Source organism: Mercenaria mercenaria, chromosome 9, assembly GCF_021730395.1.
Source record: "Mercenaria mercenaria strain notata chromosome 9, MADL_Memer_1, whole genome shotgun sequence".
NCBI lineage: Eukaryota > Metazoa > Mollusca > Bivalvia > Venerida > Veneridae > Mercenaria > Mercenaria mercenaria.
This window is the reverse complement of record NC_069369.1, coordinates 6,455,442-6,599,620: the sequence shown is the minus strand read 5'-3', so window position 1 is coordinate 6,599,620 and position 144,179 is coordinate 6,455,442. Positions and strand designations below refer to the sequence as shown.

At 35.3% G+C, this 144,179-nt stretch overlaps 4 protein-coding genes and 1 long non-coding RNA gene across 6 annotated transcripts; 2 read left to right on the top strand and 3 right to left on the bottom strand.

Moving 5' to 3' along the window:
* Nucleotides 1–6,637: 6,637 nt before the first annotated feature.
* Nucleotides 6,638–19,216, top strand: LOC123546413 (uncharacterized). Of its 2 annotated transcripts, none has more exons than XM_045332661.2 (5): nucleotides 6,638–6,915; nucleotides 13,305–13,414; nucleotides 14,455–15,381; nucleotides 15,723–17,582; nucleotides 18,682–19,216. In XM_045332661.2, exons 2-5 carry the CDS (start codon nucleotides 13,399–13,401, stop codon nucleotides 18,873–18,875), a joined length of 2,997 nt encoding a protein of 998 aa, XP_045188596.2. In that variant the 5' UTR covers nucleotides 6,638–6,915; nucleotides 13,305–13,398; the 3' UTR covers nucleotides 18,876–19,216. The 2 variants fall into 2 exon arrangements, with proteins under 2 accessions (XP_045188596.2, XP_045188598.2); XM_045332663.2 differs by lacking the exon at nucleotides 6,638–6,915 and adding an exon at nucleotides 9,326–9,428.
* A 4,912-nt stretch (nucleotides 19,217–24,128) lies between these two features.
* On the bottom strand, nucleotides 24,129–28,976 carry LOC123546412 (uncharacterized). Its single transcript, XM_053550754.1, has 4 exons — nucleotides 28,827–28,976; nucleotides 26,898–27,725; nucleotides 25,004–25,963; nucleotides 24,129–24,370 (listed from the first exon to the last, which is right to left on the bottom strand). Exons 2-4 carry the CDS (start codon nucleotides 27,649–27,651, stop codon nucleotides 24,165–24,167), a joined length of 1,920 nt encoding a protein of 639 aa, XP_053406729.1. The 5' UTR covers nucleotides 27,652–27,725; nucleotides 28,827–28,976; the 3' UTR covers nucleotides 24,129–24,164.
* Nucleotides 28,977–39,257: 10,281 nt separating this feature from the next.
* On the bottom strand, nucleotides 39,258–48,589 carry LOC123547706 (exosome complex component CSL4-like). The gene is made up of 7 exons (XM_045334969.2): nucleotides 48,478–48,589; nucleotides 47,624–47,745; nucleotides 45,334–45,405; nucleotides 44,582–44,670; nucleotides 43,324–43,357; nucleotides 42,725–42,857; nucleotides 39,258–39,424 (listed from the first exon to the last, which is right to left on the bottom strand). The coding sequence occupies exons 1-7, from the start codon at nucleotides 48,503–48,505 to the stop codon at nucleotides 39,309–39,311; spliced, it is 594 nt and encodes a 197-aa protein (XP_045190904.1). The 5' UTR covers nucleotides 48,506–48,589; the 3' UTR covers nucleotides 39,258–39,308.
* A 108-nt stretch (nucleotides 48,590–48,697) lies between these two features.
* Nucleotides 48,698–117,802, top strand: LOC123546409 (protein FRA10AC1-like). Its single transcript, XM_053550753.1, has 12 exons — nucleotides 48,698–48,783; nucleotides 50,074–50,135; nucleotides 50,688–50,774; nucleotides 51,338–51,383; nucleotides 57,568–57,644; nucleotides 58,886–58,969; nucleotides 62,444–62,574; nucleotides 68,201–68,314; nucleotides 72,999–73,041; nucleotides 76,264–76,355; nucleotides 92,698–92,839; nucleotides 116,186–117,802. The coding sequence occupies exons 1-12, from the start codon at nucleotides 48,751–48,753 to the stop codon at nucleotides 116,226–116,228; spliced, it is 954 nt and encodes a 317-aa protein (XP_053406728.1). The 5' UTR covers nucleotides 48,698–48,750; the 3' UTR covers nucleotides 116,229–117,802.
* LOC128559387 (uncharacterized) lies at nucleotides 88,987–92,642 on the bottom strand. The gene is made up of 3 exons (XR_008372309.1): nucleotides 92,313–92,642; nucleotides 91,397–91,493; nucleotides 88,987–90,882 (listed from the first exon to the last, which is right to left on the bottom strand). It is a non-coding gene; the product is annotated as an uncharacterized LOC128559387 (long non-coding RNA).
* Nucleotides 117,803–144,179: the final 26,377 nt, after the last annotated feature.

Below are 144,179 nucleotides of genomic sequence, written 5' to 3'. Positions count from 1 at the left end.
TGAAGATTGCTCGGAAGAAACATTGTAGTCTGTTATAGATGTATATGTTATCGAGGCTTGAGTCCATTACCTCTTGTGACCATACACTGTTAAAGCAGTCTTCTGTAATGACACTTGACAGAGTTTGACTGAGTTTCATGCTTCTAAAAGTCTTACTTTCTTACTTGCAGATTTGATTAATCATTACGACACCAGCCTTTGTTTAAAGGGACATGCCTCCAGATCAACATGAAAAATTAACTAGTGATGGAAGATCGGGATTTAACGAAGAATTTATGCAATATATTATGCAATCTTTTTCCACCCCAACAGCATACATCACTGGGTCACAAACCCGACTTGTCCTCGAAATCAGTTTTTTTTGTCATTTTGACAGGTCTACTTTCACTTTAATTTTGCAATTTTTGCATTTTATTGAAATGTTTATGGTTTGTAACACTTTCAACACCCGTAGTACCTGGAGAAATTTGTTAGACACACAATAATCATAAAAGTGGTGATAAAATGCTTTTGAAAAAGATGTTTGATATCTTCTACAAAATAGAACGTGAACAGTCAAAAGACATGTGATCTGTATGATCTAGGACAAAATGTGTTGTTCATTAGAGAATAACATGTTTTGAAAGTTTTTCCTACTTATTATGAACAGCTTGGTATATTCTTTATGCTAAACCAAGGCCTATGTGGCGTATAAAACTAAAAACAAAAATTCACCCGAGTGGAGGTTTCAAAAGACTTTACAAGAATCTTAAGGTCGCCGACTTCGAATTCCTTGCCCATCACCGACGTGGGCTCGAAACCTCACTTTAATTGTAAAATTCTTCATGTAAGCAAACCATCCAGCTGTCTCTACCTGAGCCTGAAAACAAATTCCAAGAAGGGCACCTGGAGCCTTTCCCCACCAACATAACCTGGGAAAATCGCCATATGGCGTTAATTGTGTCGTTGCGGTTTTACTCTAAGCCCAACAAAATAAAACAGATAAACATTGGTCCCGTATTTTTGTTTGTTTGTTTTGGGGTTCTTTATTTTTTTTTTTTTTTTTTGTTTCCTCAAAAATTATAATATGTTGCCCCACCCACCTAATTCATACATTTCGAAATAGCATAGTCCTTAATAGCAATATATTGATTTCTTTTGACTTCGTTTTTACCACTAAAGTCTGTAAAGCAAATGGGAGAGATGTTAGCGACTAAAGACTCATTGGTCTGACTTTTGTTGTTAATGTAAATACGATCAGTCACTAAACTACATGAGGTGTTACCTTAAACTGGTTAAAGCCATGTACCTGAAGAATGCGAGCCCATGGTTCTCATTTAAATGTTTTGTGTCTGTAGCAAAATTTATGTTCATGTCACCCCGTAGGATTTATACAACTCATTATGGAGAACTCGTTGCGTGTTGCTATAGTTATAATACCTAGCTTTAACAATCTGTGTTAAAAAGGTCTGACCTGTTTTAACTGAAGCTAATCTGTACAGGGTACACAGTAAGTGTAGTTTTGAGTTTTGTAGTCTTAATTCTATCCAAATAGATACAATTTCTTTGGTTTGGAGATCAAACTTCTGTATGTATTCAATATGATCAGCAATATAAAAACTATGCCTCCACTTGTTAGTTTTGCACACGGTTTTCAGTTTTTCTGTCATTTTTTCCTAAGTTGTAACCATTTAAAAAAGGTCTCATTGTCTGCATTGTCATCACAAATGTTTCACAAAGCCCTAAAATGTCAAAAGGAGTTGAATTATCAAGTATGTTAGCGATCAATCATAATCCCATAACTCTATTTTGCTTTTTTTTTAATTATGCCCCTATTTCCACTTAGCAGTTTTTGGTTAAGTTTTTGTATGTAAGCTCGTATCGCAGTATCCACTAATGGGAATGGATTGAAACTTCACCACTTGTTCACTGTCATGATATGACATGCTGTGCACAGGTTACATAACTCTACTTTGCATTTTTACAAAATTATGTCACTTTTTTGACTTAGTAGTTTTTGGTTAAGTTTTTGTATGTAAGCCGGTATCTCAGTACCCACTAATGGAATTGTCAATTGTCATGAGCTGATATGCATTTTACAGGTTCCATAACCCTGCTTTGCAATTTTACAAAATTATGTCCTTTTTCAACTTTTATTTTCATTCAGCTGACAAGGCTGTCGAATAGTGGAGCGTTGCTGTCCTCCGACAGCTCTTGTTTGAATGCGCGATACTGCCTGTTTTCCTCACACAGCTTTTACTGTAACAAATGGATATTTTAAATGGTTTTCTTAATACAACGATTAGCAATGGCTCCTTAGTTTTATTTGAATATTGTTTAAAAAAAGAAGATAAATCTGCTGGGCATACAAACAGCTAGGATTATATAGGCTGTTGAGTTGTCTTTCTTTAATGCTTTGTTTTATGTTTGGTATATGTATATATCTGACTTGTATATTATGTGCGTGTATGTATGTGTGTGTGTGTATATTTGTGTATATGTATGTCGGTATATATGTATGTATATGTGTGCGAATATATATATAGATATGTATATGTATATGAGTATGTGTATATATGTATGTGTGCTTATATATGGGTATATAATAATATATATGTATGCCGGTTTATATGTTTATGGGTATATTTTTATGTGGATATATGGGTATACATGTATGTTAATGTATGGGCACATATATATATATATGTGAGTATATGTATAGGTATGTATGTGTTTATATATATGTGTGTATATGTATGTGTTATATTTATGTGTGAATCTTATATGTATATTTATATGCATGTATGCTAATGTAAGTATTTGTGTGTATCAGTGCATGTCTATATATATGTTGCGTACGTATTCACTGGCTCACATAAAATACAAATGTGTTGCGAATACACGGTAATTCTTATTTTAGTTATTAACTAGAAATGTTATGGTGGTTGTCATTCAATGTTTGATGGAACAGTCTCATATAATTCCATGTTAAGAATGGTCATATGCACTTTTTAAAGTTGTTTTTTATGTTTTATATGTATATGTATGCATGTGAATGAGACTCAAATAAATAAATAAATAATATAGTACAGGATGAATTTGAACGTGTTTATTCCAAGATTTATTTACGTGATGTTACATAATTATGTAGGTGTGAAAAACATTTATCTGTTTTGTAATCTAACACTTTTAAAATAATGTATAATATTCTCCCTGTAAGATTCTCCCTGTTCTTTACACCTTCTTAATTATAAGTAACATTTGTGAACAAAAAATGTTCACCTGCTTGAATTGTTTTTTTTTAAATAAAGTCGAAGTGACAACAGACAGAAGTTTGACACTTCCTGTCCGATTTTCAGAGGACTTATTATGTATTATATACCTTTGTGGCCATGACAGACCGTCTGGTTTTCAGAATTTAGAGTTTCCGGTATTCAGAGTGCTTTTCTAATTGAATGTTTAAGAGAAAAAATTGGGACTTTGAAAATCGTCCGCATGCCATGAATTCCCAGTCCAATACTACCACTTTATATTTCCCGCAGTAGCGTACTATGACAAATCTATATCTGCATGTAGTTCTCGTGTGGTTATCGGTGTGTAATATTATCGTATTCGCATTAAAGACCTAGTGACCTACTTTTTTCACCAAAAAAATCTTCATGAAAATCATTCTTAAAATACAGCTATACTACAAGATTTTAGGTGGACAATTTAGGCCTTTCCTGAATAAATGTGTTTTGACAACTTCATCTGCAAACTTATTCAGTAAATCTCTTTTCAGCATAGTTTCAAAAATATATAGAATATCTATCTTAAACTGTAGAAACAAAATGTGATCGAAATTTAGCTAAATACACTGATTTATGTACATATTGCTACAGTAATTCAATAAAATATTAAGACATTACACACATTGTCTTGGCCTAATATATGTCCCTGTCAATTTGTAACTAGATACTTGTTATTTCTCATTTTTTTCATGCAAAGCATGTATAATTACCATCACGGAAATACAAAATAATACAGTTATTTTGTGGTGCCTCTTTAACTGTTAATTATTGGCTATTGTATTTATTTTTAACCGTCTGTATTCAAGAAATGACTAGAAGTGTTAAAGACCCACCACGACCTATAGTGGCCTACTTTTTCCTCCCACATGAACTTGGTACAAATAATTATGGTAATACTGGTATAATACAGCTACTCTACAAGATGACAGATGGACAATTTAGGCCCTGTTTTCACAACTTCGTCTGCAAACATATTCAGTCATTCTCTTCTCAGTATAGTTTTATAAACCTAGAATAATAACTATCTTACACTGCAGAAACAAAGTGTGGTCTAAACTCACCTTAATATATGAAGTACCTTGCATACTACTACATTAATTTAATAAATTATATATTTAGACATTAAATACATTGTCTTAGCCTTATATATGTCACTGTCAAACTATAACTAGACACTTGTTATTTCTCATTTTCTCCATGCAAAAAATGTATAATTACCATCATGGAAATACAAAAGATTACAGTTATTTTGTGGTGCGTCTTTAAGGTAACTTAACTAACAGCCACTACTGACCTTGACATTTTATAGAGAAAAACAAACAAGTATATATAACTCTCAAAATATACTAAGTATTTAAAAATAGAACCTCAAACAAGAGTTGTCACTATTAGTGACAAACGCTTTCGAAGTGTGCCCAGGAATGCTACAGTTGTCTGCGAAAAATATGCCAGAATATTTTAGGTATGAATCATTTTGTGACTAGATAAAAAAAGTTCTCCGAAGGTAACATTGACCTTGGAGCTAGGGGTCTGGGTCTTGAGCATGACACACCAACTCATTATAGGGAAGAATTGTGACAAGTAATTTTAACATCCTTTGATGAATGACAGAGTTATTCACCGGACAAGAAACATACAATGTTAACCTTTGTCTTCTAAGCGTGACCTTGACCTTGAAGCTATGGGTCTTGGTTTTGCGTATGACAGATCATCTCAATATAGGGAACGTTTATGCCCAGTAATTTTAAAATCTCTTCATCGATGGAAGAGTTATGGAACGGACAAGATACAGATCATGTTAACATTTAACCTCTAAATGTGACTTTGACCTTAGAGTTAGGGGTCTGGTTTTGTGCATGACACGTTTTCTCGTTATAGGGAATATTTATGCCAAGTATTTTCGGAATTCCTTGATGAATGGCAGAGTTACGAACCGGACATTGAACAGACCCTAATAACCTTTGACTTGACCTCTAAGTGTGACCTTGATCTTGGAGCTAGGGGTCTGCGTCTTGCGCATGACACATTGTCTCATTATGGTAAACATTTATGCCAAGTTGTTTCAAAATCCTTTCATGGATGACAGAGTTATATACCAGACACGAAAAAGATCCTATTAACCTTTGACTTCTAAGTATGACCTTGACCTTTTAGTTAGCGATCTGGGTCTTGCGCATGACACATTGTCTGATTATGGTTAACATTTAGTTGAAGATATTTCAAAATCCCTTCATTGATGGCAGAGTTAAGGACCGGACACAAAAAAAAAAAACAGACCCTGTTAACATTTGAACTCTAAGTGTGACCTTGACCTTGGAGCTAGGGTCTGGGTCTTGCACATGACACGTCGTCTTATTATGATAAACATTTATGTTAAATAATTTCAAAATCCCTCGATGAACGGCAAAGTTACGAACCGGACACGATACAGACTCTACTAACGTTTGACTTCTTAGTGTGACCTTGACCCTGTAGCTAGGGGTTTGGGTTTTACGCATGAAACGTCGTCTCATTAAGGTAAATATTTATGCCAAGCTATTTAAAAATCCCTTCATGGATGGCAGAGTTACAGCCCGGACAAGAATTTGCAAAGTTACGGCCGGACGGACGGACGGACTGACGGTGCGATGTTAGTATGCCCACCTTCGGGGGCAAAAAAATCAAAGAACTTACTGTAGTGTAAATAAAAGTTATTTGCTGAAACATCGTTTAAAGATATAAGGGAGTATTTAATAAATAAATTATTATCAAATGTTTGTTTTAAAATTCACGAAATAGATATATACTTAATAACTTAATAATAACATATTATATTAAGCCGTATTAGCTCTAGTTGGTTTAATGTAGTGTACATGTATTTACAACTATGCTTTGCACGGAATGTCACGGGTCAGAGGGGTAGGTAGACTGGCTGTACTCACACTATAACCCGGCGCTGAGTTAACAAACTGTAGGGAATCTAAAGTGGTAGTATATTCATGGCATGGATTTTAAGGGGATTTTGGTCTGGTGGGGTCCTGTTTTCGGAGATTTTACTCAGATTTTTATTTACGCACTGGCCCGCACATATATATATATCCTTACTAGACCTGGTATGTTGGAACGTAATTCTATTCATAAGTGCCGTTATATATACCTGGGATCTTGGAACGATCAGAGATCATATACAAAAGAATGTTCTAACAAACCAGGTTATGCTGGGCGTATATATATATATATATATATATATAACATGACATGAAGAAGTTATTTAGAAATCTTGAAAGTGTACATTTTTTAAACAACCTGTTACCGTATCTTGTCCAAGATTAATGTAAATCAACAAAAACGTTGGATTCATCTAACACACTTTTGTAATCCAATACCAAAATGACATTCAACACACAAGTTAAACCCAGATCTTATTTTTGTGTAAAATTATGTTTAAACTAGATTTTATCATAAATATACGCGGTAAATGCGCAAAGGGATACCGGTTATATTTCGGAACACTGTGTTTTATTTATCATCAATTCTTTAAAACAAACCTTACGTTGCGTTGATGTTTTTCTAACCTTAGTCAGCATGGATTAAAAAAGTTTCTCGATTTAACTGAATATATTTTCTTGGAAAATAGACAGAATCTTAACGATGACTTTTAACGAGGGTAAGTTACTGTACTTTTATTAAACGCTTTAACTAGGCCATGAAGGAGAGGCTGAATGAGGTGGCTGCTGTCCTCAAAGTCGTTCAGTAGTTAATTGGCAAGGAGGAACGTTAAAACATTCACTGTGTTTTGCATGTCGTCTGCTTTGACATGTACAATAATAATACGGTTTAACCGGCATAACAGTGGAATGTGGATTTATGATAACTTGCAGATACTTATTTCTGTTGTCAGTATCAAACCAAGCGTAAATTTGTATAAATAGAGGACATTACATGAGTGTCTTTTCATATTGAAGTTATTAAACGAGTTGAATAAAATCATAAAATGCGAAGGCTGTGGTTCAAGTGAAATCAAAGAATTTTTATCAGTATTTTTTCAAAAATACTGTAGGTTTAATAACATGATCAATGTTGGGAGGAAAGTTACAAATGTAATATCTCCTTTTACTCCACAATGTCTAAGCTTTTCTCCTGTCCTTAAACTCAAAATTTGGCCCAATCTTTCTTTAAACATATTAGTGTAACAACGTCCAAATTTGACTGAAAACGTACTCCATTTACTGAATATATGACAGTCAACGACCAAGCTTTATATATCACTCAAAGTATTATCAATGTATTATTTATGTAATGGCTTTATTTCACACCTGCGACTTCAAACATTTGATAATAAGTTTTACTACATATCGTCCTAACTTTTTTAAAGAAATATAACACAAACCTTAAATCACGTCAAAAATGTGTCTTACACACCCTGTTTACTGTGGGGAAGTAGTCTGTTTACTGCGGAAAATTAAACATAATGCTTATTTTAAAATAATCAAATATTTGTAAAATGTGTAAGTGTGTATGTCAAACATCGTAAAGCACAGTACAGATTTGGTGATCGACCCCTCTACAGTTGGTCGCTATACGCTTTCCTGTTTGATGATGCGATATGACTAATAAAGTGTAAGGCTCCGTGATGCTTTCCTCCTATTCCTACACCCTACAAAACAGGTGGAGGGAGTGGAACTTTGTTTTTTAACTTGCTTAGGTGTGCCCTTAAAAGTTGGGTTATTGGTACTCTGACTTTGAACAGACAAGTTATTGAAAACATTGGTGTAATATTATCTTTTAACTTGTTGAAAATGGGTACGTGGGATGTTGGCATGCCTTAAACGCGTTTAAACAACCAGTTTCGCTTATATAGGTTACTGACCGTAGCCAAGGCGGTTCCCTTGTTTTCAGCTTGCTTGTTGTCCATTTCGTTTTTTATGTTACGTATACTGTCTTGTTTGTTGTAGGTGTTACTCACCCCCCTCCCTCCCCACTCCCCACCATCATCGCCCCCATGTATTTACGACCCCTCTCCTTTACTATGCGTGACTGAGGTTAGGTGCCCACCATAACTTTGCCACCGGCCGTTCCTGAGCGGTGCCCCACTGTATCGTGCGTGAGTGTGTCTTGCACGGCCATGTCTGCGCTGCTGTGGTTCGTAGTGTAGGGAGACGGCGTTTAGGGAGCATGATTTTCCCTATTGAATAGTCATCCTTGCTTTTTCGCAATTCTCCCAACATCCTCACCCCTTTATCTACCCCTTACTTATTCAATATTTTGCATATAATTAAAATGTACTTGTTGTTAGATTTTTAAGAAACCCGTCTGCTGCATCTTTCCACTACAAACTCTTCTTGTTGTGTGACTATTTTGATATACACGTCTGTCTGGCTGTGTTTAGGGTGCTGTGCGCTTCCAGTAAATCTGGCCTTAACTTTTATTTTTGTTTATACTAATTCTTATCTCTAATCCACTTATGTACAATGTTCAAAATATGTTTTAACTAAATAAACAGTAGTTTATCGTGATTTAATCACAATAAATTAGTTACTTTCTTAGGCATATAAGATTTCCAAATTAAATATGTATTGAAATTAAACGAAAAAATAAGTGTTTGTAGAAATTAAAAAAAAAAGTTTTGAAGTATTTCAGCGCACGGCATGCCGTAATTACCTTTTATATTTCGCCAGACTGTACTTTGTAATTCAATACGTGAATACCATTTACAACTATTAAGACACCGACTGTAAAATACATTGTATATAACACGACTACATAAAGGTTAAACACACCGAGTGATATATAAAAGGAAGTTATTGTTGGAAAGAGGAAATGCGCCTCTTATCTCCTCCATCAATAAATGAGCCGTGTCATGTGAAAACCAACATAGTGCGTTTGCGACCAGCATGGATCCAGACCAGCCTGCGCATCCGCGCAGTCTGGTCAGGATCCATGCTGTTTGATTTCAAAGCCTATTGGAGTTAGAGAAACTGTTAGCGAACAGCATGGATCCTGACCAGACTGCGCGGATGCGCAGGCTGGTCTGGATCCATGCTGGTCGCAAAGCCACTATGTTGGTTTTCTCATGACACGGCTCAAATATACATCATTTTCAATTTTTACACATGGGATATTGGCATCTTTGTGGTCAGGTATACGCTGTTTTCATAAGCACCGTGGAAGTTTGAAAAAGTAAGTGATTTATACAATGTGCTTGTAAAATCTTTACTGTAATGGTCACCGATTTTGAGGTCTGCAGCAAAACTACATGAATATTCGTTAATGTTTAGATAAATGTCACCAACAAAATCACTCGGTCAGTCTGTTGGGTGGTCAGTCGGCGGTCTGTCTCTTTATGAGCATGGCAGATTTTCATCCAAAACATTCACCCCCCTTCACCCTTCAAAGTTTTCCACTGTTTAAAATGTATTCCAGTGAAACCGCATAGATTTTTCTGGGAACCACGAAGGTTGGTTGTACCCATACCGACCAACAGCACTAGGCACGTTCCAAGAAGGCATGGTCCCGGAGGCGACATTCAGCAGTAAACATGTAGATCTAAATCCCAGTGTTTCCCATTCTTAAAATCAGAGCAGTACGGTCATGTAAAAATGTAAACGTTTTGAGAACAAATATTCGTTCCGGTGAAAAAAAATATTCAAAAGTTTAAAAGGTAGACCTAAATTTTGATAAAACTATTTGTCTCGTGACATAGGAATACAATATGGTATTGTGACAGCAGAAATAGTCGTCCATGCATACGCGACAGTACTGGTCAGCAAGCCCAATGGTGTTCGCTTTTTCAGAAGTGTATTATTTAGTCGTTGTTAGCGTGGATCCTGACCAGACTGCGCGGATGCGCAGGCTGGTCTGGATCCATGCTGGTCGCACACCCACTATGTTGGTTTTGTCATGGCACGGCTCATTTGTTGTCATGCTATACGTTTGCACAGACAAAAGTAAACTGTTTGTTCAGCAAGACCCTAGAAGTGGGTACGCTGTCTGTCTATATTTCGCAGAAGTGTATTATTTTAGTGTCAGTTGTTAGTGTTATAAAATGTAGCCAACGTAAAATAGTTAAGGAACTGAATTATTTAATCCAGTATGCTGTCGTTTATCTTTACACTTTCACAAAGGTTTACCACTACCAGTAGAATGATTTTAATCCAATCTAATGTTAAGTGCTTCCTAGTACCTACCAGGAAATAACAAGTATTTACTAACTATAATAACAAAACGACAAATAAATCACAAAGTACCTACTTACATCAAAGTAATTAATCTAGGTTTATAAATGAAACAATCAGATTTTCCACTTGTTTTGTACTTTCTGGAAAACCTTTTAGCATCGACTATCAATAGAATTTATAGTAATTGAGAACTCGATAAGACTCGGACTCGGCATTCCCTCGCTTCGTTGGTCCGCTGGTTCACAGATTTTTGGTTAAGATATGAAATTAACTGTATACTAGTAGCGCCATTGTGGAAGGATTAAACTTACACACTTATTACCACTGGGAAAACGATTACGTTTGCACAGGTAATCATATCGCTGTTTTGCAGTCTGTTTCATTATGCTCCTTTTTCGATCTTTGAAATTATGTTCAAGTTGCGATGAAAGTCGTGTACTAGAAACTTGTGGTAAGGATTTATGTCTTCATTCGCTATGGTTATCTCTATCAATGATCATAATGAATACATATAAGGACCATAACTCTTTTTGCTTCTTTATCAAAAGTTAGCCCATTTTGACTTAGAAATTAATGGAAAGTTTTAAGCTGAATCCATACTTAAGCTAAACCAATGTATTGCCAAATATCACATACTATGCTAACTGTCACATACGAATGACTAATGCAATCTCAAACAAACTCTTTATTTATTAGCTAATTATGCCCGCTTTTTGACTTAACTTTTTTGATTTAAACTATTTGTATGTTTAATCTGATTGAAGCTAAATATTCTACTGTATGGAATGGTCGAAACTTACACTCTAATAACTTCTGACAACATGACAATATGTACCCAATACTTCTACGTTTGGCATTTTTACAAAATTATGCCCCTTTGACTTAGCATTGTTTTTGGTTAAGTTTTGTATGTAAGCTGGTAATTCCAGTATCCACAAATTGGAAAGGATTGAAACTTCACACACTGTCTTGTTCACTGTCATGATATGACATGCAGTACAGAGGTTCAATACCTCTACTTTGCATTTTACAAAATTATGCCCCTTTTTCAACTTTTGTATTCATTCAATTGACAAGGCTGTTAAATAGTCGAGCGTTGCTGTCCTCCGACAGCTCTTGTTTCTGTTTGCTTTCACTTGTGTAAACTATACTCTTAAAAACAAACTCAGTATTTATCAAATAGTAATTTATAAGTAAGGTACAAACACGATAAAGACACTGAACGACTGAAAAACATTCTCTATTTTTCGAAATGTCCGCTTGTTAAAGTTTCCTTAAATGTCCAAAATATGAAAATTAGCTGTATAATGTAGCTGCCATTTTTGTTATGAAGATAAACTACATCAACACTTACCATTCTGAATACGATTGATTCTGCTTTTGCGACCAGTGTAGATCATGATCCGCCTGTATATCCCTGCAGTCTGATCATGGTCTGTACTGTTCGCTATTCAGTCTGTATCTTTTTGGTATACTGTCCAAATTGCAAGAGAATAAAAATTTAGCATGGTAAGGGTTAATTTATTGTTCTTTCCTATTTTCGCTAATGGTTATCTCGTATATTTGCCATAAGATCGATTATATGAATAATATATTAGGAAATATTCTTTTTGTTCTTTATGGAAAAGCCGGTGCGTCATGTTTATTGCAAATATTAAATGAAAAATATTTAATGCTGAATGCCAATTACTTAATGCTAAATACCAAATGCTATATGCCATATAATTAATGCTAAATGCTAAATGTCACATAACGAATGATAAAGGCTAATCGTCAAAAAAAATCTTTAATTTCATTAGCTAATGATCCGCATCGCTTAAACTAATGAATATAACTTTTACTTATTTGAAACTATGATTGATGGTCTACCAGTCTGATTGATGGTCTACCAGTCTGATCTGAAGCAATAAAATATTCTATTGCTCATGGTAATATGGGCCGAAACTGTTTACTCTAAAACTTCTAGAAAACAGAGACAAAGTTATGTAACGAAGACCAATGACTGTTTAAAGGATGCGTTCATTGATTGATATATTCTGCTCTTTATTTTAAAAAGTACTTAGCAATACGCATTTGTCATTTACTGTTTTAGCATTTTGCAATTAACAAATAGTATTTATTATTCGACAGTTATCGTTTGACAGTCAATATCTGACATTAAGTATTTGGCAAAACCAATTGTCCTAACTATTGTGCATTTAGCATTTGGCAATTACTGTTTTATCAAAGCTGTGAACGCTCTACAGAACAGTAAACAGGTTAAGGGTAAATGGGACAGTTTCCTATAAGCATGTAGGGCAAACGTTTTCCTACGGGCAGAATTTCTTTAAACTTTGTATACTGACTAATTATCAAGTTCAAAACGGAAATATGTATTAAAAATTTAAAATCATAGGTACCGGGGCTTGGTCATGAATTATCTGCTCTTGAAAGTCGATTTTTTTCCTTTGGTAATTTCCAGCTTTCAAGGGCAGATGATATATATATATGTAGCAGTCTGATACATGTATAGGGAATAATACAAAGCACTTCATTTAAGTGGTAATTATGTAGTTTTTTTTAAAGTATATTCTACCAATTTTCTAATAAATTACAGAACCCGCTCTGCCATTAGCCACTGTAGCCAATGGCTAAAATGCCACTTTAGCTACAAATTTTTCAATTTGGCTACAAATTTTATGGTCCATTTTGCAATTTAAAACATATTTTTTATGATTTCAACAGCTTTTTCTTTATTTGGCTACAGCCAATTATTGGCCAGGGCAGGCCCTGATAAATATATTAGGGTAAAAATCTCTTAATAATACGAAAGTTTACTGTGATTGAAATGTCAGGTTTTGGAAAACCATTTTTATTAAAATTCCATATTATATTTCAGTTCGAAATGTTTTATCGACAAATTTTTACATGGATATGAGCTTCCAGACAGAACAGAAAATATTATTAAGAACATGATATAACTCCTGATAACAATGGCATCCAATGAAGGTAAATTATCAAAATGTTGTTGATTTTGTTAACATTTGCTTTGGGGAGGTCTGGTAAAGCGAGCGGGAGGAGGGGTCCACGGATGTTATTTCCCACACCCCACCCCCACCGCTTTTAGTTTGGTGGTTCTATTCAATTTCCCGCCGTTGCTTTTTTAGTGTGAGGAAACATTTGGTCACTTTTCTTATATAATAGGGCAGATTTCCACCAAACCTCACCTGAATGATCAGTGTCAAGCCTAATTATGCACACTGTCGGCATTTTCCGGTTCAGTGACATTCCGCGGACTCATAACCCTTGATTCGTCAAATTTTGTGATGTGAGCCGAGCCATGAGAAAACCAACATAGTGGCTTTGCGACCAGCATGGGTCCAGACCATTATTATTAAATAATAATGATATATTTATAAATATTTAGCTCTACATTCGCACTATTCTTTTCCATTGACAATTATGACGTTCATTTTGTATGAACATCAAATGGAAAGGCACCAAAGTTACGACAGAGCTACTAAGTGATAACGGACCGCTGTTTTGACGACGTCCGCGTACAGTCAGGGAGAACGCTCCTTTTATTTCATCTGATGAACAGAATGGCCGTGAAACTGATATTTATGTTACATGCAATAAAATGAATGCAGTTTATAATAAAACCACGTTTACAGATGCAAAGAAAATATAATGTAAATATAAGAAATGATCTCTTTTTCTCCGGACTTCATGCGAAATGAACGATAGAACAGGATCGGCAAATTAAACATGATTTGCTGATCCTATTCTGTCGTTCATTTCGCATCAACACCGAAATAACATTATTTCGTTAGTCGACTCTTCAGGTTAGTCATTGGGGCTGCAGAAATAGACTTTAGACTTCGAAATCCGTTCCTCTAAATAATGATAATAATTGTATCTTTAATAGAACAGCATCCTAGTTATACAACGCAATGTTTTTATTTTTTGCTGTTACGCTTGTATTTTAAAAGGGATGTATGCCTTAATTTTATTACAGCAAATTGGGACTGCAAATTTTCTTTTTTCAGTATGTGTGGGAGGTGCAGATGTACTCAGCGAGCATCCTTTACAGTTTAAGATGATGGACATGTTTGATTTCGACTTTTTTAATTTTCTATGCGAAAAGAATGATCAGTACTTTGTTTGTGAATGGGATCGACCTAAGGAGTTATTAAAAATAAAAGTTGATACTAAAGAAGAAAAAGAAATTGCTATTCGACTTATTAACACAGTTCGCAACTCCTTTAAAAAAATGTATGAACTAAGCGCGGAGAAAATGAAAATTGGCATGGAATTTTTGCATGATTCAGTAACAATAGATACTTTTAGTGATATATTCATTGATGCAACGACAAACAGTACTGCAGGGAGATTTGTGATCATGGCATCAAACGATCACGATGAAATGTATAGAAAATGTAAGCATAAATTTGAAGTTAAAATAGATCGGAAACGAATACGTAGCACAAGAATGTCGCGGAGACGCAAGAGTTCTCAAAGACCAGTTTTAAAAAGACAAACCTCTGTGCTCCGTAGCAGTGAAAAGAAACATATATTCATCACCTTTGAAAAAATCTATGTGAAAATTATTACAGACAATTTAGAAAATCTAGATGGACATGTTGATGGAATAGTAAATCCGATAAATGATAAGTTAGAAACGAAAGGTCAGGTGTCAAAATTCTTAACAGACAGAGGTGGCGATAAGTATGTGGAAGAACGAGATCGTATTTACTCTGAGAAGTCGAAAAGCATTAGACCTGGATCTGTAAAGTGTTTTACAACAGGGGCGGGAGATCTTAAAGCAAAGGGAGTTCTTCATGTTGTGTGTCCAAAACTACAGTCGGACAAAGATGCAAACGTTGAAAACATCGTGTTTAAAACTGTTTACGAATGTTTGAAAAGAGCAGAAAGTAAAAGATTAGAGTCAGTAGCAATTCCATTCCTGTACACAGGTATTATGCTTCTGTTTTACAGATACACGAAAGACTAACGCCACTAACTTTGTTTCATCTCTTAGCAATGCGGCATGATAGGAAATGTTAAACTAATTTAGCTGGAAATGAGTATTTCCTTATCATAGCATTTATGTACAGTTTACCAAAATTTTTATTACAAAAATAAGAAAAATAGAAGTTAATCGAATCCGTGTTGACAAAAAAGTTTAATTTTGTATACAGTGCATGATCCAAATAAATAAATTAACTCTTGCTTGTGTTTTATTACCTTACATTTTCAATTGTAACTTTTCAGTATTAACAAAACATAACATGAAGTAATGTTGTTGTTTTTTCAGGCAATGGAAATGTTCCAGTAGAACGTTGTGCCGTACCATACGCGCTTGCTGTTCTAGAATTCAGTCGACAAAGAGTTGATACCTATGTTGTGGACACAATCTATTTCATAGATCTGGATGAGAATAAAACATTAGCACTTGCTAAATATTTCGACGAGCTATTACCAAAGACTTTCAATCAGATCTTAGAGCTACCAGTAATGCATAATGATATAGCATCGTCAGATCGACTCAAAGCAGACACGAACATTTGCCCCCCTAGGGAATCAGAAATACAGGTTATGCCCTCAGAAAAAGAGACATCTTCAGCAGCTGTAGACACACAGAACGCAGTAAAGGAACCGGCCTTTAATGGTGACAGTTATGCAAATGATGATGGGTATGAAAGAATTTGTACCAATCATGACGAAAGACAATCAGAAATGGCATTTTCAAATTCTCCTCAGTCAGAATGTCAAAACAGCGATCATTCAAAATATTCCGAAGATAAGGAAACGGTCGATACGTATGACACCATTAAATTTGCAGATGATGATTCGGTATCGAATGAGCAGAAGGAAACTGCAAAAGATGAAACCGTTGAATCAGATAAACTAACTAAACCAACACTCAGTGACGATGGGTATGATACGATCCAAGATATCACGGACAGTAGAAACACGGACAAAGATGTCCTTAAAACAGGTAAACAAAACACAGTGGAAAACCTAGGACACAGATTGCATATCATCGATGAAACGGATATGGACACAGCTGTTAATGCAGAGAAGGAACTTGATAAAAATAAAGCTGTTGTTGGATATTGTGAGACAGAACACGGACAAGATAGGAATCAGTCGGATATTATGGATAAACCGTCTTCTTTAGTAAACCGTGATATTGACCAAGCGTCACTTGATACCTGGACAAACATAGATGGAGGAGATATTATTGAGGATACCGGGACAAACATAGATGGAGAAGATATTATTGAGGATACCGGGACAAACATAGATGGAGGAGATATTATTGAGGTAACAAGGACAAACATAGACGGAGGAGAGGATATTGAGAATACCGGGACAAACACTGATGGAGGAGATAGTAATGAGGATACCGGGACAAACATAGATGGAGGAGATGATTTTGAGAATAAACTTAGTGAACAGTCTGAAAAAAACTGTTCACATGATGCATCCTTGGGTAAAATGGAAAACATCGCTGGAATCACAAAAGCGAAAATTAAGCCTGTAAACAAAGGGACGAATGAGAAGCCTTATTGTTATATCCAGGCTGAAGAGAATGTGGACAATGTTTCATCGGAGCAAGAGAAACATATTATTCCGACACACGACTACTACAATTTAGGAGATGAATCTTTGAAACATAAAGAAATGATAGGGGAACGTTCAGAGGTCATTAATCGTTCCAATAATTCTGAAGTTGTACACCAAAGAAGCAAGCATTTTCACCATATCTTAACAACGAATAAACTTTCTGTAGAAATTTTGAAAGGTGATATACGTGAAGCCCAAGCAGACGTCATAGTTTGCCCCGAAATAAAAGACACTAAATATGGTGGTCTTCTGACAGTCGCAATAAAATCTGCTTACAGAAACAAGACCGGAATAGAAACACCGAAAAAGGTAAAAACCTCCAAAGGAAAACGAATTGCAACTACGAATTGCCACCTTGCAACAACAGGTGCGAGTAAGCCAAATGTTGAGAACGTGAAATTTTTATATCATGTACAGACACTGGTCTATAAAACACCAGGAGATGAAACGAAATTGGCAAGATGTATAGATCTGGTGATTCGTAAACTGAAGAATCACCGAGACAGGCATGTAGAAAGCATTGCTTTTCCCTTATTAGGAATAGGTAAGTTGAAGACCAACATAAGTTATTATTTAGTTTAAGTATTCGATTGTGTAAATTGTATTCAAATGTAATGCGGTCAGAAATGACGTCGTTTAAAGATATTGAGAGGGAGTTGGTTCGAATTTTAGTTTATGTTTGAGGCAAAAATGATATTCCGTATTGCGACATCTAAAGCCATTGTTAAATGTTCGATGCAGTACAATTTTGTATAACATTTATCACATATTTTAATAAATCGTAAAATGATCTGCGTGTGGCAACCGTAAAATGTCTCCCTGTTACTTCAATCAGAGCTGTTATATTTCGATGTCTTTAGATCGTCCAGCACGACATTTATTTTGTGTTACTATACTGTTTAATTTTTCAGTTTAAACATTTCGGCTTGGGTGGCTCCGATACTCCCGCTTTAAAAGCTTTGGGTGTGGTTTAATCACCCCTTGGATATGGCGCCTGCTTGTGGCAGTTTCTGTGATATGCAGGCTCCATAACCACAGATCCCCTCTCTACATTCCAGTTTGTTTAGTTCTGCCCATTGTTTTCTCGTTTTGGGCAAAGCCATTATTTCATCTGGGGACCATACGCCGCTTTTCATGGAATTGCACCCTGTGCATCATTGGAGGTTTCATGTGCACCGCCGTCTGAATACATCTGCGGATGTCTCTAAATTGTATTTTGGTACTTATAACATGTGTAGATGTTTAGTTCTGCTCAACCTGGGGCTAGATGGCGTGGACGGTAGCTTGCATTTCCACTACCGTCCATGAACAGGCTCAATCAAACCGAGCCTGCAACATTTTCGTTTAAGTCGTGTTGGGCGACCTGTGGCTTTCCACCTTTTTATTTGGATAGATATTTCAGTCTGACCTAAAGTCAAATATTTTTAAAGTTTGATTTTGTGTATTCTTTCTATGAATTGACGAATTTGGTTAAAGCTGAAAATTTGTGTTTTTATTATTCCGTGGTCTATCGTTGTCTCTGACAATTGTAAATACCAAATTAAAACTTGTTACACAAAACTTATTTCTTGGTATTACTGAAAAGATGTAGGATGAGTGAGAGTTAAACTTGCTGATATTTCCTTCAAAATATTATATTACAGAGGATGTTAGTGAAAAGGAATGCGTTCAAAAATGCTGTGAAATTCTTGCAAAGGAAGTTTACAAAAGTTGTCGCAAATACGAAGCTGATATTGTTCCACTGAAGGTTATGCTAATTAATCGATGCGGACAGATTACTGAGATGCTGAACAAAGAAATGAATCTTCAAGTTGGCGCTCCTGCTGGATCTAATTAAGTGGCCGGAAAACTACAAAGTTGAAAATCTTATGGGATAAACCATTTTCTAAAAACCTCAAACATTTGAGCTGATCCATTTTTGGACTGTGTCGAATATGGCTGGATAAACATTTTTGTCATGTTTGAGATTAAATTGAAGTCTTTTAATGATTAAGATATATTGACTGGTGGATGAAATGACTTATTCAGGTAATAAGCACTTTAACATCAAGGTGATTTGACAAACCAATTTGGTAGAATTATTTTAATGTTGATTCAAAATTTGGTGTGAGGTCAAGCGATGATCAATCGGATGATACAAATTTAGCACAAATGATTACAATCTAGAAAAAAACGTTATGTGACTTTCGAGTATTTCATTAAAAATACGAAATTCCCCCCCCCCCCCCCCCCCCCCCCCCCCCCACCGCCGGATGAGGAAATTAACGTTTGCCCACTTTTGTGATTTAGCAATGTGATAAGACTTGTAAGTCCAAGACAATTTCATAAACAGTCATAATGCATTTTGTTTGTTCGACCTTTTCCATAAATACACACTGTATTGTAAACGGATTCAATACTTTGCAGTCACGTAATCTGTGTCCATGCTTAAACATAACTTTAATGTATAGCAGGCAAACAAGAGAACAGTGTCTAGAAACGTTTACTCTGTTGTGTCAAGTGGTCCAGGAACTCTTAATACATGCACTTCCCATTATGTCTCCAACCATTGGTGCTGAGACAAGACACACAGAGTTTGTTCTGTCTGTTGGTTTGTCAGTCTGTATGCCACAAAGTCTGTCCGAGCAACTCCTCTGACAACATAAGGTGGATTTACACCAAACTTCACAAAAGTGACCATTGCCTTGCCAAGCCTTGTTATGCATGCCGTTCGTTGATTTTAATGGAGTTATGGACTTTGATAACGCTGATTCGTCGACTTTTATGATCGATATCAAATGATGAACGTTGTAGGAGTGCTCAGTGCCAAGTCTAATTGTGAACATTGTCGGTATGTTACGGTTCATTGATTTTCAGTGGAGTTATGGCGCAGGTCGTAATTTACCTTGTTCGCTCAACTGCACCGATACCAACCTGAGGAATGACACCAAACTTAAATAAATTCAGCATTGCCAAGTTTGTTATGCATGCCATAGGCATATTCCAGATTAGTGATTTTCAATGGAGTTATTGCCATTGATTTGTCGTACTTTACAGTGTTCACATTACTTGCCGTATACCGTATACACCAAAACTTTACAAGTGGTCAGTGTGACGCGTGGTTCCTACCTATTGATTCTCAGCTGAGTTGCAACCCTTGCTTTGTCAAATTCTGCTATACCACTTGTTGGAATTCCACTTAACTTCACAGGAATGATTAAAGCCAAAGCAGCTGTGTATATCGTTGGAGTGTTGTGGTTCCGTGTTTTTTCGCTCAACTTTTCGAAGAATAGTCTGGCTATTACTACTCACCCTGGCGTCGGTGTCGGCGTCACACCTTGGTTACAGTTCTGCATGCAAGTACATATGCATATCATTTAAAGGCATATAGCTTTGAAACTTATTTTGCTTTTCTAGGTCAAATACCAACCTCACTAGGTCAAGTCCCATAACTCTGACCATATTATGTCCCATTTTGGACTTAGAAAGTCCTAGTTAAAGTTTTGCATGCAAGTCACTGTCTCCAAAACTGATGCAGATATTGAAATGAAACTTCACATTTGCCTTCGGGGTTATAAAACTAGTTGATAGCATCAATTCCCATAACTCTGACATGCATTTTGGCAAAATTATGTCCCCTTTTGGACTTAGAAAATCCTGTTTAAGTTTTGCATGCAAATTACTATCGCTAAAACTAAAGCAGATACTTGATTGAACCTCTATAGATATTTTAACATTTAGGGTAATATTCCCAGAGGACAACAATTCGAATAGTCGAGCATTTTTTGTTTAAAACAATCTCTTGTTTGTTTTCTTTTTATTTACTTTTATAGTGCTTATCAAAGAATGGTTAAGTGTATGTTTTTAAAACATTCTCTGTATTATCTCACGATTTTTCTCTATGGTTGTGTCTTAATTTTCCATATGACCCCATATATAAATTGGCAGTGCATAATTTTTATTATATGACCAGTATATACCAGTTTACTGAGCTAATAAGTAAAAAATAAAATCGTGAAAATTAATTTCTGATGCCATGTATGAAAACTCTGGTTGAATAGCTTGCCGGTCAAGATAAGTGTACACGGTATACTTATTATGTTTTTCTGATAACATTTTGTACACCTACAACAATACTATGATAAGCTTGTTCCTTATTTCAAACAGCTCAATAAAATGTCTATTTAATATTATTCTGTATCCCTTTCAAAATGCTAGATCTTATATTAATAAATGGCGAACAGGACAAAGGTTGAGACTTTACAGTTTACTACGCGATTACTTTTATTTTGTTGAGTTTAATGTCGCACCGACGCAGTAATAGGTCATATGGCGACTTTCCAGCTTTTGTAGAGGAGGAAGATCCCAGGTGTCAACAGGCATTATTTCGTCACGGGGGAAGAACAACCGACCTTCCGTAAGCCAGATGGATGGCTTCCTCACATGAAGAATTTAACGCCGCGGGTGAGGCTCGAACCCACATCGGTGAAGGGCAAGTGATTTGAAGTCAGTGATCTTAACCACTCGACCATGGAGAATCCACTACGTGATAGCTGTTGAAGTAATATTGATACGAATAATTATGTCGCTGAATTTATTTTACATTATTTTGAAAATTTGAAATCTTTCGCCCACTTATGCATTAGAATTCAGACTACCCGTATCTTAAGTAATATACCGAAAACACTGTGTAATGTAGAGCAATACATGCATCATTATGTAAAGAAGATCAACAACTCGTTGTTCAATATATCTTTCAACAGTCGAAACTTAAGCTACCAAAATTTAAAAAAAAACCAGACCGTAACCTCATTTTCCAACTCGTTGTTTATCATCACTTACAAAGGCAACATTTGAATTTTACTTAAGCAAGATAATAGTCGCATACAAACGCATAATTTACGATTGATTACGATTATAGTAAAATCAATATTCATTTAAATTTACTGGAGACAGAAATATAGCACTGAAGTTCAACGATATATTACTATTATGGTCTTTACATACCACAAGTACACTCGTTTGTGAAACGTAACATGATCTGTACATGTAGTTATTTAATTCACAAACAGACCCGGAAGAAAAAATATCGAAACTGAAATGTAGACCTTGTCTCAAATGAGAAATATTCGAACCGAACGCACCCAATTTTGATTTGTCGACTTGAAAAATATGGTATCATTTTTCATGGAAGTTTATCAAATAGTACAAGTTTAAAGGTAGTATATCTGATTGTGTGCATCTCAAATATGTCTGAACCGTTCGAAAAAAGCAACTGCACAATTGTTTAATTGAATTACCTGGGTATTTGAATAATTGGTTGCAAAAAAAACGAAGGTCAGTTTAGATTCAATAATACATTTTGACTATTAGATTCTATTGATCTTTCACGGGATGTTATACAATTTTCGCAGATCAGAAAACTGTCATAACTGCAAAAGTTTACTACAAATGAGATTTAAAGAATAGAACCTCTTTTTTGTCTATCTAGGTTGTATTAGTACTCCTCTAAGGGAGATAACAGTTATATTAAAATCTGTTCTTATATGTATTATTCTGTTATCTCTAACTGTAAGTTTGAATAGTGTAGAACTGACAAAAGGTTGCTAAACTAAGATCGACTGCCTTTAAATCTGTCCGTCCGCCAAGTGTTTGAAGGTACATATACATTTAATAAAACATGTCTTATCTCATCTGCAAAGAGACATTTTATCAGCCAAATTAAACGAGCTATTTGGAAGTATTTAGACCTAATTTTCGAGCGAAAAATAGCATGATGATTAATATCAGTTCTGGTTAACAAATGAGACAAATAACGTAACTATTTCCCGAACGCCAGAACAATTTATATCTGTACTTTATCCACAAGTTCAACGGTTAATTAATAATAGAGTTCTGCTTAATCTGGAACTAGAGGGTGAGGTGAGGTGGAGTGGAGGGGTGGGGGTGAGGAATGTTGTACATTCCATTATCTAGAGACTTACCCTAAGACATCTTTACAAAAGGGAAACTATCTGTTTATAGAGTGGAATTGTTGAGTAAACACCCTTTGTCAATCCTAATCATGTCTATGTTATATCAGTCCAATGGAAAAGTAACCTATCTATGTAAAATGCTATACAGGATAACACAGTAATGCATAACAGTCCTGAAATTGATTTCATTGAATTTCTCATATTTCTAGATATATTCCCCATACTTTGACACATATATACGGGTAGCAGAGATTGTTCTCTTTCCAGGAGTAGCTTTTTCAACATATTTAACCTTGTGAAATTCCTTGGGTTTTGACTTTTTCAAAACAAAAAAGAGATCGTCTGTTTGTTGACAAATTTCACCACAAAAATGTTACAAGTTCCCCAGGATATTAACTGATTTGATCTTTACACAGTTTACTTTTCGGACTGCTGACTGTTGTAGTAACTATGCATGCTTTTTCATGCCTAGAGGTAAAAAGTGCATGGTACTAGGTCAATAGTCACCTAAGCCTACAATTAAGTCTTCAGATTCAGTTTTGTTATATTTTCTGGTATTTTGGGATCAACCTCTCATAAACAGACTCAGTCAAACCAAGTCTGCTATAATTTGGCTTGGTTGCATTCTATGCTTCCAAAGGATCTTCTTACAGATTTTATTATCGGTGTTGTCACCATTTTTTCCAAACATTTTACCATGGATCTTTTTTTCCATTTCAAATAACTCTTTTTGCAGAAAATAATATTTTAATCATTTTTTCAGACTGTGTACTTTAATGCAGTTCAATACATTTATATCTAAAATAGGTAGTGCCTACTTGAAGTTTGCATTTTTAGTTCCACTGCCTACATTATCTTGTCATGAAACTGTCATTATTTCTTAATCCAGTCATACTTTGCCGGCATAAATGCATGGAGTAGACGTCTTTAAAAGTTTGTGAGTAAAACTATTATAAATCTGCCTGCTTATGCCCAGAGATCACTATGAGTTAGACAAATGCATAGCAAACTATTCAAACTACCTTTTTTTCAGAAATTATAAGCAAGTATATATTTTAAAACAAAATACAGATGTAAATCTAAACAGCTGCTGCAAACCCATTAAGTGTTAAGTAGCTGTAAGTACACTATAAGTTATTAGACACGGATCCATAAGCTGAATAATGAACATTTCATCTACTCAGTGTTGATGCTGAAAGTTCCCTTGGAAGAAATGTTTTTATTTCAGTGATTAATGTGTTTCTGATTGTCTCGCATCTATTGATGAGTTGCACTTCTTGTAAATGTGCTATTTCCTCTTTGCGTTGTAAGATTTCCACGATCTTCTCAATCTGCCATTTACAACATTTTCCAACAATGTCGTCATTCTCGACAGAATCTGAAATGATGCAGTTGGTAGACATGCAGGTACTGACCTCCAGATCGTATGACAACAAAAAGAGAGAGAAACTAGATATCAGAAAATTATTATTGCTATATTTCTTAAGAAGGCCTCGAATCTTAGTTAGTAACAGATTATCAGTTATGGAAACGCAAGAATGTCGTTGTTTTTGCTATTTTTTTTTCCATTCGAAATTGAGAAACGTTTGTAATGTGGTACCGGAGGTAAACTGCCTTAATAATAACTAAAGCTTTATATTTAACAAGTGGTCAGTGCGTATTCCTCTATGATGTATGGGTCAAGACCGCGAGAAAATGTTTATTGCCGCGGCGACCTCGCTTCGATTCCCAAATCGGGCATGTTTTTTCTTCTTCTTGATTTGACATTTTAAGATAGTTTAGAAACATAAACTCTTGTTCTGATGTTCATATTATGACCAAAGATCAGTTTTAAAGAAAGATCTTTTTAGCCAAAATCTGGAAGACAGTGCCTGACGCAAATAAGAAAGTATATGTATCACGAAACAAGTGGAAGTGCGCAGCAGGTTTCTTTTAATATTAGATTTTGATTGCTTATTTAATTAAGAAAACGTAACAGAGACATTTAATTATTTAAAATGTAAAGGCTTACCAATTCCTAATAACGGAATAGCAATGCTTCGAATATTTCTCTTCTTGTGTCGTTTCAATTTACTGAAAATCATTTCCATCGCCGCTTTCAACCTGTTCTCAAACTCTTTTTCATTTGTACCTGCCTTCCATGCTGGAGTCCTTACATGCAAAATATACTGTGTATCTCCAGTCTCCGTCGTATATTCTGTGGTTGCTATGGCATTCTTCTGTAATTTACTCAATTTCTTTGGGTCAAATGATTGTCTGAAAGTACATTTAATAGAGGCGGCAAGCAAACCACCACGTTCTGCTCCATCGGTTTCTGGACACACTATTGCTACCGTCGTCGAGTTTCTTATATCACACTTCTCAATAACCAGATCACTTTCTCCTACTCTTCTACGAAATTCTGGCATTTTCTCACGACTGTTTAATTTTTCGTACACATGTTCGTGCTGGATTCTTTCTGCGTTGGCGTCCCCTGCATGTGTATCTGGGTCTCTGTTTGTTACAGGAATTTCGTATCCGCCATTTTCGTCCACAGCATCTTCCGGAATCCCTTCGCCATTATTTTCTTCTTCCAGTACTGTGTTTGTGTGTTCAGTTTCAATGTTGTCTTCATGATCTTCATGTTTTCTTCGTTGCAGCGTTCTTTGTCCATCAACTGCATCGCTGATTTCTGTATAAAAGTCTTCTACATGCAAGCTCTGTTCGAGAATTTCAGATACCCCATCGCCTGACGGTTGATCACGTGACATGGAGTAGTTGCTGTAATCTTGTCTAGGTACTTCTAATAATTGTAGTTCCTTTTCTGGAAGAATCTGCCTAAACACTTCCTTCACATTGTCTACCTTTGTTTGGTCTTTATCAATAAAGTAAATGGCGTCGACAACAAATAGATTTTTCCTTAGGCGGCTAAATTCCAAAACTGCATATGCATATTGCTGGCTGCAAACCTTTATGTCGAGCTGTCCATGTCCTTAAATAGAATTTTATATTGTAGTGTTATTATTTTGTTATGCAATATGAATCGGCCACCTATACGCAGCTACGCAAGTGAATCTGTCAATTTTTGGAGATTTATTTTGTTAATTTTCTGTTCTTTGTTTCATTTTCATTGAAGTCGTTAACTAATAATTATCTTACATTTCTATCAGTTTGTACTTTACTTTGTAATGCATTCATACATGTTGTACCAACTGGGTCAAAGTTATAACTTGCGCCCTCGCACTTAACTTTTATATAATTATACTGCATTGTTATGTGCAAATGGATAACATTTTCAAATTTGATCTCAAGAACAAAGGATTCTAATGCAGCACACTCAAAAGATACTTTCAAATGGTACTCAATGACTTAGCGATAGTGAAAAAACTACCACTGGTCAAGCAGGACACCTGGATGTAGGTGAACTCATACAGAGGTTTTACGGTGATGGCACAAACAGTATGTATGTGATTATCTATATCTTGGGGTAGTTGTAAAAACAAACCCATATATGGCTAAAAGTTGTGAAAGTTACAAAAACTGCCCAAAAGTTTTGTAAAGTGAGACTTTCGTCCTAGTTTTGCGTTTTGTTTTTATGGTTATAGATATGGAACAGAAAATATATCTTAAAATTTCAAATAAAAAATCGTCGGAGACTTTCACCTGGTCCCACTGGGAACATTAGTATCCCCAAATCTCCACATGTTAGTGAATTCACATCAGCAATACCTGCCCTTCTTACACGCCTGAGATCAGGCTGCTCAAAGATCTTCAAACTAACGAAATCAATCTACGAGTCATATTTCAAATTGACACCACACTCGAATGGTGAAAATGAATATTTTGAATAATTATTAATTTACAGCAATAATAGTTAAACATATTTAACAAATTTCTGTCTAAAAAGAACGAAAGAAAAAGCATACCTGTACACAGAAAGGAGAAGGCAATAGTTTGGCATTGCAGATCCTCTGCCATTTTTAAGCAGTTGAATACAGTTGAAAATATGTCATTCTCCATTTCTTTCTTTGAATATATTAAACCATAATCTGCTTGAACAGGACACAATGCATGGATGATATGTTTTGTTCTCATATTGCCAGCCATCGTCGCTACACATTGTGTTGTTTTTAAATTAGATGCTTCCAGTCTAACTTGCTCACAAGCAGTTTCATATGGCTCACCGCCTGCCTGTTTGAGGAGCTTAGATACTTGGCTATGATGTTCTAGTTTGTTGTTTGTTGTATCTACAAAGCAATCGATTTTCCCATCAAAATCTAATAAATCCGCCTCAACTACAACAACGCTTATTTTCTCATAAGTGACATACTTGGAGTATTCATGTCGCCGTAATGTAAAGTAAGGATCTTCTTCATCATACCTATCTGCAGTTTGCAACCTACGTGTTTCATCATACCTATCTGCTGTTTGCTCACTACGTGTTTCATCATACCTATCTGCTGTTTGCACACTACGTCTACGTCGTTTTTGTTGTCCTATTTTAACTTCAAACCACTTCTTACATTTGAAAATGCGATCGTAAACATCGCCCGTTAAGTTAATTTCAGACCCTACCACACTGATGTTTACATCGGGAAACAGTTGACGAGCAGTTTCTAATTCGCTATTGGCTTTTTCCTTCTCCTCGTCAGTTATGTGAAGTGATACAGAATCTGCCATTTTGTGAATCCCTTTTCTACTTCTGTATTTGTAAACTTCCTATTCTTCATAGTTTACAACATTATATGGCTTACCTGAAGAAATGTAAATGTGATAATACAAGTCAATCACTCCTTTTAATGATAATTATGTACGCTGTATAATTTATTGCAATATCATGAATTGACTTTTTCAAATGTTTTGAAATGTTTGACAATAACTATGCCTTCACTGAAGAGAATTAGATATAATTCAATACATCGGCAGATTGTGAAAGCGGTAAACGAAAAGAACTTGAACTAGAGCCAACACTTTTCAGTCACGAATATATTATTTAGATTTTTAGTGACCTAGTTAAAGACCTCATTTGACTCAATTTTTAACGTGTCCTAGATTTCATGGCAACTAACATTCTGACAAAGTTTTATGATGATCAAAATAGAAAACGTGGCCTCTAGAGTGTTAATAACGTTAATCACATTAAAAACCCATGTAACAATAGTTTTGAACTTGATCTGCGTTCAAGCAGTAATCATGGAATTCCTGTTTGTTTTCTCATATCTGAGAACAGTAAATGCAATTACTTTGACTTTGTAATGACCATAAAATGACAACAGTAGGCAGCACAAGAACCATAATCATAAATGTATCATCTTTTCTCTTCGACGTATCAATATAACGTTTCAGCAAGTGGAGGAAATTCAACGAAATGTGATACGTTGATGAAAAGATAAAGGAGAAAATACATATTGCAAGACCAATAACTCTTGTCTTGGATCATATAAAATCATCTCTTTTTTATTTTTGTCTCATCTTTGTCTAGATATTAAGTAAATACATGTATACAATTGGACTTTTTACGAAACGTATTGATTATTACAAGTACAAACCTATATTGGATCGACTTGATTTATATTGTGCTATACCGGTATATAATTAATTCAGTTAAGCATTTGTTACATCTTTAAATATTAACACAACGTGCCCATCAGGAACACCGTTTGAGATATGTTTTAGATGAATAAAAGTGAATTTAAAAGGGCGGCATGAAAATGAATAGATCAAGCGGAGACGAAAATATAACAACGAAATAACACGCTTCGTTCACTGCGTTCTTATGATTTTAATATAATAATTATACCTATTTACTTTTCACATCTTAAAAGGTTAGAAACGCTAGATATAAAATAGCTTACCGTTTTTGTCACTCTAGTTAACCTTGAATGCAACATGTCTTTCTCCACATCGTCTACGTTTATTATTCAAGCTACTGAGATATAGATATATTAACAAGCTTGAGGACGTTCAACAAGATAACATATTGAAGGTTAAGAATTTTTGTTGATACTGAAGAGTGTATCCAGATGATCTGGCCTTAATACGTTTATCATTTGGTTATTAAGGTGACTCGTTTCTGCCAGGTCGTGATGTCTTGTTGGTACCCTCGCCAAAACGACAACACGACAGTTTATTGTGTTGGCGCTGCCCTATTTTGTCGTGTTCTCGTGTCGGGGAGGGCGCCACACGACATCACGACGGATTCTTTTGTTTCGCTTTCCGGTTAATTAACGTGCGCAGAAGGGCCTAATACGGCCGCCTTAATGTCCCTGAAAACTATGGTGTTCAGTTAGGGCTGCCTCCAATAGAGACTACCGCACCAGTATAAAGGTATCAGGTGGTATGTGTAGTATCCTGAAGTAATAAGAGATGTCACCAATAAACATGGTTTGAACCTCCATGTGCAGTCTGTCTAGGTGTACCATATAAGACTCTAAGCACTGGTATCTGGCATTTTGGGTCCCTCATGCACAGGCACGGGTCCAGTGTATATTTTTTGTTTAATACAAAAAATCCCTTTTTTTCACACAAATATACTTTTTATATGTTAGTCAAATGGAAAAAAAATCGATGACCAAATATCCAGTCACAGTATCCTATACATTCAATGTATATGATACTGTGACCGGATTTGCCGTGCTATTACACTGTGTTCTCGCATCGTTTTGTGTGATGTCGCATTGTGTTATCGTAGTGTCGACAGTAGGATGGCTCTATTGGAACACCGTAGAAAACGGTAGAAAATAACTTTATCCATGTACCGCATTAAATAAGATAAAAAGGATACGTCGTGTACTTGCTTCCATTTATTGCCAATATTGTAAATTGTATATGTGTAATTGTAATTAAACTGCGAATATCGACCGGAAGGCGGAACAACGATCAAATAAGTTGTCGTGTCCTCGTGTTAATTAATTCTGTACAAGGCTGTTCGCAAGGTTTTTCCTTAATATAAAGTGATACCCGTTCTTAGAGATGATGAGAGCTGTACTTTGCTGAAAAGGATAACGGTTGGCGTTATAGAACTGTCAGTGTTTTAAAGCTAGCTCTGTATACAAAAGTGCTTGCACTTCACTTGCAAGAAACTTCTTCTCGAGACGCAAAGTGCTTCCCGGCTATGAAATAAAAATAGAGCTATCTAATGTGGAGTGAAAAATATATAATTTCAAGTAAAAATGATCTCGTTTCATTAAAGTCATAGTTCCTCAGTGTTCAGCAGGTGGCTGTTTTGATTTAAGAGCTTGCACTTTAGCTAAATTTCAAGAGGTGTCTCTCTAAGTTTCTTCAAAATAACATATCTTCGGTTATGAATGTGTCAGAAACGTGTTTGATAAAATGTACTATATCAACATATAAGATAAAGATTATGTTAATATGTGAAATGCACTTGTTCGTATCTCTCATTAATCTCTCGTTATCTACCAATTGTACAGTGTACTGAAGAGCTACTGCATGGGGACATCAAATCTATAGGTAACGGTAAATTTTATTTACCGTCGCTTTGTGAAACAATGAAAATAAGCTCTGTAGAGTTGCGACCCTATTTTAAGAACAGTTAAAACTAACAATACCTTACCCCAAGTATTTACAGCTGGGTCGACAGAGGCAGTCGTGATAAAGTGTCTTGTCCAAGGACACACCACAATGGGAGAAGCCAGGAATTGAACCCGAGGCCTTAACCTCCGTAGGAAAGTGTCTTAGCCCTCTCGATTGCTTTTTATGAGGTAACTGTCATCAGCGCTATATTCCGTCCGACCAGGGTTTGGTAAATCGTGTATTCAAAGTCGTTATATTCTTGTGGAGGAATCTGATCATGTTCCTGTGTAGGAATCCGATTATTTTCTTCTGAGGCAATCCAGTACTCTTCGGAAGGAATCCGATGCACTTCTTGTGAGGGAATCCGGAGTTCTTATTAGGGAAGCCAGTACTACTTTTCTTATGAGGGAATCAAGTAATGTTCTAGTGTGGGAATTCAGTACTCTTCTTGTGTGGGAATCTGGTACTCTTCTTGTGACGGAATCCGATACTTTTCTTCTGAAGGAATCCGTAACTCTTCTGAGTGAATCCGATACACTTCATGTGAGGGAATCCAGAGCTCTTATTAAGGAATCCAGTACTGATCTTATGAGGGAATCCAGTAATGTTCTAGTGTGGGAATCCGGTACTCTTGTTAGGGAATCCAGTACTGTTCTTGCGAGGGAATCCAGTAGCCTACTCTCCTTGTGAGGAAGTCCAGTACACTTCTTGTGAAGGAATCAGGAACTCTTTTTGTGAGGGAATCTGGTACACTTCTTGTGAGGGAATTCGGTACTCTTCTTGTATGTGAATCCAGTACTCTACTTGTGAGTGAATCCGGTAACCCTCTTCTGAGGGAATTCGGGACTATTCTTTTGTGGGAATCCAGTACTCTTCTTGTGTGGGAATCCAGTACTCTTCTTGTTAGGGAATCAGTACTCTTCTTGTGAGGGAATTCGGTACTCTTCTTGTGTGGGATTCGAGTTCTTGTGAGGAAATCTGGTACTCTTCTTCTGAGGGAATTCGGTACTAATCATGTGTGGGAATCCAGTACTTTTCTCTTGTGGGAATCCGGTACTCTTCTTCTGAGGAAATTCGGTACTCTTCTTGTGAGGGAATCCAGTACTTTTCTCTTGTGGGAATCCAGTACTGTTCTTGTGAGGGAATTCGGTACACTTCTTGTGAGGGAATTCAGTACTCTTGTTATGAAATCTGGTACTCTTCTTATGAGGGAACCCAGTACTCTTCTTGTTAGGGAACCCAGTATTTTTTGTGAGGGGATCCAGTACTCTTCTTGTGTGGGAATCTGGTACTGTTCTTATGTGGGAATCCAGTGCTCTTCTTTGGAGGGAATTGGGTACTCTTATTCTGTGGGAATCCAGTACTCTTCTTGTGTGGGAATCCAGTACTCTTCTTGTGAGGGAATCCAGTACTCTTGAGGGATTCCAGTACTCTTCTTGTGTGGGAATCTGGTACTCTTCTTGTGAGAGAATCTAGTACTCTTCTTATGATGGAATCTGGTACTCTTCTGATGAGTTAATCTGGTACTTCTTGTGAGGGAATCCAGTACTCTTCTTTTGAGGGAATCTAGTACCCTTCTGAGGGAATCCAGTACTCTTCTTATGAGAGAATCTGGTACTCTTATGACGGAATCCAGTACGTTTCTTGTGAGGGAATCTGGTACTCTTCTTGTGTTGGAACCCAGTACATTTCTTCGGAGAGAGGCCGCCCGCTTAGCTCAGAAGGTAGAGCGTTGGTTTATGGATTTGGGGGTCGTGAGTTCGATACTCGGGCAGGGCGTATGTTCTCCGTGACAATTTTATAAACGACACTGTGTTTGAAATCATTCGTCCTCCACCTCTGATTTATGTGGTGAAGTTGGCAGTTTAATACTTGTGGAGAACAGGTTTGTACTGGTACAGACTCCAGGAACACCGGTTAGGTCAACTGCCCGCCGTTACATGACTGAAATACTGTTGAAAAACGGCATTAAACCCAACACAAACAAACAAATCTTCGGAGAAAATTAGGTACGCTTCTTGTGTGGGAACCCAGTACTGTTCTTGTTAGGGAATGAGGGAATCCACTACTCCGCTACTCTTCTTGTGTGGAATCTAGTACTCTTCTTGTGAGGGAATCTGGCACTCTTCTTGTGAGGGCATCTGGTGCTCTTTCTGTGTGGGAACCCAGTACTTTCCTTGTGAGGGAATCTGGTACTCTTCTTCTGTCTGAACCCAGTACTTTTCTTGTGAGGGAATCTGGTACTCTTATGAGGGAATCCAGTACTGTTCCAACGTTAGAATCCCTTCACATGAATATAGTTTGATTCCTTCACAGGAACAGTTCCAGGTTTCTTCACTACAAGAGTAATGGAGTCCCTTTCCAAGACGAGTACGGAGTCCTTCTTTAGAAGAGTACCAGATTCCCTTACAAGAAGAGAACTGGACTCCCTCACAATAAGTATTGGTCATTTACCAGTCATAAGTGACCTCCATATCAAATGTAATCTTAGACCAAAACATTCTATAGTTATCTGGCAAAAACGTTTTACTGTAAATATGACCTTGATCTTTGACCTTCTGACCTCAAAATCAACAGGAGTATCTATTGGATATGATCCAACCTTCTATTAATTTTCATGATCCTAGGATCAAGCTTTCTCAAGTTATCGTCCAGAAATGGTTTATCAATGTGACCTTGACCCTTGACCTCAAAATCAATAGGGGTCATCTGCTGGTGATGACCAACCTTACTATTTAGTTTCGTGATCATAGACACAAGTGTTCTCAAGTTATCGTCCAAAAATGGTTTAACATTTCTGGGTCACTGTGACCTTGATCTTTGACCTACTGATCAAAAATCTATAGAAGTCATCTGCTGGTCATGATCAACCTCCCTATCAAGTTTCGTGATCCTTGGTCTAAGCATTCTCAAGTTATCGTGTGGGAACGTGTTACTGTCCCTGGTCACTGTGACTTTGACCCTTGACCTACTGCTAAAAAAATCAATAGGGGTCATCTGCTTGTCACGATCAACCTCCTTATCAACTTCCATGATCTTAGGCCGAAGCGTTCTTGAGTTATCGTCTGGAAACCGTAGACCTGTTCTTGGTCAATGTGACCTTTGATGTGATGTGATCTTTGATCTACAGACCTCAAAATCAATAAGGATCATCTGCTGGTCATGATCAATCTCCCTATTAAGTTTCGTGATCCTAGGCCCAAGCGTTCTCAAGTTATAGTCTGGAATGGTTTAACTGTTCCTAGTCACTGTGACCTTGACCCTTGACCTACTGATCAAAACATCAAAAGCAGTCATCTGCTTGTCACGACCAACCTCCCTATCAACTTCCATGATCCTAGGCCGAAGCGTTCTTGAGTTATCATCTGGAAACCGTAGACCTGTTCTTGATCAATGTGACCTTGACCTTTGATCTACATACCTCAAAGTCAATAGGGGTCACTTGCCGGTGATGATCAATCTCCCTAATAAATTTCATGATCCTAGGCCCAAGCGTTCTCAAGTTATCGTTTTAGAATGGATAACTGTTCCTGGTCACTTTGACCTTTGATCTACTGATCACAAAATCAATACGGGTCATCTGCCAGTCACGACCAACCTCCCTATCAACTTCCATGATCCTAGGCTGAAGCGTTCTTGCATTATCATCTGAAAACCTTAGACCTGTTCTGGGTCAATGTGACCTTGACCTTTGATCTTCTGACCTCAATGATGGGTTGTCCCATTTTTAGTACTATGATCACTATGACCTTGACCTGCTAACCCCCAACAACATTTGGGGTCATCTACTTCACAAGCTCAATCAAGCTGTCATGTCAGAAGATCTGTGTCTGGTGTTTCTCAAGATATTGAACAGAATCCGTTTTCAAGGTTCCGGCCCTTGTGACCTTTGACTAACTGACCCTAGAAACGATGGGAGTCATCTGCTTCATAAGCCCAATTATATTATCAAGTTTAAACTTTCCGAAACGAGTCCTTAACAAGTTATTGTACAGAAACTGTTTTCACGGTTCAGGGCCCCCGTGACTTTGACATGTTGATCCCCAAAACAATAGGGGTCATCTACTTCAGAAGCCCAAATCATGCTACCAAATTTGAAGTTTCTGGAGCAATCATGCTACCAAGTTTGAAGGTTCTGGATCAAGTGGTTCTTGAGTTATTAGGTGGAAACCGTTTACAAGGTTCAGGCCTTTGACCTCTTACCTCCGAAAGTAAAGGGGTAAGATACTTCATTAGCCCAGTCCTGCTCCCAAGTTTGAATATTCTGGATCAAGAGGTTCTCAAGTTATTGCGCAGAAACCGTTCACTCTATCACTATCAATAGAGACAGATCAACCGACCAACGCGACTGACAGTTGCAAAGCAATATACTCTTCATCTTCAAAAGGGTCATAAGTATAGGAGATGCCGTTTGAAGATTTTTATTACTCCCGCTCAAACTGTCATGGTTTAGTTTTTTTTTGACAAATTTTAAAAATTATAATCTTGATCATCTCAGGAAAATTTGTGTGAAATAATATCAGTAAGCAGCATTTGTAAATCTTCCACTGTATACATTTATATATATAGGGAAAAGCAAACAAAAAACAAAACCCCTTTAAGTATCCTTATACATTCCAAGGAATATTTGAATTCATTCTTCTAAAGATGCTCACAATAGTGCTTAATTGTACAGTCTTGGTAGAATGTCACCACAGAAATATTTAATTCAAAATCATACCAGGGGTTTAGAGGATGTCTGCAGAGTTCCTATGGTCCCTTCTGTGAGCTGTTAAGAACCATTTGAAAAATTTTAGTGAAACAAAACATCCAAGAATCATCAAAGCAAAAATTCATCAACTTCCACAAAATGGTTAAAGATTAGACTCCTTTTATCTTCTAATGTCAGTGAGTGATCATAATGGCAAACCTTAAATACATGTGCTCTATTGAGCTAACATTTTTCACCTTGTTGAAACTGAGCAGGGTAGGTCTGTGTTTAAGCCACTGGACTTAAATCCCTTTACAACCGCATGGTCGGTCTGTGAACAGGCTGTCAAAGTTAAACAAGAGGGTTATGATGACCCTGGATCACTCACCTGAGTAATATGAGCTATATATTTCAAATGTCAAACTGATGCTAAAATATTAAGAAAGTAGGTCAGTAGGTCATATTCATGGTCACTGAAAATCAGTGTTAAGATCGGTGTGCAAAACTGTATATTTCATCCAAATTTCAAGGCTGTATCTTAAAAAACAAGAAAGTAGGTCAGTAGGTCAAGGTCACGGTCAAGTGACCCCTAATTACTTGGGGTCATCAGGTAATTATAGTTAAACAGTAAGAAATATGATCAGATAATTTTTTAAGTATTTTTTCCTCTATAACTCATACAAGTGACCCCTGGGGCAGGGCCTCTTTTCAGCCCAGGGGCATAATTTAAACAATCTTGTTAGAGAACCACTAGGCAATGCTACATACTAAATATCAAAGGCCTAGGCCTTGAACTTTCAGACCAGAAGATTTTTAAAGTTTTTTTTCTATATAAATCTATGTAACAATTTGGACCCCCAGGGCAGTCTCTTTTCACCCCAGGGGCATAATTTGAACAATTTTGGTAGAGAACCACTAGGCAATGCAACACACCAAATATCAAAAGCGTAGGCCTTGCAGTTTCAGGCAAGAAGATTTTTAAAGTTTTTTCCTAAATATGTCTATGTAAAACTTGAGACCCCCGGGGCGGGGCTTATTTTCACCCCAGGGTAATAATTTGAACACTCTTTGTAAAGGACCACAATGCAACACAACATACCAAATATCAAAAGCCTAGGCCTTGCAGTTTCAGGCAGGAAGATTTTTAAAGTTTTTTTCCTATATAAGTCGATGTAAAATTTGAGACCCCCAGGGATGGGGCCTCTTTTCACCCCAGGGTTACAATTTGAACAATTTTGGTAGAGGACACAAGGCAATGCTACATACCAAATATCAAAGGCCTAGGTCTTATAGTTTCAGACAAGAAGATTTTGCTTTTTTCCTATATATGTCTATGTAAAATTTGGTACCCCCGGGGCCGGGCCTCTTTTCAACCCAGGGGCATAATTTGAATAATCTTCATAGTGGACCATTAGATGATGTCACATGCCAAATATCGAGGCTCTACACCTTGCGGTTTTGGACAAGAAGATTTTTTAAGTTTTTCCTTTTGGTTGCCATGGCAACCAGAGTTCTGTGTGGAATTAAATTCTTTGAACAATTTTGAAAGGGAAACCACCCAAGGATCATTCCTGTGAAGTTTGGTGTAAATCTGCCAAGTGGTTTTCAAGAAGATCTTTTTAGAAATTGTTGATGGACGCACGACACACGACTGACATCAAGCAGTCACAAAAGCTCACCATCAGCCTTTGGCTCAGGTGAGCTAAAAGTAAATACGCTGAAATTATAACCCCTACAAATATGTTTTTCTTCATGTAAATTTACCAATCTGGAGTGAAGATGTTTAAAACAAGAAATATTGGTAAAACTGATTGATGCTCCCCGAAATTTACTGACTAGGCACATATAGTTTACTGAATGATCAAAGGGCAATATCTCAATGAAAACCCTTTACAACAGATAATGAAGAAAGTAGGCTCACTTCCTCTTGTGAGTGAAGCGTCCTATGAATTTTTGTTAAATTCCAGGCAGTAGTTGCTGAGAAATACTCCTATGATGGCACTATAGTTTACTTATGTTGAATAATCAAAGGACAATAAATCAGTGAAAATCATCTAACCAAAACAAGAAGATAATATGCACATCTCCTCTAGATCGTAAAGCTTCCTATGAAGTATGGCTAAATTCCAACCAGTGAGAAATACTCTTAACAGTTACCTATTACTGAATAATCAAAGGGCAATAACTGGGTGAAAAATCATCATACCAGAACACGAAGATAATATGCGCATCTCCTGTTAAGAGTGAAGCTTCTAATGAAGTTTCCCTAAATTCCATTCAGTGGTTGCTGTAAAGTGTATGCTGAGAAATACTCTGAACAAGAATTGTACTATAGTTATAATACTACTGTTGAATAATCAAAGGGCAATAACTCGGTGACAAAACATCTGACTAGAACAAGAAGAAAATAACTCCTCATGATAGTGAAGCTTCCTATGAAGCTTGACTGAATTCCAAGCAGTGGTTGCTGAGAAATACTGTGGACATGAAATGTGGGACTGACAGATGAAGCGGCGACTATAATTAGCAACCACAGATAAACCAATAATCCCTTTATAATGAACAGTAAATTCACGGGTGATTGTCTTTAATAAAATATATCAGCAAGTATTTCTTAATCAATAATTATAAAAATATATAATATATATTAAAAGCCAAATTAATTATCTTTTCTTTGATATAACTTTTATTAACATTTAAATATACTATTTAACAGTTGCCAAGGATACGCGGCAACGTCAGTTTCAAAAATGGGCTTTGGTGGTCAACTTTGACGTCTCGTGTACAAAAACTGGTTGGCTCTATTAGTATAAAATAAACTGCATCTTGTTTGAACTATCGTCAACTTTACACATGCAAAATTTTAAGATGCTACTCGAAAGTTCACAAAGTGTCATGTTCTACCTTAAAAGTGAAAAATGCAAGAAAATTCTGACTGCCGAGATAAGCGGGTTCGCAGACACGGTTATGAAAGGGGTGTTACATTCCTATGCAAATGCGAGATCCTAATTGCTCACAAATATTAATGAGGTGATATTATCCAATCAGAAAAAAGAAAGACCTTTATGCCTGTGGTTTTGATTAGCTCGTAGCTCAAAAAATTTGTGTTACAATTGCCCAAATTGTATTATGATATAATATTATGCTTCCCCTTCGAGAGCATATACAAGAGGACCATGACGGTCCTGAATTGCTCACCTGTCCCCACATATATCTGTAGGGGCTGAGCCCATTATACTCAAGGTCAAGGTCACCAAGCTGTTATGAATGTTTTGAACTTAGTATGACGTCGTATTTTTCTATTATTTGACATAGTGACCTAGTTTTTAAGCTCATGTGACCAAGTTTTGAACTTGACCTAGATATCATCAAGATAAAAATCCTGACCAATTTTCATGAAGATCCATTGAAAAATATGGCCTTTACAGAGGTCACAAGGTTTTTCTATTATTTGACCTAATGACCTAGTTTTTAAAGGCACGTGGCCTAGTTTTGAAATTAACCTAGATATCATCATGGTGAACATTAATTGTCTCCAATTTTCATGAAGATTTCATGAAAAATATGGCCTCTAGAGAGGTCACAAGGTTTTTCTATTTTTAGACCTTCTGACCTAGTTTTTGACTGCAAGTGACCCAGTTTCCAATAGGACCTAGATATCATCAAGGTGAACATTCTGACCAATTTTCATGAAGATCCATTGAAAAATATGGCCTCTAGAGAGGCCACAAGGTTTCTCTATTTTTAGCCTACTGACATAGTTTTGGACTGCGCGTGACCCAGTTTCGAACTTGACCTAGATATCATCAAGACGAACATTCTGACTAACTTACATAAAGATCCAATAAAAAATGTGACCTCTAGAGTGGTCACAAGCAAAATTGTACACACGCACAAACGACAGACGACGCGCGATCACAAAAGCTCACCTTGTCACTTTGTGACAGTGAGCTAAAAATCAGAATCAAACATGCCTAGTTTGAGAAACAAGACAAACAACAACAGATACACTTAACTGAGTATGAGAGGGTGCAACAAGAAGAACAGAATCACAAACAACAGATGGTACTGATGGAATTTTATATACAAATGAAAAACAAAATACATAAAACGATCACGTTCCAGAATATTCAATATACTGTGGTTGAACTTTGGCAACTTTTCTGTATTCCTCAGTGAGTGTTTTAGGGCATCTCATCTTGTTCCAGCTGACTGGTACAAGGCTTGCTCCTGAAAATTTTTTTTCTAGTAATTGCCAGATACTGCATACAAGATCTATGAGAATGTGGTATGTTGATTTTAAAAAGTTACACATTACCATTTTTATTTTGCTGCAACAGTAATCTAAGTTAATTAATCACATATAAAGGTTTCAAAAAAATGAAGGTCTACTTTCTACTTTCCATATGGGTTTTGTTTTAAAAAGCAATTTAAAAACAAATTAAACCCTTTTAAATACATTTTTGTATATTAAATATCACAAAACTTAATTGACAAAACTGTTGTAGTTACAAGAATGGTAACCTTGGTACAGCCATATTGGATATGTGACAATATTCAATCACACACATGTGGACTTCAAACAAGTACTGACTTGGCTTATACATATTTTTGTTTTTGTTTTTGTTGGGTTTAAAGTGACATTAACACAATTAAGGTCCTAAAAGAACTCCAGTATTTGATGGTGGAGGAAGACCAAAACTGCAGCACTGAGCACTGTTTCTGACACTGGCAGGCACACTGGTAATATCAAACACCTTCAGTAAGCCAGCTGGATGACTTCCTCCCATGAAGCTTCTATGCCAAAAGCAATGTTTAGAACTCACATCAGTGAGAGGTGAGTGATCTGAAATCACGTTCTTTAAATACTCTACCGAGACCCCGTCTGCAAATTTAACTGATAATACCCCACCATGAAACTAGGAAAAGAACCAAATATCTATTGATATGTCTTTAGCAAATCATCAACTTTTTCAAAACTTCTGGATATATCTTTATATAACATAATTTTATATAAGTTATGTCTGGCAAATCAAGGTGAAAGGATTTGGCACTTCATCTTTTGACACACTAATTGGAGATTTAACTACACTTAGGGCAAGGTGTTTTAAATCAGGAAGGTCTAATACGGGGAGTAGAAACTCCGTATAAATCAATACATTTATCTGTACTATGCTGTCGTCCATACCTGTAAATATCGACCAGTCGTTAGCGATCGATATTTTGTTTTCGCCACTATCGATTAGCGCGTAATTAGCATATTACCTCATGTTAATCATGGAGCTATAACACTTATTGTTCAAAGGGTTTACCAGTCACATGTTAAGTGGCGATAATTAGATGATCAGAGATTGATCTAAAGGGATTCTGAAGCAAAAACAGCATGCGACTGCATGTGGTGATATGCTTAATTATTATGAATTAACTCGAGCTCACTTCCCTGAAGAAATATTTTACCACGTAACTTCAAAGGTTTATCAAAGGGCCGATTTTTGTTGGATTTGAATAAAAAAATGGAAAATAACAGAAAGCTGACACTTTGCTTAATCTTGTAGAGCCATAATTATAATTATTGTTTATAATGTCAGATTTCTGCATACAGAAACAAATATTCTTCTTGAACGTAGGGAATGTTTCAAACGAAATTGTTGTTTAAACTCCAAAAATTAGTTTAATAAATTTAATCTTAAAACTGATGTGTGAAAAATACAATGTATTTAAATTAAAATAACAATATTTTTTTTAAAAAAGGCCGACAACGAAGTTACATTTAGTATTCCGAACTTTTAGATAAAACTGCAGAAAATCATCTAGGTTTAACACGCTTTTAAATGGTGAAGAACAGAGCAATATCATAAACAAATATTTTCAGGCAACAGTTTACAGTTTTGACTTGCTATTTTCATTAAAATATGTCCTAATTTTTTTATTCTAAATACTCTGAATCAACAAGGCAAATATCATGTAAAAAACGACATCTTTCTCTCTGGGTAAGACAAGTCTAGATTTTGCCATTTTCACAGGGCGAAAAGTAACATAAATGTAGATATTTTCCATTTAAAAACAGATGCAGGCAATAATTTCATGGCAGAACTTTTGTTTTCAACAAAAAATTCAACAAATGCTTTCCCAGATTTTCACTGAAAGGACGAGTTAAACTGTAAGGCGTAAGTGTTTGAGTAATAGCAGAATAACCTACGGCATACGCTTCGATTGGACGACAGCATCAGATAAGATAAATGCCTGTTTCCAGTCCCCGTATCAGTTGTTCCAGTTTAAATTAAGAGTTCAAAATCATAATTTTGGTGACAAATATTTTCGCATACAGATTTCAATAAAATTTCTTACAGTGGTATAAACATTTTCTACAATATGCTGAAATAAAATACTAGTACACAGGTCTATAGATACTTTCTCAAATTTTTAAAGCAAATTTTAAGGATTTATTTAAAAACAAAGTCGAAACTCGGTATCTCAAACTCGCTTATCTCGAAATTCTGCTTAGGTCGAAGAAATTTTCAAGTCCCGTCAAATTTCCTTCTTTATATATGAAATTCAACTTCGGTTACGTCAAAATTTGACTTACCGAGACTCTGGATGTGTCGAAAGGGATTTTCAGTCCCACCAATAAAATTCAAGTGCATTGTGAACTCGGTAAGTCAAAGTGAGAAAAATATGCAATAAAATTTTACACATTTCATTGTGAATGTGGTTGGTTTTTAACACATGTCCATGTAAATTGCCTAAGCAGAAAGCTGTGATGCCGACATATCAAAGCTGCGGCGATTATCAAAGTGAGATGATAAATTAAAATCTGTAAAAAGATCCTTTGGAAGCAAAGAATGCAACCAAGAAGAATAATAGCAGATTCGGTTTGATTGAGTCTGTTCATGAGAGGTAATGAAATGTGTAACACCTCTCACGCCCCCTTAAGCGGAACTCTATTACACATATGTTGAATGTCATACTTGTTTGCATGTGCCATAATGGTAATTGTTTGATGTAAAAAAATTCTTTTAGATTTATTTAATCAGCAGTCATTTGTATTTGAGACGTTATGAAAATTGCATTTTATTAAAACTAGTGAATTAATAAGTTTGACCAGTTGGGATCTTTAGGATAAATTAGAGGTAATCGCGGTGAGACTGTATAAAAATAACTTCTTGGGTGAAAGCATCATTCATTCAAAATGTCAGATCGAAATGCTATTAATCCTTTGGGAGGGAAACGTGGTACAAAAAGGAAGCGTGACTTAAAAACCGAGTTTCGACTGTATTTCAACATTTTGTTATATGTGTTTGGTCTTTACAAGGACCATAATGTCCCAAGCTTTATCAATTAACACACTTGTTGCCATTTATTTGTGACATGATTTATGTTTCTAATGTCGGAATATTGTTGGTTCAGGATAAATATGGTACCAAACATAACTTAGGAAGACTAAAACTAACAACACTGCTAATGTCCCAAGTCATATTCAGCATTTGAGACCCCTGATGAGTAACAAATAAATCATAATTATAAACTGACCTGCTTCACTGGTTGCTATGACAACTCCAAGTTCATTTTCTGCTGTGGTAAGAAGATAAGACTGAGAGTCACCAAGGGAGATCACTCTAGCAATCACAATATCACCTGGCCGAAAACATTTATACATCTCAACCTGTCAAGTAAACAAACTGACTGATTTCTTGCAAACTTTTTACATGTCAGGTAAACCATCATTCTGTAAGCTCTCTCAATATAAAGCAGTTATTAAGATTTTGGAGAGCATATAGTTCATATATATACAAGTATATCGATGACTGATAAAACATTTGTAAATTTGATATCAGTTTATTTCAAAACAATTATATTTTACTTAAAAATGTAACAATTAATACATTCTGTTCTTTGATTACTTGTCCTCCATAAATAGATAACAAAATTCTCCTTAATGATCCTAGTGGGGTACAATCACCTCATACAGATCATGTTCTGTCTTTGAGAACATTAGCCTTGTCAAGACTTCAGTCTATCAAGATAAACTGTAAGTCTTGTAGCCACAGATATAAAAGAAAAACAGGCTTAAGAAATGTAATGTACTCTGTCAAATATAGAACAAGTAAGCAATTAAATGTAAATTAAACCTTATCTTTTTCTGTGGCCCTGACATCTTCCTTCCTGAAATATGATCATTTAAAGAAAAACAACATTTTTGTAAAAATACAAATCTTTTTCTGATAAAGCGAGTCAAATACATTATGCTTTTCACATACTGCTTTAAAAGCATGACAAATGGTTTGCCTATTAATAAAGGTACATTGCAGATCAACATTCAGTTTTGCAATGATAAAGTTAAGATGAAGAAATATCAATTAAACAAGTTTGTACTAGGGTTCTCAAAATGATTTTCCTATAGCCAGATACAACCTGCAAAATTATAGCTTAGAACACTTTATAGTGATAGAACAAATTGTGCATTTTTGTATAAATCATTCAAGTTATTTTGATAATAAATTATCAAAATACTTTATCAAACAGAATTTAAAAAAAAACAATAACATATACATAGAAGTGTCTTTAATACATATTATTCTTTTTCAAAACTATTTTAAGCAAAGAAAAATCAATTTGGATGGCATAAGCAGAACAATTTTCAACAGCAAAGAAGAACCACTTAAGACAGAAAAGCAGAACTCTGTTAAATGTCATAAGCAGAACCACTTTAGACACAAAAGCAGAACCACTTCAGAGAGCAAAGCAGAACCACGTTTGAAAGGATTTCAGTTATGTAATGACAGGCAGTTAACCTAACCAGTGTTCCTGGATTCTGTACAAGTATAAACCTGTTCTCTGCAAGTAACTGCCAACTTCCCCACATGAATTATCAGAGGTGGAGGACAAATGATTTCAGACACAATGTCTTTTATCAAATCAAACATACAGCCTGCGTGAGGATGAAACTCATGATCCTATGATCCGTAGATCGATGCTCTCCCTATTGAGCTACGCGGGTGGGTTTATATGTACTTACCACATAAGACAGTAAAGATGAACCACTTCAGACAGCGAAGCAGAATCACTTTAAATGACATAAGCAGAACAACTTTGAGACACAAAAGCACAACCACTTTATACAGAAAGGAAAACACTCAAGACCGCACCACTTCTTGACAGCAAATCAGAATCAGAATCACTTAAAACAGTGTAAGCAGAACAATGTCAAATAGCAAAGCAGACACACTTTAGACACAGAAGACCAACCAACAAAGATAGATCAATATGGAGAAGAGAAACCTAGAGGTTCATGACATGTTCCTCTAACAACATGCTGGTTAAACTATTTTGTCAATTTTCTACAGCTTCATTGAAAGTTTACACCATTTTATCCATTTTAAAACTTACCGTATCATCCCTCTAAAAGAATCTTTTAAGGCTGTTCTTCCGACTTTAATAATGGCACACTTGCAGAACCTGGGGTTCACATTGGTCACCTATAATTACAATTATATTATACAGTCATGGTAGTGGCACAGTTGTATATAGCTTGTCGTCTGAAATGCTACCATGCTCAAACTTAATGATTGTGATGTATCAGATATTAATCCTTACAGGATATATCCAATAAGTTATTACAGTTCAACCATTTTAGATCATAGATAATATCAGATCTCAGAATCTTTAAAAATACTATTTCTGTCTTTGTTTTAATCAACACGATTTGTTTTGTTTTTAATTGAAAAGCAGTTCAGAAGACTTCTTGGTCATCTAGTGGTGAAACATGTATTTCTTCAAGCCTCATTTTGCCTAAAGCTTTCTGAGGTGTAAAAACATTTCAATTATTGCACAATTTCAATATCCATCAACTGTATAAGCTGTATAAATTTCATCTGATGAAAAACTTGAGCCAAAATTGTGACAAGAGGGATAAAGTTCTTGTGTTTATGTCAGACAACTGGAACTTGGCAGTGGTACAATTCTACTTACAGTATAAATCATTATTACAACACCTCATACATATAACTCTAAAAAACAAAAATTTCTTTCCCATTCAATAAAATACTCATTAAATGAATTACTTGAAACAGACAGATGTAACCAGATTTATCTAAAGGTATCTTACTACAAAATCTATTCAATAAAAGTGTAGTGGTTACCCTAGCCGAGACAAGTGCATCCACGGTTGGTACAACATTTTCTTCTGCATTCCTGATAACTTCAACCAAGGTCTACAATAAAACACTAGAATGATAGAACCTACAACAGTGGACTGTATACATCACAGGAATTACCCAACAATCTTTCATAAGCGACAGATTTATAAAACAAAATAAACAATTTTTATCAGATAGCAAAATCTTATGCAGTTGTGAGTCTTTTCCCCTTAAATTTAAAGTATATTTTCTGTTGAAAAATTTGAAAATGTAATTATGCCCATAATAAGAGTGCCAGACTGTCACAAAATACGCCCGTCATCAAATTTGGCCTAATTCAAGGGCCATAATCCAAGAGTGCCTGGGGCGATTTTCCTGGTTATCGAACTTGGCCGAGATATTATGCCCACTAAACATTGTCACCAAGTTTGGTGAAGATCAGATGAAAACTGTTAGACTTAGAGAGCAGACAAGGCTAAATTTGCAGATTTTAAATAATTCAAGGGCCATAATCCAAGAGTTCCTGCGGCGATTTGGCTGGTTATCAAACTTGGCCAAGATATTATGCCCACAAACATTAGTGCAAGTTTTGGGAAGATCGGATGAAAACTGTTCAACTCAGAGAGTGGACAAGGCTAAATTCACAGTTTTTCGAGTAATTCAAGGGCCATAATCCAAGAGTGCATGGGGCGATTTTGCTGGTTTTCGATCTTGGCCATGATATTATGCCCACAAACATTGTCACCAAGTTCGGTGAAGATCAGATAAAAACTGTTGGACTTAGAGGGCGGACAAGGCTAAATTTGGAGATTTTGAGTAATTCAAGGCCCATAATCAAAGAGTGCCAAGGGCGATTTGGCTGGTTATCGAACTTGGCCGAGATATTATGCCAACAAACATTGTCACCAAGATCGGTGAAGGTCGGCTGAAAACTGTACGACATAGCGGACATGCTTTTGGATGCCGACCGCCCACCCGCCACAGGTGTTCACATAATATGCCCTGCTCTTTCAGAGACGGACGTATAAAAATGGCAGCAATGAAAGATAATCTTTGGGCAATGAAACACATTTATAATTATGTCCAGACTGTGCTATATTCAAATGTAAGCTGCGTAAGAGTTATATGTACATCATACACAGTTTTCAAGTCCCTTACACTGTAACGTATTTATTTTAGTTAAAATTAAATGATCAATTTGTACCCCCATTCTCGTACATAACACTTTCTTACCATTGTTTTAAATCATATCAGTTTGTATTGTTGTTAGCAATATAATAGAAGTAACTTATAATTACAATATCAATGTAACCCGCCCGCTTAGCTCAGTAGGTAGAGCGTTGGTCTACGGATCGCAGGGTCGCGAGTTCGATCCTCGGGCGGGGCGTATGTTCTCCGTGACTATTTGATAAACAACATTGTGTCTGAAATCATTAGTCCTCCACCTCTGATACATGTGGGGAAGTTGGCAGTTACTTGCGGAGAACAGGTTTGTACTGGTACAGAATCCAGGAACACTGGTTAGGTTAACTGCCCGCCGTTACATGACTGAAATACTGTTGAAAAACGGCGTTAAACCCAAATCAAACAAACAAAACAATATCAATGTTTCAATAAGACTGACACATTGTTCAACTTGTTCAGTAGTCTATTATCTAACCTGTCATGCCTCCATAATTTCTACATTTGTCAGAAATTGTTAAATAAAAAAGTAAAACGAAGTGAGTTGAGTTTATTTGTAAAAGAACACTACTGTAGTCCTGGGTTTGCAAAATGTCAGCATTTGTTTGAAACACCAGCAGCAAAAACTGGTATTTACTGGCAAATTCTGATACAGTCATAGTACGTACATGTAGTGATGATAGGTAACTTGGCCTGACAACTACATTAGCCCTTACCCTGCTAAATTTCTATAATGAACGTGTCCATCTTTCAATTTGGACAGTACCATTAATTGTTAAAAGGGGTGCTGCCCATACCAAAAAGTTATTGACTGAATGGCGAACAGTACAGACCATGCAGACCATGGATGTGCAGGCTGATCTTGGTCTGCACTGGTCGCAAAGGCAGAATCACTTGCAGCCAGCAGTCTAAGGGTTAGTCATGCAGTATCACCTTAGTGTAGAACAGATAGCTCTTATGCCATACCTAGTACGACAAATAATAAAAGTGTTGCATTTTTAAAGTGGTTCAGTGTACAAAATGAAATGTACATCTGGAGAATTGTGCCTTTTACAATACTGTAATAAGTTTAGCTGTGATTAATTTTATCTTAAAAAAAGATGTAACTTACAACACCGTTATCATTTTTTGTAGTTGTCAATGGACCAGCAAGTGATGAGTAAATAAAGCTGTTCCTTGTGTATGTACCTCTGCCTGCTTTCAGTTTGTCTTCTTCTCTGCATAAACGTTGCCCTGAAAATGCAATCAGAAGACACACTTAACCTTTAGCCTGCTAAATTTCTAAAATGGACTGGTCCATCATTTAATTTGGGCATTACCATTTATAATTTGAAGGGGTGTTCAATGAAAATTTACTGACTGAATAGTTAACAGTGCAGACCATGATTTGCCTGCATGGATGTGAATATTGATTAGCGAACATCTAGACAGCCCTATTCGGGTTGGGTAGAGGTCGATTTCTATGATTGTAGAAGTGGGCCTACACTTGTATCTTTGCCCCCAAATTATATTCGACAAACACGCTACAACTGGAAATGTGAAGAAAAAATGTTTATTCTTGACACATGTGAAAAGTGAGATCCAGGAATAATGTTATATGGTCCTACATATGATTTAAGGTGCCCGATGGTCTGGTGGTTAAACACGTTTGACAGATCCACAGTTCGAATCCCATTCCAGGCACTGGAAATTTCTGGGATACTCTTGAGTAGAGGATAAATTTTGGCGACCTGAGTGATAAACCGCCTTTGAACATGTTTGTCATGAAAAGGGCGCTATATAAATCTGGTATATCAATAGTAATTTAGTCTGTGTCGCGAAAACACATACATGTTTTAACTTAATACAACGTGAACAATGTAGGAAAATAAAACATTAATAATTTGCCTTCCATTTTGTGAAATTATCTTGTATTTCATGTCCTCAAAACAGTAGGTTTCTAACAAAAATATCAAAAATTTATACCTGGAACACAAATCATGGGCGCAGACATCTTGGAATATTCCAATTTAATAGGTTACTCCAACCTAGTGTCTGTATCAAAACAACAACTAAAATTATATATAAGAAAAAAAATGTAGAGGTGTCGAAATAAACTGTGAACCACTTTTTCAAATCAGAATACTGATCGGAAACTTATGTTATGTTTAGACAATTACCTTCACAAAAACCGGTAGGCCGATTTATCATTTGCACCCCTCAGAAAAATGGTCATGTCCATAACAAAGTGAAAGTAGAATGGCAGACAGTTTTTCTAATCCGAAAAGACTAGTAAGTTTTATTGATAAAACCCAACTTTTAGCTCTGCTGAAAACAGAAGGGGGGGGGGGGGGGGGGGGGGCTATGCCTCCTCGTACAAATCGTTTACCCTCGAGTTTCAATGCTCTTTCTGTTACTTATTTCCTGAATCCTTGAACTTTTATCTTTCCAGCTATGCAGTAACATTTTTTACGCAAGGCTGATAAAGTTTACGCAAAAGGTTTAAAGCTATAAAACTCTTAACATCCCATTATGCTTATCAGGTCATGACCAGACTGAAAGAGAATTTGATTAACCACAGATTGCTACTAATTTTACTTTAAAGGTCACTTTGTGAGAACAGCAAAAAGACTTTTCTTGAATAACTTACCTGATATTTTATAACTAATACAGGTTATAAAATGCTTGAAAAAGTAACTGAAATAGGTTACATAAAACAGTTACACCCCTGACTGGTACATACATAGGTTTAAATCACCAGAAAATTCATAATTTTGCATATTATTTAATAATTTTTACATAAATCAATGAGGAATTGAATCTCCTTTTGATACATGTAAGTTTTATTTGGATTTATGACCAATTTGTGAAATTATAATCGGCTTTAAACCTATAGCATGTAAAGCGTCGGCAGCGATGAAAATTTCATCAGAAATTGCTTCCATTATTTTGGTCTTTGAGTGTTTGACGTGAGTGGGGAGATTGTCCATATGAAAAATCTTCTCTCAATATTTCCAAGGATTGCGTCAAATTTGTTGGACTATATGTACCTGTAGTTCTGGCTACCATAACTTAATTGACGCTGTTTTTATTTTCTGATGGTTATGTCCATCAGAGATCCATAACAGCGTATAAACATGTCTGAGCTGAAATTTTTTAGCTAATGTACCTGCAACCAGTGATAGATTAGTTTCTTACATACATTACAATAAAATACCTTTCAACTCTCTTGCTTTTGAGGAAAATGCTTTTGAGTCTTACTAATTTCTCGCGATTTTACAATTTTGTGAATTATTGGGCTCATTTTATATATAGTATTGATATAACCCAAATTTGACATGTTCAACATAGCATTAAGAGATTGTCTTGTTAAAAGACATTGTGTCTGAAATCATTCTTCCTCCACCTCTGATTCATTGTGAGGAAGTTGGCAGTTACTTGCGGAGAACAGGTTTGTACTGGTACAATCCAGGAACACTGGTTAGGTTAACTTCCTGCCATTACATAACTGAAACACTGTTTAAAAAACGTGTTAAACCCAAAACAAACAAACAAAGCATCACTATAATTTTATATTTACAGGCCCACCAAGCTGGAAGTTATGATTCCGAGTTTGAATTTGACAGTGAAGCAGAAAGAAAAAGGTTTGTTTTTCAATTGTTACATGTTTAACATGTCGTTAATAGTTAGTACTCTTCTGGTTTAGAACTAAACAAAGAAATTATTTATAAATTTACTTCTTTTTAGTTTCCTGGGTATTTGAGTAACTTAAGGAAATCCTCAGGGAACCAAGCACATGCAAGCTCAGGAAGGCACATTGGTAACACTGCTGACCTTTCACGACCCATCTGTATAGCTTTTTTGAAATAAAGGCTCCCAAATTCCAGGTGTGATTTCCTACTCACTATGATGAGGGGCAGGCTATTGGTAGTCAGCAATATTAAGCATTTAGCCACAGAGATTTATTTGTCCTACCACTTCAGGCAGAAACGTCTGTGGTTATTACTACACTGTATAACTATTTTGTGTGTTAGCAGATACTGCTATGGTTGTAGTCCTGGCATCCAGAACTCTAAATGCCGCTTTTTCATATGCATATAAACCGGGTGCACTGAAGTATCTTAAGCTATAAATTACATACAAAGCTTTCTTTCTAAACAGTACAAGTTGTCTCCCTTTATCTATGATCTTTGCAGGAGGAAGTATGAAGATCTTGCAAAGAAAGAAAAGAAGAAGAGGTCAAAAAAGGGCCACAAAAGGGAGCTGGAGGATGAATATGACAAGTAAAATTATTTCAGATACATTGTACTATATTCATGTTTTTTTTAGGTAGAATTATTTTTATTATACAAGTTGTTCAGCAATGTAACTTGTATTTGATACAGCCGATCTGTCAAGACTCAGCAGATACCTCTGGAAAGACTGTACAGAGGCTGCTTCTCTGGAGAGGTCTGAGTTTTCTGAGAATTTTGTTGAATTAGGAATTAAACCGTCTGTCTTTGTAGAGAAACATCCAGAGCTAGCAAGACAATTTATTTTTGCACATGATATTGAGTATAATTTATGTTAGTTCTTAGTGTATGCTATGTAATTCAAAATGTTAAACATTTTTTGTCAAATGAGAGAGTAAGATGATGATGGTAATGTTCATTAATCCTGACTTTAAGTTAAGTTTGTGACATTCAATTTCAATGACAGACAAGTGAAACGCTAGTCTCAAATTTTAGATAGACTGTAGGCATTAGTAAAGTCCGGAACAGAGAGTGTCCACCCTGTCTGGATATTGTTATTGTTGTTACACTAAGTTTATGCTTAATCTATAATAAGTTTTTCTGCCATTTTTCAGAGAGGAAGGGCGTATAATGAGGCACAGAATAGTGAGTATGAATGCAGTATCCTTTTATATATATATGGTTGAACATGTCTACAAGTTGTTAAGGATAGTACAGGTCAGAAAATACAGCTTCAAGGTTTCTTGTCAAGACTTTGTAGAGCCCTGATAGTACCTGGAAGCAGGTCTTGAATGTCAGTCACTACTTCAGGTTGAAAGTAAAATGTCTGCAAGTTCCTGCATTATTCATATACATTCTCATCTTTTGAATTAGTTTGCTTACTGGTATTTTAGCTCACCTGAGCACAAAGTGTTGAGATTTTGCCCTATTTTGTCATTTATCCGTCATGCAATATTCATCTTTAACAATTTCACTGTTTACACTCTAGAGGTCACAGTTTTGACCCAATCTTCATGCTGCAGTGCTTAGAAAGAATGTTTGCCTAAGTAATATCTCAGAGGATTAAGATACTGGGTTATATGGGATATACGCAACCTCTGTGCCTATTGAATTTGTGAAAATTTAAAATATTTATTTGCAGGCTATTTATTACAAGTTTTATGACATAAATGTGAAACTCATAGTTAAAGCACTGTTTATATACTTACAAAATATTGTATTGGCATGAATGCAGATATCCAAAAAAAAAAAAGACAAGACATTTTATATTGAGGAAAGTGACTTGCCGTGTGAAAAAAGAATAACATGATGGCATTTTCATTTTTGTCAGTAAATTGGTCCATTTTATAACAAATCTACTGTACATGTAACGGTACTTAAGTTTGGTGATAAGAGAATAATAATTGTATATTCGTTTTCTATAGAAGAAAATCAAAGTATTAAAAATACTTCAACGCTGGCAGTTGTTGAATAAAGCCATACAACTGAAATGAAATTTTCATGGGAGAGACAGGCCTGCAATATTTGAAAAAGGATTGATATCAAACTAACTCAAGCATAGCTAAATTATATTTTATAGTTGAATGAAATTCCCAGAAATTTTTCAGCAAAAGATATATCTATAAGTAAATATCAGCAGGAAAACATGGTATTGTTGAATGAGTAAAGTGAAATGATTTTAACAGCAGTGCAGTCTGAGGAAGAGGCATATCTCCATCTACTGTCATTTTTTAGCGGAAAGGGAGATAAATCAGTAATTTATGAAGCTGAATGGTTCTACACTATGGATCATCCAAGTTTTTAAAGGCACTAAACAAATGCTCTAATTGGCCAGTTTCAACTTGCAAATATCTGTTTATGTTGATCAGGTTTTAATACAAAACAATAAAGGTATGAAAATAACTTAGAGCTGTTGTGAAACTTAAAATAATTATTTACTATCAAAGTCTACACCAGGAGAAACAATCCTCATAACTCTGATTTGAATTGTGACAGAGTTATGCCCCTTTTTAACATGGAATTTTTTGGTAAAAGTTTTTATCAAGTTTTTACTGGCAAATTTTAAAGAAGTTGAGTGCGCTGTCATCAGGCAGCTTGTTGTTTTTGCTATGTAGTATCAAATTATTATTGGAAAAAATGAATTGTTAACATTTTTAACTGATACATGAAGGAAATGTTGCGATGCATGGAGAACATCCAATTTCCAGGAGCCCTAACGTGATAAACTTTCTGTGTCTGAAAGTGGCTCCTCTTGTTAATCTTCTGGTATACCTCTCACCATGTGAAATATAATATATTTGTTTTCTACATGTTAAGTTCATGATTGCTAAAAGTGAAATTGCCAGAATGCTTTTTAGTGGTTTACAGACCACTTGAACTTCAATATTGTGAATGAAAGGTTTTTGATTAACATCTGAAATAATGTTGTACCTTACTATTATTTTAAAAATATTGTTTTCTTTAAAGGAAAATTTAAGGTAATTACGATAGGGTTGAAATGGATTCTTTGAAACAGAGAGGTTTTACAGTTGTTTTGGACCATTGCATAAGAAAATTGATAGTTGTACCAAGCAGCACTAATTCAAATGTGCATACATTGAATTTTGTTCGAACACTTTTGTTCATAGCCTGGAACTCCAAGTGTGGTGGTAGAAGTCTGGCGAAAATAACTCAAAGAGGCTATCTTGACTGAAAAATAATTTACAGGAATTGATTTAGCATGTGATGAGTAAATGATATAAATATACCAGTAATCTGCAGAAGTTATATCATTTTGCAAGAAATACATTCAAAAATATCTTGTACAGATGTGACCCCTGACTAAATATCATAGAAATCCTGGTTAACAGTCCAGAGGCCACATGTATTTTTTCCCTGATTTAAGGTATAGGTCCATGTTTCGGAGAAAAAAGTTTGAACGTCATCAAATCATAGAAAGAAAGCAGTGTTTTACATGAAAATTTAACAGCGTATCAAACATTTATATTATTCTACAAAACCATTGCCAGTTTACTGATATATTTATCGAATTCCGGAAAGGGACTGCATGAAGGGCCACACTTCTGGACAGTTCAGCGGCTTTAAAACCTCACCATTTTTTAAAAGCTGTTACATGTCTTCGTTTTGATGCATTTGCAATATCGTGCAAGTGTTTATACTTTACATAACTAGGTAAAACATCGTTTTTGACAATTGTTTACATTTATTTCTTTACAAATGGCATTCTTATTTAAAGGGGGACAACTCATTAAGAATATTTTAAGTATCCAACTCTGTGGGACAGAACAGTAAAACATGTATTGGACAAATAAGTTGTGTGTCAAGATGCTGCTCATTTACTAAAAAATCTGTTGTTTTGTGATATACTGCTAAACCTTAAACAACTTGTTGTGATAATTTTTGTCATGATTAATAAAGTCTTGGTGAATTGCAGAAAAAAAACTGAGAGGCTTAGAATATTTTCAACCTGAATTTCATGAAACCTGGTCAGAATGGGTTTTTAGCTCACCTGAGCACTAAGTGCTCAAAGGTGAGCTTTAGTGATCACCCTGTGTCCGTCGTCCGTCCGTCCGTCCGTCGTCGTCAACAATTTGACTGTTCACACTCACATTTTTGGCCCAATCTTAATGAAACTTAGTCAGAATGTTACCCTTGATAAAATCTTGGACGAGTTCGATATTGGGTCATCTGGGGTCAAAAACTAGGTCACCAGGTCAAATCAAAGGAAAAACTTGTTAACACTCTAGAGGTCACAATTTTGGCCCAATCTTAATGAAACTTGGTCAGAATGTTACCCTCAATGAAATCTTGGACAATTTCGATATTGGGTCATCTGGGGTCAAAAACTAGGTCACCAGGTAAAATCAAAGGAAAAGCTTGTTAACACTCTAGAGGTCACATTTTTGGCCCAATCTTAATGAAACAGTCAGAATGTTACCCTTAATAAAATCTTGGACGAGTTCGATATTGGGTCACCTGGGGTCAAAATCTAGGTCACCATGTCAAATCAAAGGAAAAGCTTGTTAACACTCTAGAGGTCACAATTTTGGCCCAGTCTTAATAAAACTAGGTCAAAATGTTATCCTTAATAAAGTCTTGGACGAGTTTGATATTTGGTCATCTGGGGTCAAAAACTAGGTCACCAGGTCAAATCAAAGGAAAAGCTTGTTAACACTGTAGAGGCCGCATTTATGATTGTATCTTCATGAAACTTGGTCAGAATGTTAATATTGATAATCTTAAGGTCCATTTTGAATCTGGGTCATGTAGGATCAAAAACTAGGTCACCCTGTCAAATCAAAGGAAAAGCTTGTTAACATTGTAGAGGCCACATTTATGACCATATCTTAATGAAACTTGGTCAGAATGTTAATCTTTATGATCTTTAGGTCAGGTTTAAATCTGGGTCAGCTGGGATCAAAAACTAGGTCACTAGGTCAAATCAAAGGAAAGGCTTGTTAACACTCTAGAGGCCACATTTATGACTGTATCTTCATGAAACTTAGTCAGAATGTTAAACTTGATGATCTTTAGGTCAAGTTCGAATCTGGGTCATGTTGGATCAAAAATTAGGTCACGGGGTCAAATCAAAGGAAAAGCTTGTTAACACTCTAGAGGCCATATTTATGACTGTATCTTCATGAAACTTAGTCAGAATGTTAAACTTGATGATCTTTAGGTCAGATTTGAATCTGGGTCATGTTGGGTCAAAAATTAGGTCACAGGGTCAAATCAAAGGAAAAGCCAGTTAACACTTAAGAGGCCACATTTATGACCATATCTTAATGAAACTTGGTCAGAATGTTAATCTTGATGATCTTTAGGTCAATAGGTCAGGTGAGCGATACAGGGCCTTCATGCCCCTCTTGTTTTAGATTGAATTCAATAAAACCTGAAATTTTCTACTTTAAAAAGTCATATATTTTTGGCAAATACCGACTTTATTGATAAAAATTGTTGATTTCTTCTTTCATTTTTAGGACACTGAAATAATTATACAGTTTGAACTTTATGTTTGTATATTTAAGGGAATTCTTGCACTTGGTGCCATGTTTAAAGAGAAATCAAGAGAAAATCTTGTCAAAAAGTAAACAGTAGTGTGATTATTAGGCTATTTTCCAATAAATAAGGGGAAAAGTTGCAATTTCACAGCCATTCCTCTTTGCAAATCAATGGCTCTGTCATAATACTGTGATAATTACACTTGTTAATGTCTCACATCGGAAGAGAATGGTAAAAACTCCATACTTAGCTTAAGCACAGTGGTGGGTACCAGATATATAGTCATTCAGCCTGACTAAGGTGTGATAGGTTTATTATGGTTTAGATAATGGGATGTGTTGCTATTTACATTCAACATAATCAATGGTTCAGTAAATTTTAACATTACACACTGAACGATTCTGCTTTCAGTATAACATGGAAGCTAAAACAAATTGAAATACCAATGAAATTGAAAGCATCTACACAATACAAATTTCTTGTTTCAAAATTAAGATATGTCCATTATCCCTTACCCTGCTGGACATGATTGATTCTGCCTTTGTGACCAGTGTAGATCATGATCAGCCTGCACATCCGTGCCCTCCAACAGCTCCCTTTAGATCAGTAAATGAAAATGACTCAAGATATTATCAGACTTAAGAACTGTAACCAAATGTGTAACTTTTTAATACATTTAGGTTTTATAAAATTGGGAAAAAAATATGGTATGCTTGATTGGGAAGAATCTTCATATGATAGATTGCATTAGTAGAACAAACTCAACTCATTGTCAGGCCACAGCAACATCTAGATATGATGTATATTGTTCAGTGACTCAGAATATAACTGGTAATTTTAACTCGAAAATAAAGTTTGCTGGTCCCATAGAGTTCAAGCGAATGAAGTTCAACTGAACATCAAAGACACTGAATTGGGAATAACTGAACATCAGACACTGAATTGGGAATACTGAACATCAAAGACACTGAATTGGGAATACTGAACATCAAAGATACTGAATTGGAAATAACTGAACATCAAAGACACTGAATTGGGAATAACTGAACATCAGACACTGAATTGGGAATACTGAACATCAAAGACACTGAATTGGGAATACTGAACATCAAAGACACTGAATTGGGAATAACTGAACATCAAAGACACTGAATTGGGAATACTGAACATCAAAGACACTGAATTGAGAATAACTGAACATCAAAGACACTGAATTGGGAATAACTGAACATCAAAGACACTGAATTGGGAATAACTGAACATCAAAGACACTGAATTGGGAATAATCTTAATAACATAAGCTTACCGTTAGTTGGGAAGAAACTTCTTAAATAAAGCTGATCATGAGTTGGGAATTTTTTGTATATAATATGCTAAATTGGGAAGAAGCTTCATTTATTGAGCTGAATTTAGAAAAAAACTTCATAAGCTGAATTGGGAAGAAAATTACATATAAATTATGCTAAATTGGGAGAAAACTTAACAAAATAAGCTGAATTTGGAAGAAAGTTCATAAAATCTGCTGAACTGAGAAGAATCTTCATAAAATAAGGTCACTATGAATTAAATATATTATATAGTAGGTCAGTGGATTTGTTAGGGATATTTATCATTGCAATAAATTTTGAAATATAAAGACAGATTTCCCATTTTCTTTAATAGTTATTTTTTAATTTTTTTATGTTTATGATTTTTTTTCATCAATTGATTGTATCTTATGCATTTATCTAATACATGTAAGATGCTAATTCCATCAAGATATTCATGTTTGTTAGTCTCTTTCTTTGTCGGACTAGATTTCTGCTGTAAAACTATGAACTCATTTCTCCTTAACCTTGCTAAGTTTGATCGTCATAAGCTACTCGTAAATAACTATCTGACATACTACTGTGGTCAGAAAACAGATTTCCAACGAGACAGGTTAGTAATATTCTTTAAGTGTTTACGTTTTTGCAGTCTAGTACTGACTGGCTAGTATGGTCAGGTAATTATGTTTTTTCTTTTTTTCGTTTTTTGAACTTAACTGTTACTGTGAATTAAATTAAATTTTATCCTGTTATTTTTACACTTCATTTAATTTGCATTTTGATTAATTCATGATCATTTCTTTTTGCATGAAGGCCAACGTTAACTTTTGCATGAAGGCATTTTACTCGCGAACGACTGCACCCAGGACCTTCAAGCTTCACATGCTGATAGTACTTATTGAGTTCATGACCCCTACTGACATTTGGGTCTCCAGGTCAAAGGTCAAGGTCACAGTGGCTAATGTTAACTTTTTGCATGGAGGCACTTTACTCGTGAACCACTGCACCCAGGACCTTCAAACTTCACTTGCTGATAGCACTTATTGAGTACCCGATCCCTACTGACTTGGGGTCACCAGGTCAAAGGTCAAGGTCACAGGGGCCAATGTTAAATTTTTGCATGAAGGCACTTTACCTGCAACCTACTGCATCCAGGGCCTTTAAACTTCACATGCTGATAGTACTTATTGAGTACACAACCCCTACTGACTTTGGGGTCACCAGGTCAGAGGTCAAGGTCACAGGGGCCAATGTTAACTTTTTGCTTGAAAGCACTTTACTTGCGAACCACTGCACCCAGGACCTTCAAACTTCACATGCTGATAGTACTTATAGAGTACACGACTCCAACTGATTTGGGATCACCAGGTCAAAGGTCAAGGTCACATAACTTTTTGCATGAAGGCTTTTTACTCACGAACCACTGCACGCAGGACCTTCAAACTTCACATGCTGATAGTACTTATAGAGTACACGACTCCAACTGATTTGGGATCACCAGGTCAAAGGTCAAGGTCACATAACTTTTTGCTTGAAGGCTTTTTACTCACAAACCACTGCACGCAGGACCTTCAAACTTCACATGCTGATAGTACATATTGAGTACAGGACCCCTATTGACTCTGGGGTCACCAGGTCAAAGGTCAAGGTCACTAGGTCAAAGGTCAAGGTGCTGCGGGGGCATTTGTCACCATTAGTGACAGCTCTTGTTTAGATTAATTGTGAAATGATCAAAGCTGTTACTACAGATGTGGAGGCAGTTTCTTCATCGTATTAAATTGTTACGTTATTTACAAGCTTTCTTGAAAACTATTATTGTGTATTTAAAATGCATTTTAACTGTTTGTCATTTAGATCAAAAGACAAAACTGATATGGATGTGATCAGAGAAAACCACAAGTTTCTGTGGACTGAGGATGATGATCCTGATGAAACTTGGTATGTTTATTTTTAGCTAACTTGAGTCAAAGGTACATAATGGTCAATGTGTGACCGTCTTCTCACATTTATCATTTGTTGTGAGCTTATTACTTTAAACAAAAGTTATTCTTCTCATGAACCACTAAATGTATTTCACTAAACTTGGTAAGAAGCACCCTTGTGTAGACCTCTATTAGTGTGTTAAAATGATTATTACTGCATTTAGGGGCCACCAGAGCTAAAAATAGATTAAAAAAATTCTTAGTTTTCTTTTCATTAGCTTTTTGATGGATTTTCCTCAGAGTTGGTCTGTATCATCCTTGGATTGATCTTTCACAAGTATTCAAGTAGACCTGCTTGACTGCACTTAGACCAGAGTTGAAATTGAGGAGAAAGCCTTTACACAAATTCTTGATGGATTTTCTCCAAACTCGGATTTGTCTCATATAAATTTTGTTAAAATGGGTCTGCTTTACTACAGTTAGGGGATGTTATTACAGAAAAAACATCTAAGTACTTCTAGTCATATTCTTCTTGATTGATATTTGTACAAAAGCTTTTGGTCACTTCTCCCTACATGAATATAGTGGAAACTTCAAAAATCTTCTTGTGTGAAACTGCTATCCCTATTTTTAAGTAATTTTACACAGATTGTCCTTGTATGATTCTCTACCAAGATTGTTCAAATTATTCCGATTTCATCAATAAAACATGGCTGCCACTGGGGCCATGGTCACTTTTCCCTATATGTATATAGCAGAAATATATAAAATCTTCTTGTATGAAATTGCTAGCTGATTTTGTAATAATTATACACAAATTGTCCTTGTGTGACCTTCAACAATTTATTTAAACAACATTTCCTCCAAAATCAGTGAATGGATTTTGATGAAACTTTACACAAATGATCTCTGAGTAGCCTTCTTTCAAAAGTGCTCAAATGATTCCATTTAATTGAACATATTGGTCACTTTGGTTAAAAATAGGTTATCAGACTTTAAAAATCTTCTTCTCCGAAGCCATAATAGCTAGAGCTTTGATATTTGGCATCTGATATAAGGGCTTGACTCTACCATAATTGTCCATATTATTGCCCTGAGGTCAAAATCTGTGTGACATGTACTTACTATAGGCTTATATATAAGAAACTTTGAAAATCATTTTCTCTAAATCCATAATAGCTTAGAGCCTTGATATTTTGTATGTGATATATATCATGGTTTTACTTTCTACCTTAATTGTTCAAATTATTGTCCAAGCTTCAAAAATGTATGTGAGATGTATATGATTAATGGCAAACAAAGAAGAAACTTAATTCTATCCTTTTACCATTACATTATACAAACACACTTGAAGTAGGCACTGTAACTAAAAATACAAACTTCAAGTAGGCACTTTCTATTTCAGATATATGTGTAGTTAACTGTATCAAAGTACACAGTCTGAAAAAATATTTCAGAATAGAGTTATTTGAGCTGAAAAAAATGATCCTGTGTAAGATATCTGAAAAAAATGGAGACAAAATTCTGCTAAAACTGTATTGTAGGCCTAGGTGGCTATGTAATTAGTATCTCATGCAAAGCATTCACTTTTTACCTCTAGACACGAAAAAGTCATGCATTATTAGAAGCAATTATGGCAGAGATCAGCACTTTGAAAAGAAAAATATGTAAGAAATAAATCATTTAATGCCCTAGGGGAAAGTGTAACATTTTTTGTGGTGAAATTTGTCAACAAACAGATGATTTTTTTTAAATGTTAAAGCCCACAGAATTTCACAAGATAAAATATGTTGAGAAAGCTATTGCTGGAGAGAGAATGATCTCTGCTACCCATACATAGTGTCAAAGTATGGGAAGAATATCTAGAAATATGAGAAAATCAAAGAAAACAATTTCAGACCTGTTAGATGCATGACTGTGTTATGCATGTATAGCAGGTTACATAGATAGCTTACTTTTCTATTGTACTGGTATAACAAGGACAGGATTGATTGTCAAACGGTGTTCAGTCAACATTTTCACTCTATTATACAGATTGTTTCACTTGTGTAAAGAGGGCTTAATGTCTACTTGAAGCCTTGTACACAGGTGAGCGCTTTAGGCTCAGTGACGGTCTTGTTTATTATTATTAACTGTTTTAAACTGAGGAAAAAGAAATAAATGTAAACAAACAGGCCTTCATGGGGTTGATTTGACAAGCTTCTTATATGCGAACAGGACAGGGACGTCATCGTTTCAATAAAAAGCCAGTCATGTTTGTTAAAGCAGAACCCTCGTGGCATGCAGGCTGCTACTAAAGGCCTATAGCAGCACTTTCTTCATGCATAGCACAGACAACAGAGAACACATATTTTTGGACAGCCATTGTATAGACCATTTTACAATATAATTTATAGAGACCTTCAAGAGTATACGATAGCTAAATTATGGTCGCAGGCCACTTTACTAATTCATACTGATGCACAAAGCAGTACTTACTAGATTAGGTACTAAAAATTGCATAACTGAAAATTTGGTAGAGAGTTCAGTTGCATCACAAATGATGTGTTCGTAATTATTATAGGGATCATTGATTTTGGAAATATGCTAAAATGCAAAAATACTGTAGAAAAATGGCGTTAAACCCAAACAAAACAAACAAACACAAAAATGTGCGCCAAGGAAAACCCGGATATTATCTTTATGTCAGTCATTTAAATGTTACTTCGCAACATGTGGATGGAAAACTGTTTGAACTCATTGAACTTCAGAAAAACTAGTTACCTAATCTAGAGAGTTTTGTGGCTGCCTATTGACTTTTCCTATATCTGCTATAAGCTTCAGATTTCATTTCACTTTTATGCTGAAACATCTAAAATTCATTCTCAAGTTTTACTGATTTAAAAGGTAAATTAATTTCTGCTTGACTGATGACAAAAGGAAAGTTTGCTCTTAAATTGGTGCAAAGTAATTCCCAAGACTGTTCAGTTTAATTGGTTTGTTCTGAGGGAGTGTTCTCAGAAGTCTTATTCTGTCTTGTGACTAGTCTGACTATGTGTCTTGAACGACAGTTGTCCTATATAGGCTGTGTCTGTAACATAATTTTAAATCAGTACAAGAATGCTAAGGCTTAGGATCGCGAAAGTTAATAGGGAGGGTTAACCGTGATCAACAGATGACTCCTATTGATTTTGAGATCAATAGGCCAAAGGTCAAGGTCACAGTGAACCAGAACAGTAGAACTTTTGTGTACATTGACAAAATAATTTCTTTTCTTTGTGCAATTACTGAATGCATCAAAGGGGCATTTCGTGTTCTACGAGTTCTTGTTTTCAAATCTTTAATTTATTCTTTTTGACCACCCTTTAGATGAAACTTTTACTTCTGCAGGAGAATGGTCATATCCATTATTGCTCTTGTTTCACAGATATCATTTTAAGTTTCCAGGTCTCATTTTTTCCTTTTCAAATGTTGATTCTCGTACAGACTTTTTGTCTGTTTCCCTTTTCAGGTCTAAGAAGCTGGCAAAGAAATACTATGATAAGTTATTCAAGGAGTACTGTATTTCTGACCTGAGTCGATATAAGGAGAATAAAGTTGCCTTGAGATGGCGGATTGAGAAGGAAGTGCAGCAAGGAAAAGGTTACTCAATATATCTTACACTTCCTGTATTTATTATTACCCCACTTTGATGACGAGGTGGTGTATTGCTTTTGCTCATGTCATTCAGTCATTAGACCATTTGGTTACTAATCAATAACTAGAGAATATTTACAAGGAGTACTGCCTGTGGTCAGTATATGACCGCTATAGTTTTGGGGATCAATAGGTCAAAGTTCAAGGTCACAGCAACCTCCCGACTAGAAATATTTTCTGTTCAGTAAGGGAATACCACTTTGGCCTACAGTTGTCAGATTTCACAGGGTGATTGCCTGTGGTCAGAGACAACACCAATTATTTCTGGGATCGGTAGGTCAAATGTCAGTGCCACAGTGACCTTGATACTTGAAACAATTTCCGCTCAATAAGTAAAGACCGTTTCAGCAAACATACATCAAACTTCATAGGATGATTGCCTGTGTTCTGTACATGATTTATTGTTTTATGGATCAGTAGATCAAATGGCAAGGTCACAGTGACCCTTTGACTGAAAATGTTTTGACTGCTTTGGCCTGGCCTATAGTCGTCTACTTTAGAGAATGATTGCCTTTGGTCAGCAGATGACACCAATTTTATCAGGGTTCAGTATATCAGAGGTCAAGGTCACAGTGATCTTGAGACTGAAAACAGTTAGCAGTCAATAAGTTAGGGACATTTTAGCCTACAGCTGTCAAACTGCAAAAGGTGAATATCTGTGGTCAGTAGATGACATTATTATTTTTTTGATCAGAAGGTCAAAGTTTTAGGTCAAACTGATCTGAAAATTGAAAACACTTTGTGTCTGCTTTTGCCTACCGTTGTCACACTTCATAATTTGATTGCCTGTGGTCATAGGATAACTCCTATTTTTGGGGCTACGTAAGTGCAAGGTCAAGTTACAGTGACCTTGAGACTGAAAACTGTTTCCACTCAATAAGTTATGGACATTTTTGGCCTACAGGTGTCAAACTTCATTGGATGAATACCTATGGTCAGTACATGATACCTTTTGTTCAAGGATCAGTAGGTCAAAGGTCCAGGTCACTGTGGTCTCGAGACTGAAAAATAATTGCCACTCAATAATTAAAATCTGCTTTGACCTACATTTGTCAAACTTTATTGGATGGTTGCATCTAGTCAGTAGATGATCTCTAGTTAATTGGTGGTCATTAGTTCAAAGGTCAAGGTCACTGTTATTTTGAGATTGAAAACAGTTTCTACACAATTAGTTAAGAACTTCTTTGACTTCAGTTTTTAACTTCATGGAATGGTTCCTGGCAGTCAGTAAATGACTCTTATTGTTTTGAGGTCTGTAGGTTAAAGATCAAGGTCACTGTGACCTCAAGAAAACAGTTCCCATGTAAAGGCTGTGTTGTGCCAGACGAGGTCCCTTAATATTTTGTAGGACATTAGGTTGAAGGTCAAGATCACAGTGACCTTGCAAATGAAAACAGTTTCAAGCCAATAACTAAAGAATGTTTTGATATACAGTCTGTAAAAAGGATAATTGCCTGTGGTCAGTGGATGACCTTTTTAGCTCACCTGTCACAAAGTGACAAGGTGAGCTTTTGTGATCGCGCAGCGTCCGTCCGTCAGTCCGTGCGTGCGTGCGTGCTTAAACTTTTGCTTGTGACCACTCTAGAGGTCACATTTTTCATGGGGTCTTTATGAAAATTGGTCAGAATGTTCACCTTGATAATATCTAGGTCAAGTTCGAAACAATGTTACGTGCGGTCAAAAACTAGGTCAGTAGGTCTAAAAATAGAAAAACCTTGTGACCTCTCTAGAGGCCATATTTTTCACAAGATATTCATGAAAATAGTCAGATTGTTCACATTGATGATATCTAGGTCAAGTTCGAAACTGGGTCACGTGCCTTCAAAAACTAGGTCAGTAGGTCAAATAATAGAAAAACTTTGTGACCTCTCTAAAGGCCATATTTTTCATGGGATCTGTATGAAAGTTTGTCTGAATATTCATCTTGATGATATCTAGGTCAAGTTCGAAACCGGGTCACGTGCCTTCAAAAACCGGGTCAGTAGTTCTAAAAATAGAAAAACCTTGTGACCTCTCTAGAGGCCATATATTTCACAAGATCTTCATGAAAATTCATCAGAATGTTCACCTTGATGATATCTAGGTCAAGTTCGAAACTGGGTCACGTGCCTTCAAAAACTAGGTCAGTAGGTCAAATAATAGAAAAACCTTGTGACCTCTCTAAAGGCCATATTTTTCATGGGATCTGTATGAAAGTTAGTCTGAATGTTCATCTTGATGATATCTAGGTCAAGTTCGAAACTGGGTCACATGCGGTCAAAAACTAGGTCAGTAGGTCTAAAAATAGAAAAACCTTGTGACCTCTCTAGAGGCCATACTTGTGAATGGATCTTCATAAAAATTAGTCAGAATGTTCATCTTGATGATATCTAGGTCAAGTTTGAAACTGGGTCACATGTCGTCAAAAAGTAGGTCAGTAGGTCAAATAATGAAAAAACCTTGTGACCTCTCTAGAGGTCATATTTTTTATGGGATCTGTATGAAAGTTGGTCTGAATGTTTATCTTGATGATAGATAGGTCAGGTTTGAAACTGGATCAACTGCGATCAAAAACTAGGTCAGTAGGTCTTAAAATAGAAAAACCTTGTGACCTCTCTAGAGGCCATACCCTTGAATGGATCTTCATGAAAATTGGTCAGAATGTTCACCTTGATGATATCTAGGTCAAGTTTGAAACTGGGTCACGTGCCGTCAAAAACTAGGTCAGTAGGTCAAATAATAAAAAAACCTTGTGACCTCTCTAGAGGCCATACTTTTCATGTGATCTGTATGAAAGTTGGTCTGAATGTTCATCTTGATGATATCTAGGTCAAGTTTGAAACTGGGTCAACTGCGGTCAAAAACTAGGTCATTAGGTCTAAAATTTGAAAAAAAATTGACCTCTCTAGAGGCCATAGTTTTCAATGGATCTCCATGAAAATTGGTCAGAATTTTTATCTTGATGATGTCTAGGTTAAGTTCAAAACTGGGTCACATGAGCTCAAAAACTAGGTCACTTTGTCAAATAATAGAAAAAACGACATCAAACTCAAAACTGGGTCATGCGGGAACAGGTGAGCGATTCAGGACCATCATGGTCCTCTTGTTATTTTGGGGTCAAAAGTTTCAAGATCATAGTGATCACAAGACTGAAAATGGGACAGACTGTCACAGGGCATGTCTTTAAATAAACAGCTCTTGTTTGAGAAACTATTTTTTATTTGTGAAGCAACTAATAATGTTTCTGTTTGTTTTTAGCTCACCTGAGCACGAAGGTGAGCTTTTGTGATCGCCCTGTGTCCGTTGTCTGTCCGTTCGTCGTCAACAATTTGAAACACTCTAGAGGTCACATTTTTGGCCCAATCTTAATGAAACTTGGTCAGAATCTCATCCTCAATAAAATCTTGGACGAGTTTGATATTGGGTCATCTGGGGTCAAAAACTAGGTCATCAGGTCAAATCAAAGGAAAAGTTTGTTAACACTCTAGAGGTCACAATTTTGGCCCAATCTTAATGAAGCATGGTCAGAATGTTACCCTCAATAGAATCTTGGACAAGTTCGATATTGGGTCATCTAGGATCAAAAACTGTGTCACCAGGTCAAATCAAAGGAAAAGCTAGTTAACACTGTAGAGGCCACATTTATGACCATATTTTAATGAAACTTGGTCTGTATGTTAATCTTGATTATCTATAGGTCAGGTTCAAATCTGTGTCAGGTGGGGTCAAAAATTTAGGTCACTAGGTCAAATCAAAGGAAAAGCTAGTTAACACTTTAGAGGCTACATTTATAACCATATCTTAATGAAACTCGGTCAGAATGTTAATCTTGATGATCTATAGATCAAGTTTAAATCTGTGTCAGGTGGGGTCAAAAACAAGGTCAATAGGTCAAATCAAAGGAAAAGCTTAAACACTCTAGAGGACACATTTATGACTGTATCTTCATGAAACTTAGTCAGAATGTTAATCTTAATGACCTCAAGGTCCAGTTTGAATATGGGTCATGTAGGATTAAAAACTAGGTCACCAGGTCAATTCAAAGGAAAACCTCGTTTACACTGTAGAGGCCACATTTATAACCATATCATAATGAAACTTGGTCTGTATGTTAATCTTGATTATCTATAGGTCAAGTTCAAATCTGTGTCAGGTGGGGTCAAAAACTAGGTCACTAGGTCAAATCAAAGGAAAAGCTTGTTAACACTCTAGATGCCACATTTATGATTTTATATTCATGAAACTTAGTCAGCATGTTAATCTTGATGATGTTTAGGTCAAGTGCGAATCTGGATCATGTAGGGTCAAAAACAAGGTCACCGGGTCAAATCAAAGGAAAAGCTATCAAACATTTTAGAGACCACATTTATGACCATATCTTAATGAAACTAGGTCAGAATGTTAATCTTGATGATCTTTAAGTCAATAGGTCAGGTGAGCGATACAGGGCCTTCATGGCCCTCTTGTTTCATTTGTTTTGGGTTTTAGCTGTAAGTCACACTAACAGTTTTTTTTCCCTGTAACAGAATTCGACACCTGGGCAGAAACCCATAATGGTATTGGTAAGTAATTCAAATGGAGTCACCTTTTAAAATATGTTTTCGTGGGTGCCTCTGAGAATAGTGTAAACCTAGCACAATTATGTGAATAAACTGGCTCCATTGAATTATAAAGGAGAACTACAGTTTTTAGCTCGACTATTCATAGAATAGTAGAGCTATTGGACTCGCCCATGTGTCGGCGTCCGCATCCGCGTCGACGACGACGTCCGTGTCGGCGTCCCGATTTGGTTAAGTTTTTGTATGTAAGCTGGTATCTCAGCAACCACTTGTGGGAATGGATTGAAACTTCACACACTTATTTACTGTGATAAACTGACTTACATTGCACAGGTTCCATAACTCTATTTTGCTTTTTTACAAAATTATGCCCCTTTTTCGACTTAGAATTTTTGGTTTAGGTTTTGTACGTAAGCTGGTATCTCAGTGCTCACTAATTGGAATGGATTGAAACTTCACACACTTGTTCACTGTCATGATCTGACATGCACAAAGCAGGTCCCATAACTTTATTTTGCTTTTTTACAAAATTATGCCCCTTTTTCAACATAGAAATTTTTGGTTAAGTTTTTGTATGTAAGCTGGTATCTCAGTATCCACTAATGGGAAAGGATTGAAACTTCACACGCTTGTTCACTGTCATGATATGACATGCAGTGCAAAGGTTCAATAACTCAACTTTGCATTTTACAAAATTATGCCCCTTTTTAAACTTAGGAGTTTTGGGTTAAATTCTTATATGTAAGCTGGTATCTCAGTACCCACTAATGGGAATGGATTGAAACTTCACACACTTGTCCACTGTCATGAGCTGATAAGCACTATGCAGGTTCCATAACCCTATTTTGCTTTTTTTAAATTATGCCCCTTTTTCGACTTTCGTATTCAATCAATCGACAAGGCTGTTGAATAGTCAAGCGTTGCTGTCCTCCGACAGCTCTTGTTATTTTCTGTGGTATTTAAATAACATCATTTTTACAGTTTCTACCTTTTTTCAAGAGAAAGTTAATCTTCTATTGCTTGTTCTTTTTTAGGTCAGTTTATTTGTGGCAACAAGAAATGCAGTGAATGCGAAGGACTGAGAAGCTGGGAGGTTAACTTTGCCTATATGGAAGATGGTCAGAAGAAAAATGCCCTTGTTAAACTTAGTAAGTTTCTCGTTTATTTCCTTTGGTTTCTGTCATAGTAATTCTTGCCTAAATTTGACTTTGGCTAGCTGTTAGCTTTAAAACTTGATTATAATATTTAGCATAAAACTTACAGAAACATTTCCAGCATGTTTCCCCTCCAGTAAACAAGTGGTAACAGACTTTACCAGACTTACACCATCGTCTTCTACAATAATTGATTTAATTCTTGTATCAGCCTAGAAACAATCTCACAGAGTGGTGTAACTGTTGTGTTAGTGACCATATGATGACATTTTGCACAATGAAGGTTACACGTAAATCAGTAGGAAAACACAATACTGTTACTGTTCGATCTCAAAAATACTATACAAAAGAAGGTTTTCAACAGTCTCTTTTAGGATCAGATTGGGCACAAGTTTTATGATGTGAAGATGTAAACACTGCTTGGAATAACTTCAAACTAATCTTTTCATCTGCACTTGATGCCATTGCTCCTGTCAAATCAGTGCGTATTAAACAAAGAACAAGAATGGGTTGACTCTGAAATCTACACTGTATTAAGGCTAGAGATAAGGCTTTCCACTATTTCAAGAGAGAAAAAACTGAGGAAAATTTACATCACTTCAGGGCTATGAGAAATAAAGCTAGCTATGTTATGAATAAAGCAAGAAGTTGTTAAGCAAAAAAGAACTTTTTTAAAATCTTCTGTTGAAAATAATCAAAATGACTCTAAGTCTCTTTGGAAGAGCCTTAAAAACCTAGGCTTACCAAATAACATTCTCAGTGCTCAAGTAACATAGGGTTGAACATTGATGGTAGCATTTGTTTTGATAAAATGAAAGTTGCAGAAAAATTCAATACTTTTTATACTTCTGTTGCTGACAAGCTAGTAAGTAAATACCAAATATTGTTAATAATTTTGGTAGGAGCTTTGTGTTCAATTTTTAGCTCACCAGAGCACAAAGTGCTCAAGGTGAGCTGTTGTGACCAGTCATTGTCCGGCGTCCGGCGTGTGTTGTCCGTCAACATATGCCTTGTGAACACTCTAGAGGCCACATTTGTGACCCAATCTTTATGAAACTTGGTCTTGATGATCTCTAGGTCAGGTTTGAAACTGGGTTATGTTGGGTGGTCAAAAACTAGGTCAGTAGGCCAGATCAAAGGAAAAGCTTGTGAGGCCACATTTGTGACCCAGTCTTTATGAAACTTGGTCAGAATGTTTGTCTTGATGGTTTCTAGATCAAATTCGACTTTCGGTCATGTGGGGTCAAAAACTAGGTCACCTAGTCAGATCAAAGGAAAAGCTTGTGAGCACTTTAAAGGCAACAGTTGTGACTCAATCTTTTTGAAACTTGGTCAGAATGTTTGTCTTAATGATTTCTAGGTCAGTTTTGAAACTGGGTCATACGGGGTCAAAAACCAGGTCACTAGGCCAGATCAAAGGATTAGCTTGTTAACACTCTCCAGGCCACAATTGTAACTCAATCTTTATGAAATTTGATCAGAATGTTTGTCTTGATGATCTCTAGGTCAAGTTCGATTCTTGGTCATGTGGGGTCAGAAACTAGGTCACCCGGTGAAATCAAAGGAAAAGCTTGTGAACACTCTATAGGCCACAGTTGTGACTCAATCTTTATGAAACTTGGTCAGAATGTTTGTCTTGATGATCTCTAGGTCAAGTTCGGATCTTGGTCATATGGGGTCAAAAACTTGGTCAGTAGGCCAGATCAAGGGAAAAACTTTTGAACACTTGGCATCCATCGTCCGTTAACATTTGCCTTGTGAACACTCTAGAGGCCACATTTGTGACCCAATCATTATGAAACTTGGTCAGAATGTTAGTCTTGATGATCTCTAGGTCAAATTTGAAACTGGGTCATGTTGGGTCAAATACTAGGTCAGTAGGCGAGATCAAAGGAAAAGCTTGTGAACACTCTAGAGGCTACATTTGTGACCCAATCTTTATGAAACTTGGTCAAAATGTTAGTATTGATGATCTCTAGGTCAAGTTTGAAACTGGGTCATGTGGGGTCAAAAACTAGGTCAGTAGGCCAGATCAAAGGAAAAACTTGTGAACACTCTAGAGGTAACAGTTGTGACCCAATGTTTATGAAACTTGGTCAGAATGTTTGCCTTGATGATCTCTAGGTCAGTTTTGAAACTGGGTCATGTGGGGTCAAAATCAAAGGAAAAGCTTGTGAACACTCTAGAGGCCACAGTTGTGACTCATGTTTTATGAAACTTGGTAAGAATGTTTGTCTTGATGATCTTTAGGTCAAGTTTTGAAACTGGGTCAGTTTTGAAACTGGATCAAAAACTAGGTCACATGGTCAAGTCAAAGGAAAAGTTTGCGAATACTCTAAAGGCAAAAATTGTGACTCAATCTTTATGAAACTTAGTCAGAATGTTTGTCTTGATGATCTCTAGGTTAATTCGAAACTGGGTCTTGTGGGGTCAAAAACTAGGTCAGTAGGCCAGATCAACCCTGGTGAGCGATATAGGGCCATCATTGCCCTCTTGTTATTCTTCGAAAGGTATTCAACCGAATAGTTTTTCATTTTCTATAGTATCTGAAAGCAAAGTTTTTAAGTATCTAAACAATCTGTGTCCAAATAAAGCTACAGGGTTGGATGGGATCCCCTCTCGTTTTTTGAAGGACTCAGCCTCAATTATTGCTGATCCTCTCTCACATATTGTTAACCTGTCTATTACAGGGTGTGGTTCCCAATGACTTTAAGTCTGCCCGAGTAGTCCCCTTATACAAGAAGAATGACAAGACGGATGTTGGAAATTACCGTCTAGTCTCCATATTAAGTGTTGTCTCTAAAGTCATAGAGAGGGTCATTTATGATAATTAGAGGAATACCTAATCCAAAATAGGCCCTTGTACGAGTTTCAGTCAGGTTTCTGGCATGGGTTTTCCACCGATACTTGTCTTGTTCATCTCACTGATTATATCTGTTTCCAAATGGACAAAGGTTATCTTATTGGCATGGTTCTTTTGGATCTCCAAAAGGCATTTGATACAGTTAATCATTCCATTCTCTTAATGAAAATGAAAGCTTTAGGTCTCTCTGAAACTTCCTTGCAATGGTTTTCTTCTTAATACCTGTTAGACAGACACCAACTAGTGGAGCTCTCAGGTATTCTGTCATCAACAGCCAATGTTTCCTGTGGTGTCCCCCGAGGTTCAATTTTAGGCCCTTTGCTTTTTTTAATCTATGTGAATGACATGTCTGCTGCTATAAAGAACAAACTTTTACTTTATGGGGATGATTCAGCAATCCTTGTCTCGGCCAAAAACAAGCGAGACATCGAAGAGATTTTGAGTCATGACTTGAATATTGTCAGTCAGTGGCTTGTTTGTAATAAGCTGTCCTTGCTCCCTCATATACGAGTGATAATTTTACCCCTGTCAGTGCTGTCCATAATTACTCTACTAGGTTCAGGGTAAAGGTTGGTTCCAACTCTGACAGTCCATGTGATATAGTGTCAGATAGCAAGAGATATGCTATTCCTATTGTCAAAGGCTTTGGCAAAAAGTCTTTTGCCTATATGGGGTGCACCCTGTGGAACAGTTTGCCTCAATATATCAGGGATTCTAGAACTACCTCTTCTTTTAAATCCAGGGTCAAGGAACATTTTTTAAATTCTATTTTACTTTCACAACATGTGCTATAATTTGTTCAGATAGATAGTCAAGTTATATAAATGTTTTTTCACATGATTGTGCTTTAAACATTTTTAGTATAGTCTAGTCATATCCTAGTCATTTTAATGTTTCACGGCAATTCAGAATAATTCTCACCCATTGATTCTGCCTATGTCACACAACACTACATCTCAAGGACCACAATGGAAATAAGAGTTTATTAAAACTCTTTTTTGTGTTATCCTTGACATATAATGTGGATTGACATGGCTATATTAATTCATATATTGTTTATTGTTTGTTGTATGTATTGATGTCATACTTGCCATGTAATTGGACATTTTATGTTGAAATAAATCTATCTATCTAACACAGCAAAGTTAGTACTTCTTTCTATAAGAATAGTATATTCTTAGAACCATACATCAAAGGTTCAGATCAAACTTAGAAGTCAATGTTTTTTGTCAGTACTCACTGGACTCATATTTATGAATGATTTCTGTGTCTACACACCACATAGCAGGCACAGATCAACATATAAGTTACACTGCATTATAAAGGTGTGGTAGTAGAATTTTGAAAAAATTAGATGGTGTAGATAATGTCATTTTTATGCCCTAAAATGAATTTATCCATGTGTTAAATTCAGGCTGTGATATTATATGGAAATGTTCTTTTTATGATAACTAAGGTATTATGAATGTTTTATATCAATCCCCAACAGCTAAAGCTGTTATTCTGGTAATTGAAATAGGACTTAATAAAATACAGTTGAAAATACCTTATCAAAATTTTTCTTTGAAGATAATTTCAAAACTAATCAAAATAAGAAAAAAAGTTCCTTTTACTGCCCATGAAGTCTTTTTGAATGATGTTTATATAAATAGACTAGAGAAATGAAGAAAAAAAAACTTGTTATCTGAAAGGAGGTTATTTATTAGCAGTTCTTAATGAAAATGAGAGGATATTTGAAAATAAATCAATGACCATTCTTTTACAAACATTAGTTAAGTGATTATTCTTCAAAGAGCTTACTTTTTTTATCTTCAGGATTGTGTCCAGATTGCTCATATAAACTCAATTATCACCACAGGTAAGACTTGACTAATTTACTTCACAGGTAATCCCTTAACTAAAATTATGATGATAGATTGAATTTGAACCATATGTCACCCCTTTACTACATTATCACCATAGGTAAGTACTAGACTGTACTTGAATCATAGGTCAGTCCTAAACTAAATGGTCACCATAGGTAAGTCCCAGAATGCATTTGGACCTTAGGTCAGTCCTAAACTAAATAGTCACCGTAGGTAAGTCCCAGAATGCATTCGGACCTTAGGTCAGTCCTAAACTAAATTTTTGATTCCATACCTCATGTTTTTATTTCGATGTAAATGAGATGTGGAACCAAAATTTGTAGTCCTGTTTGGCACCATATAACCTATACTGTGTTGGTGCACTGTAAAACCCAAATAAATAAATAAATACTAAACTAAATAGTTACTGTAGGTATGTCCCAGACTTCATTAGGACCTTAGGTCAGTCCAAAACTAAATAGTTGCCATAGGTATGTCCCCGACTGCATTTGAACCATAGGTCAGTCCTAAACTAAATAGTCACCATAGGTAAGTCCCAGAATGCATTTGGACAAACTAAAAAGTCACCATAGGTAAGTCCTAGAATGCATTCGGACCTTAGGTCAGTCCTAAACTAAATAGTTGCAGTAGGTATGTCCCAGACTGCATTAGGACCTTAGGTTAGTTCTAAATTAAATAGTCAACATAGGTAAGTCCCAGACTGCATTAGGACCTTAGGTCAGTCCTAAACTAAATAGTTGTCAGAGGTTAGTTCTAGACTGCAATAGGACCTTAGGTCAGTCCTAAACTAAATAGTTGCTGTAGGTAAGTCCCAGACTGCATTAGGACCTTAGGTCAGTCCTAAACTAAAGAGACACCATAGGTAAGTCCTAGACTGCAGTAGGACCATAGGTCAGTCCTAAACTAGTCAACATAGGTAATTCCCAGACTGCATTAGGACCTTAGGTCAGTCCTAAACTAAATAGACACCATAGGAAAGTCCTAGACTGCAGTAGGACCTTAGGTCAGTCCTAAACTAAATAATCACTGTAGGTAAGTCCCAGACTGCATTAGGACCTTAGGTCAGCCTGAACTAAATAGACACCATAGGTAAGTCCTAGACTGCAGTAGGACCTTAGGTTAGTCCTTAACTAAATAGTCACCGTAGGTAAGTCCCAGACTGCATTAGGACTTTGGGTCAGTCCTAAACTAAATAGACACCATAGGTAAGTCCCAGACTGCAGTAGGACCTTAGGTCAGGCCTAAGCTAAATAGACACCATAGGTAAGTCCTAGACAGCCATAGCATCGTAGATCAGGGCTATACTATATCTTCAGCATATTTAAGTCCTGGACCGTCTTAGAATCGTAGGTTAGACCTAAACAAGATATTTCTTGCCTACCTAGCGGGGAAAGTATACATTTATCCGAGCACACGCCGGGGATAGATATTCCTGTCTTTCCCTAGGGAAAAACCTTGTCTAAAATAGCGTGCACTAAGGTGACGTCACATAGTACTGGTACCATTGTGACGTCATAAACTTAATGGTCTTGTTAAATATGCCAGATTCAATTTTAATGGGTTTGTAATATTTTAATGGTATATCAAATTAAGGGCCATGAAAATTTACCATCAGAATTAGACATCTTAAGATAATCAACTTCATATTTATATTTGCCTTATTGATTTAATCTACGTATTACTACACATGTAATAGTATCTATACATATGTACTGTTTTGTAAAATGCTAGAAGAATATTTGTTTCTTCTTTTCTCTCTCATTATTTTGTAATGTAAACACATGTAACAGCCTCGTACATATTGTCATATTGTATCCTTATTCTGTCATATGTTCATATGAAATGAGAAATAAATGGATATTGTATTATATTGTGTTGTACTGAGAAGGGTTTACAGGTACCGGTTTAATAGATCAAGTGACCATATGGGCAGTTTTAACTATTCAACATTATAATATTGACAAACATTCTGACCAAGTTTTTATTGGTACAGACATTAGGCATCAGGTGTATTCAAAAAGCAACTGTTGATGACAATGTCAGCACACAGTGGGCAATCACAACTTAGCTCTACTTCAGTACTTTGTGCTCAGGTGCATGCACTTAAACAGCTAAGAGCAAATGTTGGAGGAATTGCATCACAAGCAGCTCCCCTCTCCAATCAAGCGTACCACACTCTTTGATTCATTGGAACGAAGAAGCGATTGATCTGCCCATGCCCCAAATGAATTTAAATCAGACTGTAAATCTTCACAATCATGTGTACTGTTCACTTCTCTATAAACCGTAGTATCTACTCAAGGATTGGAAAATTAATTTGAAAATCTAAACTGGTCTGAACACATTTATAATGTAAATTCCTTACCCTACCCATTTTCTTATACAAATGTTGATTAATTGGACAGGAAAAACAAAAAACAGAAAAAGTGGCATGCATCAATACATATTTACCCTTACCAAAATAATGTAGATTGATGTTATCAAATAAATTAATATGTTTTCATTCGACTTTCATTGAAATAAATCCGATTTTTTGTAGGAACACAATTTGGCAAACATTTGAAAAAAAGTGGCGGAACTGCGTCAAGGGGAAATAACTTTAATGCAACTAAATATAACATCATGATATATTATAGATGGTGTGTGCATAGTATGTATTTATTGTGATTAAAGTCCATTTTAGAACAATATGGGACTGAAATTATAAGCATTCAATGGGACTGCAAGCCAAAAACCAAAAAAAAAAAGAAAATATACGAATCACATTTTACAGAATGAAGGATTTAATGGGCATCACATTGCTGTTAAGGGCCATTAAGTTTACTCTTAAATGAAATCGTACAGAACCTGAACATTTAATGGGCATTAAATCAAATTTTAGGGCCATGAATAATCCTGTTAAATTCAAAATATACAGAATTTCACTTTTTTTTCAAAGCCATTAACGTTTTTAGCTACCAAACTAAATTTTTAATGGCATGATTCATGGTCAAAAATGGGTGTTTTAATGGTATTTTAACATGGAACCCATTAATATTGTGAAACCTGTTAAATAAAGTGATGCAAGAATTAATGGGGTTAATTAACGTTTTTTTTATTTTAATGGATATTTTACAGGGTTTTAAACCATGTTTAATGGTATGTGCATCCAGTAGTGCACTTAGGTTAAATATGGCAGTCTTTTAAATAGTTTTGCAAAACAATTTCAATTTCAGGAAAAAGGAAATCAAACTGCCCAAACGGTCAGACAAGCAGACACAAAAGGTGAAGAAACATAAATATTCAAAAGAAGGCTCTAAGAGTTCAGGTATATTTCTGCAAAAATCCATTTTATCTCTGCTGAACCATTAATTAGTTAGTTTTATTATATATAGGCGGATGGTCAGGGGACCCTCATCTGTAATCAACATTAATTTAGTCTTAAGTCAGCTTCTTAAGAATTGTTTGATGGATGTTCACCTAACTTTTGCTAGAAGCATCCTTGCATAAAGTAAATATATGCCGCAAGTTACTGTATCTGTATGGTTATATGTTCCGTACTAACAATGATATTCTAAGTAAACTAGTTAAGTTTAAGTAAGTATGGTCATTGTTTAGAAATCAAAATTGGCAACATTGTCTAGCAATGAACTAGCAGGAAACTGTAAGGTACCTTTTGGTATTCCAAGTCCCGATCTGGCTGCACATTTTTCTCACCCTGTGACATTTGGCGCCATACACGGGGACATGACTGAATATACGTTCACTCGAATCCAAAGACTCCAAATACCATTCCCATGCTCTACCCACTGAGCTACCCGCCCACCTACACATTTTCTCTAGGTTTTAATATTCAAGTCCTATACCGTGATATACTCCCCCGCTATATGAAATTCATCCTCGAATTTCTATTGGGATATGGACAAAGTAAACATGATCTCAGAGTATATTCAGTCATGGCCCTGTGTTGGGCGCCAAATGTCACGGGGTGAGAAAAATGTGCAGTCAGACCGGGACTCAAACCCGGGGCCTTGGAATACCGTACTGATGCTCTACCTGGCCACCTACTCATTTTCTCTCCGTTTTAATATTCAAGTCCTATACCGTGAAAGTGGTATGTTATATACATGTTAGCTAAATGTCAGCCCCTTTGGAAGGATATTTGGAAATGTTTGACAGAAATCTTAAGTGATAGCTCTGTTATGTTTGACTTTAACAGAATACAGGTTATATGACTTTTAACTTAAAAGTGTTGTTTGAACTTAAAGCATAGCACATTAGTTATCATTCCATATATCTTTTAACTTAAAGTGTAGCACATGAACTGTCTTTCTATTTACTTTTAACTTAAAGTGTAGCCCATTTACTGTATTCCTACATACATTTGAACCTAAAGCTTAGCAGATTGGTTGTTATTCCAGAAAGCATAGCTGTTAATTGTCAATCCATATGCTATTTAATAACTCCACTCACACAAGCATTTTAAAATCAAAATGAACTCAAATGTACATTCAAAACTTGTATTGTGTTAATTGGTCTGTTGACTATCCAACATTCTGTTCATCCATTCATTCATTCTAACATGCTGATGGTGATGTTTGTTGCTGTGATACATCTTGACAACCTGGTTTGACCTGAAGCAAACTGTTATTGACTTCAGTCCCTTATTTGCATGACCAGGGGAGATGGTTTTTGAACAAGAATTCCTTAATGCTAGTCAGGTGAACCAGTCCAGAAAAGATGGTCCATAACTTACATGGCAATATTCAGAAAAATTAAGTTAAAGATGTAATAATATTGAAGTAATTGTACCTGCTTTCTTTGTGCTATAGCCATGCAAATTTCTGATTTCTGTTAAATTTCTGTTGTACTTTGCCCTTGCATGGTTCTCATAAATACTTGATTTGTTTTACTGTTTCAGTAACTAATGTTGACTAACAATCTTTGTTGTTTTTTGGTGTTTTTTTTTTAAAAAGTATGCATTCAGTATAGTTTCCCAAACAAAAATAGTTACAAAAATGTATCAATGACTGTTTCAAACATAAGTTAATGAGATCATATTACATAATTCTCCTTGCATTTACCCTCTTGCAATGAATAGCTCAGTACAGAGTGGACCTTATATCTGCAATACATTAATTAATATGAAAATGATGATTTGAGGCTCTGTAAAGAGTAGACTACTGGTTTGAGTCGTAAATTCGGCCAGGGCGTAAATATTCGGCCACCCAGTTTAAAGCTTTTTTTTTCGAGCCAGATGCTTGAGAACGCATCTGTGCATCTGTCCCTGTCATCACAAGCACTTGAGTTAGCAAAGAAGTTGGCAAAAAACAAAAAGTTAAGATGATTAGAAAAAAAATTGTCCTTTCCTAAAGTTATGTACTCCAAATAGCAAATATTTTGTCTTGCGGGTCGCGTGACGTCATCGCACGCGCTCGTTAATGCTGAGGCCCGTCAAGGGTTAATTCAAATCTAAACTTTATAACACGAAAAGAACATACGCTAACTAGCATAAAACACGTTTAAACCAAGTAAATGAATATATTGTCCCTCAACGTCATTGAATTTCCATGTCTACATTGTTTTTCACGTTGACGTCATTTCCTTTTGAATTATCTGTTTTGGGGCCGTAATATGTTTATGGTTTGCCACGGAACACGCATATATAAAAGGGTGTTATAACAGCACGTGAGCGCGCAAATCTTTCTTTTAACACACGTTTACTCTCCAGTTAAAACACCCCTGAAAAGTGAAAAGAACAGCAGTTTTATGCTAGAATGTGTAATAAAAAGTGACGTTAAACTTAAACTACATCATGCTGGTGTGAAAAGGATGACAGGCGCTTTTTAAATCTCTGTTGGCAAATATTTCCCATGAGGTATGCTACTGAAAAGTGATTGCAGTTTATTGAAAAAAGAATGATTTTGGCTGTAGCACCGATTTATTTCCAAGACAATGTTGAAAACATAACCAACTTTATGTTTAAGAAGTGGCCGAATATTTACAACCTCCAGAGGGTAAAATGTGGAGTCTAAACCTGTCCGTTATTTTAAGCGCAGTTTTATTGTTTACCATTATATATAAACAGCCGTTAATGATATGTATCAATGTTGCTTGTATTAAAGCAAATATGGTAGATATTTTGTACAGATCCGTTGTATAAAGACAGAAATATTTATGAAAAACCGCAAAAAGTGGCCGTATATATCTAGAACACATCTTGAAACTGACTGATGAGAGATTCAGTACAGATTGGACTTAATATTATCCTACACCATGAAATTGAATGACTTAATTAAGTGGCTCAGTACAGAATGGACTTTATGTCAGTGATAAATTATAAAAAATACAAAAATGATGAATAAGAGATATAAAAGATACAAATAATAGAAGTAGACTTGACAAAATAATCAGCAAGATCTGGTGGAGTTCCATTCATCCTGTAGAAAATGGTAAAGGTGTGTGATAATTAAGTAAACTGTTTGTTGTTACAAGAGTCAAAACAAGTATTCATCTCCCACTCACAGAGGGTACTCTTCCATTAGACTTTTTATCACCTGCTTCCTGGAGAGAACTCCTGCATTAATGATGACAAAGAGGGTTCAAAAGGTGTCTGTGTCCACAAGAAGGGTTCTTATTACCTTCTCCCTGAGTGTAGTCCTGCATAACTGATGTTAAAGCAGGTTCAAAAGGTGCATTGAACAGTTGGCTGTGTTCCATCTATGGTTTTTTTACATTCAAAACAGGTTGGAACAAACATTAACCAAAACCATATGATGTGTCTGTGAGTTTAGGTGCAAGATCAAGACCCCTACCTTCAACTTTAAGGTCAGATATTCCTTGTCTTCTATGCCGAGCATCACGTCCGGCACACATTTAGTTGAATGGTTTTTACTTTTTTTCTTTTTGTGTCTTGCTTATAACTTGGCACCAGCAGTTTCACTTCACTGTACCCCAAAGTCTAGCAAAAAGGGTAAATAGATTAATGTCTTTGCCATATTTTTTCACAGTGACGTTATTAACAGGACATGATTGTCTTGGTACTTGTTGTTTTTTTTTTTGTATTCAGACCATCAAGAAGGCATTAAATCTTCGGGAATAAAAGCTTAAGACTTTACTGCCAGTCTTTAGCTTTTGTTGCTGAGTTTATTTAGAGGTTTAGTTTTAATTATTAGTTAAAGTAGGGTTCTCCTCAAGTAAGTTCTTTTTGCAACAATGAAACAGTAGACATTCTGTGCATCATTCCTCTTTTGGAGTTGTAATAGCTGAGATGGAAAGATTCAAAAGTAAATGAGGAATCTATGGTATAAGAAGGTAGTTAGTATTCTTCTTATTCCCTGCAAAAGTCTGAGGGATATAGCTTAGATGCTATAGAGCAGTGGTGCATGCGCAGCTTTCCTCGGGATAATATCAGTAACTTCAGATTTAATGCCCTTTAATTGTTTTTCGATTCATAAATTCTCACATAACTAAGTAATACATAGATGGATCTTCATGAAATGTTATACAAATAGAGATCACTATAGGGTGGTGGTGTATGCATAACTTTTGTCAGGATCACTTCAGTAACTGCAGAGTTGTTGCAAGTTCGCAAAACAGCCTATTCAGCGAGGTATATAAATTCACTGAATTTGCTTGTAATTTTCTAACAATTCAGCATGATAACTGAAGTATTGATTATGAAGTTTAAGATCATAAATAAGTCCAGTTTGCAACCTTCTCTTAAGGCCATTCCCTTTTCTCCCTGGGTGAGTTTACCATATTGCAATAACAAACAACCCCCAGAGGTGGTGAATTCTCCAAGTCATATTGCATGCTGGGAACTATTTTTATATACCTGTTATATAAATGATGTTGCTAGGGAGCGATGTGTTATTTGTTATTCTTATCCCGGGGAGGAGTGTAAGTGATTCCCATTGATTCTCCAAAGTTGACTTATGATCTTAGTTTACCTTAATCATTTGTGAAGATATAACATTACTGACCTAAAACATTTGCTTTAGCTAGCTTAAATGATGACCAATGTGTGGAATGATTGATAAGTGATTGTTGTATTTTATTCTTTTTAACTTGAGGTCATGTGAGCAGTCAGTTACACCATGTGTTTATTGTGCTGAGAAAATTTATTCAAGACACTGACAGTGGTGTCTATAGTAACCCATTTGTCACTCTCAGCCATTCTGATGACATTGAGGGTTCCCAAGGCCAGGGAAAAGTCAGGTAAAAAAAAATTAAGGTCGGGGAAATGTCAGGGAATTTTTTAACTGGTCAGGGAAATGGAAACTGGCCAAAAAGCAGCAAAAAGTCAGGGAAATTTTGAACTGGAGGCTGAGAGCAAAAATTAATTTGCAAAAAGGCAGAAAGAATTAAAATAAAAGGAAAAGGCAGTTTCTTCAGTTTGGCAAAACCAAGCATTTTTTACAATATTTCAATTAGCACTATAATATATTCTGTATTTTAAATTAAAAAAAATATTGTTTATCTGTCATTAAGTCTGTTTAACAAAATTGTTTTAGAATTTTAGTAGAAATATAGAGACTGTAGAACATCATTCTGGTAAACAAGGTCATATCCACATTTGTTTGCCTGACATAGTATCATATTGTATAAATGAATTTTCTAATCATGCGTGATTTTTTCGTGCTTAGAGGTATAAAGTGCATGATTTGCATGAGATACTATGTACAAATAGCCACCTAAGCCTACAAGACAGTTTTAGCAGAGTTGTCTCCTTTTTTTCCAGATATTTTACCCAGGATCATTTTTTTTGGCACAAATAACTCTGAAATATTTTTTCAGACTGCATACTTTGATGCAGTTAGCTACACATATATCTAAAATAGATAGTGCCTACTTGAAGTTTCTATTTGTAGTTACAATGCCTATTTTAAGTCCTAATCAACACCTAAGTATTCTGGTTAAATTTCTCAGTTTCATATACACTAATATAGTAAATGATTTGTTTCGATCAGCTGTTCTTTCTAGAGATGAAATCTTGTTTCAAATGCAAAAGATGATCAATGTTTATGAAAGTTCAGTGTTGAATAACTTGAATACCTATTATTGGTGGATTTTGTTAAAAGTAGAAGACCATTTTAAAAGAAACATAAATTGTAAGGGGCCTCTGTGGCTGAGTGGTTAAGGTCACTGACTTCAGCCCCTCATCGATGTGGGTTTGAGCCTCTCTTGGGGCATAGAATTTTTCATGTGAAGAAGCCATCCATTTTCTACATAACGGCAAATTTTCAGATTTATCCAGTAGTAAAACACTAAAAAGGTATTCTTTCAGTGGATAGTATGTACCTTACTGTCTGTTACATCTCACTAGTATAATATGATGGATTGTTTAACTGGAATGAACTTTTTTCACCATTTTGTTATCCTTGTAACTTCTGTGAATGCACTTCATGTGTATTTTTGAATAAGTCAAGGCCCATAACTCTGGTTTGACTAAGTGAAATCCCAAAAAGATCACAAGAAGCACAACACATGATACATAACAATCCTCTAATGATTTATATCTCCAAGTCAAATATGTTGGCACAAACTTGTATGCACTTAATGCATACCGTGGGCTTGGTGCATGAATGTTGTAACTATGATTTTTTGTGAAAATCATTTTTTTGCATTAAATGTATTATTTTAGACATGTTCACTATATGACAAAATATCACAAACATATTCTCAATGTAACTAGCAAAATTCAGAAAATGCACGAAAGTTGTATCTCAAATCGTATTATTTTCGTTGTGCATGAATGTTGTATCTCAACTTACAACATATGCGCACACTCTTATTTTCCGACAGTTCTGTGCATGACTGTTGTAAGTAGGTAAATAGAGTTATAAATAGGACAAAATTCAATATGATAGCACCTGAAGACTACTTTTCAGATACATGAGTGTAGATATACATGTATTACTACTTATGACATCATCACTTGGTATGCTTTCCTATACAGAATGGTCTAAAAATAATGGGGGGGGGGGGGGGGGGGGCGGGGGGGAAGTTATATTTTGATATAAACAAGAAACAAGTACATGTATTTTCGAAGGATCTGACCTCAGATCAGCCTTGTCTGAACCTTTAAACAATTATATGATTTAAAATCTTATTTAACATTTTAAGAAGACAAGCTTTACTGACAATGCATTTGTTAGATAATATTAGACTAATTTTTATATCCGACACATATTCATAAGAAGTATTTTCAAAATAGTGAAACACTTATTTCTCAGCCCTTATGCTGGACACAACAGATTCTGCCATTGCATCCAGTTTAGATCATGATCAGCCTGCACATCCAGGCAGTCTGATCAAGATCTGCACTGTTCACCATTCAGTCAGTATATTTTTGTTAAGCACCCCTTTTAACAGTTAACGGTACTGTCCAGAATGAAAGACGGACAAGTTCATAATAGAAATTTAGCAGGGTAAGTGTTTATTGGGTACCTTAAAGAGCTGACAGAGTTTTCTAAAAAGATTTCCTCAAAATTAATAACTTAATTATATTTTTCAGTTTTTAATTTAATAAAAAAAATGCCTCTATATCTGACATTCTTTGGCGGTATATACTTACTAAAGCAAACATACAAATAATTGTGTTAAATGCTCAGTAAATTGAATGAAAAAAGTGCGTCTTTCTTGTTTTTATGAGTGAGTTTTTTTCTTGTAGAATTTCAAGCATTTCAAAAAAGAAATTTTGAGATTTTATACAAGTATGTGTACATGCACATACATTAAGATCCATATATAAGTGTCTGCTAAACTTTGTCCGAAAAAATGTAATAAGTTGGTTCCAAACTAAAATCTAGGTTTTATGACATATTCATAATTTTAACATGTCCAAAACACTGTGGAATGATACTTATTTCACTTGGGTAATGATTACATTTTACTTAAACTTTATCATAGACTCCCTGTATAAAATCTCAATCTTTTAACTAAAATAAAGGTATTAAATCGATATAATATTTCAATGAAACTTCAAAGTTTTGTTGTTTGTAGCATCATCTGGGACATGTGCAGTGAAAAGTCTTAATTTGATTTCTAAAATAGTGTGATATTTATTTCTAAAGTCGTTAAAATTCATTGTAAATATACTTCATTATACATAAGTGGAAACTGGCAGGTACTCGAAAATGCAGCTCTCTGATTGGTCAAATAGAACACCTAATGTACTGTGATGTCATGATAAAGTTATGAATTGCACGTCTAAATTGCATGAAAATGTTAAAGGTCTAAATTTTGACTTCTTAGATGCTGTTAGAAATAAGGAGTAATGTCCTTCACGTACAAACCTGTACATATATGAAACAGCAACCATATATTGATACTTACACAGAAATGCACGTGACTCCCAAAATTAATTATGCACAACAATGATGTGCTGCCGCGAATATATCATCAACAAGAGCTCCGCCAAGCGGGGCAATATGTAACGCCCGATGTGTTACATCAGAGGGTGGGAGCAAAATTTAAAGAATTTGACTGTTGAAGTCCAAAAGACAGAAACTCGGGGTTTTCCCTACGGCCAGTAATAAAAGAGTTTCAAAATAAGCTATTTATAGCCATAAAAGGGAAGTTATTCGAAAAATAATAATTGTAAGTGAACAAAAAAGGGATCTGCCAAATAAAAACAAGAGCACTGCATTGCAGAGCAATATACACAAAGCAAAGTCATATATGACCTTTGACCCTGAGGCGAGACATTCAAAACGTGCTCTGCATGTCGTCTCAGTGTGGTGAACATTTGTGCCAAGTTTTTTTAGAAATCCTTCAAGCAGTTCAAGAGTTGCAGAGCAGACACAAAATTGCTAACAGACAGACGGATACTGGGGTAAAACATAACATGTCCATTTGGGCGTATAACAACACAAATAGCTTTAGTTTATCAGGGTGAATTACCTTAGTATGAACAATATCATAGTCACCTGCACAATATAATTTTATGAAAAACGTTCCCTACGGAAACTTCGTTTATCTATACAAAAGCCTGAATGACGTTGGATGTAATGTCAAAATGGCGCATAAAGGGATATTTTTGTTTCGATGGTTGGGTTGAATAATATTAGGGGTGTACAATAGGCAATTTTACAGATTTCCCTAAATCTTTTAAAGTTTTACTATTTAAAAGGATAGTATATTTTGCCATTTTTAGCTCGATTTTTCGAAGAAAAAGTACTAGAGATATTGCACTCCCGGCACTTGCGTTAATTAAAGTTTTTGATCAAAGCTATTGACTTGAAACTTAACTTATTTATTTACTATCAAAGTCTACACCGCTAGAAACAATCCCCATAACTCTGTTTTTTTAATTTTGACAGAGTTATGCCCACTTTTTAACTTGAATTTTTTTATGAAAGTTTTATAAACTTTCTACAGACAAAGCTCAGAGTCAAGCACTGAGAAAAGTCAAGCGTGCTGTGCCTGTCTTAAGGACAGGTCTTGAAATTTTAACAATTTACATGAAAGACCATTTTTCAATATAATCTGTTCCGATAATTTGTTTGTTTTATTGTTCTTTTCATAAGTGCTTTTAGACGTAACTAGTTAATATTATACTTTACCATAATTCTTGGAATGAAGAGAGGGCAGACCCTTGTATAGGGTAGATGCAACTTACTATTATAATTACTGGCTGTTCTAAGGATTTTAAGTCAGTCATGACTGCAATTATTTCTCCTGTCACAGAAAAATGAAAACTTTCCAGACATTCCTGAATTTTGTTAGATATTGTCTGAAATTTTTCTGCTTTTAACAGTGTCTATGTTTTTTAGGAATATGACCCTGCCAAGAAACAATTATATAGTTTTCTTGGCCTTGGTTTCCTAAATTTGGTTATTTTTATTGCTGAAAAATAAAAGATAATAGTATGATTGTATCAAAACTGTGCACAAAAGTATTTATGTAACTTTATAAAGATGTTCCTTGAAATGTGAAGTACATTTTGAAGAGCTGAACCAAACTTTTTGTCAAAATACATATGTGAATGATCTTAATTAAGTAATTCTTATGTCTAATCTGTTCTAATTTTATTCACTGTGATATTCCTGAAATGATTTAGTTTTAATATTCAGCTTCACTGGAATAATGCACACTTGATGTTGTCTTAAGTTTTAGTTACAACATTTGTGCACAATATTTTCCATTCAGATTTCAGTGCGCCAATGTTGTATCTAAGTTATATTTAAATATATCAATTTTGGTGGAAATAATCTGTGTTCTCTGTTTTCTGCTCATAAGCATTTATCATAGAACAATAAATAAATAAAGGAAACTTTAGTTTTAATTTATATTTCAAAATAAAAATAGTTTTTTCTCTCTACTGTAAAGTTTTCAAATTATGACTTACAACATTCATGCACCAAGCCCACGATACATGTATTTCTGGCTAAGTCAAGTGCCACAACAGTTACTCTGCCTTTGCAAAGTGAAATCCAAAACAAAACTCAGTGCACAAATTCGCGTGCTGAATAATACTCCTACATGGTTACAGGACTCTAGGTCTACATGGTTACAGGACTCTAGGTCAAATATTTTTAAGATAAATGCAACACAAACTTCTAAGTACTTAATGTTTATTTTTCACTAAGTAAAAGACCATGACTCTGGTCTGACTGAGTGAAATCTCAAACAGAAAGCAAGGTGCACAACTTCACATGCTATATAACAATCCTGTAATGTCTTACGACTCTTAGTCAAATATTCATGTTAATGTTTCATGCCTCTCTATGTCAGACCATTGGTACCAAGGACCACAATGGAAATAAGAGATTTTTTTTCTCTTTCTTGTGTCATCCTTGATATTGATGTGACTGACATAGTTCATTACTTCATATGACAACTTTTATATGTGATTATAAATTTTATTATATGCATGTATTGTAACTATGTTATGTTTGCTCAATTATCGAAATAAATCTAACTAATCTAAAAAATCTAACTAATCTAAATACTTTTAAAATGCAGTCAACACATACTTTTGTGAATAATTTTGACTAAGACAAGATCCATAACTCGGGTGTGGCTGAGTGAAATTTAAAACCATACTTAAAGGTGCAAAACTCCACATTCTATATAACAAACCGGTACTATTTACTTAGTACTCTAAGTCAAATACTTTTTGAGAAGCTAGCAACACAAACTTTTATGCCTATTTTTCACTAAGTCAAGGGCCGTAACTCTGATCTGACTGAGTGAAATTCCAAAAAAAGCCCTAGGTGAACATCTTCACATGTTAATGGGTATTGATGGTTCTATCCATCTGGCTATATGGTTCAGATTATATTGGTAGAGTAACTTCGGGTATATTCGACACCTTAAGCATAAAAACGGTGAAGCAATTTTCGTTGCAGAATGACCGGTGCGAACATTTCATGAAAATGAAAGTAGACCTTTTCTGCGTCTGTAGTATAAAACGCTGCCCAGTGTTTGCATCTACATCGTCAATATGATGGACTTTATTCTGAGTGTTGTCGTCGTGTAAGTTCGACATCTTTCGGGCAAATTCGGCATCCTGATGAATTTTAAAACTATACAAGTTGAACATTAATCATTTTTGTAGAACTACATTAAAAACAGCTAATTTCACAACAGACATAACACATGGTTTTATGCTGACGAGTAGGCTCTAATTTTTCAGATTTCATAACTCGAGCTATAAAAAATAAAACAAACAATAATCTTTATTGTTCAGTAGATTATACAAACGCTGGCTAATTGTTTCGGGAAACAATATAAGATATAGCCTCATTAATGATGTTTATTTATTTATTCGTTGCTGCCTTCTTTTTTGACATGGTACCATTTGCTACCATCTGAACGGCGGAAGCAAGTTTTGACGGAGAGTAGCTGCAACATTTCACATGAATTTGTCTCGACATTTTAATCTGATAGAAGAGTTTTTGTTACTGAAATATGTGGAGTACTCGGCTATGATTGTTTTAAATAACGATCGATGATATGTTCTTATTGTATGCTATTCAATATGTTACACTTTGCATGAATTTTTATTGTCTATTGATAATTAATTGTCATATATTCATATTGGTCCCAGGTGTAATTATGTGCACGCTAATTAAATGTACAGGTGCTTTTTTAATGATGTAATTAGCGACGTCAGCTCAGGTTACATACTCTAAGAATCTGTGTGGACAAAATTAGGAAAGTTCGGATTGGTAAAAAAAGGCTTAAACCACTTCTTTACCGTAAATATCCTTTAAAGGAGATATAAGCGAATAATTTTTAATAGTATGACGAATTTGCACAACAATGTTATATCTTGTCTTGCAAATTCGTCACCCCCTAGCCAAGGTCATGCTTGGAAACATGGGATACTATTTGTTTCTAAACATCAACATCAAATATAGTTCTGTTTATATTTCGATTAAATCAAGTCAAAATGCAGTTGTAAGAATAGTTTTACATACCTTAGGTTCGCTGACCATTCTTACAGAAAACTGCGGTTTTCGTTCAAAATGAATTTGACTGTCAAAGTTACCCGATGAGCGTATCGGAAAAGGAAAGAGCACCTGTGTGATCAAAATGTTCTCATGATGTCATACATAAATATGACGTCATATAAATTACCTAAGAAGAATTATTCTAGGACATTATGGGTTTTTCCACACGGATATTAATTCAAGGTGTCCAATTTATCCGAAGTTACTCTAATACAAAATTAAAAGTATATAACAGGGAATGATTGTGAATAAATCTAGGCATAACCTGCATAGATGATTCATATATGTGACAGAGCATGAGATTTTGGGTCCAAATGCAATTTTGGTCAAAAATGCGGTTTTGGGCTAATCTGACAGACTGACCCGTTCTGAGTAAAAATCTTCAATTTGGCAACAAAAATCAGTCGTTGTCATGGAGATATTACCACTTTTTGGACACCATGTTTTTGTCTAACTGTATCAAAATTGAGACAGTATATCTTAAAAATGACTCCATATTTAAATAATATCAAGATAAAATACATGATAAAATAACAAAAGCAACATGCAATTAATGGAATGTATTTCTTTTTGTCTCTTTCTTTCATGTAGTATAAAAATATTTTTGTTCTAAAAATCGTTTCTATAGCAACACTGTTGTTTAACCTCTTTTTTAACAGTCTCTTGATGAATCTAGCAATAAATTACATAGAATGTGAAATAAATACACAATTAACTTTTTCTAGTGTGCTAACAGTTTGCAGACAACTGTTTTATGACATTCTTTTGAACAAGATACAGAATTTATTTGATATCAAATTAGACAACATCCCAAAAACTAGGACAATAATCTTATTATTATAGACACCTTATCTATTAAACAGTAAGAAAGAAAATTATTAGACTGTTATTATTAACTGTGAGTTTGCTAAAATTTCAAAAGACTTTGATATACTGATCAGTGAACCATTACCATGGCAACGATGTGGTATTTTCTTACAAAAATACTAACATTACCATGGCAACAATGTGGTATTTTCTTACAAAAATACTAACATTTTTGGCAATTTCTTTGTAATTAATTGAATATTGGAAGTGTTTTTCCATATATTTACATCAAAAGCTGTCTGTTTTCTTATTTAAAAGTAAGAGAGTAGACATCATTCTGTGAAAATTAATGTAATATGGTTTGAGAAATACATAATTTTCAGATACACCTCTCAGTTACAACTATTGCCATTTTAAGGCAGGCTTGTGTAATAACATAGTGCTTTGTTGATGCAATTATTACATATGAAAATATATTCACTAACATAATACAGCTTAAGATATATAACATATAAACAAGAAAGATGTTGTTTACATATGATGATATCCAAAAAAATTTAATATTAAAGTTAAATCAATGTTACCATGGCAACAATGTACTATTTTCTTAAAATAGTAGTTTTTTGTAAATTTTCCAGAAAGAATCAGAACATTCATTTAGCATCTGTTCAGTATACATTTGTTTTACACCACAAATGGTCAATTATGATCATTTATAAAAAAAAACAAAAAAACATAATTTTATGTAATATAACTTGTCTTTCAGAACTACATATTTTCCTGATATGCCTACCTGCTTTACAGCTCTGCCATTTTATGGCAGATATGTGTTATGATATGTTTTGTTGATGGTTACACATAAAAGATATTTTCTTGCAGTCTGATTAGCAGAATATAAACAAGACACATGCTGTTTACATAATCAAACAAATCTAAATTTAAGTCAAATTTGTGTTACCATGGCAACTCACAATGTTTTGCAAAAAAATAGCTATTTCTGCAAAGGTCATGTCATTTAAAAATATCTATTAACACAATTATAACCATGGATTAACATGATTAATTCTTGAAATAAAATATATTATATTCAGCCAGTAACAAATATTTTCTGCTATATTGGTAGTTTTCTGCCATTTCTAGAAAAATCCTTCCTACACTCACACTGGCAAGGCAGTTTTTATTGTAAAAATGTTTCCTCCAAAGGTTGTGCTTTAATGTCACACATGTTGTAGTTTTGAAACAACTAGGATTCATTCAACAGACATGTCTTAGTATATCATGCATGCAGTTTTGGAAAATTTATAAGTTAAATTCTGTATTGTTAGAACAATTAGGATAGTGCTTCTCAAACAACTTCACAGCTTTTTCTTGAAACACATCTGTAATTTGAACTAGAATTTTTAACTTTTTCAGGTCATGAGGGCAGGAAACATGACATTATTTGTGCAATATGGAGTTATTTGCTCATATCAGTATTTGTGACATGCACTCTATTCCACAGGCATGATTTCAGCTGGATGATCAGTAGAACATATAAATTCCTTCTGTTTCATTCCCATTTATATATTCATAGTTCTTTCATCACTGCAAAACAAAAATTCATCAACATTAGAACTTCATTTTAATAAGATTAGTATAAGGTTACAGAATATAAGACTGTAAAGCAACTTTTAAGCTTAAGAGAGTCTTTTTTGTTAAAAGCTGACTGAAAGCAGATTTGATAAGTATAAACTCATCCAAGAATCTTACAGTATTCATGCAGAAAAAGTAGCTTTTCAAGAATACATAAACTAGCTAAGATTCCTACAGACTAGACATACAATTCATGCAATCAAACTTAATGTAAACACAAATACTGTAAAAATAATTTTAAAAATATGAAAAAATACATACATGATATATTCAATTATTGTATGTCATTACTTATTCACTTCTTAATATATAACATATATTTGTTGAATGAGTCTATAATCAAAATCATTTCTCTTAAAATGTTATGAATGAAATAGATCATTTATGTTTATGCTACTTTAATGTCTTTATCTTTCTTAGAATAGTAGTATAGTAACTGTAAAAATGTATGAAGAAATTTACAAACCCCCATAAAATCCAGCTTGTTGTGTATAGACCTTCCTGGAAAATCATTTCACTGTTTAAGGTCATTGCATCAAGCCAAACAATCCACAGTGGTTGATCTGTAAAATGAAAAAATACTGAAAAAGGCTGAAATGTGAGATAAAAATGCCCTGGGCAGTTAGCTCAGTACATATTTAGCACAAAGACTTCTATAAAAAGAGTAATAGGTTTGAATTCCTGGCAAGGCTTTCAAAACAAAATGTATCTAAAGTTTATTTATTTTACTAACTGGGTTTTAGTCACTTGCCAAGAACAGTACAGAATGGTGAGGAATCCAGAAATAATGGCCAAGTGAACAGTATGCAAATTTTACATGAAAAGCTTTGGAAAAAACTCTTTCTCTTTCCAAGTAAAAACAATATTTATGCCTTGTAGAAGTTTTATGTATGGACTGATTTGACATTACATGTAAGAATTTAGTGGTTGAAGCTGACAATAGATGTGTTTCAACTATTCCTAATCAGTCACTTTCATGGCATGGCTATATTTATATGATAATGGCTTTAACTTTAATATGTAACTAAACATTATGACTGACTGTTGTAATTTTGTCTGGCACCAGAGTCACAAGGTCTTCATGTAACTGTCTTGCATACTGATTCTACTGAATACTTCTTGTAATTGTCTTGCATACAGATTCTACTGAATAAGAGTCAAAACCGATTTAAAAAAAGTTGAATTCATGGCAGATTTAGTAAATAAAATATAGTCTACAATATATTGACACTTGTAAATAAAATGTGAACTGCGCTAAATCTACCTCGAATCTGTCATTAGTGTCAAATCCGGGCTATTTTTGGAAAAGATATCGGACAAAACTGTCGATATGAACTCAAACAATATTTTTAACACTACATATCGCTTAAATACTTACTTACCTTGAGATTCGCTAACTGTCATTCTTTATACAATCGAAATAAATCATCAAATAATTGTTTTTGGTAGTTTCATTTTCTCCGCGACCTTCGATGTTTACAAATGGCGTGTCGATTCAAAGGGCGATAAATTATCAATCATTTAAAATTTTTAAAGAAACGGAATTGCAAAACACGGAAATGTTTATAAATGTCACTTCATTTTTTTCTTGTGGCAAGGTAGAGTATTATTGAAAACAAGAAATGCATCAATTGCCGCGAACACGTGGTAACGTCAACCATTTTTTTGGTAACGTAACTTTAATCGATGTTTTCTCAAATGACGTAACGCCGAATTTGGACCCAAAATGTCATGGCGCATCACATATATTAATGTTATATTTTGCAGATGAAGATCTTGAGAAAGATACTAAAGGTGAAGGTCAGACTGAAGCCAGAGTTGAAGGTCATAAAGAGACAGAAGCATCAGGATCATCAAGTCCAGAGAACATATGGAGTGGTCCTGCAAAAATTGTGGAAGAAAAATCTAGGTAATATTTAGAACAATCTAAAGGCTGTCATTGTTTAATCAATGCAGAATATTTTATCTCCAGTAAAGATAACGTTTGTGCGCCTCCATGATATTTGGGCTTAGATTTTCCTTTGTCTGTATGTCCCACTCCCCCCTCCCCCCATCTGTTTAACATTAGTGTCATACATATCTCAAGAAGTATTTGAATTGTAATCGTCAAACATTATAGGAATATTATTATTAAGCACGTGAAGTTGTGCACCTGGGGTTTTGTTGGAGATTTCACTAAATAAAACTGGAGTTGCGGCCCTTGACTTAGTCAAAAATATGCTTTGAAAGGCCAAAGCATTTGTGTCACCTGTATCTTTGAAAGTATTGATAAAGAGGTATTTTACTCAGCATGTGACGTTTTCACTCAGTTAGACAAGACAGGACATACAGCCTTTGACTTTATAAAAATGTACATAAAGGGCAAAAATGATTGTGTTGTATATATCTCAGAAAGTATTTGACCTAGAGTCATGAAACTTAGGAATGCTACTCAATATGTGAGGTTTTATATGGGATTTAACTCTCTAAAAACCCAAAAAGTATTTGTTTATTCTTTCAGTTTTCCTGTGTCTTGTGTTTCCTGATGATGTTTTGTAATATCCCCGATCATCACTAAAAAGTAACTTTTTATGCATCAACACATTTATGTGGGGGGCATACAGCGTTGCTGCTGTCCATATGTACGTCCGTTCGAATGTCCCGAAATCTTGTGTGTTCAACTCCTCCCATACTTTTTGCCTGATTTGCTTCAAACTTTCACAGAAGAACAAGCTTGATGTGCAGATAACCATTAAGGAAGGAATTTTTTTCTATGAATATTTTTACTGCAGTTATAGCCTGCTGATAGTTTTTGCTATATAGAGGATGGCAGAGGATGTGGGGGCATCCATGCCCTATGGACACAGTTCTAGTTTAATTTGAGTTCTTTGCTTTTTTGTGTCCCCAGTGTCAAAGACCGTGAGTCATATAGTGTTTGAACAATGCATCAGTCCATTCTTCAATCTATCCATCTTACCTTCTCCTCCTACAGTTTCCATCCAATTCAAGTCGAATGTTGTCTACATCATCAGCACGAAGTGAACATGGACATGTTATCAGGACTTTCATGCCTGCTTTCTTCTCTTTGTTTGTACCCCTATTTAGGACATTAACAATATTACAACTATACCTGTACCTTGTGTACCCAACTCCTGCAACAGTTGTCTTTCCATTCAATTGAAACGCAGTTCACTCATCAGTATGAAGTGAACATGCATATTTTGATGAGAGCGTCATGTTTTATCATTCTTTCTTGAGTTATATCCCTGGATTAAAAAATATTACAACATTTTACTGTATCTGTACCTTGTTTTCTCATTTCCTCCTACAGTTTTCATCCAATTGAATTGAAACTTTATTGTAATCATTTACATGAAGTGAACATGCACATATATTTGGGAGCTTCATTTCTGTTTTTTTTTTCTTAAGTAATATGGACCTACTGGACATTAAAATACTACATTTTCTCCTTGTGTAGACTCAACCCTATCTGCTCTAATGAAACTTGGTACACATCATCAGTATCAAATGTACATAAGCATGTTGTCAGCAGTTTAATTTTGGAAAAAAAATTCTAGACAATTATTATTGTATGACGCTACATTTCTGAACAATTGCTTCTATGCTGTTTTCAACACTTATACCTGATTTTAATACAAATTCTTATTCAACTATTCCTCACTTTTCAATTTCTGAGCAAGATGTAATTGACATTAATTTTTAGCGCGACTATACGAAATATGTAGAGCTATCCTACTCGACCCGGCATCGGTGGCGGCGTCCTTCCGCGTCTGCACTTTGGTTAAAGTTTTGATGCACTTTCTCTTTATCTTTGTTATTTCTTGATGGATTTGTTTCAAACTTAAAATAGTTGTTCCTCATCATCACCCACATCATATGGCACAAGGATCATAATTCTGGCACCAATATGTCATGAATTATCCCCCCTTTTTACTTAGAATTTCAGGTTAAAGTTTTGATGCACTTTCACTTTATCTCAGTCATTACTAAATCGATTTGATTCAAACTTAAAATAGTTGTTCCATATCATATGACTAAAGGTCTATAACTCTGGCACCAATTTTCATGAATTATGCCCCCTTTTTACTTAGAATTTTATGTTAATTTTGATGTATTTTCACTACATCTCTGTTATTTCACAAGGGATTTGATTCATACTTAAAGTAATTGTTCATCATCACCACATCATTTGACACAAGGGCCATAACTGTGACACCTGTATTTTATGAGTTAACCCCCTTTTGTACTTAAAATTTCAGGTTAAAGTTTTGATGCACTTTCACTTTATCTCTGTTACTACCAAATGGATTTGATTCAAACTTAGAATAGTTGTACTACATCATCATCCGCATCATATGATACGAGGGCCATAACTCTTCCACCAATATTTAATGAATTATGCCCCCTTTTTACTTAGAATTTCAGGTTAATTGTGGTGCACTTTCACTATATCTTTGTCATCACTTAATGAATTTGATTAAAACTTAAATTAGTTTTTTCAGATCATCATCCTCATCATATGGCACAAGGTCAGTCACCCTGGCACAAATGTTTTATGAGTTATATCCCCTTTTTACTTAGAATTAGTTTAATTTTGATGCTTTTTATATCTCTGCTGTTACTAAATGGATTTAATCAAACATAAAATGGTTGTTCCACATCATCACTCACATTATACAACACAAGTTCGATAATGCCAGCACCAGTATGTTCTGAGTTATGCCCTCTTTTTATGCCCCCGAAGGGAGGCATATAGTTTTTGAACCGTCTGTCTGTCTGTCAGTCTGTCGGTCTGTCCGCAATTTTCGTGTCCGGTCCATATCTTTGTCATTGATGGATGGATTTTCAAATAACTTGGCATGAATGTGTACCACAGTTAGACGACGTGCAGTGCACAAGACCCAGGTCTGTAGCTCAAAGGTCAAGGTCACACTTAGACGTTAAAGGATAGTGCATTGATGGGTGTGTTCGGTCCATATCTTTGTCATCGATGGATGGATTTTCAAATAACTTGGCATGAATGTGTACCACAGTAAGACGACGTGCAGTGCGCAAGACCCAGGTCCATAGCTCAAAGGTCAAGGTTACACTTAGACGTTAAAGGATAGTGCATTGATGGGCGTGTCCGGTCCATATCTTTGTCATCGATGGATGGATTTTCAAATAACTTGGCATGAATGTGTACCACAGTAAGACGACGTGCAGTGCGCAAGACCAAGGTCCGTAGCTCAAAGGTCAAGGTCACACTTAGACGTTAAAGATCATTTTTCATGATAGTGCATAGATGGGCATGTCCGGTCCATATCTTTGTCATTCATGCATGGATTTTAAAATTATTGGGCATGAATGTGTACCACAGTAAGACGCCGTGTCGCGCGCAAGACCCAGGTCCATAGGTCAAAGGTCCTAAACTCTAACATCGGCCATAACTATTCATTCAAAGTGCCATCGGGGGCATGTGTCATCCTACGAAGACAGCTCTTGTTACTAATAGAATTTCCGATTCAAGTTGCGGTGCACGAATCTGCTGTATCTCCAGTATTACTAAATAGATTTGATTAAAACTTAAAATAGTTGTTCTGAATTATTAGCCGCATGATATGACACATGGTGCATTACTTTTGCAGAAGTTTCCATGAATTATGTTCCTTTTATACTGATTTAAATTTTTGAGACTTAAGCTATTGTCCAATATCTTCATCCACATTTGAGTCATTAAACACTCCAGTGACAGCTCCAGCTTCCTCAGATGTACCCAATTTCACTATCCAGCATCAAAATAGTCCAGCGTGCTGTCTCCTGTGACAGCTCTTGTTAGATAATTTAGCTGTCAACAAAGCATGTGGTCCAGATGGTATTAGTCATGAAATGTTAAACACATGCTCAAAAACTATAGCTTAACCACTTTGTACTTTATTTAAAGATAGCTATTCTTTAAAATAGATACCCAGCTTCATGGGAAATTGCAAATGTTTGGCTCGTTGTAAAAAAAAGAGACAAGTCTTTACCATCTTACACCGATCAGTTGTGTAGATAAAGTGATGGAACATTTGATTTTTTTAATATTTGTACAATCATTAAGGTTCCAGTAATCTTATATATATCAGTCGGGATTTCACTGTGTGCCATCATACAGATGTTTATAACCAGATCAGTAAATCTCTTGGCGAGAAAATACTTTTATGGCTTTCAGTGTGATAGATCTAAAACTTTCGATCGAGTTTGGTATAAAAGCAGTATCATATTTCTGGAAACTGCCGTATGAATACATCTGCGGATGTCTCTAAATTACATTCTGGCACTTATAACATGTGTAAATGTTGAGTTATGCTCAACCCGGGGCTAGAGGGCATGAACGATAGCTTGCACTTCCATGACCGTCCATGAACAGGCTCAATCAAACCGAGCCTGCAACATTTTCGTTTATGTTGTGTTGGGCGACCTATGGTTTTCCACTTTTTTATTTTATCAACTTGATTACAGATTACATTGAAAATATATCTCAAAAGGGGGCCTCCGTGGCCAAGTGGTTAAGGTCGCTGACTTCGAATCACTTGCTCCTCACCAATGTGGGTTGTAGCCTCACTCGGGGGGTTGAATTGAGGAAGCCATTAAGCTAGCTTACGGAAGGTTGGTGGTTCTGCCCTGGTGCCAGCCTGTGATGAAATAATGCACAAATGGGCACCTGAGGTCTTCTTCCACCATCAAAGATGGATAATGTTGTCGTATGACTTGTGATTGTGTTGGTGCGACAAAGCAAAAAAAACTAAATAGGTCTCAATAAGTATTCTTACGACACTCGTTTTCAAAATGTAAGCAATTAACTGTAGGCATACATCAAGGATGGGTCTTGTGTCCTTTGTTATTTCTTATATAGGTAAAAGATATTGCCGATTCTGTTGTAAGAACCGCTAGATTCTTTGCTGATGATATCTCTCGCTGTATATTCATCCGACTGCGAATATAGAGAAACTATCTTAAATTCAGGTCTAGAAGACATGTCTGATTAGGCAAAGCAGCAAATATTTAACCTGTTTAAAACAAAAGTCATGTTTTTATCCTTCAGAGATACAGCCAAACCTACTTTAAACTTTGATAATATTCCTATAATTTTTTTTTTTTTTACTTCGTTGACAGTCACAATCACAAAGATCTTACAATAAACCGTGATGGCTCTTGGCACACCCCTCCCATGCAAAAACAGGGCCTTTGCAGAATATACTTTTTACCTTTGCCAAATATTTGCCATAACCTTTGCAGAACAGTTGCAGCACATGATTGCTGAATATATTCCGCAGACGAGTAGAAATGGAACGAAACGTGCAACTATTCTGCAAAGCTTTTGCAAATATACACAACGCACACAGAATGCAAATACTTCGCAAACAATTTACAATTCGCAACTGAAACTTTGGCAAATAAATCGCAAAGTGACAGCAAAGTAATCGCAAAGTGATAGCAAAGTAATCGCAAAGTGATAGCAAAGTATTTGCAACTTGCATGCAAATAATATGCAAAGTATTCGCAAATACGTAACAAACAGCATAAAATGAATTTCTGAGGTTCAAAGAAAAGAATTTTTTTAATATCTGAAAAACAGATGTAAATTCACAAAACCATTAAAATTTTGCAGTTTAAATAAATATTAAAAGTCAATCATTTCAGTGATCATTCAGTAACAATAACTAACATCATGTAATATTTTTAAGTTTTAACAATTGCTTGAGTAAAAAATGTTTCATATAACTATCATTGATTAACATTACCTTTCTACATGCTGCAATATCCTCTGGTTCTTGGAAGTCTTATTGCTTAACAACATGGTATTGCATTATCCTTATTCAACAAAGTTTATATCCAGAAAAAATAATTAGAATATTATATAAATAATCTGTTTAACACAAGTTTGCATCACCAAAATATTTCTACTAACTGATGTGTAAACATTTCCTCACTATATTTTCAAAAATCCTGCCATTTGAATATAGACCAATCAGAAAACAGAATGGTTAATTACTTCCTGTACCTAGAGCCTACCAGGAAAGCAAGTTCATCTATGTTAACTATTTGCAAATGCTTTGCTCTTTCATTTCTGTACAAAGTGTTTATTTGCAATACCTTTGCGAAGTAAATGAACTAAGTGTTTATTTGCAGATGCTTTGCTGTCTGCTAATTTAATAAAGTATTTATTTGCAAAACCTTTGCAGTCTGTAATTTATCTAAGTGTTTATTTGCAAACCCTTTGCTTCAGTGTGATACGTTTTGCAGACTGTTTGCGAAAGTCTGATGCAAATACTTTGCAATCACTTGGAATATAGTTTCTGAGAAAACAAATATTTAAAATATATTCTGCAAATACATGACAAAGGGTTAAATGTGTATGGGCTGTGAACTGTATTGCTACTTCAGCTTCCAAAGTACTTGGCTCGACGAGAATGTTAAAATTTAAAGTAAACCGATCTGCTGTAAACAATATTTACATTTCGTATCTAAGACCTCTGCTTGAATATGCGTCAGTCGTATCAGACAGCTGTACTCAATATGAAAAGGACACTAGAAAATCTTCAATACAAAGCTACTCATACAGTCAATGGTTTGAGTTGTTCCGTCTCTATTCAACATTTAGTAATGGAAATTGGCTGGGTTTCCCTTGCAGATTGTAGAATTGTGCAGAAATTAATACTAGGGAAAACATTTTTTTCCGGATTACATTACAGACGTTTTTCCACCAACATTTCATAACTGTAATGATTATGAACTTAGAAATAACACTAACTTTGTTATAGTGCCTAAACTTCTTGAAATGTACTAAGATCAGTTATACCCTATTCAATAAAAATGGTATCGCATTGACCTACTGCCATGCAATGCTAACACATTTACATCTATCAAAGCAAACTGAAGAACAAGTTTAAATTTTCAAATGTTCCTTCTAATTATCTGACAGAAGAACGTTCCTACCTTTTAATTGAACAAATGTAGGAAACCAATTTAGCAACTTAAATAATGATGGCTTTTATTACCATTACTGAGGATATAGTGTTTGCTCTTGTGGTCATGATGTTGAAGATGCGGAATACACTTCTTTTTCAAATGTAGTCATTATGACAGTACCTATCGTTTGTTTTTTATCAATTCTTGTAGATTCCATCCACTTACTACTCACAAATTACTCCTTGAAATTGATTCACTAGCTGATGAGAAGAATGTTTTTAGCTTGAAGTACAGTTTAAATAAAACATATATAAAAATGTGCATTGATTCTGATAGCACTGCCCTCTGAGAACTGTTTGATCTCATAACTTATTGGAGAACTCTGGGTTGGTTTTGATGTTGGGATGCGGCAGCAGGTGTGAAGGGGCACCATTGTGCAGTAATTTTTGACTTGCGTATGATATTTAGTCTTGTTTTGTCAACAGGTAACATACAGCTGTATAGAACTTCCTACTTCTATATCTTACATATGTTGACTGCATTAACTGCTTGGTTCAATTTTCTCATTCAGTTTGGACAATAAAATACTGGAGTAGTCAAATATATGGACAGTTACTTTCACTGTGTCTAGTATTTCAGTTTCACCTTAAGTTTACAGAAGTAACTGCTAATACTTGAGGTGCAAATTGTTCAGTGGCTGTTAGCAGTCTCCTTCCCATTTTTGCTCAATGTGAGAAAATGTATTAGTTTTATTTCTATTTCCATATCAAATCAATATTATTATTGTTATCATAGTCGCAGTTCTTACTCTTGCAAAAGGAGGCTTGGTTATTCTCTTCAAATGCAAAACTTTGACAAAACTGTTTTGTTATTTTACTTGGTATGTCATTATATATAAATTAGTGCTAAGTACAAAATGAGGAGAAAATACCATTTATCATTTTTGTGATATGTTTGAACTGGTTTTCAAATTTATTAAATAAGATGTCTCAGTTTCCTTAACATGTCAGTGGTATACCCCCAGAAGTCTGTACACGGTATACACAAAAACAAGGAAGAATATCCAACAGGGAAAGCCACGTTCTAAAAAGAATTGTTTAGTTGGTCATTTATTAAACATTATATAGTGTTTTCTGGAAGAGTTGATCTTATCATTGTAGAACTTAATTAGATCCTTTCTGATTGCTTTCAACATGGTATCTATTAGGACAGTCTTGTAAATGACTTTTTTATTGATTGTTTTTTTTTTCATTTAAATTTTGTCTTCGCATTTATTGATAATGTTTTATGAAGGGGACGTATACAGTATATACGTTTCTTGGAATGGATGTAACAAAGTTTAATGAAAATGGGTTAAATCTTAGCCTGCTGGCGGCAAGTGATTCTGCCTTTGCGACCAGTGCAGACCAAGATCAGCCTGCACATCCGTGCAGTCTGATCATGGTCTGCACTGTTCGCTATTCAGTCAGTAAATTGTCAGTGAACACCCCTTTCAATAATAAGTGGTACTGCCCACATTGAATAATGGACCAGTCCATTTTAGAAATTTAGCAGGGTAAGGGTTAAATATGACATTTAGCTTCTTGGTAATGATAATACATTTTGTGCTATATTTTGTCGAAAATATATCTGCTTGTATAATTGTTTCTCCTGCGACTTGGTGTAAATCATATTGGTGAAAATGAAATACATTTATTGTATTTATATTACTTTGTCATCAACCCATGAAGCTAATTTTCTTATCGTGATATTAAAAAAAGATTGTAGAAGAATTTGACATTTGAGATAGAAATTGAGCTAAATGACCCTACCCTGCCTTATCGGTTAATTAAATCTATAAGGAGATCCATACAGAAGTATAGAACACAATAAATCAAAAGAACTTACTTTGTTTATTAATTCCCCCACCGAAAGCAGAAAGATATTGTTTTGGCATTGTCCGTTCGGATGTTCATCCGTGCGTGCATCCGTACGAGTTTAGGTGGCTGTAGGAACAATAGGTAACTGTACTTTTTCTTTGATGTCAGTCATTCCCGAAGCTTTTATGTGGCTTTTTTTTTTCTTTTATGCGGATAAAGGAACAATAAAGGGAACAAAAGAGTAGCCACTTAAATACTCATGTGTAGGAACCTCCGTACATCCATCCGTATGTCCGAAATTGAAAGTGTTTATAATTCAAAAACCATTTAAGCTAGATTCACCAAACCTCACAGAATTTTTAATTAGCACATGACCTTTGCTATTTAATACTGTCTCCCTTGACCCAGTAAAAGCAGAGTTATTCCCCTTGATTTGTTTAAAAAAAAAGAAGTATTTTAATTAGAATCACCAATCCTAACATAATGACCTTTGATCATGACTGTGTAGTATTATCCCCCTTTACCGTCTGAATGCAGTTTTTCCTTGTTTTGGTAAGAAATAGTGATTGTTTTCTGTATCTAAGTTTGTTACCTATGGATGGATCTTCATGAAACTTAACACTAATATAGATCACTATAATAGGGTTTTGCGGTTTCATCAGGATCTTTTCATTTACCAGAGTTATTCCCCTTTAATTATTTTACAAACCATAAATTCCCACAAAACAAAGTAATACATTGATGGATCTTCATAATATTTAAGACAAATATAGATCACTATTTGGCGGTGATGCATGCATACTTTTTATCAGAATCTCTTCAGTAACTGCAGAGTTATTGCCCTTTAACTGATTTAAAATTCATAAATTCCCAGAAAACAAAGTAATCCATTGATGAATCTTCATGAAACTTACAGATTACTATAGAGCAGAGTTGTTCCCCTTGATTTTGTAACAAAATAGGAACCATCAAAATATTGCACTATCATGATTACGAGTTATATGACACAGGGAAGTGCCTACGCCTTTAGTATCTTGAGCAATGCAATGGGTCCAACCGCTAAGGTGTCTATGTCTTAGACTAGCTGACAAACTATGTAGAATGTCCTTTTTAAAACGACGAGCTGGTGAAACCTATGCATCTCGTATATAATTTTTTCTCTGGTTACCTCGCTTAAATAATTCATGTACCAATGATTCGTTTGTGATTTGAATTATGAGCTAGATAATTTCAGGGATCAGGCAGACCTTCAACTAATGATAATCATCTCAAACTCCTATAGGCAGGAGATACTATACTTGACTGGTCCTTTTGTTGAAGTTCCCGTCAGACGATGCGCTTGAATCAACAACATATTATTAACCTATTTATACCCTAGCAGAAGTGCGTTTTGATTGGTGCTATTTATAGAACTTCTTTCTGCTTGGTCCAAATTCGTACATAATATTTTACAACCAGTAGTCTTGTTCTAACAAATACTTGGTTCCCTAACTTATTGTACATAACATAATGTGTGGTGCTGGGATCCAGCTATCACCGTAATTAATCGAAATCAGCCATAATGATCAAAGTCCTATTATTAACATCAATTCAAATATAATTATAGCAATGATAGAATGAAAAGGGAGTTAATGTGTTACGCTATCAATGTATCAAATATACAAATTATTCTGACATGCACTGTCCATTTGTTTATAACTTAAATTGTGTATCTGGAAATGAAATATCTTTTAAAATATACCCCCCTCATTCACAAAGGGGGATATTATATTCACTAGATTTGCTTGTTTGAGTATATTTACAAAGCTAACCAAAATGAGGAACAGCCCTCAACATCCATTGAACCTTATAGATCTTATTGAAAGGAATTACATCCTGTATAATAAAATCCGATACTAGTCCATAATTAGAGTCATAGGGAGTATATTTCTGCCGATCCAGATAGCGCTCAATCACCTTGCGAGGCGAATGTCCTTCATGACGGTCTGACTTTGCCTGTGTTCATGTTCATTTAGTTTGTGTATCAAATAAAAAAAACTGATCGCATTTAACTTGACTGTTCGCAGAATAGTTTGAGCTGTTGTACTCACCCTTTTGTTGGCGTCGGAGTCCCAGTTTGGTTAAATTTTTAATGTAAGCTGGTATCTCAGAAACCGCTAGTGGCAGTGGATTGAAACTGGTTTTTTTGGTTCACAGTGGTTATCTGTCGTGCAAAGCATAGGTTCTGTAACTTCATTTTGCATTTTTAACGATGTTTTGCTGTTTTGTCGACTAAGCTATTTTTGGCATAGTGGTATGTGAATGTGTGCATTTCAGTAACCGCTGGCGGAAATTGATTGAAACTTCACATACTTATTTACTGTGATGATATGGCTAGAATTGCAGATGTGCAATAACTGGGGTTTGCTTTTTGATAAAAGTTATACCACTTTCTCGGGTAAGGTCCTCTTCATGTGAGTGACTTAGGCTCATTTGGGCCTCTTGTTTGTACTTACTATTAAAATAACATTTGTTATATTTTAGGCAGTATCTTGAACCAATTTAAGAGAATATTATATATTGTGTTTAAACAGTCTTTTGATACAAAAGCCCTTTGAAACAAGGCCTTTGGTAGGGTTAAGAATCTTCTTCAGTGATAGCTCTTGCTTTAGTTTTAAAGGGTGGTTAGACAGCACAAAAAGAAACATTTGCCACTATTAACGAATTTTATTATATACCTACTAATTTTCTGTCTGAAATATAGTAGGTATTTCGCTAATGAATACAAAATCTTGTATTCAACTCCCATCGGATATGGAAAAATATTATTAAATAGTGTGACTTTTTACTGCAGTTGCGACGTCAAAAATTACGTCTGAAATGACATAGTTACTATGGTCTCTTGACGTTCCATGCATCAAAAAGTTTAGTGTTTCAAACAAGTTTTTAGCTCACATGTCACAAAGTGACAGTGTGAGCTTTTGTGATTGCGCAGCGTCCGTCGTCCGTGCGTCCGTCCGTCCGTGTGTGCGTCCGTGCGTAAACTTTTGCTTGTGACCTCTTTAGAGGTCACATTTTTCATGGGATCTTTATGAAAGTTGGTCAGAATGTTCATCTTGATGATATCTAGGTCAAGTTCGAAACTGGGTCATGTGCGGTCAAAAACTAGGTCAGTAGGTCTAAAAATAGAAAAACCTTGTGACCTCTCTAGGGGCCATATTTTTCACAAGATCTTCATGAAAATTGGTCAGAATGTTTACCTTGATGATATCTAGGTCAAGTTCGAAACTGGGTCACGTGCCATCAAAAACTAGGTCAGTAGGTCAAATAATAGAAAAACCTTGTGACCTCTCTAGAGGCCATATTTTTCATGGGATCTGTATGAAAGTTGGTCTGAATGTTCATCTTGATGATATCTAGGTCAAGTTTGAAACTGGGTCAGCTGCGGTCAAAAACTAGGTCATTAGGTCTAAAAATAGAAAAACCTTGTGACCTCTCTAGAGGCCATATTTTTCATAAGATCTTCATGAAAATTGGTCTAGAGGTCATACTTTTGAATGGATCTTCATGAAAATTGGTCAGAATGTTCACCTTGATGATATCTAGGTCAAGTTCGAAACTGGGTCACGTGCCATCAATAACTAGGTCAGTAGGTCAAATAATAAAAAAACCTTGTGACCTCTCTAGAGGCCATATTTTTTATGGGATCTGTATGAAGGTTGGTCTGAATGTTCATCTTGATGATAACTAGGCCAAGTTCGAAACTGGGTCAACTGTGGTTAAAAACTAGGTCAGTAGGTCTAAAAATAGAAAAACCTTGTGACCTCTCTAGAGGCCATATTTTTCACAAGATCTTCATGAAAATTGGTCTGAATGTTCACCTTGATGATATCTAGGTCAAGTTCAAAACTGGGTCATGTGCCTTCAAAAACTAGGTCAGTAGGTCAAATAATAGAAAAACCTTGTGACCTCTCTAGAGGCCATATTTTTCATGGGATCTGTATGAAAGTTGGTCTGAATGTTCATCTTGATGATATCTAGGTCAAGTTTGAAACTGGGTCAGCTGCGGTCAAAAACTAGGTCATTAGGTCTAAAAATAGAAAAACCTTGTGACCTGTCTAGAGGCCATACTTTTGAATGGATCTTCATGAAAATTGGTCAGAATGTTCACCTTGATGATATCTAGGTCAAGTTTGAAAGTGGGTCACATGCCATCAATAACTAGGTCAGTAGGTCAAATAATGAAAAAACCTTGTGACCTCTCTGGAGGCCATATTTTTCATGGGATCTGTATGAAGGTTGGTCTGAATGTTCATCTTTATGATATCTAGGTCAGGTTCAAAACTTGGTCACATGAGCTCAAAAACTAGGTCACTATGTCAAATAATAGAAAAAAAAGGACGTCATACTCAGTTCAAAACTGGGTCATGTTGGGACAGGTGAGCGATTCAGGACCATCATGGTCCTCTTGTTAGTCTGACTTATCTAAAATTATATTAATTTTGGCTGATAAAACACTAGAAATTATATATAAAGGATGTTAAAAGAGTCATGATCTACAATGATGAATTCGGCTCTCTTGAATTATGCCAGACCGGATCACACTCGTGGGATCAGGGCCTGACAAAATTTAATGCCAATCAAGCCGAATACAACATTGCTGACGAAGGTACTGTTATAATAAACCTATTTTATTGACTGTTTTGTTTATGTAATATGGTTACAACTTTCCGCTGTATTGTCTTTTAAACAATTATAGATAAAATGTTAATGCCTGGAACTATACAATGTACTTTGTACTTGTTGTTTATTAAACTGTTCTTCTTTCGGAGATTACTGTGCCTCCGTTTTTAATTAGTTACTAAGAGTGAATCACCTCATTAAGGTTACCATGCGCTTCATCATAATTATGTGTATGCTGTGTTTTGTCACAGAGTGTACCTTAAATTGTGATACATAAGGCATTATAGCTAATTTTTATAAAGTTTGTAATTACGGAACCTTCACATAGTTTTCTTCACAGAATAGGACAAATAATTAAGTAATTGAAAAACTGGCTATGGTAATAAACCGGTGTCTGGTAATAAACCTGTGTCTTATGAGACCGTATATGATATAATTAATGGATCACAGTATGCCATGATCAGAAACTAGAAATAATGTATTGGAGTTATTAGCCTATTAGAAATCGAGGCACTCGATTGCACACAAGTATGTGTTTTTCATTTTGAAAATTTGCAGCAGTTAGTGAATATTCAAACATATTTATATAAATTACACAAGTTTTACTGACTTAAAAATAATGATATTAATATCGTTAGATGAAATTGGATATACAGACAAGAATTTTTATATAAGGTGTTCATAAAAAGAAAGTTGTCTAAGAAATAAAATTCAGTGTCGAAGAATACGAAGGCTTAATGACACGGAATCTAACGTTTGATTTATCTCATGTTTTGAATTAAATAATTTGTCACAAAATTATATCATCTTCTGTCCAGTCTCAGGATGCCTGAATGAGAATAGGACTGTAAAAGACCTGGGTTTCTTTAGTTTACATATGTAAAACACCTGTAAGTAAAAAAGAGAACAGAAATGCAATACTATCTACAAAGAGATGTCATATTACAATTATTTTCAACATCACGGCCGCCACAGCTAAAAATAGAAAACTTTTCAATTGCTTACTCCTTCCAAACCTTAGTAATGGTCTTATTCTAAAATAATTTCACAGTAATGTACCTTGTCTGACTCTTATTAAAAGCCTTTTTGTTTTGTCCAAAAGTAAATGGCAGCTGAGAGCGTGTATAGTTTTCCCTACATCATAGGTTATAGAAAACCTTTCTTCTCTGATTCTGCAGGCCAGTAAGCATCTAAATAATTTGACAGAACTGTTTGGTGCTATATCTGCTTGCGCCTGTTAGCAATATTGAGCAATCATTGACCTCTTGTTCTTATAAAGTTTAGTAAAGAACTAAAACATTTTGAAAGGAAATAGTTTAATTAATTCTGAAGACATATCCTATTTTTAGACAAAAATGTAGAGTTATAGTGCCATGAACATATATGTCATATAGAATGTAACACAAACTCATACAAAGTTTCTGTATGAACTGAGAATTTATGAACTACGTTGTATTATGAAAATGATATAACGATGAAAATTAACAAGGTATTCATGCGCGTTTTTGTTAAATCTTCAATTTAGTTATATCCAGTGAAATAACCATCTAGAAAAGAAATATTGTCCGGCCTACAGAACATTGTTGTGGCGAATATCTGTAATTGCTTCATATCAAACAATGTGAAGTCAGTTTAGGATGCAATACTACATAAACGTTTTATTTGTTAGTTCACACCCTAGTTCGTTTGTTGTTTTCAGGCAGTTTATTATATTTCAGAACAAGTTATTTCAATATGAGCCATGCCATGAGAAAACCAACATAGTGGGTTTGCGACCAGCATGGATCCAGACCAGCCTGCGCATCCGCGCAGTCTGGTCAGGATCCATGCTGTTCGCAAACGGTTTCTCTAATTGTTATAGGCTCTGAAAGCGAAAAGCATGGATCCTGACCAGACTGCGTAGATGCGCAGGCTGGTCTGGATCCATGCTGGTCGCAAACCCACTATGTTGGTTTTCTCATGGTGCGGCTCAATATTTTTTTCTAAATCTGTTTAGTGAGTAACAAATACTTTTGCAATAAATATATTTGTACACAATTGTTGAAACGCATCTGTAGATATTTTAAAATACATTAACATCTAATGTTTCAAATACTACAGCCATGAAAATGTAACAAATTACATCACCTATCGTGAACAGAATCGAAGTAAGTCCGCTATTATTTCTATGCTTCCAAAGGTTGTTTGACTGTCACTACAGCAATATAGTGTGGCCTGGTGGCCCCGTACTTTGATAAGTTTTCTTATATTTTTCTTGTCCTTTGGGATCGTGGGGTAAAATTCAGTTTTACTAATATAGAATTCCACACAAGCCGGTACAACCTCAATCAAAATCTGTGTTTATTTTTGCTTCATTGTGTTCTATGCTTCCAAAGTATCTTCATAAAAAAATATTACTGTGAAATCATTAATATTCGTGGGGGACTAATTTTCGTGGGTTTTGTGGCAGAGTCAATCCACGAAATTTAATCCCAACGAACAAGTAAAATTCCCATTCATTTTATGTTCAGAAGTTGAAATCCACGAATTCATGTCCCCACGAAATTTCCATTATGACCAAAACCAGGAAATTTTATGCCCACGAAATTAAATGATTTTACAGTATTTACTAATTTGAACATGATCACATCCAAAGTACTTCATGACAAATCTCATGTAATTTTAATTGCAATACCTAAGTGTTGAGGTTTTCTCTACTATCTAATAAACAAGAGACGAGGAGATTCAGCAAAAAAAAAAACAACATTATACGTTACCGTAATTATCGTCTGTTGAGTTCATAGAAAATTGTTTTTAGTGCGATTTCATTAAGCTACACATTTCAAGATGAGTTCTGATACGATAAAGCAAAATTGTTTACTTATGACATTTCTTTTCTTAGATATTATAGTAAAAATCGGTAAAATGATGATTCAGTGTTTTAATAAATGCGTAATATTAAAGAGTCTACATATGCTTTAGTAATGTATATAACTATGTTTTCTTCTTGCTAATGCAAAAGCAGTTTTGTAGATTAATTGATTGATAGCATGACATACGTTATCTATATACTCCAGTTCAAGAGTATCGTAATTTCAACAATCATCATCTCCAAGTTTTTTGGTGTCAATGATTTCTTGGTTATTCAACTTGTTCAAGTAGATCTATATTCCAATGCTTACTGGATTACACTCTCCCCCCCTGTTTGTTATGCCCCTAAAGGGAGGCATATTGGTTTTCAACTGTCCATCCGTTCGTTCGTTCGTCACAACGTTAACTTTTTGCATGAAGGCACTTTACTCGCGAACCACTGCACCTAGGACCTTCAAACTTCACCTGCTGATAGTACTTATATACGACCCCTACTGACTTTGGGGTCACCAGGTCAAAGGTCAAGGTCACAGGGACCAATGTTAACTTTTTGCATGAAGGCATTTTACTCGCGAACCACTGCACCCAGGACCTTCAAACTTCACATGCTGATAGTACTTATTGAGTACACGACCCCTACTGACTTTGGGGTCACCAGGTTAAAAGTCAAGGTCACAGGGGCCAATGTTAACTTTTTGTATGAAGGCACTTCACTCGCGAACCACTGCACCTAGGACCTTCAAATTTCACATGCTGATAGTACTTATTGAGTACACGACCCCTACTGACTTTGGGGTCACCAGGTCAAAAGTCAAGGTCACAGGGGCCAATGTTAACTTTTTGCATGAAGGCACTTTACTTGAGAACCACTGCACCCAGGACCTTCAAACTTCACATGCTGATAGTACTCATTGAGTACACGACCCCTATTGTCTTTCGGGTCACCAGGTAAAAGGTCAAGGTCACAGGGGCCAATGTTAACTTTTTGCATGAAGGCACTTTACTCGTGAACCACTGCACCCAGGACGTTCAAACTTCACATGCTGATGTACTTATTGAGTTCACGACCCCTATTGACTTTGGGGTCACCAGGTCAAGGTCACCAGGTCAAGGCGCTGCGGGGGCATTTGTCACCATTAGTGACAGCTCTTGTTTAAGATAATATAATATTATCCCAAACAGTGATTTGTCATTGAATAACATCATTGTTTGGAGTTTAGATGCGAAGGAATTATATCATGAGGGCGCAGCCTGAGTGATATAATAATACGCATCTAAACAACAAACAATGGTTTTATTCACGAGCAAGTCACTGTTTGAGATATATTATTTCGATTCTAACACGTTTTCAAGAATTATTATCTACGTCCTTGATGATATCCATCAAATATTTGCCTGATTTCTGTTGATTTCTTTTCCAACACACCAGCGCTATGACGTAATAATTGTGATGTCAGAAAAATGAATTGTTGAATAATAACACACAGTTTTTAGCCTTCTTTGTTTAATAGGAAAACAAATTGGGTCGTGTTAGAATTTGGGTTTAACGCCGTTTTTCAATAGTATTTCACTGATGTAACGGCGGGTGTTAACTTAACCAGTGTTCCTAGATTCTGTACAAGTACCAACCAGTTCTGCACAAGTAACTGCCAAATTCCCCACATGAGATACAGTACGAATAATTCAGACACAATGTCTTTTGTCAAATTGTCACAGAGATTACATACACCTCACCCGGGGATCGAACACCGTAGATCTGCGCTCTCCCTATTGAGCTAAGCGGGCATGCATAATATTATGTTGTTTGTAGTCATATGTTCAATGCTCAGGTTTATTTCAACTTTCCATAAAATGTATATATTTTTATACTTCCTGCATAAATTACATTACCTACCAATTTTGAAGACATAAGTGAATAAATTTATTAAAGTCACCCTAAAATAATCATTCACTTTGATTTCAGAATTAATTAAGCTCGAAGTAAACAGATTATTTTAGTGCGATCAATTCGTAACAGAAAATGCCAAAATACTTCAGAAAATGGGAAAAGCACCAAAATTGGCACAGCTATTTGTTAAAGCATTAAAAACATTTTTTTCATGGGACCCATTTGATATCTGTCAAGATGGCCGATATGGCGGCCATTTTCCAAAATGCCCGCCAAAACTCAATATTTACCTTAGAAGATTCTAATGAAAGGTCATTATATTTACATTCATCCCCAAAATGCACTAAATATAAATGTATATAATAAAATAAATCCTAAATTTGCATCAAATGCAAAAATAAAAATTCAAATGATCTTAGTTTCTTTCTGTTTCCATGGTAACGGCTAAAATCTAACCTTTAAAACTTAGTTTAATATTATCATTGTGTAGTTTTCATATTTTAAAGGATATTTTGTTTTACTATATGTAATTTATATTATTTCACTTGCATTCCCTCCACAGCAGCATATTGAAATATTGCTGTTATTCCCTTACCAGTATTTAGCCAGAGGGGGCTTATGGGTTGTCCCTGTATGCATGTCATACGTCTGCCATGCAGAGTGGGATACTGCAATAACTTTAAAACTACAACAAAAGTTTTCATGATACGTGGTACATGGATAGATGGTAATGTAGAGAATGCCAATGTTACTTAAATTTGTTCCTATGGCAACAAATGTTGTTGCTATGGCAACAAATAGTGCACGAATATGACAAAAAGTGTCATCCTGCATTTCTTCAAAACAAGGAGAGATTGTTTCTTGAGAAATTTTACATAGACAGAGGGACAAATTGAAAACATGCTTGTTATCTTATTTTCTCCTTTTGTATATCATTTTGTCCGTCTGTATGTCGGTCCATCATTTGCAAATGGCGGATTCTTTAATAATTTCAAAATTGCAAATTCTAAAGACTTCTTTATGAAACCTTGTTTATAGATGGTAGGTAATATGGAGAATGTGAAAGTCAATTAACTTAGTTTCTATATAAAATTGTAGTTCCTATGACACCAAGTAAGACAACTACCCCTTTCAGTTTGGGACTTCGAAATGCAAGAATAGATTATAGGGACGGGCTATTAGGATCAAATGAAACCATGTTCCTTATAATGCACCCGCAGTCACAATGTCTGCGTAATAACTGTGTAACAAAGAAGAGTAAGGCTGAAAATATAAAAGTTGCTTTCATGGACAACACTTAATAGTAACTATTCTGTGAAATATATTACTCTGAACAGAGAGCTGAAATCTGAAATAAGGTACATGTCAGATACTCTTGTCAATACACACAAGCACGAAATTGATGACAACTTTAGTTAACTTGCATAAGGCAGTGCAGAGCATTTCAGCACGTTTGACCAATTACGTCTTCCTCGACAAACTTTATCGAGGTTAGGTTGCAAATGCACTTGAGGAGTTATTGGTACGAGACTCAGGTACTTGAGGCAAAAACTATTGGAAAGGTTCCAATATATCAAAGATCTCTCTGGTCAGTCTTATTTGACTTGGAATTTTAGGAAAGTGATGGAACACCTGACCCCCATATGTGCCCGACCTAATGGGCAACCTTTTTAGTATGTTCAAGAGGTGTAGCAGACGATGCAGGAATGCACATTATAGCTCTAATGTATATGTGAACAGATGGTTGATCCGTTACTTGACATGTTTTGCTGTCAAGAAGAGTATTGAAAGCCTCCATTTATACCACAGAAATATAATACGAACAGTTGTTTGTAGGAAGGTGAAGAGTATTCTATTCTTACCATAAACCTACTTTTGATTGCAATTTTCTGGGGCGTAGGTTCAAACCCCACCGAGACCAAATTATTTTTCGTTATTTTCTTTTTTCTGGCAAGTTTTTACTTCTTTCAAGACCTGTTATTGATTTATTGTATAAAAGTGGGGAAAAATCATTTGATAAGCGATTTCTTGCTGTTCAAAGTGAATTTACCTCTAAAACAGAAGGGATAGAGTTAGACATCTTTAAAAATACTGAGTTACATGCGTTCTCTATTTTGGTTTCATTCCTTTTATTACATATTGGGAAGAAATGTAGTAGGTTTTACTTCTGCCCCAAGGTTATTTTTGAATGAAGTAAGCAAATTCAAAACAACCAGCAGGATGTGGTCATTATTTTTCAATATTGGAGTTGGAATTCAGTCTGATTAAATCCGTTTACTCGAGGCACCTTAGGAAAAATTTAAACTGGTATTAAAATTGTGTTTCGAATGTACATTGTGCTCATTAGAAAAATCTTCAAGTACTCACATTTAATTTTAATTTCAGTAAAATGTCCAGAGATAGATATTAGAGCACATTTTTTGTAGAAATGATAGATTCTGCTCTTAATTTTTAGCCCCGTTACACTCAGCCACGTTCCCACTATGTCGTAAAAACTAGCAGGACGCAGTAAGAACTTGTACAATGTAGAAGAAATACAGTTAGACATCGATAAGAACATGATAATTATGATCTCCATGAGTGTAAAGAACGCGGTTGCACTTTGGACATGTTCAAAACAAATGTAGTGATGACGCGGTCTAATCAGGAAGCAGGAAGAACTTATAAGGACGTAGTAATGATGTAACTAAAACCTAGTAGGACATAGTACAAGCGTGGTGCGGACGGAAAAGACTACATGGCGTGCTCACTGCGCTGTCATTGGGTTATCATTGCGTTCTTGCTACGTCAATGGAGTTCTCACTACAACTTATCTACGCTTGTGTGCTATGACCATGCTACGTGCATGCCACGTTGTAGAATACCGCATAAGGTTAACAATACATTCTTTTGGTGCTTAACACATCTATGTCACGTTTGCAGCAGGTTCTCACCATGATTGGTTCAGATTCTGAAAACTGAGTATGAATACTGGATCCAATTCCTTATATCTTCGTGTTCAATCAGCAATGGGTATCGAACATCATCAGGAATTGCCACATAATCATGGACTCAGCAGCACTGGCAGCTTGTAATGGACTTTTGGACCTTCGTTTATCCTTCACGCTGCTTTTGCTTATTCCACCGCGGTCTCTTTATAAGACTGCTCTTTTTTCTTCGTTGGGGTGGAGGATGTATGAGTGTGTGTGGGGGGGGGGGGGGGGGGGGGGGCTCGTCGTTTATTGTAATTTATGGTTGTTGAGTGTAGATGCGGACACAATATAACTTGCAGAAGGAATGAAAAAGAGGCGCATGGCGTAGTATTTATAAGTAACCGACGAATGCAGTGAGGTGATAAGCATATGGTTAAAACATGGTAAGCGAGAGGTGCAATCTGACTGATCGTACTAAGAATGTAGTAAGAACACACTGGACGTGAAGATGCGCGTGGTAAGAAAATTAGTGTGAACGTGTTAGACGCCATGAGAACCTGGCAAGGATGTTGAAAGCGCACAGTAAGAACTTTAGAACTGCACAATTTTCGAGTTTGATCCCCGTCCACACTGCGTCAAAATTTTCAGGACGCAGTGTGGTCTTCATGGTGATCAGGGCATTAGTGACTGTACATTATATGCTTATGACATTAAACTATGAAACCATTGTTATGGCACATTGTCCTTTAATTTGACAAAAACAGAATATTATAGGAACATGCAAATGTGAATCTGATTACGCTGATCAACCAGCAATAACTTTTTCCCAAAGAAATCATGATGATCTGACAGGCCAGGGATGTTCACATGGTCTATCACACTAACATAGTTAATGAATTATATAGTTTTATTAAGTGTCATTAGTTCTCTTAGTGTAAATAAACTGAAATGAATACAGCAACACTTACAAATTCTGAGTCACGAAAACTAATGACAAAGTGAAACACATGTGAGCCGTGCCATGAGAAAACCAACATAATGGCTTTGCGACCAGCATGGATCCAGACCATCCTGCGCAGTCTGGTCAGGATCCACGCTGTTCGCTTTCAAAGCCTACTGGAATTAGAGAAACTGTTAGCGAACAGCATGGATCCTGACCAGACTGCGCGAATGCAAAGCCACTATGTTGGTTTTCTCAAGACACGGCTCATGTAATTTATTCACTAATACACATTACAGACAAACTTCGTTTGCTCAAACTCTGATAATTCGAACAACATTCTTCAACTGAACCTATCATCAGGTCCCAACCAAATTCCTTTATAATATATTTTTCGATCACTCAAACCACCGATAATTCGAATAAATTTTGTCGGTCCTGATGGGTTCCAGTTACCGAGGTTCGAATATATTGATGATAATTTACAATTGTTGTAAAGTTCTGCACAGGACTACTGCCATTTTAAACATTCTTGATATGCCAGTTACCATTATATACTTAATTTTGATTCATATAAATGCATTATGACTTTTCTTCTGCTTAATAGCACATTTTATCCAAGGGAGACAACTTTTTTCATTTTTGTTGGAACAGCGCTATTTTTGTTAATATAATATGTTTGAATTTATTCTTATTATACTGATGATGTCTATAGAAGTTTTATATATAATATTACGTATTTTTGAAAATATATACATACATGGAGGCCATCTTGGATTTTTTGGCCATATTGGATTTTTCGGAGTGGGTCTCATGCTCATTTTTAGTATTTTGCCCTAAAGTAGTTATGTACCAAGTTTTATGCTTTTCCCATTTTCTGAAGTATTTTTACACCATTTTACTGGACTATTTACTTATATAAATGAAAAACTGTTATGTGATACTACTGTAGTTATAGAGATATTCACATATATGTTTTCCGTATTGTATACGAGACATGTGACTCCGTATAAAATGCCTTTATATGGTTTTTATATATAATAAGTTTCAATAACAAAAATGTACAACAGATTAAATTCCTATTAGATCTAGCAGATTTTTTACAGTTTTTGCTATTAAATGAAAAAATAATGTTATATTTTATTAATCTTCACCTATGAAATATCTCTCTATTTTATGTATTCTACAATATACTTATATATCTTTACAGGGAAGATGAGTTCGATGAATATTTTGCTGACATGTTTCTCTAGCAGAGGAGATAAGAATAGACTGGTGCAGATGTTAACAGTTTCCAGTTCAAATGGAATGTGGTATACACAATCAACATGGAATGGACATGCTCGTATTGTCGGAATGGTCATGTCTTTTATTTTTGAGTTATGCCATTTTAAGTAACCATATTACAGTAACGTATTTTTATGCCCCCAAAGGGAGGCATATTAGTTTTCAACTGTCCATCCGTTCGTTCGTTAGTTCGTTTGTTCATCACAACGTTAACCTTTTGCATGAAGGTACTTTATTCGCGAACCACTGCACCCAGGACCTTCAAACTTCACATGCTGATAGTACTTATTGCGTACACGATCCCTACTGACTTTGGGGTCACCAGGTCAAAGGTCAAAGTCACAGGGGCCAATGTTAACTGTTTGCATGAAGGCACTTACTCGCGAACCACCGCACCCAGAACCTTCAAACTTCACATGCTGATAGTACTTACTGAGTACACGACCCCTACTGACTTTGGGGTCACCAGGTCAAAGGTCAAGGTCACAGGGGCCAATGTTATCTTTTTACATGAAGGCACCTTCATGCACTTTACTCGCGAACCACTGGACCCAGGACCTTCAAACTTCACATGCTGATAGTACTTATTGAGTACACGACCGCTACTGACTTTGGGGGTCACCAGGTCAAAGGTCAAGGTCACACGGGCCAATGTTAACTTTTTTGCATGAAGGCACTTTACTCGCGAACCACTGCACCCAGGACCTTCAAACTTCACATGCTGATAGTACTCATTGAGTATACGACCCCTATTGACTTTGGGGTCACCAGGTCAAAGTTCAAGGTCACCAGGTCAAAGGTCAAGGTGCCGAGGGGGCATTTGTCACCATTAGTGACAGCTCTTGTCTTTTTATACTCAGCTCCTTCCATCCAATTTAAATGGATCTTGATATCCATTATCAACATGAAGTGGAAATGGACATATAGTCGGAACTCTCATGTCTGATTTAATCATACTGTACAACTGAAACATGAATGATGCCAGCTTTGTGTGACAAATGTCCTTTCGAAATGCTTGATAGAATAAAATATGAAGTCAAACAGGAAGACATGACTCAAAAACAAAATCAGACATGAAAGTTCCGACAATATGCAATGAAATGATGGATGGAAACACAAATATTGACCTCTTCTACCTCAGGAGTCACATAATATTGCACAACTGAAAAGTCTATAATCCAGTTTGTACATTTAACTACTCTGGTTGATGTAATTCGTTTTATGGTTCTAAAGAGGTATCAGTTACCTGACATGTCTGCTGCAGGGCAGGAAGATTATAAAAACGACAAAGCTTGTGGGAAATGACATGATTGAACAGATATACCTAAATTCAAGCTAAGGAAGAGTGATAGCATAGTGTTGTATGAAATAGTTCATTCTCATTATTGTCGGAATAAACTTGATTTTAAATTATGCCCTTATGAATTAGTAGTACTTGTGACTGTTTTATATTGTGAGCATATTGCAGATCTTAAACTACTGTTGAGAACTGTATGTAGTACTACATGCATTTTATTTGAAAATAAATTTGTTGCCTTAATATCATGTTTTGTTCCTCTTTGTTATTCCAACACAGTATATAAGTTTATAACTGTCATGTTAGGAAGACATCGTATCTGTATATTTTGATTGCTTTAAGCTGCCATGATACCCCCAGATACAAAGTATATGGTGGCATTATTGGATTCATGTATGTCCGTCCGTTGATCCACCCATCTGTCCGTCCGCCCGTATTCATGTCCGCTTCATGTCTTCTTAACCGCTGGGAAGATTTTCATAAAACTTGCATCAGTTGTTAACTTCACCAAGGTGTCGTGCAGACCGCGCAACTCAGATCACTCGCTCTAAGGTCAAGGTCATACTTGAAGGCCAAAGGTCAGATAGTTAAATTTGTGTCAATCCATATCTTCTAAACAGATTCGAAGAATATAGTAAAACTGGCATCAAATACTTACCTCATCAAGACGATGTGCAGAGTGCTACTAGGTCTAAGGTCAAGATCACACTTAAAGGTCAAAGATCACAAAGCCTAAATGTGTGTCCGCCTCAAATGTTCTTTATCAATTGAACGATTTTCATAAATTGAGCATCAATTAGGCCTAAATAAAAATTCTTTGTTTCCGGTAACATGCTCAAAAAAATTAGGGTAGGTAGGTCAGAAAATTTTTTTTTTATTTATTTATTTTTTAGCTCACCTGTCACATAGTGACAAGGTGAGCTTTTGTGATCACGCAGAGTCCGTCGTCCGTCCGTCCGTGCGTTAGTCCGTCCGTCCGTCCGTAAACTTTTGCTTGTGACCACTCTAGAGGTCACATTTTTTGTGTGATCTTTATGAAAATTGGTCAGAATGTTTATCTTGATGATATCTAGGTCAAGTTCGAAACTGGGTTACGTGCCATCAAAAACTAGGTCAGTAGGTCTAAAAATAGAAAAACCTTGTGACCTCTCTAGAGGTCATATATTTCACAAGATCTTCATGAAAATTGGTCAGAATGTTCACCTTGATGATATCTAGGTCAAGTTTGAAACTGGGTCACATGCCTTCAAAAACTAGGTCAGTAGGTCTAAAAATAGAAAAACCTTGTGACCTCTCTAGAGGCTGTATATTTTACAAGATCTTCATGAAAATTGGTCAGAACGTTCACCTTGATGATATCTAGATCAAGTTCGAAACTGGGTCACGTGCCATCAAAAACTAGGTCAGTAGGTCAAATAATAGAAAAACCTTGTGACCTCTTTAAAGGCCATATTTTTCATGGGATCTGATGAAAGTTGGTCTGAAAGTTCATCTTGATGATATCTAGGTCAAGTTCGAAACTGGGTCACGTGTTATCAAAAACTAGGTCAGTAGGTCAAATAATACAAAAACCTTGTGAACTCTCTAAAGGCCATATTTTTCATGGGATCTGTATGAAAGTTGGTCTAAATGTTCATCTTTATGATATCTAGCTCAAGTTCGAAACTGGGTCACATGCGGTCAAAAACTAGGTCAGTAGGTCTAAAAATAGAAAAACCTTGTGACCTCTCTAGAGGCCATATATTTCATGAGATCTTCATAAAAATTGGTCAGAATGTTCACCTTGATGATATCTAGGTCAAGTTCGAAAGTGGGTCACGTGCCATCAAAAACTAGGTCAATAGGTCAAATAATAGAAAAACCTTGTGACATCTCTAGAGGCCATATTTTTCATGGGATCTGTATGAAAGTTGGTCTGAATGTTCATCTTGATGATATCTAGGTCAAGTTCGAAAGTGGGTCACATGCCGACGAAAGCTAGGTCAGTAGGTCAAATAATAGAAAAACCTTGTGGCCTCTCTAAAGGCCATATTTTTCATTGGATCTGTATGAAAATTGGTCTGAATGTTCATCTTGATGATATCTAGGTCAGGTTCGAAACAGGGTCATGTGCGGTCAAAAACTAGGTCAGTAGGTCTAAAAATAGAAAAACCTTGTGACCTCTCTAGAGGCCATACTTGTGAATGGATCTCCATAAAAATTGGTCAGAATGTTTACCTTGATGATATCTAGGTCAAGTTTGAAACTGGGTCATGTGCCTTTAAAAACTAGGTCAGTAGGTCAAATAATAAAAAAACCTTGTGACATCTCTAGAGGCCATACTTTTCATGGGATCTGTATGAAAGTTGGTCTGAATGTTCATCTTGATGATATCTAGGTCAAGTTTGAAACTGGGTCAACTGCGGTCAAAAACTAGGTCAGTAGGTCTAAAATTATAGAAAAACCTTGTTACCTCTCTAAAGGCCATATTTTTCAATGGATCTTCATGAAAATTGATCTGAATGTTCACCTTGATGATATCTAGGTCATTTTCGAAACTGGGTCACGTGCGTTCAAAAACTAGGCCAGTAGGTATAAAAATAGAAAAACCTTGTGACCTCTCTAGAGGCCATATTTTTCATGAGATCTTCATGAAAATTAGTGAGAATGTTCACCTTGATGATATCTAGGTAAAGTTCAAAGCAGGATCACATATCTTCGAAAACTAGGTCAATAGGTCAAATAATAGAAAAACCTTGTGACCTCTCTAGAGACCATATTTTTCAGTGGATCTTCATGAAAATTGGTCAGAATTTTTATCTTGATAATATCTAGGTCAAGTTCAAAATTGGGTCACATGAGCTCAAAAACTAGGTCACTATGTCAAATAATAGAAAACACGACGTCATACTCAAAACTGGGTCATGTGGGAAGAGGTGAGCGATTCAGGACCATCATGGTCCTCTTGTTTTATTAAGGGAGACTTTTCAGAAAATATTTTTGTGTCAAAAAATGAATACAAACAAGGGGGTTATGCCTTTAGAGCATCAGTAAGTTGATTTTTAACATCACTGAGCATGTTTAAAGCATACAAAGTGCAGTTTTGCAATTTTTTGTGAAAAAGTTGAAAAACTATTTTCCAAGGCCATAAAAACATTTTGGGCCAAAAATTTAGGGTAGGTTGGGATACCGGAAACAAGCAATTTTTTTTTTACGCCTTATTAATCTCATCAAAACGACACACATATTGCAAAACCCACTACACTACATTGGAGGTCAAAGATCAAACTGCTCAAATTTGTGTCCACTCCATATCATCTTAACGACTGGAGTGCTTTTTTTAGCTCACCTGAGCACAAAGTGCTCAAGGTGAGGTATTGTGACCGGTCATTGTCCGGCGTCAGTCGTCCATCGTCCGTCAACATTTGCCTTGTGAACACTCTTAAGAGGCCACAGTTGTGATCCAATCTTTAGGAATCTTGGTCAGAATGTTTGTCTTGATGATCTCTTGGTCAGTTTCGAAACTGGGTCATGTGGGGTCAAAAACTAGGTCAGTAGGCCAGATCAAAGAAAAAGCTTGTGAACACTCTAGAGGCCACAGTTGTGACTCAATCTTTATGAGACTTGGCCAGAATCTTTCTCTTGTTGATCTCTAGGTCAAGTTTGAATGTGGGTCAAAAACTAGGTCACCCAGTCAAATCAAAGGAAAAGCTTCTGAACACTCTAGAGGTCACAGTTTTGATTCAGTCTATATGAAACTTGGTCAGAATGTTTGTCTTGATGATCTCTAGGTCAAGTTTGAAACTGGGTCATGTGGGGTCAAAAACTAGGTCAGACTAGGCCAGATCAAGTAAAATTTTGTGAACACTCTAGAAACCACAACTTATGATTGAAACTCAGAATTGGTCAACATTGGTCAGAATATTTGTCTTGATTACCTCTAGGTCAAATTTGAATCTGGGTTATGTGGGGTTAAAAACTAGGTCACCCGGTCAATTCAAAGGAAAAGCTTGTGAACACTCTCGAGGCCACAGTTGTGACTCAATCTTTATGGCACTTGATCAGAATGTTTACTTGATGATTTCTAGGTCAAGTTTGCAACTGGGTCACGTGGGGTCAAAAACTAGGTCACTAGGGCAGGACAAAGGAAAATCTTGTTAACATGCTAGAGTCCGCAAATTAAGTTTAAAACTCATGAGAATTGGTCAGAATGTTTGTCTTGATGACCTCTAGGTCAAGTTTGAATCTAGGTCATGTGGGATCAAAAGCTAGGTCATCTGGTCAAATCAAAGGAAAAGCTTGATAACACTCTAAAGGCCACGTTTATGACCCTATCTTCATGTAAATTGATCAAAATGTTTATCTTGATGATCTCTAACCCATTTTTGAATCTGGGGTCAAAAACTAGGTCACCTGTTAAAATCAAAGAAAAGCCTTGTGCATGCAATAGGGGCTGCATTTTTCATTTGATGTGCATGAAACTTTGTCAGAATGTTTGTCTGCATGAAATGTCGGATGAATTTTATCTGGGTAACGTGGGGTCAAAAACTAGGTCACCAGGTCAAATCAAAGAATAAGCTTGTTTACACTCTAGGGGCCACATTTTTATACCCCCACAAAACGAAGTTTGGGGGGGTATATAGGAGTGAGCTTGGCGGTCGGTCGGTCCGTTGGTTTTGCATGGTTTCCTGCTGATAACTCAAGAAAGGATTGACCAATTGAAATAATTTTTGGTACACAGGTGTAACATCAGAAAATACAGGTCAAGTTCGAATTTGGAGTCAGTAGGTCAAAGGTCAAGGTCACAGTGACCCTAAACAGTTCAACAGTTTCCGGATGATAACTTGAGAATGCTTTGGCCTAGGATCATAAATTTTGGTACACAGGTGTAACATCATGATATGCAAGTCAATTCGACTTTGAGGTCTGTAGGTCAAAGGTCAAGGTCACAGGGACTCAGAACAGTTAAATGGTTTCCGGATGATAACTTGAGAACGCTTGGGCCTAGGATCATAAATTTTGGTACACAGGTGTAACATCATGAAATGCAGGTCAAGTTCGACTTTGAGGTCTGTAGGTCAAAGGTCAAGGTCACAGGGACTCGGAACAGTTAAATGGTTTCCGGATGATAACTTGAGAACGCTTGGGCCTAGGATCATAAATTCTAGTACACAGGTGTAACATCATGAAATGCAGGTCAAGTTCGACTTTGAGGTCTGTAGGTCAAAGGTCAAGGTCACAGTGACTCAGAACAGTTAAATGGTTTCCGGATGATAACTTGAGAATGCTTGGGCCTAGGATCATAAATTTTGGTACACAGGTGTAACATCATGAAATACAGGTCAAGTTCTAATTTGAGGTCAGTAAGTCAAAGGTCAAGGTCACAGTGACTTGGAACATTTAAACGGTTTCCGGATGATAACTTAAGGATGCTTGGGCCTAGGACCATGAAAATTGATAGGGAGGTTGGTTATGACTAGCAGATGACCCCTAATGATTTTGAGGTCAGTAGATCACAGGTCAAGGTGACAGTGACGCGAAAACATTTAAACAGTTTTCGGACAATAACTTGAGAATGCTTGGGACTAGGATCAGGAGACTTAATCTGGAGGTTGTTCATGTCAAGCAGATGACCCATATTGATTTTGAGTTCCAAAGGTCATTTAAACCTTTTACGGACAATAACTTGAAAACGCTTGGGCGGAGGATCATGAAACTTCATAGGGAGGTTGATCATGACTAGCAGATGACCTCTGTTGATTTTCTGGTCAGTAGGTCAAAGGTCAAGCAAGTTCGGCTTTGACATTGGCTTAGTTCTGTGACAAGGCCATATTGTGGGGGTATAATTCATCACTCTTGTGACAACTCTAATTTATTCTGTCTTCATAAAACTTGGTCAGAATGTTTGTTGTCATAAAGTCTTAGATGATTTCGAATCTGGGTCACGTGTGGTCAAAAACTAGGTCAAATCAAAGGAAAAGCTTCCATACACTCTAGAGGCCACTTTTCTGCTCCAATCTTCCCGAAACTTTGTCAGAATGTTTGTTTTTATTAAATCTTGGATAATTACGAATCTGAGTCATGTGGGGTCAAAAAGTAGGTTACTAGGTCAAATCAAAGAAAATAATTGTTTACACTCAAGAGGCCACCTTTTTGGTCCAATCTTAACGAAAATTGGTCGGAATATTTGTCTCCATGAAATCACTAGGCCAAACATGTTTACACTGTTATGGTATGTTACTCAGGTGAGCTAGGGCCATCTTGACCCTCTTGTTTTTATAAAATTAGCATTAATTTTCTACCTCATCAGGATGATATGCAGAGTGCACATTCCATGTCACTATGTCCAAGGTCAAGGTCACACTTAGTGGTAAAAATCAGATAGCTCAAATTTGTGCCAGCACCATATGTTCTAAACCATTGAGATGAATGACATGAAACTAGCATCAATTGTTAAACTCATTAAGACGACATGCAGAGTGCACAATCCAGTTATTAGTATTCAGTTCAAGGTCAAGGTACACTCAAAGGCCAAAGATGATCACAATTTTTTCCCCATCCTGTATCAATTTGGCGTCTGGGTATATAAATCATCTTTAATGATAGCTCTAGTTAGTATTATAACAGTTGTTATTTCCGGGCATATGTTTTGATTTTCACAATATTATTTGAAAAGAATGTGACATGTTTAAGTTTTTCAACATTACACCTGGATGTTCATTTATTTCATATAGCTTTACAAAACCTAACTCTTTCGATAAAGGTGCTATACAGACTGAGCTAACCGGCTGCCTGATGCATCTTCTCCCCTAACATGACCAAGTCCGTACTGTGACATACACCCCCACAAATTGGAAAATAGTCCTGGAATTCCGGAGGTACATAATATTGCAAGCGTCGTAAGACTGACCAAGCAAGCATGCCACAGTCCCCCGCTGGGCGCCGAATGTCACAGAGTGAGAAAAATGTGTAGTCAGTCCGGAGCTTTAACCCGGGACCCCTCACTTATAGGGCGGGTGCTCTACTGGCTGAGCTAACCGGCTGCCTGACACATCTTCTCCCCTAACGTGACCAAGTCCGTACCGTGACATTTATAAATGAGGAGTTCAAACTGAATTACCTTCACGCATGTCTTTTCTATCATCTGGCTCACGTGTGAAAATCATTGTCATCATTTTGATGAAACTATTACCGTTTTTGTGCCCCCCATGAGTGGTGGGGGCATATAGATTTGGTCTTGTCCGTGCATCCGTGCGTGCGTCCGTCCGAAGTTCGTGACGCGCCTAGCTTGAAAAGTATTTGATATAAATTGATGAAACCTTGCATGAGTCTTTATCATGACATGAACTTGCACACCTCCTATTTTTCGTCTGGCTCCTCCCCCTATTTTCTGAGTTATGGCCCCTGAAATAGTCAAAAATGCACATTTTCACCTTGTGACGCGCCTAGCTCGAAAAATATTTGATATAAATTGACTAAACCATGCATGAGTCTTTATCATGATATGAACTTGCGCACCTCCTATTTTTCGTCTGGCTCCGCCCCCTAATTTCAGAGTTATGGCCCCTGAAATAGTCAAAAATGCACATTTTCACCTTGTGACACGCCAAGCTCAAAAGTGTTTGATTTAGATTCATGAAGCCTTGCATTAGTCTTAATCATGATATGAACTTGCGCACCTCCTATTTTTCATTTTGGTCCGCACCCTATTTTCAGAGTTATGGCCCCTGAAATAGTCAAAAATGCACATTTTCACCTTGTGATGCACCTAGTTCAAAAAGTATTTAATATAAATGATTGAAAACTTGCATAAGTCTTTATCATGATATAAACTTGCACACCTCTTATTTTTTGGCTGGCTCCACCCCCTATTTTTAAGTTATGGCCCCTGAAATATGAAAAAATGCACATTTTCACCTAATTATGTGTCTAGCTCAAAAAGAATTTGATGTAAATTTATGAAACCTTGCTTGGATTTTTATCATGATGTGTCCTTGCAAACTTTGCGTTCTTTCTGAATATCTTAGCATTTATTACAAAGTTATGGCTCTTGAAATAGCCAAAATAGTGGATTTTTTGTTTGTGATGCTCATTGCTCAAAAAGTATGTGGCCTAGAATAATGAATCCTTTTCATAAAATGTTTGTTGAGGCTATACCCCATTAAGACTGCAAACACTTGAATTATTTCTCCTTATTTGTGACAAATGTACCAGTGGGGTGGGGGGGGGGCACACCCTGTGTCCTACAGACACATTCTAGTTGTATTTTTCAATAAAATTCTGTTGCTATGGATAGCAAGTTAAAATCTTATTAAAACACATCAAATGAATTAATCGCATTAATCGCGCAACGTGCCTCCGTGCGCGAGACTTAGGAAATATTTTTGATGACAATTATTTTTAATTGGCTGATACTCGACAGACACAGATGTGTATTGTTCAAAACTCAAAACTTCATCTTGAATACTTACAGATTTAGCATCTCTTTTGTACTTGCATGAGCAATATATAAATGGAATAAAATTGAAATACAAATGTAAACCCAAACAAAAAAATATTCTAATAAACACTATAAAAACACCTTATAAATACTATCAAAACTGCTTTTTTGGTGTTTGTTAGTGCGTTCCATTAGTGATCCATTGAAACAATCAAGAAATGGTTGCAATGGATCGCTAACGGAATGTGTTCCATTAAATGGATCGAGTTATTAACTTTACAGAGCCATTCAGAAGGTTTTCTCCTCTTTTATCAGGAAACATATGGTTTTAATCCATCCAATGTACCATAACAGCAGATCTTCTAGTTGCTAGGTTATGTTATGTAATCTCATCTAAGGTATAATATAGAGGGACAGAAATTAGTGCATTTTGTAGGTAATAAGTGTAGAGGTTGGACATGATATGGATTTATTGAAGAGAAACCTGTGGTTGTTATTTCATTTAATTTCTATGATTTACAACTAAAGGTATTTTCTTAATACATGTACTTACACTTCAGTATAAATAAATGCATGTTTACATTGTGATTCTTTATAGATTTCAATAAAATAAAGTGTATGTTAGAATTCAAAGATTTATTAAATGCATAACACAATAGTTTTTGAAATGCTGATTCAAATGACCTGTATACTTTCTTATATGGAAACAAGTTAATAAAATTTTAATGTATGTTTCACTTTGTCTGTCCATATTTCACAAAGATGGAATTTCTGTTAGCTGCATGATTTATCAAATGATTTGTATAGAACTGAATCCATGAATTCATGAAAATGTTGAATGATTGCTAAATTTGTATCATATATACAATGTATATACATTATTGTAACAAATTAATATTTGAATATTTTTTACAAAAATGCCTTTTCAACAGTTACTGCATATCTCTACAAATCCAGGCTACACCCAGTCACATAAACGATTTGCCAAAACTGAAAGCATCAGGTTTCAATTAAATACAGTTTGTAGTTAGGAATGTATCTATCAGTTTGATGAAACGCATTCCATTGAGCGATCTATTATGTATGCGTTCCGTTAAGCGATCCACATGTAGATTTTATTTCTTTAAAAATTATTAAAGAGCTACAGCCTTGAAATTGTGAGGTATTTCGAATACATATTAACCACGTTAGGTAGTTTGTCACATATTTATCACGTTAGGTTAGGAAAAAAGGCCACAGCCATAATCTGTTGAAATTGATCGGACTATTGACTTCTTTGCGTACTTTGTTTTTCGTTGTGATTTTTGTTAATTTTCTTGAATACTAAGAGCTTTATCCTTGAAACTACCATGAAATCACATATATTCATGTCGGACTGATTTTCATGGAGTTCGTGAAGGCATTATCCCCGAAATTTGACCCGAAAGAACATGATATGAAATATCCATTCATTTTTTCTTCGAAAGTTGAATTCCGTGCATTCATGTCCCCACGAAATAGTCATTCTGACCGGGATCATTTACAATTTACCCATTAAACCGAGTCTGATGTTATGGTGCTAGGTTACGTTCTGTGATTCCTAAGAAACTTTTCACATACTTTATTATTAGGTTAGTAAGCAGTTCAACACCCATGACGCTTTTCCTATATTTTGTCGTTTTGCTCTATCTTAATTTCCTACAAGTATATTTTTCGTTAACTTATATCCAGAATGTTCAAATTCGTTAAAAACGTGTCCTACGGCAGACTTGAAATAGATCAAGATATGTGTCCATAGGGCACAGTTGTCTTACTTGCCGTCACTTTATGTTCATGTTACTCTTTGATATTTTTATGTCGGATTAATGGACGGATGTGTGTTCATATGAGCATATGCTTTTGGAGTATTCCTTTTGTTATGAAGTACTCTGTAAGCGCCATAAACTACACCATCAGCAAGAAGGAATGAATAGAATTTACCGTTATCTGTTGTCCCAGTATCCAAAAATGTCATTTCGTTTGCTCGAACGAACAAAAGAATTGTTGGTAGGCACATAAATCTTAAATCAACAACTCCTTAACCTCAATCAATTAGAGAAAAGATTCTTAGCTGACCCTTTACAATGTTGTTTAAATTATTCAAGTTTGTCTACATCATGGCCTTTCGAGGGCTCAGTTATTTTTCCGTATATGTACATAGTAGAAACTTTAAAAGATTTTCTAATCATTTTGATTTGTCAAAAGATATGGTTACCTGAGCAACAATAGGACACAAATACAAAGGTCATCTCCTAACACGCAAAGCCGATGTGGAAATGTTCTTCGGGTGACCGTCTACAATATTTTTCTGCTTCCAGAGCCAAACATAGTTACAGTTTTAAGGTTTCGATGGAGGCCTTGAGAAACAAAAATCAAACAACACCAAATCATAGAAAGAAAGAGTTGTTTGACATGAAAATTGAACAGCATGTAAAACATGTATATTACTTTACGAAACAAGTGTCAGTATACTGATATAAACATTGAATTCCGGAAAAGGGCTGCCTAAAGGGGCTCCACTTCCGGACAGTTAAACGCCTTTAAAAACTCACCATTTTCAAAGAACTGTTACACATGTTTGTTTTGATGCATTTGCAATAGCGTGCGAGTGGTGAAATTTCACGTAACAAGGTGGAACACAGTTTTCAGCAATTGTTTATCTTTTTTTCTTTACAAATGGCATTCATTTTCAAAGGGAGACAACTTTTTCTCAAAGATTTCTTAAAATAATCGGAAAAAGTTGTTTCCCTTTGAAAATGAATGCCATTTGTACTTAAAATAATCGGGAACAGTTGTCTCCCTTTGAAAATGAATGCCATATGTAAAGAAATAATGATAAACAATTGCTGAAAACTGTGTTCCACCTTGTTATGCGAAATTTCACCACTCGCACGCTATTGCAAATGCATCGAAACGAACATGTGTAACTGTTCTTTGAAAATGGTGAGTTTTTAAAGGCGTTTAACTGTCCGGAAGTGGAGCCCCTTTAGGCAACCCTTTTCCGGAATTCAATGTTTATATCAGTATACTGACACTTGTTTCATAAAGTAATATACATGTTTTACATGCTGTTCAATTTTCATGTCAAACAACTCTTTCTTTCTATGATTTGGTGTTGTTTGATTTTTGTTTCTCAAGGCCTCCATCGAAACCTTAAGGTATTGGACCCGTAATAGAGTACCTCCTTTTTGAAGAGTATTCAATTCCTACCATAAACCTACTTTGACTGCAATTTTCAGGGGGGCGTAGGTTCAAGCCCCACTGGGACCAAAATTTTTCTTTCCATATTTTCCTTTTCTAGTATGCTTTTACTTCTTTTAAGACTTATTATGGATGTATTGTACAAAAATGGAAAATTTTTATTTTATAAGCGATTTCTTGCTGTTCAAAGTGAATTTACCTCTGAATCAGGAGGGGTAGAGTTAGACATATTTAAAAATACTGAGTTACAAACGGTAAAAGTTCTCTATTTTGCCTTCATTCTTTAGATTACATATTGTGAAAGAAATGCAGGTAGGTTTTACTTCTGCCCCAAGGTTATTTTTGAATGAAGTAAGCAAAATTCAAAACAGACCTACAGGATTCGACTTTAATCTTTCAATGTTGAGTTAGAATTCTGTCCCATTAAATCTGTTTACTTGAGGCACCCTAGAAAAAAATATATTTACAGTTTTATTTTGTGTTTTATAATTGTTTAACAATAGTTTGGTGTTTCTTTTATCAAAATTCATGCTGTAATGATTTCCCTGCAATTGTTTTAGATAGTGGCCATCATATTGAAATTTGTCTCTACTTGAGCTTAATTAAGGAAATACCATAAATTATACAAAATTTACAAAAAAACGGCACGGTAAAAGTTGTTTAAAATTTGCAACACAGTGTGAAACATGGTCAGCTTTAAGGATATACCAAGCAAATGCCATTTCTTAAACATTACTATTAGAGGTCCAATACCTTAAATGCCATCTCGTCCAAAGCCATTAGTATGATATTGAAATGATTTCACAGCAATATTCCTTTGGTGAGTACTGAAGTTGCTAAAGTCATCTTCATTTGTCAAAATAAACGTGGCTTTATGGGACTGGGGACTAGTTTTGCCTCTTTGAATCTACAGAAAATCGTCTCTGAATCTGCAGGCTAGCTTTTATAGTTTAGTATTTCTTTAGATCAAGAGTGGCATAAAGCCCGTGATTTACATATTGTCCAGCCCAGTGAAACCTGTATTTTACTGGGCAACTCATGTGGGTAAAATCACAAATAAAACATTCCCCTTCTTTTAAATAAGCTTTATACGTTGTTCTATTAAAACATTAATGCATTTATACTACATATTAATTTGAAAATCGCTGTCATTAAAAATCAACTTAATTTTAATATATGATCTAATTTGAATAAGAAATTTCAACATTTTTTTATACAACGCTGTCATTGGGATATCATAAACTTGTTCATGCAATAAGGTGAATGATCCAAAATGCAGAATTACATCAAAAGCGTAAATGTCGGTTGGTAATATGTTCCAACCTTGTTCATTTATTTATTTATTCATTTGGGTTTTACGGCGCACCAACACAGTATAGGCTATATGGCGCCAAATAGGACTACAAATTTTGGTTCCACATCTCATTTACATCGAAATAATTTCCAACCTTGGTTTTGATACCAAAAGCATGACTTGTTTCAGCTGTGACACTCGGGTGAGCGATCTATGGCCATCTTGTCCTTTTGTAATAACACTAAGCAAAATTATTTCTTCAACTAGATGATGTGTCGCGCTCAAACGCAAGCGGCTCTAAGGCAAATGTCTCGTGTCTCGCTTGAAGTGCCAATGTATAAATATCATAGGATCAACAGGCGGATTGCTAAGTCTATTAAATTATTGTCCATCAGGAACTACATTGTGTTCCCTCGTCCTCGGTGAATTGACCGTTTAGGCTATGGATACATCTTTTGACCGTCAACAATGGAAATCAATCCATCACAGACATGCATGATATGAAACATTATTTAAGTAGCTAGTGTAATTTAGGAATTGGAAACAATTCTGTTACAACTGGCATTGTAATCTTGACGCTGGGACTTTAAATCGTATAATCTGAAAGAACATGTTGACTTTGTGCAGGCAATTGTCTAATCATGACCTAGTAAATATGACTGATTCCACCAACAACATATATAGCTGTGCTATGATATGCAGATTAATACTCCGTTATTTGAATAAACTCAATTGAATTCCAGTTATTCTGGATTGTTCTTAGATTGATGATAAATTATTCTATGTACTTGATGCCTTTATTTACAAATTGAAATGGAAATGTTTCCCAAGGGAAATAAAGGTGATGACAAAAATGCAAGCTGTTGATGTTACCTATTTTACTGTTTGACATGAAGTAAAGAAATATCTACGAATTCTTTTGAAGTTGTCAGTCTGTATAAGAATTAAAACAGTTGTGTCCTAATTTTTGATTTCCTATGAAAATGTCATATATCTGTTTTTACAGTAGAATCTCGCGTAAAAGTCACCCGTAAATTAATCCTTATTAAGAACACTTTTTTCCAGAAGGCAATAATTTCTTCTATATTTCAATGACCAAAAGACTCTTTAAAAGACCCACTATTTGTTAATAAGACATCCTGTTTCAGTCGGAAATGACCTATCGACTCCAATAATGAGACCATTTTTTTTTTGACATTTCGCACCATTTGTATGTAAAGCTTTTGGTAAATAAGAAAAATGAAACACTATATGTATTTTAAAGTAGTGTCAATATTACAATTAAACTATTTCAACTAAAAGTAAGTGAGCTTTGTTTGATAGACTTGTTTTCAACATTGCATGAAATATAGAAAATATTAAAAAGCAATAGAATTCTTCTATGTAAGTACATTTACCTTAATAGCAATACATCTCTGTTTTCAAATGAGTCTAGACCGACTGAAGAAAACTACAGAATGATCGAAAATGTTGCTACAGCGTCATTGGCCGCGTGAGGCTCATTTTAGCATCAGTTTGATAAAAAAAAACAATTGTGTATTTGTACAACTTGACATTATCATGCTATTTTTTACGTTTTTTCCATAGAGTTACATGACTTTTCATGATGTATATTACAACAAAGGGTTAAGTAAAAAAACTGGTTAAAAACAATCTCTAAGGTAGGCTGAACCATTGAATTATTTTGGCAGTTAAATATGATCTCAGTATAAGTTATTTGATATATTTTACTGATATATTCTCTGCTGCTGTGCTTTCCAAAGACATATTAAGTATTTATAGGATTTTGCACAAATATTAGTATGATCTCCTTTGTATGGAATTTAACTTTACACGATATACAAGATATTTGCCCTGGATCTAACTGATATATGTCAACCTGAAATATGATAACTTTTGGTGAGCATCATTTTGTATTTATGATCTACTTTGCCCAGGACGTGTGTGGTATATAGATCTATTTGGTATATAAAGTAGAATTTATTTGATATATCATAATTATGTGATCTACTTTGCGTTGGATCTTACGCGATATGGACAGCGCAGGTCAACGCGTCGCAGGGTCATGAGTCCGATCCCTGGGCGAGGCGCATGTACTCCGTGACGATTGATAAAAGAGATTGTTTCCGCAGTCATTCGTCTTCCACCTCTGATTTATATGGGGAAGTTATTTACAGAGTAACTAGTACAGTTAGGATAACTGCCCGTCGTTACGTAACTGCGTAACTGAAATACTGTTGAAAAACGGTGCTTAACCAAAACAAACAAACAAAAATGGATCAATGTAAATAATTCATCATTGTATATGATTTATTTTGTCCAGTATGTCTGTTTGGCACAGGTACCTTCTCGCATTCATTTCAAAGGAATTTGCCACCCGCATGATCAGTTTATATGACACTATCTATACATGTTCGCTCCGAAATAAAAATATATATATATATATTAGGGTCTAAAAGACTGAAATACGCATTTGTATTTATAAAGGACTTCGCCATTTAGTACAAACATCTGCCTGATATATGATATCATTTGCCGGTTATGTTTTTTTCACCACTGCACAGGGTGTACATGGTTTGGCGTACTGGTTTGTGCTCTATATAGCATCTACAGGGGCATATTTTATAGATTAAACACATGAAGCTTTTACATCATTTTCTTCATTGCTTATTATACCTCACAATTTGCTGTGTGTTTGAGGGCCAGTTTTGACACATATACATATTTATGCATGTGTAAAAGTATGAAATCTTCTGAAAAAAATGTAATATCACCATAGATACTTTGCATGTGATAAAAATTGCATATATGATCTATGTGACATACGAGATACGTTTTCTAGGATCTATATATGATGTTTCTGCACATGGTCTTTTACGGTATATAGTTCGTCCTGGTATATTATCTAAATTAAATGACATACGTTTGTACTTCTAATCTACTCTATCCCTATGATATACCGTATATTTGAGCGTGAATATAGTGTTTGAAGTTTTTTAAGATATCAATAATGTACTTTGCAAAGGTATACTCGGTGTATGTGATATACTTTGTCCACTTTACTCGTGTTGTTCAAAACAGCCGGCGCAGCTGTCCAGTGGAAGCACGGTCTTACTATGTAACTTTTAGTACTGATTTAGAGCCCTTACTCCTTCAAGTAAAAATGCTTACAAACGGACATGAGTCTATTATATGGGCACTTTACACCTGGTATGCTGTTTCTGGAATTTGTAATTTTTCTGTATCGTGCACTATGCTTGAAATAAAAGTAAGTTAGCAGGGCTTTTGTAAAAGCGCCGATATGGTTACCTGTGGTGATAAAAAATCTGCTTAGATACACACAAAGTTAAAATTTACCTTGACTACCACCAATGTATTGGCTATACAGTACCATCCAAAGTCTTCAGGCACGGAGGAAAATATTCAAGTGCTAAATCATATCACTAAAGCCGGTGAAAAAGACACATCTTTGCTACATCATTATCCGTTTATAATCTCGAATGATTACTCCAGGCACGAAGCGTGGCATGCTCAGGTAATCGGCTGCGTAGTATTTGAAAATTAAAAGGCTACAATGTCCATGGAAGTAGTAAAAAAGACTCACCAGAAGGAGGATACGGTGGTAGAGACTATGTCACCCGCACATAGGGATGATCGACTTTGTAATCACTTTTATAACCACATAACTCTCTGCTGTTGTTCCTATATTTGAACTGACATTATAAGCAGACTTCAAATGAACAAAGTATATCCTATATGACCATTGGCCGGTAATATATGCAATAACTGTTTTATTGCATGGCATTAAAATAATTTTCACAGATTTATTTTTAAAATTGCTGACTTATTTGTCCATAATAGAGACCGGTCATAAAACACACTTTGTATGAGTTCCTTGTATATAATCTATACTGCATTGGATACACCTTGCATATGGTCAACCTGTAAAGGAGTTACCTGCTGTATCAGTTCTATATTGAAATTTGATTTACATACAGTCTTAAAATTACTCAAAATCAAGGCGTAGACGTAACAAATAAATTTGTGTTCGTGTTTCATTTAAGTTATTATTTTCATGTAATAGAACGCAGGTGAAAATCAATACGTAATTCTCCGTTCTGTTAATTAGCGACCGCCTTACATTTTTCTTGTACTGAAGTAATACTGGATTGGCAAGGCTAGCAGATATAACATATTGCTAATTCTCGTACATCACGACATTTCCTTGAAATACTTAGATCAACGCTGTACACATGGCTGTCTCAGTCTTAATGGATATTACTACATTTTATTAGGAATTCAATTGCAGAATATTTTAGCTAGGCATATTGCACACACTGTCATAACATGTGCAAAATAACAGAAGAAGAAGGGTGAGAAGCGAAATGCGGACGTATATGACACGATAATTTGCAGAAAAATGATGTTCTAAAGAGATATTTGATAGTTAGCGGATATTATCGGAACCTGAAACTACCGATGTACGCTATACCATTAACGTGGACCATCTCTGGCGAGCAGCGGAAATTCTCAACTTTTTAATAATATTTTTGCGTGACTATAAACCAGTGACGGATGGATTTGATTGATAAAATTACGTTTAATTATTTGTAGAAAGTATAAAAGTTTCGTTCTAGGCTTCGGAAATATACCTCCATACAGAGGAGTGAATTGTCACTTTATACCAATTCGATTTGATTGATAGAACTAAGATGGCGTCAACTTTATTCGTCAAGGAATATGCAAACCAAACAGAGTTTGTTTTTGACTCACAGCGCCTTGTTAGTGCAGATACTATAACTTTATACATAATTCTCATTCTAGCTGTGTTATCCAACACATGTTTAATAGTGATTGAGGGTAAAGTTTGGATCAGGCGCAAACGTCTTAGTCAACCCAAGTTGCTCATCGTACTTCTGTCATTTATTGACGCCATTTCGTGTGTTTTTGGAATTTTGCCAAGATTAGTAGTTTCTAGTGCGGCCCCGTGTTTGAATTCTATATACTTAGAAATATACATGTTTACCAGGTTTATACTCGGATGTTTCAGTATTTTATCAAGACTTACTGTTGTACTCATGGGGATAGAACGTTTTATTTCGATAAGAGCGCCATTTTTCTACGTAAGAAACTGTACAGTAAAAATGTTCACCATGGTTCATGCAATACTCGTGATTATTTCTTTATTAAATGGGGCAGCCTTAGTTTTTCTTGACAAAAACTTATTCAAAACATTTCTAGAAATTCCAAATTTAAGGTCTGTGAATTGTCAAGAATTATTTCTTACTTTAGAATATGATATATACCCAAAAAGATCTGTGATACAATGGCGTTACTTAACAATTTCCAATGGTTTTACGGTTTTCCAACTTGTACAAGACTTCGCATTGATCATAATTCTGTTCATATGCAATACAAGTGTTATATGCGGGCTAAGTGGCATGGAAAGGAGACTTCGGGAGTCGTGCCCACGTCCCACGAATGAAAGACCTAATGCTCAAGATCTGATGACTATATCAGGAAGGGAATTCTCGAGGCTTATGATAGCAATTAACATCGTTGTTGTGTTATTGACAACACCTTACATGGTATGTATTTTATAGTTACAGTTTCAATGTCTATTTTATTAATTATATTAATAATGGTTTCATATTGATAATAACTTTATTTAACGAGATTAATACAAATATTTTAAATTGAATCAAAATATGTACATGTCATACAGATTATAAATAAATATGTACATGTCATACAGATTATATATAAATATGTACATGTCATACAGATTATAAATAAATATGTACATGTCATACAGATTATAAATAAATATGTACATGTCATACAGATTATAAATAAAAACATAAAATTATAACGTAGTTAGGCACTTTCGGGTCCAATTTTTTTCTACAATGTAGAATTTGATTAAACCCTGATTTTTCAAAACCTCAGAAAATTTGTCATTTAAAAAGAAAAAATTCAACTTCACACAAGGTCTATGGGGAAATCAGACTTTTGATAACATTTTCGCACAGTAGATTTTAATGAAACTTCTCACTGTCAATAAACATATGGTATATAACATGTTGAAATGAAATATAGGTCCGTGTGCTTGTTTTTGAGATACTTGCCTATGATTAAAGAGATGCGCACATTTCAAGCTGATTGTATGACAATTCTGTAACGCGTCAAACGATTTAATATGAAGTACCTAAAAACAAAAAAAATTAAAAAATAAACTACTGTGGTTGTCGTTTGAATGATGTTTAAACGGAAAAGTGTAACATTTTTGTAAATGCGAGTTCTACTGCGAAAAGTAAACGTTCCCATATACGTACTGATATAGCGCATTATTCATACAAAAAACGCGAAATCAATATGTTGAGCTTTGTACACGTTTTATACACTGTTATGGTGGTGCCATAAACAACGCGCGTTACACCAACAAACTAATTCATAGTAGCAAAAGAATGTATATTGAAACATCATGCGGATTTTTTTTTAAGCAGTATTAAATAACATTGCGTTTAGTTGGACTAGACACAGAGACGGCATAATACATGGAGGATAGTAGTATAAGTTTATATATTTTTACAGAACAGTCTAAATAAGTCTATTGCGAGATATTTAAGAAAGGGACACGAATCTGAATTACATGTAAATTTGATAATGGAATTCAAATATCTTAACTGAATATACATAAATAAGTATCCTTATCTCTATCCAATAAAGTTTTATGATGATTTCTATATATCAGTCTAGTGGCTAGTCTGAAGAACGGTTTGTGTTTGGTAAGTTATGACAAACAATTGTAACAATCAGCAGAAGATATATTCTTCCATCAAAAGTCTTTCTGAAAGGATATATTCCCTAAACTATGCCCAAAACCCAAATCGCGTGCAATAAAATATTACTTGTGAAATATATGTCGTGTTCTGTTTTTCCTACTTTTGTTTTGTAAATGACGTTTTCTTCCTGATTATTGCTAACTGGTCGTTTTATGTATGACGTTCTACATGGAGATTGTAATTACAATACTCAGCAGTGAACGAGTACATACAGCAATTCCATACATTGTAAAAAGCGGCTTATCCTGTAACAACATAATTTTATTGAAAGAAATTTCTGCGAACTTGACCTCTGACCTTGCATAAAATCAAAAGGTATAGCTGCAAAATTTGCGTGATACACTTCATAAAAGTTCTCACTACACGTTTAAAACTCCAGAGTATGGTTTAATTAGTAAGTTTTAAAAGTGTACGGCCAAATTCTGTTAATAAATTGCTATATTCTACATACTTACACCTCCATGAACATCAATACCCACACGCCCACATACTCGTACAAGTTTCGTCATGCCTTAAAAACGTGGTTCCTTGGAATTTCAACAAAATCTAGTATTTGCACAATATAGTTTCCCTCTTCATTTGTAAGTAGAAAAATACAAAAATACACATACGCAGTATCAAAGATAAAAGTAAGGGTAGATTAGATTAGATAAAGCGAAAAGTTCTGACTTCTCGCATGAATATTCAGACAAAATATACATGTCATTTACGTGTACCAAGCATGTAGGTATGTTTTTACGTTTACTTTAAGACATATGCCCGAATGCAATGTTGGAAACTATCAAAAACTAGTACAATATGTATTGAACTTGTTTTGAGTTTGAAAAATATTTTTCCTATAAATGAATAATCTTGACCGTTTTTTATAAAAGTATGAGATCCTCATCAAACGTGACGTTACATTTTATTACGTTTTTCAGTGAATATATATTTGGTACATGTAGTTATCAAATATATTTTTCACGGTAAAAGAACTATAAACTGGTTAAAACATAAAAAAGTCATGAAATACAAAGAAAATTTGTTTGTTTTGCATATATGATTGATCTCGTGAATTTCATTTGCATGTCGGTAAAAGATTAATAGAATCTTTCACTGGTTTAAGGTGTGGATGGAAATATCTGCCTCATGGATAACTGTTTAGGCGGTAACGAGGCTCTAACGACTTACCGCGAAACAGTTACCCGAGAGCCAGATATTTCCATCCGCACCTTCAACTAGTGATATATTCTTTTTCTTGCATATCGTATTCTTCAATTAAAAGAAGAAATAAAACAAAACAAATGCTTTTAAGTACTATTTTATTACATGTACAGTAACGTATGAATTTACGCATTCATTTATAAATTTCAGCACGCGAGTTATGTTACACACCGTGGTTTTGCTGATGCTGGAAAAACTTGTCTTACACCCCGGGATGTAAGATGACTCACGTGCTGTAATTCGTAAATTCCTACGCTACTCTAATGAAATAGTGCTTAAAGGAGAAGCGCTTGTTTTCTTTCATTTCTTCTATTACTTGATAAATAAAATAAAGTGACTTGTTAAAAAACGTTTTTGTAGTTTTGATTACTTTTAATACCTATATAATTATATTCTATTACTTGAAGAATACTATATCCAAGAAAAAGAATCCGTCACTTGTTGAGGGTGCAACTCTCGCTTAACTGTTTTGCGGTTACTCAGCAGAGTCGTTACCACTAAATAGTTACCCTCAAGCCAGATATTTCCACCTGAACTTTCCACCGTGGAAGGATTCTTACAATCTTACAATGACACATACAAATATATCTCAGGCGAAATCAAACAAAATGTTCACTGGAGAAAACAACTTTTGCGGAAGCTCTGCCAATTTTGCCTTCACGTGTATACATTTTCAAAAAAATAAAATAAAATAAAACATTTGTTACTGATATATGTGATGCAAAATATATCAACCTGGAGTTTAGAAAATACAGGATTCAAACTTAATTTCTGACACTGTTTATATATCTCTTTTTCGACCAGCAGGTCTTATTTATATATCTTTTTCTCTTCAGATACGGACGTTGTGTAACCATATTGATACCCATCCATCACTGATTGCGGACTTTGTTTGTTACCGTGTTGCGCTCTGCAGTGCATTTGTCAACCCATTCCTGTATGGGCTACTGCGCCGGAAGTTGCGCCGAAATATGCGCGTGTGCCTTTCAAAATGGTGCTTGTTCTGCAGACCAAATGACGTATCACCGGTCGAACTGACAAGAGTAACTGACTCTCAGATAAGATTGCCAAAGTGATTTCATGACGTCTAAAACATATGTTTCCCACATACTACCATTTCATCACAGTGAATGTTTAAGCATTCGTTTCAGCAGGGAAAAATAGATAGAAGTATTTTATTGTTGTTGTTTATGAATTGTTTCTGTTTTGTTTTCCGTGTTAAACTGTCAAAGACAGAAAACAATGTTTGAAATCATACACTTATTTTTAACTTCATGGGACATGAATTAATTAAATGTTCACTTATGCTGTAGTAGCACTAATACTATAAAAGCATGCCATAAACACATTCAGTAAACATTTTTTTAGAAAAAAAATGTAAAAGCTCGTAATAAATGAGAAGTTTAAAGTAGCCTTGAAAATTTGACATTAAATCAATGCAAAACTTTATTGTTGGTTTCTGAGTAAATATTTTTATACAGAAATACAAGTAACGCCTGATTTATAAGTACTTAGATCAAATACAAGTTTAATTCAAAACAGAATTTTAACGCAGTATCTTATCAAAGGTCTTACGTTTTAGAAAACTGGTTTTATTTTATTTCGTGACATGTATGTAGATTACCTAAGTTTTTTATTTATTTACAACAGTGGGCAGTTATAAGAAAACAATATGCGGGATAAGTCGGGTACGTTCTTCGAATACATTATTTTATTCTAACGAACAAGCTCTGTGTAAATCATATATGCCCAGCTACTGTTTCTCAAGTCTTATATGTTTGTCTATTTTCAAGATTCTAAATATGTCAGTTTGTAAATAGCTTTTCAGTATTGAAAAAATAGTTTGTATAAATTATGTTGTTATTTATTCACGAATTTCACTATTTTAGTTGCATCGGCTATTTTCTGTTATCGTATGTTTCTGTTTTGACTAACAAACTTTGGAAATATTTCTTCGTACGGAGAATGAAATGTTCGTTTCTCAGTGCTCATCTAAACAACAGAGAGACTATAGGAAATATAGAAACTTTCAGAGAGTAATATGAAAGAAGAATTTTTGGAATTTGTTTACATACTTATTTTCCAAAATAGACCCTTTCGCTATCGTATCTTATAGATTAGTAGTTTTTAACACCTGCAAGCTAGACCGGTATTCAATTGTACTTTATATGTACAACTGCATAAACGATGGACATTCATTTTGCAACAGTACTATATTTTTTGTTCCCTATATATGTTGTGCTCATGTCAATTCGTCGGCAGGCCATTTGGTTTCCTATCAATAACTGGATTATGCGATTACCAGTATTCAAAAGTCCTAGAATGATGTCCTGTGGTTAGCTAATGATCCCTATTTTTAGTGTCCGTATGTCAACGGTCAATATGATTTCATAGTGACCTCGAAAATGCAAACGGTTTACGACCCTTGTACATATTTTGGCATTCGTATATCACCTCCATATGTCTACCAGCGTAAAGTAAACGATCATTTCTTGTGGTATGTGTCCACTGGGTTAGAGTGGGAAGAGATCAGTAGGTGAAGGTTAAGATAACGGTGAACTAAATCCTGAAAATAGATCTATACTTGAAGAAAATTTATTAAAAGAACATCTTCTGCTGGAACCACTAAGCCATTCAAAAAAATGTTTTTATTTTGTCTTCTTTTCTTTTTTTTTTTTTTTTTTTTTTTTTTGTTTTTTTTTTTTTTTTGTTTTTTTTTTTTCTGCTCTCTCTCAATTCTTCAATCTAACTATCAGGCAAAATTTGGTTGTTATGCACCTTGAAAAATATCAAAATGTCTTCTTCTCAAAAAGAAAACTCGAATTCAAAACAATTGCACATCAAAGTTTCTCAGGTAATCCTTTATGATATTCCTTCAAGCACGTAAGGACATACTATTTTTTTTAAAGCATGGCCATCAGGTGGAAGGGCTTTTGTTATGGTAATTGAAACATTTTTGTGTGAAATCATTTTAAAAATCGTCACGGCTGGAAATCTCTGAGAATAACATTTTTAAAGCTTATTAAATAGTTATGTACAGAAAACTAGTCTCGCTCCATTGCGGCCATGTTTTTGATTTTTTTCTTTACTAAAAACTTTTCCATATAGAGTAACACCAACCCGTAGGGTCATGTTTTTCTTATAAATCAACATGGTTTGAAGGTTTTAGTAAAGGGTTACCCACGATGCATGATCAAGGCAGCTGTGAAACCAAGGACAATCATGACCATTCTTTTTCATACATGTCACAGTAACATACATTTGTATTTAGTTTTGGAGCATCATTCGGTTTTTGCAACAATATATATTTTATGCATTTTTGCAACAGTAAAAATTGCACTGTAATTATTACACATTTTCTTCTTATTTAGAACTTTTCCACACATTCCTATTCATTTTCGCAACGATAGAACATAAATTCATTTATGCAACGATAACTATTGCATTTTTGAAATGCTTTTTATATTCAATATATCCATCCAGAAAGTGCTGTTCATATTTATTGCAACTGTACCAACTGTATTTTGAAAAGAAAATGACATAGTTTCTTCATTTAGGCAAACTTTCTTCTTTCCTTATATTTTGCAAAAAATGTTTTCGCATATCTAATTTATTTTTCAGCATTTTCTTTCTCTTGTAAAATACAATATCTACAATAAAAATTCTTTCATTTGATGGGAATATCCGGCTCGAGGGTAATTATTTTGGAGGTAACGAGGCTGTATCGAGTTACCGCGTTGAGTCGGATATTTTTTTCTGCTTTTCCAGCAGTGATTGAATCTTTTTTCTTTTCTTTTTTTTTTTCTTTTTTTTACATGCCATATTCAACAAATTATAGTAAAAACAGGTTTTAACAAATGACTTTCTTATGGCACTTTTTACTTACAATAGCGCATGAACAAAGCACGGAATTATTCCGTGTTTGTGCAACAGTGTCGTACTTTTTAACTCATTTGTGAAAATGTAACATCTTATTATATTTATTCTTCTGTAACTTGGTCAGTTAGTAATATACTAGATCTAATTATGCTTTTCATGTTTTCCTTTTCACAAAATTTTCATATATTTAATTCATCATGGATACTGTATCTTATATCTTTATTTATATTGCTACTGCAACACATATTTTTGCCAATTTTTTGCAACATTTTACATGTTTTCATTAATCTTAAAATGGGTTGAGTTTTTTTTTATCTGTTTTTGTAACATGAGAATAATTTTAATCGTTTTCAGCAACATTATCATCTAGGTAGTTCTGCACGTTAAATCAATTTTTTTTCTGGAATACAGAATGTTATTCAACCATGATTTCTCAAAACTTCAGAATACACTACAAAACAATAAACATAGGATCGTGTGCTTGACTGTTTTGAAAAATTTAACCTCAAACAAGTTTTCATAAAAGAAATCTGTGGGAAAATCACAGGTTTGGTAACATTTTCGCCAATAAGACGTTTACTACAATGTAGATTTAAGTGAAACGTGTTACAGTCGTAAATACAACTTACTTTTTCGAATTTTGCAGGGGGTTCTATCCATATAAATGACGTTACAATAACTTCTACATATTAGTTTTCTTCTTTTTGATAAATTATCTGCCTTTTTTACTTTTTCAAATGATTTTTTTTTCATTCCTGCATCTTTATCATATATTTATTTGCAGTTTTTTACAGTATCGTATTTTTGTATTCATTTTTGCTACATGATCAAATATTTTTATCAGGTTTTGCAATGGTGTTAACATCGTGTACATTTTTGGGTTTATTCAAGAATGAAAAAGTGATTTGTAATTGCTGCACATGATGTTGGTAAGTTATTAGTGAAGTCCGTTGCCTAGGAAATGGTATTGATATTTTTACAAGTGTGTATTTATGTACATTTATACGCTTATGATTTGTAAATTCTATACGCTCAAACCTGCGTTTTGCAGACATTCAGTGCAATAAACTATTATAAAACAAGTACTGTTCTTTTTTCCTATTTATTCTGATACATCAGCTAAAAAGTTTCATTGTGCAATTTATTTCATATGACTATCACTAACGCTAGAAAATGTCTCATTTTGCTTAAGCTGGTGGTATTAATATTTCTGGTTTGATACGGATTAATGTATTCCATTCTGCCTTACTTCAGGTGATGCTTGTGGATGTAATGGTATTACACATTTCAAAACCACCCGGGAACAGACACATTTAAACCGTGTGTGCTATTATTTTGTTTCGGTGCGTTCCGTGCCCCTTATGTAAGCTTTTGTATTTTAATCGAAATTTGAGTTAGAATATTATTTTAAATCTTAACTACGTGTAAATGAAAATTCATATCAAGTGGAACAAAGTAAAATCTCAGACAACAGAAATATAAATTAAGGAAATTTGACTGCTCAGTGGGGAGCTCAGTTTCAACCCTTTCCCCCAACCCTACCACCACTTTCCTCCCCTAACTCTCCAACTCCTGTCATTGACGATAAAACTGAAAGCCCTCCAATACCTGTTTCATCGAAAGCTCAAAATAAGTCATAGAAAATTGGAAAAGATGAAAATAGAAATCACTTTTGTAACACAATCTAATTAGATAAGAAATTTCCCAGGAGAGCACAGGGACATTACTAATTTGTTTTATACAAATATAAGAAACTTTGCA

What these genes read in the sequence shown, in the direction of transcription:
- LOC123546413 (XM_045332661.2), top strand. An exon ending in AATTCCATTCCTGTACACAG is followed by an intron (nt 15,382 to 15,722) that starts GTATTATGCTTC and finishes TTGTTTTTTCAG; the next exon opens with GCAATGGAAATGTTCCAGTA. An exon ending in TTTTCCCTTATTAGGAATAG is followed by an intron (nt 17,583 to 18,681) that starts GTAAGTTGAAGA and finishes ATTATATTACAG; the next exon opens with AGGATGTTAGTGAAAAGGAA.
- LOC123546412 (XM_053550754.1), bottom strand. Translation starts at nt 27,651, where the DNA reads ATGGCAGATTCTGTATCACTTCACATAACTGACGAGGAGAAGGAAAAA. An exon ending in CTTCTCCTTTCTGTGTACAG is followed by an intron (nt 25,964 to 26,897) that starts GTATGCTTTTTC and finishes ATTCTATTTAAG; the next exon opens with GACATGGACAGCTCGACATA. An exon ending in TATTCCGTTATTAGGAATTG is followed by an intron (nt 24,371 to 25,003) that starts GTAAGCCTTTAC and finishes GCATCATTTCAG; the next exon opens with ATTCTGTCGAGAATGACGAC.
- LOC123547706 (XM_045334969.2), bottom strand. Translation starts at nt 48,505, where the DNA reads ATGTCTGCGCCCATGATTTGTGTTCCAG. An exon ending in TCTTTTAGAGGGATGATACG is followed by an intron (nt 43,358 to 44,581) that starts GTAAGTTTTAAA and finishes ATCATATTTCAG; the next exon opens with GAAGGAAGATGTCAGGGCCA. An exon ending in GGGCCACAGAAAAAGATAAG is followed by an intron (nt 42,858 to 43,323) that starts GTTTAATTTACA and finishes TTTACTTGACAG; the next exon opens with GTTGAGATGTATAAATGTTT.
- LOC123546409 (XM_053550753.1), top strand. Translation starts at nt 48,751, where the DNA reads ATGGCAGACAGTTTTTCTAATCCGAAAAGACTA. An exon ending in GGAAGTGCAGCAAGGAAAAG is followed by an intron (nt 62,575 to 68,200) that starts GTTACTCAATAT and finishes GTTCTTTTTTAG; the next exon opens with GTCAGTTTATTTGTGGCAAC. An exon ending in AAATGCCCTTGTTAAACTTA is followed by an intron (nt 68,315 to 72,998) that starts GTAAGTTTCTCG and finishes TTTTATCTTCAG; the next exon opens with GATTGTGTCCAGATTGCTCA.